Source organism: Camelus ferus, chromosome 13 (assembly GCF_009834535.1).
Source record: "Camelus ferus isolate YT-003-E chromosome 13, BCGSAC_Cfer_1.0, whole genome shotgun sequence".
Classification (NCBI taxonomy): domain Eukaryota; kingdom Metazoa; phylum Chordata; class Mammalia; order Artiodactyla; family Camelidae; genus Camelus; species Camelus ferus.
This window is the reverse complement of record NC_045708.1, coordinates 685,093-797,615: the sequence shown is the minus strand read 5'-3', so window position 1 is coordinate 797,615 and position 112,523 is coordinate 685,093. Positions and strand designations below refer to the sequence as shown.

Genomic DNA, 112,523 nt, shown 5'->3' with positions numbered 1-112,523 from the left:
GCACGGCCTGAGCGGGGGTGTCCAGTACCTGGTACGGAAGGGGACAGCTTGCTCCCAGAGGAACTGCAGTTCCCGGCTAGTCTGTCCTGCAGGAACCTTGGTCGCGTGTGGCCCTGGAGAACGTCGGACGGGGGCACGGTCTATGAGGCTGGGCGGGGAAAGCTCATTGACGTGATGTGGGGCTCACTGACGGCCAACGGCTGGCCATCCGAGTGAGATGGAAGCAGCCCTCGTGCATGGGGCCTTGCTCCCTCAAGCTGGGACGCGATGCTGGAGACTCTGGAACGTCTTTGGAGGAGTGTGAAGAGGGGCCTGAAGTCTTGGGCTGGGGCTACTGGGGAGAGTGCACAGGAGCCACCACCTGACAGGGTCCCCAGGGACCTGGAAGACGTGCCTTTCCCTAGCACAGCAGGAAAGGTGCAAGCAAGAGGGTCCAGTGCGGCCGGGGAGCTCCAGGATGGCTGACCTGGAGCTGTGTGGCCAGCGTGACCAGGAGGGCCCACCGTGGGTCCGGAAATAGCAGAGGCGTGGCTGTGGGCACACAACTGTCAGAGGCACAGCCGTGGGCCCAGTTGTGGGAATGGGAGGGTCTGGAAGGAAACCAGAGTGCCTCGGAGAGGGGAGGGGTGCTGGCTCACACACCAAGCAGATTTGTCTCATGGCGGACGTGGTGTTAACTGGACCTGCTGGCCAGAGGGCAGACAAGTCCCACCCGGATTCAGGATTCAGCCTCATCAGGGAAGTTCTGGTCACGCCAGGACTCCTGACTCATTGCAAGTTCACAGTCCTTGGCGGGCTTCTTGGAATAGGGGAGGCCACAAACGTCACACCGGATGCAGGTCTGGAGGGGGCGCGGAGCAGGGTGCCCTGCAGCAGGTGCGGGCTGGGGTGAGGGCATCCGCCCAGTGACACCGCCGCCAGCTCAAGTCCACGGCCTTGCGTGGGGCTGGAGACCCTAAAATCAAGGGGCAGGGAAGGCACGCCCGCTGGTTTGTGGCTGTGCCCACGGTGGACACAGATGTGTCCAAGGTGACAAGGGACCATGGTGCCACCCAGTCCTACTCCAGAGTCACATAAAAGAAGAGCAGTGAAGGTGTGCATGGGGAACCTCTGAAGGCCAAAGTCCAAGCAACACATTTGACGTTAAAGTTTGCAGGATTCGCCTCCTGGGCTCCCACGTCCGGGGACGCAGAATGTGCCATGGCAGCAACTGGCACCCAGCAAGGACGAGGTGACTGAGGCTCGTCCTTTGGGACCAGAGTCTGGTCACCGCAGCAGGAGGTAACTGAAGCGAACAGAAGCGCTGGTGGGACGAGGGGAGACGGGAGAGGAGGCCCCTTGGTTGCAGCCCACGGGCCACAGCCGTGGCACTGACTGGCTTGTTTCACTAAACCTCGCTGTCCTGGGTCCTGCTGCCGTGACAGCCACCACTGGGAAGAACCAGCACCGCCTGAGCAGACGTGCGCTGCACTGGCTGGAAGCAGCAGTCGCCTCTAGCGCCCCCCAGAGCTCAGTTTGTAGGCAGGCAGCCCTGGGTGGGGGGTAGTTGGTGGTAAGGCCCCAGCCCCTCCTTCTTCCCAAGACAAGCCGGGGCCCACTCTGCCGGGCTCGTAGTGTCCCCAGAGGGATGAGGACCTGGTCATCCCAGGCCAGCCAGGCACCCTGTAGCCTGTCCCTCCTTCCTCCGTTCTCCTCACTCCCTGCTCCCACGTCTGGGGTGTCACCCTCTGTCCTGGGATGAACGCTGCCCCCCAAATCCATGTCCACCCAGAACCTCAGAATATGAGCATGTTTCGAAATAGGGTCTTTGCAGCGACCATCAGTTAAGATGAAGTTGTCCTGGGTTACGAGGCCCTGATTCTGATGTCATCAGAAGGACACCCAGAGGGAAGGCCGCGTGACAACGGAGGCAGCGGTGGGGCCGTGTGTCTACCAGCCGAGCAGTGCCAGGAGCTGGGGAGACTGAGGCCTGGGACAGACTCGCCCTCAGAGCCTCCCGGAGGGGCCAGGCCTGCCCACACCCGGATCCCAGGCTCTGGTGTCCAGAACTGCGAGAGTGTGAGCTTCTATTGCTTTAAGGTCCCCAGTCTGTGGTACTTCGTTACAGCCACCCCAGGAAACCAGTCCCCCCCCCCACCGAGTCCTTGTCTCCAGCTCTGATTTCGAGGGAACCCAAACATTGCCCCAGGTGTGGGCTCCAAGCCACAGGCAGGCCGGGTGCCTCACTGGGTCAGTGCCCCTCCTGCCCCTGCTGCAGGTGAGGGGGAGCTGAGGGGCCGCCCCCTGATGCGCCAGCACCTCCAGCCTGGGGAAGAGCTGCCCCGGCTCTCGGGGAGGCATCCAGGAGTCTACGTTGGCAGCACACGGCTCCCAGCCTCTGCCAGAAACCACAGCCCAGGAAGCCACCAGCCCTCTGAGACCGTCCCTGCTGGAAGGAGGTGCGTACAGAGCCCGGGCCGCCCCCACCCCACTGACCCGGCTCAGGTGCCCCTTCACGAGAGACGCTGACATCACCGCCCCGAGCCAGCTCTTCTCAACTGCAAGCCTCCATCACCCTGGCCTTCAGTCTGCGCGTGTCATCACCACGGAATAGAACTTGTGTTTCAAAAGCGCCAGCCCTGCCCGTCCCTCTTCCTGGCCCTGCAGACACGTGGGCAGGAGCAGCCCCTGCCCGTCCCTCTTCCCGGCCACGCAGATGTGTGGGCAGGAGCAGCAGCCTGCAGGCTAGAGGGAGTGGCTGCTGCTTGCAGAATCAGGCAAGGCTCCTGCCCGGGCGGCCTCGCTGCGTGGGTGCCTGAGGCAGTCACAAAGCCCGCTTTAAATAGCTCCTTGTGGGTACGCACAGCAGAAGGGCGGCCTCAAGCCGCAGGGATGGTGGAGAAAGGCGGGTGCCGGGGTGGGCAGGGTCCGGGCAGCAGGGGGGCCCAGGCGACCCAGCAGTTCCGTGAACCTTGAACCCACCCACGTGTCCCCCCCCAGAGGCCTTGGTGGAAGGCAGGCCTGGGGGCAGGACCCTGGGTGCCAGGGGTGGGGGGTGCCGTGGGCAGTCTCGGGCCCAGCCTGATAGCTTCGGAGTGCCTCCTGGGGCCTGGACATCCCAACCCTGGCAAATCGCCAGGTGCCAGGTAGGAGGGGAGCAGTGACCCTGCTGGGGTTGGGCAAGCCAGAAAGTGCCAAGCAAGAAGAGGAGAGAAGGCGTCACTGTCCTGGTTCTCGAAGCTGGCCGGGCTTAGCCTGCCACCCCCCGCTGACCAGAGCTGGCCCAGGGCCCCGGCCAACCCAGATCCAGGCTCTGCTGCTCCTAGGCCGCCTGCTCTCTGCTGCTCCCAGGTCGGTCACAGTGGAGCCCTACGCCCTGGCCAGACCCACCCCCTGGGACGACCCTGCCCAGCCCTGAAGCCTAGTCCAAAGGGCAGCCTGGTGCAAGGAGGGGTCTTAGGAGGCGAGGGGTCTTCGAGCTGGAGATGTGATCCTTGGGCATGGTGAAGGCAGCTGGGCCAACGCCCTGCTCCACCTGAGGGCACGGCTGGTCCTATGGGAGGCGGCTGGGTCTACACCTGCAGCTGGACCACCTGACCTCGGAGGTCACACTGCCAGCTAGGCCCTGCCCATGGGTGAGTGTCCCCCAGCACTGCCCTGTGGCCTGGGGACACTGCCGACCCTGGACAGGCGTGTGGGCAAAGGGCAGGGGGCCCAGCAGGGCACTTTCTGATTCACACAAAGTCAGCATCACGCTGGGGGTGGGGCCCAGCGGGATCGTGGCCTGGCTGCCACCTGGTCACAGCCGGGCACTGGGCTGGCACTCCTGACCCCGCAGCAGGCGGCTTGGCCACACTCATGCCCATCTAATCACAGGCTTCTGTCCCTTCCAGGTGTGATGACCTGTCCTGCTCTGGGGCAGGGAAACCTGGGCCCCTGATTGAGAGCTGTCTGTCAGATCACCAATGGCCCAGGGTTGGGGAGCCTGGGGTTGTTAGCGGGGACTCGGCGGGCTCTGACCCCAGTCATCACGTCCGGAAGGCATCGTCGTGGCCCCCACCGTGGCCCAAAGGGAGGGAGGGAGGGAGTCGAGGCCCCTACAGGCCCCCAAGCCCCTCTGTATTCGAGTCTCTGTCTCTAAGTCCCTCTGCCCCGAGCCCATCAGCCCTTCGAGCCAGCAGCCGGAGAGACTTCCAGGCTCTGGGAGCAGAGGTCACGGCCCAGGTGCGGTGACAGCAATCGTCAGCAGGGGCAAAGATTCCATTTTATTTCATGCTGGGACCAAAGGCCTGCGGACGCCCTTCCCCACCCTCTCATTCAGGTGATGAGCACCGTCCACACCTGGCCTCCTTCCGCTCCCCGGGCCAAGCCCACAGAGCCAAGTCCCAGAGCTGGACCATTTTGCAGCCAGATGCGTGGCTCCCCGGGGACCCTCGCCTGCCTGGCCCGACCTGGGTCAGGTGGCTCTGCTACTGGAGCAGGGAGCTGGGCCAGCGTCCGCGGAGCCCAGAGGTGACCGGGTGAGGGTGGGGACAGAGCCTGGGGACACTCAGGGAGGCCGAGCTTTCCTCTTGTTTTGTGTGGCTCATGGTCATGCCCCTCTGAAACACGCAGAGCCCCCTGGGGGGCCTTTCTCACGGGAGGTTCTGGGCAGCAGGACAAGCCTGTGGTGTGCGGCCTCACATGGTGTACGCGGCCCAGTAGATGACATTGACTGCGGCGAAGGCAGCAGGGAACACAGCGCGGGCGTAGATGTCAATGGTGTCCGCGTCGATGGGCTTGAAAAGTGCACGGAGGCCCCTTGAGCGGGCCCCCCCCTGCTTCTTCATCTCCCCTGTCTCCACCTCCACCGACCTGTAGGAGCCCATGAGGTTCCTGGGCACCCGGCGCTGCCGGCGGGACACAGCCAGCTCCTGGGTGACGCCGGCGGCTGAGAGTGAGAAGAGCACGACTGCATTCTTCACGTCCATCTGCACGGGGAAGAGGGTGCTGAGCAGCAGGCAATGAGGGGCTCCCAGGCAGACCCCGACCTGTGCCCGCAGCTCCCCCCCTCAGCGAGCAGATCGAGGGGTCTGGGTCTGCCCTCCTGGAGCCCGGGGGACGCAAGTGACCTCCTCCGAGCAGTGGGCAGAGGGTCCCAGGTTGAGAGCAGGAGAAGTGCCCTGCCTTCTGCCCCGGCAATGCTGCCCCCTCGCTGTGCTGGGGCGCAGGGTGGGGAGCTGTCCTTGGTCCTGAACACAAAAGACCCGGCCCGGCCTGGCCTCACCTCGGCCCTCTGCTCCTTGACCTTGACCTTGGCCTTTTGCTTCTTCCGGTAGTCGGCATTGAAGTGGGCAAAGGCGTACTCGACCAGGGCGGCAAACACAAAGACATAGCAGATCCAGAAGTACACGTCCAGCGCCTTGATGGCTGATGCCCGCGGGAGGGAGGAGCGAGCGCTGACCATCAGTGTGGTCATGGTCAGCACCGTGGTGATGCCTGATGGGAGTAGGTGTGGCCATCGCTGAAGCCCCTGCCACCCCTCCCCAACCTGGGCGCGGTCAGGCCCCTCTGAGCAGGCCTGGCCTGGCTGGCCTTTGCCCCAGGGGCTAGAAGGCAAGGCCTGTGCTCATGACCAGTGGGGTCAGGGTCCCACTCCCACCCTTCCACAAGCTCCCTTGGAGGAGAGGCCAGGGTCCTGTACCTAGGGACACCCTGGCGGGCACTGCCGCCTGGCTGATCCAGAAGGAGACCCAGGACATGGCGACCAGGAGGATGGAGGGCATGTAGGACTGGATGATGTAGACACCCCGGTTCCTCCTCAGGTGGAAGTGCAGGCTGAGCCGGGGGAATTGGCCGGCTGCCGGAGGGCCATCCGTTGTGAGCAGGCCCGCCGTGCACCACAGCACACGGACGGGAGGGCTGGGCGGGCAGGCAGGGCCACTGCCATCCTCAGAAGGAAGGAAGCCCCAGACCTCCCCTCCCACATCACAGGCCAAGGGGTCAGGAGCCTCCCGTGCACAGGGCCACCAGAAGAATGTCCCTCGCAGCAGGACCCTCGCAGAGCACCGTCCACTCACCTCCATTGACCTGTCCTCCTTGAGGACAGACCAGGCTGAGCCCACTGGCTCCAATGACGGGGCAGCAGGAGCAGCCAAGAGACAACACAGGCTCGGCCCCGGAGCCCCCACGCCCCTCAGATACCCCCAAACCTGGAGAGCTGCTGGCTCCAGGGAGCAGTGAAGGACCAGGGAACCTGCCCCGGCCTGCCCTGTCTCTCTTCTCGAGTGGCTTGGCCGGGTTCCAGCTGCACCCTCAGGGGCCCTCAGGGCAGCTGGCAGCTCAATTATAAGCACCAGGAAACCACAGGCGGGGCTCATGGGGAAGAGGCCACAAGAGGCTGTGTTACCCGATTTGAAGTTGGTCAGCTCCGTGGTGAAGCGGTAGCTGGTGATGGTGAACTGGGCCAGCTGCAGCCTGTCCAGCCCGTGGATCTGCTCCTGGTTTTCGGACCAGTAGTAGACGATGTCCTCAGACGAGTAGCCATCTACAGGAGAGCCACAGGTGGGCGGCAGAGCCTGGCGCCCCCAGCCCATGGCTGCCCCCTGCAGAACCATCCTGCCCACTCTGGGAGCCTGATATGAAGTCACAGGGGGCAGCACAGGAAGACCCGGCCCGGAGAAAGGAGGCCTGGGGCCACGCCTGGCACCATGGGCAGGTGGGCGAGGCCAGAAGAACTGGCAGAAGCAAGGGTCACCATTGCCAGGTGACCCCCAGGGGCTGCCAGGATGGCCAGTGACGCAGATTCATGCCTTGTCTGGGCTCTGGGGCCTGCTGTCCTGGGCAGGGCACTGACCCCTGGGAGGAAGGCCTTCTGGTCCCTTCTCTTCCTTCTGTTTCTGCTCTGACAGCTCATGCCAACCCCAGCCGCCTCCCTGACCCTGAACGTAACAGTCTGCGTCCCTGCCCCCACGCCAGCCCAGGCACTCACAGCTCTCCAGATGCAGTGTGCACTCCTGCTCGTCCATGGGGTACTTGGCCAGGTCCATGTCGCAGGCCACCGTGGAGGTGATTCTGCCCAGACAACATGGCGGTGAGGTCCCCAGAGATGAGGCCAGGCTCCAGGCCCCAGCGGCTCCCTGGCCCCGGCTCCCTCCTCAAGCCACTCTCCCGCTTTGTTGGCAAGGTGCCAGCATCCAGGTGGATCCTGGAACCTGTGGCCACTTTACGGATATTTGTGGGTCTTTCTCGGGGAATCACGAACTGGATTTCATTCCCTTTCCTCATCCTTCAAAACACCCGACTGTTTGTCTAAGTCGGGGGCACCCTGTCTCCTGTGGGGCAGTGTCTGGGGGTCCCGCCGACCCCGCAGCCCAGGGAGCAGCTCGGGCTGCTGAGCGTTCTGACTTTCCACGAGAATTTAGATCTTCATGTAAACCTCCTGATCTTTAAAATGTTGGCAATTAACTCCCCTTTTAAAAGGCAAGTGTCAGAAAACACACATGCAAACAGATACACGCACACCTATGTTCAAAGCAGCATGCCTCACGACCGTCAAACGTGGAAACAGTGCAGGTGTCGATGGACGGAGGGCAGATACGCAAACCGCCGTGTCTGAGTAGTGGAATGTTACTCAGCCATAAAAAGGAAGGAAATTCTGATACATCTGAGGCTGAGCCTCAGAAACACTATACTTAGTAGGAAAAGGCAGACACAAAAGGTCACGGATTGCATGACTAACTTTGTGTGAAATTTGCAGGATAGGCAAATGTGTGAAGACAGAGCAGACGCGGTTTCCGGAGCTGCGGGAGGGGCACGGGTATGGGGTCTCCTTTTGGGGGTGAAACAAGTTGGAGCACGGTAGAGGTGATGTTTGCACAACATTGTGAATGCACTAAATGCCACAGAATTGTTCACTTTTAAATGGTTGATTTTCTGTGCTGTGAACCTCACCCCAATTTAAAAACAAAAGGGCACGTGTTAGCCAAAAAACGGCATCCGCTGGCTTCCTGCCAGCAGCCTCTGCGGTCCACGTTTCCTGAGCAGCTGCCGGCTGCCGGAGGTTATAAATAACGCCGCCCAGCTCCAAGCAGAGCCCGGGTTTTCTCCACGGGGGCGGGCCGGGCCCAGGGCTCACCGGATGCTGTACAGAATCACCCCGTCGGGCTGCAGCCGGATCAGCTTGTTCTCCACCGTCACGTCGTGGAACCAGGCGGACTTGGCATTCACGATGAAGGTGTCTGGGAGCCAGAGCTTGTCCACGAAGCGGCTGTCCAGGCCCAGAGTCTCGTTAGTGTGGTTGTAGGACAGCCTGCTGTCCCGCCAGCTCTGGTGCAGAAACACGGTCATGGTGTACTCCTGCAGAGGGGAATGGGAGGGCCCAGCCGTCAGCCCCTCCTCTCCTAGGGGCCCGCTGGAGGTGAGCGGGGAGACTGGCCGGCACCTACCATATTCACCTCCGAGATGTGGTCGATGCTGGCCACCTCGAGGGCGAGTGCCACGTTCACGGGGGGGCCTGCGAGGAAGGAGCAGGGCCCCAGATGGGGGTGCTGAAGCCAGGCCCCAGCATCCCCGGCCACTCCTCCAAGCCAGCGAATGCCCAGGCAGGCAGGACGGGGAACAGCCTGGGGTTTTGCAAGGGAGGCCATCTTGGTGCAAATCCACTGAGGCCTGAGGAGATCCACCCTCCTAGCTGTCCGCCGGGGGGCTGGCGCTGCAGTTCCACACACCCCTCAGGGGAGCCAGCCTCTGCACCAGCCAAGTGGGGCTCATACCCACAGCTGTCCCAGCCTCCACACCCCCCTCACCTCCAATACCAGGCCGGAAGTTGCGGGCGTAGCCTTCCATCAAGCCGTCCAGGTTGGGGAGCCAGGATATCTCCAGGTTGGAGCCGACATAGTCGCCAATGTCATTCATTGCTCTGGAAACAAGGCCCACTGGTCACAGAGGTGGGGCACCAGGGTCAGAGACTGTCCTGGGCACTTAGGCCAGCAGGGACAGGGAGGAGGCCCACCAGGCTGGACCCAGCCAGTCCTGGGAATTCACACCAGAGACCCAGGGAGGTCCAGGTCCCAGGGCTCCTCGACCTCTTCCCCCGGCCCCAACCACCAGCCTTGAGGGAGGCTGCTCGAGTCAGACAGAGGCCAGTCAAGGTTGAGTACCCAGGCTCTTTCCATAACCAGCCCAGCATTCCCACCTTACGGTCCCTCAACAAATAGGCCTCGGAGGACCCCAACAAGAGAGCATGGCCTGCCTTTTAGCTTCTGAGGACAAAGTGTCCTGTAGGAGATGACTTGGGAGAAAAGGCGTGTGACCAGGAGGCTGAGGGCTGGGGAGAGGGAGAGAGTGGGTGAGGTCCCAAATCTGGGACCCAGGGTCAGGCCAAGCGCCCACAGGGCAGCTGCAGTCCGGCCTCCTGCTCTCAGTGCCTTCCCAGGCGGGTCCCAGAGGCCCCCAAATCACCATGTGCTTAGCCTAAGTCCAGAGCAGCAGGGGGCCATGCACGCTGGTTGCAGGCTAATGCCACTGACAAACTGTGCTGGTCAGGTCTGTCACTGGCGGGGCTGTAGAAGGTGACCCCACACACACACACCGACTGCCAGACGCTTCCCAGTAGCTCTGCCGCCCTCCCCTCCTGCTGCTCACCCGTCCTGTGGTGAACAGTGTCATCCAAATTCATGTCCACCAAGAACCTCAGAACGGGACCTCATTGGGAAAGGGAGGCTCTGCAGACGTGATGAGGCAAGATGAGGGTTTGCTGGGCTAGGGTGGGCCCTGAGCCCAAGACTGATGTCCTTACAGGAAGAGAAATGGACACGCAGGGAGAAGTCATGGGACTACAGGGGAGGGGATGGGGGCCATGCGGCCACAGTCCCAGGAGCAGCAGGGACCGTGGCGAGACCAGACGCTGCAGCCAGGCCTGGACAGGTTCACTCACCCCTGCTGACACCTTTACGTCAGGTTTCTGGCCTCCAGGATCATGAGAGGATAATTGTCTGCTGTTCTAGGTCCCCTGGCTTGCAGCCCCATGTTACAGCAGCCCCGGGAAGCCCACACACCCTTTCTCCTCCAGCCCACAGTGGCGGGGGCGGGGGGAGGGTTTTCTCCTAAACCCGATGGCAGGGAACCAGAGGGACATTCAGAAGTAACCCTCTTGTTATTCTTCGAATCAATCTATTCCCAGTGGGCAAGGCCTCCAGTTCATGCTGCGCCCGAGCCTGGCCAGAGCTGATGGGGGGACCTAAGGGGCCAGGGTCTGCACGCGGGGGCTGCTGGGAAGCTGAGGCCATGGCTCGCACTGCCCGGAAACAGACTGGCCTGAAGGCAGCTGCGGCTTCGTGCCCAGGCGCCCTACTCTGGGCCCTTCTGGCCGCCATTAGAAGACCGCCACCCACTCTCGGCTCCCACTGCGCTGCTGGCTGCTCCTCCCCACCCAACAGTGGGACGGGCTCAGGGTCCAGCCCCTTCGCCAGGCCCCACTTGGGCCACTGCGGTCCAGGCCCCCCGCCCCATCTCCCCAGCCCACCAGCTCCCTCTCGGCAGCCCCCCTCCCCAGGCCTGCTGCACGTGCTTCCTGACCCCCGCCCTCTGATGTCTCCCCTCCAGACCCTCAGGCACCTGGCCCCTCCTCTTTCTCCAGCACTAACTCTGACCCCCCCGCGCTGTCATGCTGCATCGCCCACCCGCACTGAACACCGTCCTTCTCCTGTTCCTGCCCCAGGCCCCTGCAGGAAGCTGTCCTAATCACCCATCTATTCATCCACCCAGACCCCTTGGTGCCATCCCGTTCTAGGCACGTGACTGAGCCAGGACAAGGACAGTTGTGGCACAGGCCCACGTGGAGGTCGGCGTCTGTGATAAAGCAAGTGGCTCTAAGTGTGGTGAAGTTGCAGAAAGGGGACGCCAGGAGCCCTGTGGCTGGGGAGGACGGGACAGCCTCCCTGAGAAAGTGACATCAGAGCCAAAGGGGGAGAATATGAGTCTGGGGGAAGGTGGGCGGTGGGAGGCAGGTGAGGGTACCCGAGTGGGGCCCGAGGCAGCGGGAGGCAGCGGGGTGAGGAGGGAGGAAGAGCGGCCTGCGGAACCCACCCAGGGTCAAGGGGAACCAGCGCTCTCACCAGGATTAGACTCCCAGCTTTAAACCACGATTCTGGTGAGGGAAGGGTGAGAAGTGTCCTGGGGGCGGAGAGAGAATAAACGGGGGCTGTCATAGAGGCTGAGGGTGACGTGGGGCTGGACTGGACAGAGCAGCGGAGGGATGGAGGCTGACACCCCAAGACAGGAAGGGACCTGGCCTGGACTGAGGGAGGGACAGTGGGTGGGAGGGGCTGGGGGAGCAGGTTATGCTGCTGAGTTTGTGCAGCAGGGCATCCAAGTGTCCTCTCCAGCGGGCTCGAGGAGCACCAGCAAGAGGTCGCCCAGACCCCGTATCCCAGTCTGTCTCATACGCTGGCCTGTGAGGAAGGGGAAACTTGCAAACCCTGATCCATCCCGTAGACCCTCCAGGCGATGGCTGGGCTGAGAGTGTGGGCAGGGCAGGTGCTTTGGTAACAAAGTATAAGAAGGAATTAAATGGAACCCTAATCCCAAGTAAAGCACAATTTAAAATGCAAATGGAGGTCACCCTGAATGTTGGATGTAAAGGGACTCAAATCAGGCTTTATTTTTGGACTGGCCCAGCTGCCATCTTGAGGCTGTGGCTGACCTGCCTGGAACGATGCCATCAGGAGACATCGTCCCAGACCTCAGGCCGGCGGCCAAGGTGAGCACACCTGCCCTTGGCCCAGGCCCCGCGCCCGCGCGAGGGCTCAAAGTCACAATCAAGGGCAGCCCCCGCTGTGAAGCTTGCCTGGAAGTGTAGGACCCCAGTGGGTTCTCAGTCTCTGCCATCTCCAGGGCAAGAAGGGACAGGCTCCCCCAGGGTCACTTCTCACTAGGATGGGCTGGTCGTTCTGCAGCTGTGAAGGGATGTGGGGGTGGGGGCTGTGGAAGCTGGAGCACCCAGGAGGCTACGCCATATGCTGGTCTGGGTCCTGGGGGCCCCTCCTCTCTGCCTTCAGTTCAGGCAGTGTGGGGGGGGGTACACACTCCACCTGGGGGGAGCTCCCTGTGTGGTGAGAACCTGGGGACCCTGACCAGCATCTTGGGAGACTGTCCGACTGTCTGAAGGCCCTGGAAGCCGGTGGTGGCCTAGGGTTGGGGTTTCCTTAGAGGAACATAAGTTCAGAGACACACACCAGGCTCAGGCTCTCGGGCACAGCAGGCCGTGGAGCCACAGGTAGCCTCCCGCCCGGCCACTCCTGGGCGCCATCAGGCCTCTCCTGGCCCCACTGGGGAAACGCCCACTCCTGCCACTTGCCTGTGCCCCTGGGGGTGGAGAGGGAAGGTGGACATAGCGGGACAAGGCAGCAGGTACCCCCCCACCGCCCCTCCCACCGCCAAGGATCCTCCACCACGCACACACGAGCCCACGGATCCCTGACAGCTCTGCGGCGCTGGCGCCTCAGTTACCAGGGAAAAGAGGAACACCACCACGACCACGAGGTGTGCCTGCGAGGCGGGAGCTTCTCCAGGGAGACGGAGGTGCCAGCAGCCCGGGGAGGCCACCCACTCGGGTGCAGCTGGCAAGCTTGGGGGGCCGCCACGTGAGCGGCTCTTCAGACTCGGGGAAGCATGGCCTTGACCTGACCCACAAACGCTGTGGCTCGCTCACTTCTTGTCCCACCAGAACCCAGGGACCTGGCTGAGTAGCAGCAGCCAGTTGGGCACCTCCTGTCAGCCCCCTGTCCTCCCACACCGCCTGGGGGGCTGAGACGAGGAAAGGGCGGGCATGGTCCTCTGGGCTTCCGAGTGGAGGGACCCAGAGCAGATGGGAAAGGAATCCCCGAATGGACAGAGTCTTGTCCTGGCTGGGTCCTTGGCCTCCCAGCCTTCCTGCACAGGCAGACAGGCTCACCCTAACCCAACAGCCCAGGAGCCAGCTGAGGTTGGAGTTCAGAGGGCTTCAGATTTTAGAAAGGTAAAATGAGGCACTGAACCTGGGGAGGGATCTGGAGAATTTTCCAGCAGGAAATGTATAAATATACGCAGTGTTGAGGGGCAGGGTATAGCTCAGTGGTAGAGGCCTGCTTAGCATGCATGAGGTCCTGGGTTCAATCCCCAGTATCTCCATTAAACACACACACACACACACACACACACACACACACACACACACACACACACACAATTAAATATGCCCTGTGAACAGCAGAAATAAAGACAAAACAAGCAAAGCATGGCAGGCTTTGTTGTCAAAAGAGTTTTGGTGTCAAAATTGGACTACGACTTCGGGGTTCAGAGTGACTTGGATTTCAGAACTGTGGCTGCATGGCCGTGGGCCTGAGCCAGCAGCTGCCCCCCAGCCTCTAGCACACACACCCTCGGCCACACCTCAACGCTCTTCCCTTCCTGGTGCCGTAAAGCAGGAGGAGAAGGGGAAGGGCCCACCAGGCTTGATGAAGAATGGAGCCCCGGGACAGGGGCCGCACGGGAACTGCGTGCGACCTCGGCGTGACAGTCACGTCTACGGCCGGACCCAGGCCTTCCTGGCTCTGCCTTTACACCGCCAGCAAGAAAACTCTGACCACACACACACAGAACCGTGCTATGGTGGCCTGCGTGCCTTCAGCCACAACGCAGGCTAGTAGTCGACCATTTCTGGCTCCTAAAGTCTTCGCCACCACTTGGCTGACCACAAAGTCCGGAACGCTGGCTGCCCTGTTTTTCCTACAGTCCTTGCACCAGGATGATTTTCAAAAAGGCCACTCACAACTCCCAGGGCAGGTGGTCAGGCTCGGTGCTCAGGACGCTGGGTGACCCAGAGCCTCGTCAAGTCCACAGAGAGAAGAGCCAGCGGGGACCGTGCTGGGCCTTAGGGGTCACAGGGGACCCTTCTCCTCAGCCGCTTCCTTCTCTGGGAAGACAGGGCACCTCATCCCATCTCCTGACAGTTATAAAGAACCCCGGAACCTCTTCCCTGCAGGGGCGCTGGGTCCCCTCCTACCTGTACACTTCGGCATCTGAAACGGCGCCTGAGAGGGAGACCCCACAGCACGCTGGGCCGACTGCTCCACAGCCGTGCACGGCCGTTAGAACGCCCCCTTGTCCACGCGGACCTGCTAGCTGGTCCTGCAGCTCTGCCCTCAGGGGAAGGGGCGCAGCCTCCTCCCCGCTGTTCTAAGGGTCTCTTTCTCCCTGCCCGCAGCTTGGGCCATGCTGAGCGCTCAGCCGGCGCCTGGAAGGGCACCAGCCAGCCAGGGACGGGCCAAGTGCGGCTGGGGTCGAGGAAGCGGAGCTCAGCAGGCCCACCCGGGCACGGGGAGAACGGAGAGCGGCTCCGATGCCCTCCACCGGCCCCGCAGCGCCGGTTCAGCACCGGGACGGCGGACAGCGCCGGGGCAGCAGGGCGGCTGGAACCCAACACCGCCCGGCCCGCGGCCAAGGACATCGTAGAGACGAGTCCGGAGATGAGCGCTCGCAGGGAAGACGGGCTGGGGGAGTCAAGGAGGGGAGAGAAGGGGGACAGACACGGTGGGAACGCGGGGGTAGGGGGAGACGAGGCGGATGAAGACCCGGGGTTCTCGCCGGGCTCCGTCCGACCAGCCGGGGCTGGGCTGGCCGGCGCCGGGCTCCCCACTGAGGGCGACCCCGGGGCAGTGCGGACCCCGGCGCCCGCTCACCTGGTGCCGCGGTGCTGCTGCGCGCAGAGCAGCAGGAGCGGGGGCAGCAGCCAGGCCGGCGCGTCCATGGCCTCGGCCGGCTGGGCGCTGGACCGGGGTCGGCGCGGGGTCCGGCCGGTCGCGGGCGCTCGCGAAGTTGCTTCGCCGGCGGCGGCACAGGCGGGCGGGAGCGGGAGGGCGCGCGGCGCGGGCGCGAGGGCGGACGGAGCGCGGAGCCCGGAGCCGCCCCGCCCCGCCCGCCCGCGCGGCGCAGCTCTGCCCCTCCAGCTCCCGCCGCCCCGCCTGCGGCGCCCCCTCCGGTCCTCGCGGGCCGCGCTCCCGGCCGGGGGTCTGGTGCTCCCCGTCCCATCGTCGCTGCCCTTGCCAGTCGCAAACGGACCTTCCGCGGGTCTGCCCGGGAGGCGACCCAGGCCCAGGCGCACGACCCGCTTGGACGGGGCCTCCCGCTGCCGGCCAGGCGCCTGCGGACCTGCGGGCAGGGCGGGACCTCGTCCCTAAGGCGAAGTGTGTGATGACTGTTTGTGGGGTCTCAGGTCCCAGAGAGCTGGTTCCAGCACAAGGAGGGTGCTGGTGTCCCTGCAGCCTTCACCTGCTACTGGGAGAGACCCCCCCCCCCCGCCCATGCAGCTCCTTTCCAAACCCTCACACTTGCTGCAGAGCCTGAGAGATGCCACTCACCCACCCAGCGGAGGGTGGGCGGTTAGGGGTGGTGGGGGTGGGCCTGCTGCTGCTCTGCTGGCCGCGATTCTGTGGTCAGAACCCTGCTCTGGTCACGGGATGCAGCGCCTTGTCTGGCTGGCAGGTCAGGCTCCATCACCCCCGTCCACACCCACCGAACTGCTGAGAAAGTCAAGGCCTCATGCATTCTCTGCTGTGGCTCTTTCAAAAGTACAATTCTGCACAGTTTCCGAGAAAAAGCTGATCACAAACTTTAATCGTTTGATCCTTCGTTCACTTCTGGACCTCATGTTAGCTGACAACCAAAAGTGAACGTCTCAGGAAAACACTTAAAAATGGGCAAACTGGTCCCAGAGGGGGTCGGGTCCTGGATGTCCATGGACACTGGCTGGAGCAGGGGCAGGGGGAGGGGCCAAATGGGCTTCACTGCTGGGAATTTCCAGCCTGGTCTTGAGTGCCAGAGATCAAAGGGTCTGGGTTTCAGCTTTCGTTCCTAAAGCCAGTAACAAGGTCTAAGAAAGTCACTCGGGTCCCAGCTAAACGCCTCTCTGCAGGCTCTTCCGGCCCCTCGGGGGGCCCTCTGGGTACCGGGAAGCACATGTTGCTGTCTGAGTGTGTGCTCTGAGCCGTCTCTGGGCCTCGGGGCCACATTCCCGTTTGTCCTTCTGCATGGGCTGGAGTTGAGGAGTTAATCCATGAAAAGGTGCTGAGAGTGTGGCCTGGCAGGAGCGAGAGCCCGGGGTGTGCCAAGGGTTGTTTCTGTGGTTCCTGCCCTAGAACAGGAGCTTGCCTATCTGCTTCTTCACAGTGTCCCTCATGTCGAATAGCCTCTGGCATAAGGTAGGTGCTTAATAAATGTAGGAAAATACGTAGGCTCAGAGTCACCAAAAGCCAGCACACTGGGCCTGGTCTGATGCCTGCACTGCACGGGACCACACCCAGCGCTGGCTCTCCTGTCTTTGAGGCCCGAGCGTTGGTCTCCATGCTGGTCCAGGCATCCCTCCCAGCTCTGTCTCTGGGTTCATGGTCATGGTGGTGTCCCGGATCTGAGAAGATGCAGGTGCTGAGAGCTTCTGGGGCACTTTGCTGAACTTGAATCACTTCATTCAGTTGGTTTGAGGTGAAGCGAATTATCACTGTTTCCTTCACTGTCCTCTATTATCTGAAGCACAGGATTGACCCTGAGCTCTCACTGGAAGAGGACCGTGCTGCGCGGGCATCACAGCCATAGCTCCTCTGTCCTCGGGAGGCATCGAATCGCCTCTTCTTCCTGGAGCCCTGGAGGCGAGCACGTCTCAGCCAGGAATAGGGAAAGCGGTAAAGCAGTGCCCTGTGCACATGGAGCCGGCAGTGCTGCCCAGCGCTCACAGCTCTCCCGGGATGCCGGGGTCTGCACTGACCTTGAAGCAAAGGCTCAGTGTCCTCCCCAGAGTCTGCAAGCTGTATCTTAGTTCGATATTGTCCTAACTGGCTTTCGTATGGATGGGAAGAGTGGGAGCTTTCATTTTTCCTTCCTCGAGTTTTTTTGAGAATCATTTTGTCGCATTTCTGAACCTTGGTTCAGAAGAGTCCCACTGATATGTGGACCCAGTCGGTCTCCCCGTCCTCATCTTCAGCTCCACTCAGACAAGCTCCAGGTACCCCAGGATGGGGAAGCCAACTCGGGGCAGCCCCAGTAAAGGTCAGGAAATCAGGATCTGGGTCCCGTGTGGTCAGCCACACCCGGGAAGTGTCCACTTCTCCCTCCCTCTGACCGTTCAGGAAATGTTCCCGGGGTCCGATGTCTGGGTATTAGCCCCAGTCCTGCTCCTAACTGGCCATGTGGCCTCAGGGAAGTCATTTCTTCCTGCTTTGTCTTATTCTTTTGCAAAAGGAGGCACTGAGAGTAGGGATGGGTTTCCTGGGTACCGCAAGCCCGCCATGCTGAACCCTGTTACAAAGACTCTCAGTTCCTCACTCATAATGGGTTGTGTTCATTGAAAACAAGTCTCACTTGCAGGAGCTTGGGGTACCTCCCTCCTCTGGAAAATGGTTAAGGTTACTCCTCGTGTTTATTTCACTCCCGTTATTGTCATGGGGGGGGCGGCAGAACCCCACCCTCCGAGTGTGACTTTGGTGAAACTTTCCAAATTGATCAGACGAAGGGTCTCTGTCTGTGGAAGGCTCTCCGTTCCAGGTGAGGTGTGTGCTCTTCACCAGGGTCTCTGACGGCCCCACCCCCTTGTCTTGGCACTACTGAGGGACTGGGACAGGGAACCTGGTGCCAAGGCACGGGCACAGCGTGAACATGAGGCCCGAACATCCCCCCCAGAGGCACCTGCTCCCCTATGTCTAGTTAACCCGTCCGTGTGCCATGCTTTCCCTTATTTAACTTGGAACACGACAGCTTCTCCATCAGGACGGTCCCTGCAGAGCCCTCTGGTTTTGGGTCCAGGGCAGTGGCTGCTGCCTCCTCCTCCTGCTTGTGCAGGGAGGCGTTACACTCTCCCCGTATGGCGCTGAGCAGGACCACGCTCGGCCCTGGGAAGGTCTGGGAGCTTGGCTTCCATGGCTGCCCCCTGGAGCCACGAACTCAACCCTCGGATAGCAGCACCCGCCGTGGCATCTAGAGAGGTGCGGGGCGTGGTCGGTGGGGCGGCTTGACTCTTGAGATCGTCAGCCTGCAGCCCCTTGTGCATGAGGGTTTCTGGGTGATGGCCTGGCCGTGTGCCCACCGCGTAGGGGAAGGGTGGCAGCAAGCCCAGGGCCTGGGCCGAGAGCTGGCCTGCGTCCCTCGTAGCAGCAGGATGGGCCCCGGGAGGCGGAGGTGAGTCACAGGCATCCAGGCCGGGAAGCTGTCCTCATTCGTTTTAATCCCTGCCCGATGTATCTGTGAGGCTGTTCTGTTATTTTCCTGGGAAAATGCCCCAAATGAAGAAAATAGCAGTGACACAGAAAACTTTCCCTGAGCCTGGAATGTGATTATTAATCCTATGATTTCCAGATGGAATCCATTCATCTGGAGAAGCAGAGGAGCTTGGCAGGAAGCAGCAAACGCAGAACACTCGTAGCAGCCTGAGCTCCACCGTCTGCTTAAACAAAGGGCGCAGCGCACCAGGGAACGGGCCCAGCTTTGCGGCTGTTTTTAGTGATCGAGGCCCTGGGAACCAATAAGCGATTGAACTTGGCCACTTAGAGAATTTCTTTTTCTAAGGATGGAAATAGACAGCCAAGTACAATTGCTCGTGTTTGATGTGGAGAAGTCAGAATTCTATTCTCGTATTTTATGTTTTTTTTTTAAAGTCGCAATTTGAATTCTTTCCTGTGATGGAAAATGCTAAACACAGATTAACATTCCTGACAAAGGGCCGCCTAGCACGTGAGAAGGACTCTGCCTCACACGCCAGCGGACTGAACTGCCCTGAGGGTCCGGCAGGGCTGCTGGCTGTGGGTCCCGCCCCAGCACCCGCCCGACTGCCCCGCGGCTCTGCTCCCCAGCTGCGAGGAGGGCAGCCATGCTTCCCTTGGCCTCTCTCTGGTCCACAGGCTGATCCTCTGTGCCGGATGCTGGAGAGACAAAAGCAGGAGATTTGCTGTGATCTTTGTCACTCTCGATATTTGGACACTTTGATTAAACTTCCTCAGGAAAGGCCCCTTCCCGGCTGGGGTGCGTGTAGCTCAGTGGTAGAGCACGTGCTTAGCATGCATGAGGTCCTTGGTTCAATTCCCAGTACCTCCATTAATAATAATAATAATGAATTAATAAGACTAATTACCTCCCCCCCCAAAAAACAAGGGTAATATGTATAAAGAAAGCCCCCTACACAGATCGATATTCACTTAACTAACATCTATGGAATTAGCCATCCTGCTCTACAGCCAAATACTGGTCTAGACGTTGCTGTGAATAAGCTGTAAAAGGCTCCCACCCCGCAGTGGCCTCGCCTTCTGGGAGGGGGAACACGGACAGCCAGTGAGTAAACAAAGAAAAGGGATCACTTCAAACGTCAGTCGCCAGGCATGCTATAAAGGAACCTTCACAAGTGGAACGTGACGGAGAACACCCGGGGGGCACGCTGGGCAGGCGGTCAGGAAGAGCTCTGTGAGGTCACATCTGAACTGCGGTTAGAATTCTACCCTATTCCTTCAGAGAAAAAGCCGGGCCTGTCAAGAGCCAGGTAGGTGTTCTGGGCAGAGAAGTGCAAAGGTCCTGAGGCAGGAGTGAAGGGCCAGGTCAGGCCAGGGAGGGCGGAAGGAAGGGTGAGCAGCAGAGGGAGGCCGCAGAAGCCAGCCCACACCTGGTCCGTTAGGTGGTGGGCTAGTTTTTGTCTAGGTTTATTTGAGTTTTAATCAGCTTTATTGAAATACAGTCAACATACAATAAAATTCACTGATTTTAAGTGTACAACTTGATGGCTTTGCTACGTGTGTCGGGTTGTATAAGCGCCACCATGATGGTGACACTGCACAACCACACCCCCTTAAAAAGTGCCTCCAGCCCCTCTGCAGCCCCTCCCAGCCCTGGTCCCACGTGACCACTGGTGTCTGCTTCCTGTCAGCACAGTTCTGCCTTTTCTGAAGGATCATGTAAACAGAGTCACAGAGCACGAACGTGGCTCCCGCTGCCGCTGCCCTGCCCCGCGGCGCCCTGGGCCCCGGCCAGCGGTCTGCGCCTTGTGGCGCGTTCCACCAAGCCTGGGCGACGGCGTGGGTGTTGCTTTCTCTCTTCTCTTCTTCCTTTTCAAGTTGGTTCTTCGTCTCTGGTCTGCAGGGTTTCTCACAAGAGGTGTGTTGACATTTCTTTATTGCTCTGTATGAAGTGTCTTTTTGTCTGCGTGTTTTAGAGTTTTCCTTTATTTCTCCTTCCCACCAATTTGATGATAATATGTCTTGGTCTAATTTTCTTAGACTTATTCTGCTTGAGGTTTGTTGAGCTTCTGGGATCTCTGGGCTAATAGTTTTCATCAGGTTCGGAAGACGTGCAGCCCCTTTGGGGTGAGTTTCACCCTCCCCTGGGCCAGCCCTCCCCTCCAGTCTCATGTTCGGCCCCGTCGGTCAGCAGCCCCCAAGCCCACCCCCACGGCGGGCACCCGCTGCTGACTCCCGCAGCCCCCGGACACTTACCCCTTTCTCTCCCATCAGGCCCAGGTGTATCTGACGAGATTGTCCTGCAACTTCCCACGCCGGTGGCCAGTCTGGCAGCCCGGAGAGGGGCGGGGGCCGTCCTAAAGGGACCCTGCTGCCTTACTGGGGAGACCTGCACAGTGTCCTTCCAGATGACGGGGTGCTAGCTCTTCCCAGGGATGGAGAGCCACCTCTGCAGGCTATGAAGTTTCAGAATAGTCTGGGGAGGCAAAACCCCTAGGGCATCCACCAGACACCCCATCCCATGTCAGAGCTTCCCCAGCCAGGGCCTGATCTTGGCCCCAGGACCCGGACCTTGGCCCCTGTAGAACGGTAACTTGGTATCCAGCATCCTCCCAAGGTGACCGACGAGGACTTTATTTTATAAAGGAGCTCAGGGACATTAACGTAGTCGATGTGCTTCAGTCCACTGCAGTTACCTTTTTTTGTTACTTTTCTTTTTGATCCTCAAAGCACCCTTACTATCATCAGAAGGAGCTCCTCCAAGTTGGCTAATGAATCCTCTGATGCAACCCTAGAATCTTTGATCGTCTCCTTGCATCCTTGCATTGGCAAGATGCTCCAGGATCATCCGGTACATTTTCTGCCTCAAATCAGAAATCTGTCATTTTTTCTAAGAAGCGGTGGGGTTATTTTACTGGGAAATGGTGCATCGGACAACAGCCGGGGTGCAAGGGGCACACATCACTCCCGGACCCGCGCAGCCCAAGAGAAAGACAGGCAACTTCACGGCAGCACTAGCCACACAGGCTCCCAGCGCCTGGAATGTGGCTGCTGCACCTGAGGAATGGAATTTCAAACTTTACCTGGTTAAAATTTTCTTATTGTGGTAAAATGTACATAACGTAAAATTTACCACTGTAACTGTTTTCAATTGCACAGTTCAGCAACATTAAGCACATTCACGTTGTTGTGTGACCACCCCCACCATCTGTTCTCAGAACTGTCTCATCTTCCCAAACTGAAACTCTGTCCCCATTGAAAATAACTCCCCATTTCACCACTGCAACCCCAGCTCCCGGCAACTGCCTTTCTGCTTTCCTTCTGGGCGAATCTGACTACTCCATGCACCTCAGATAAGTTAAATCAATCAATGTTTGTTCTTTAAAAAAAAAAACACCTTCATTGTGGTCTGGTTCTTGTACAGTAAACTGCACATATTTCAGATGTACAATTCTGATGAATCTTGATAGATGTCTACAGTGAGACCACAACCACAATCAAGATAGCTGACGCTTCCATCACTCCTCTTTTTGAACTCCCAATTTATCCCTTCCCACCCTCTTTGCTCCCTGGTAACCATAAGTTTGTTCTCTGTGAGTCTGTTTCTGTTTTATAGATATATTCATTTGTGTCCCATTTTTTTTTTAAGATTCCACATAAAAGTGATACCATATGGCATTTTTCTTTCTCTTTCTGGCTTACTTCATATAGAATGACAATCTCCAGACCCATCCATATTGCTGCAAATGGCATTATTTTATTCTTTTTTATGGCTGAGTAGTATTCCATTGTATATAAATACCACATCTTCTTTACCCAGTCATCTGTTGATGACATTTAGGTTGTTTCCATGTCTTGGCTATTGTAAATGGTGCTGCTGTGAACATTGGGGTGCATGTGTTTTTTTTAATTTTTTATTTATTTTTAAATTTTTTTGGTGGGGGAGGTAATTTGATTTTTTTAAATTTATTTTTAATGGAGGTACTAGGGATTGAACCCAGGATCTCGTGCATGCTAAGTACGCACTCTACCACTGAGCTATACCGTCCCCCTAATGTGTCTTTTTTAATTATTATTATTTTCCAGATATATGCCCAGGAGTGGGATTGCTGGATCATACGGTAAGTCTATTTTTAGTTTTTTAAGGAATCTCCATAATGCTTTCCATAATGGCTGCATCAACTTACATTCCCACCAGCAGTGTAGGAGGGTTCCTTTTTCTCCACACCCTCTACAGCATTTATCGTTTGTGGACTTTTCAATGATGGCCATTCTGACTGGTGTGAGGTGATACCTCACTGTGGTTTTGATTTGCATTTCTCTGACAATTACTGATGTTGAGCATCTTTTCATGTGCCTGTTGGCCATCTGTATGTCTTCTTTGGAGAAATGTCTATTTAGGTCTTCAGCCCATTTTTTGATTGGGTTGCTTGTTTTTTGATATTAAAGTCTGTGAGCCATTGGTATATTTTGGAAATTATTCCCTTGTCAGTCACAACATTTGCAAAGATTTTCTCCCATTCTGTAGGTTGTCTCTTTGTTTTGTTGATGGTATCCTTAGCAAACAATGTTTGTCCTTTTGTGTCTGCCTGTTTCACTTAGCATAATGTCTTCAAGGTTCATCCATGTTGCAGCAGGTGTCAGAATTTCATTCCTTTCTGAGGCTGAATAATATCGATGGACACTTGGGTTGCTTCCACCTTTTGGCTGTTGTGCACAATGCTGCTGTGAACCTTGGTGTACAAATATTTGTTCAAGTGTTTAATTTTAATTAATTAAAATTTAAATAGCCACATGTGTCCAGTGGCTACCATATTGGACAATTCTAGACCTTTTCAGTGGACAGAGCTAAGAAATACATTTTAGAAGAAAAAACTGTATTAATTCATACTACTATTCCCATTCAAATACAGTCTTACAGGTTTTTCCGTTTCTTATTTTACCTCTTACCTTTTTATTTCTTCTCTCAAGCTAGAAATATTGGTTTGTAATATTACCATATTACTTATTTGCCTTACTGCATTTCATATAATTCCAGAACAGCAATGTCAATATTATTACAAAAACCAGGATTACTGCAAAGAAGTTAAGGTTTCTTTGCAGCTCTTTTTGCCCTTAGGATAGTCTACTACGTATGCACAACCCAATTGTTGAGTATCAAACTCACCTAAAATGATCGTTTTCTGTCTGGTTAAGCCCCCAACCTGGCATATAGTTAGGTGGTTTTTTTGTTTTTGTTGTTGTTGGTTTTTTTTTTTTTTTTCATTTTGTTTCCAATTTTGAGGAGGTTTTTTTTTCTGTTTGATTTATTTTTGGTTTTATAATTTTGCAGTTCTATAGCCAAACGTACAAGCACATTTAGAGAAATCTAATTTCTATTCCTCACCCTCCTGCCCCGGTTGGTAAGCACTTTTATGTTACTTTTTAATGTAAAGAAATTAGCATGTTCTTACTGCTCCCACCCCATCTGATAAAAGAATATACACACCATTCTGCACCTAGGTTTTCCCCCTAGCAGTATGTTCTGGAGATCACGTAGGCGTACCTCTCACAGCTGTTCTGTGTGCAGCTGTGCACGGCCTCCTGGCCAGTTCCTGCTGGTGGACGTTGGGCTCCTCTCCGTCTTTTGGTGCCCTTCTCTTCTTTATGAGAAAGTGCACTAATCACTAACATGGACTGGCCCAGAGAAGCAAAGCTGATAAGGAAGAAGCCCCAGAATTTGGGTAGGGCAGGGAAAGAACAATTTCTCTTAGAAAAACTGTCACAGGCTGACATGGCGACTCAGTTCTGTTCAAGTCCACACCTGGGCACCACAGCCAGCGATGAAGGCAGAGATGCCCCGTGTACCCCGGACAAGCCCCCAGTTCTCCTGGGCACCACGGCCGGTGATGGAGGCAGAGATGCCCTGGTGTCACCCGGACAAGTCCCCAGTTCTCAGGTATGCTGCCCTTGCAGCAACACTTGCGGGCTCTGATGATCGCCACCCCAGGATAAAACGAAAGGACTTCGTGGGCCTCGCTGTGGCATTAAGAGCCAGTGGCCAAAGCCAGTGAGTGGCCGGCAGGGCCGGCGGCCTTGCAGGTGGCATGCAGGCGGGGTGCTGGGAGGAGCGGGGCTCTGCGAGGGCGGGGAGACCGCGACTCACTCTTGCGTCCAGGGCCAGCACTGAGCGCGCTGGCTAGAGGGACCTTTCCCTCACGCCCTCACATCCCCGCCGCAAACACACCCCAGGGGCCAGGAGACTGGAGAGGGAGCACGATGAGAGAATAGGCGGAGGTGTGACGGGCCACGCGGGGCCTCGGGCAGGGGGCTGGGGGCTGGGGGAGGCGTGCAGCAAGCTCAGTTCAGCTCCAGCCCAGCTTGGCATATGGCGTCAGAGCTCTCATCTTAAAAAGGGATGAGAGACGTCGCGATTTCACGTGCACGCTCCTGTTTTTAAAATTGGCAACTAACCCGAACTTCAACCTTCTTGGGCCAAACCACGGGAGGCAGCCTGGCGGGGCGTCCGGGCCACCGAGCAGCGCTGATCTCCTCCGCCCCGCCCGGTGACCCAGGTGCCCCAGGTGCCCCCGCGCCCCTCGGCTCGCAGCCTGGGCCTCGGCCAGCGCGCGGGTCCAGGTCGACGGCCCCTGACACAGCGCGCCCCCCTCCCGCGCTCCCGGCGCACCTGCCGCCTCGGCCACACTGCGCCTGCGCGGCGGGGACGCCGGACCGAGCCATCGCCAGGGCGGGGGAGCGCGGACACCCCCGCCGCGGTGGGGCCGTCCGTTGCCATGGCGCCGCCCGCTCCCAACCGCGCCGCTCGCTGCCCGCTCGGCTCGGCTCGGCTCGGCTCGGACCGGACCGCGGCGCGTTCGCTGAGAGGTGGGTCCGTTGGCCCGGAGCCCGGGGCTGGGCTCGGGGGCTTTGGCCGCCCCCAGGCGCGAGTCAACCGCTCATCGTGCGAGTTCTGCCCGAGAAGTAACCGCTAGTGCGGCGCGGCCGCGGCTGGTTTCAGGGACCCCCGGGCGCGGGGCAGCCGGGTTGGGGCCCTGCCCCCGGCCCTGCGCGGACGACGCGGTGTGGTCAGAGCGCGTGTGGGAAACCTTGGAGCAGAGCTCAGGGTAGGCCCGGCTGGTGCGAAAAGGGACCCCGAGGGTCCGGGCGGAGCAAAGCAGGGGCGCAATTCCTAATTCCGAAGTCGTCGGCATTTGGCTTTTCGTGGTGCATCTGTTTCTGGAGACCTCTATTTTCCTGTTTTCCATAAACTTATACCCCTTTTATCTGCTCGCGTTTCTGTATCTAGCACTTTCCTTGAGCATCTGCTCTGCGCCAAGTACCGAACTAGGCGACGAGCCGGCCTGCGCTGGTACCCACAGTTCAGAGCATCCCCTGGTAGACGTTCTCTGCAGTCAGATGCCGTGTAAACCCACAGGTACAGCTGAAGGGCTGGTTATAAAGCCAGCGTCGGTAGTCACACCCCAGTCCGGAAACAGAACCTTGTCAGCACCCGGAAAGTCAGCCCAGCCCACACAGACCCCTCCCCGTGACCAAAGGCTAACTTTTGTGATTCTAATTTCCTTGGTTCTCTTTAGTTTTACCACTTTGAAACAATATGCTTCATCTGGTTTTAACCCCTATGTAGGAATAATACTATGTTCTTTTTTTAATTTTTGAAATAATCCCAAATTTACATAAAAATTGCAAGTTCAGCATAAAAAACTTCTGGAGCATTTGAGAATAGGTTACCTACGTGGTGGCCTGTCACCTCCAAATACTTCCGAGTGTGCTCCCCACACCCGGGCCGTTCTCCAGCAGCACCACAGCACGGCCGTCAGCATCAGGACAGTAACACAGATGGGCCTCGAGGTCTAAGGCTCAGGCTCCATGCAGCCTGTTTGGCCAGGTGACCCCACAAAGGCAGAGAAACAAAATGACCCAGGCTGGGGTCCCACACTGCGCTGAGTTGTCGTGTTTCTTTAGTCTCCCTCGGTCCAGAACATTCCTCAGGCTTTCCTGGCCTTTGTGACCCGCTCACCTTTGAAAGTCACAGGCCAGTTACTTTGCAGGGAGCCCCATCCGTTTGGGTGTGTCTGGTGTCTCCTCATGACCAGGTTACTACATCTTTGTCAGGAAAGTCCCAGGAGTGACGCTGTGTGTCACTCGGCTCCTCACATCCTCCAGGTGGCTCACAGTGGCCCTTCTCACCCATTACCAACGATACTTGCTTTGATCACGTGATCACGGTGGTGTCTGCCGGCGTCTCCACGGGGAAGTCAAGTTTCCCTTTGTGGCTGACAAGGGTTTGGTTGGGAGGTGCTTTGAAGCTGTGCAGCTCTGTCGTCCCTCCCAGGCTTGAGCTGCTGGCCTCGCCGTGGACACCACACCACGCTGCCTGGGCCCCGATGCCCGACGTGGGACTGCCTCCCTCCTACTCGGGCTCGGACATCCCGTCTGGGCCACGGCGTGAACCCGGGTTCCCCTGCCCTCCTAGGGCGGAAAGGGGAAGAAGAGCTGTGTGCGTGCGTCCATCTCCCCCCCCCCCCCCCCCCGCGGCTGTGTTTGCGCCACTCCCCTGGCTGCCCAGAGCAGGAGTGGCTCATTGGTCCGCGTCAGCGCTCAGAGCCTGCAGCCAGAGTCACGGCCTCCTGCTGCGGAGGCCGAGGGCTGATCCCTGACTTCCTGCTGTTATGAGCAGTGCTCTGTGAGGTCTTCTTTTTCTGGGATTGGGGGAGGTCATTAGGTTTCTTTATTTATTTACTATTTATTTTAATGGAGGTGCTGGGCGTTGAACCCAGGCCTCGTGTATGCTCGGCACGTGCCTGCCCTGAGCTACACCCTTCCCCTCAGTCAGATCCCCTTGCAGCTCCTGGTGTTTGTGTGTTAGGAGCTCAGTTGTGTCTCCTCAAAAAAAAGGGTACATTGAAGTCCTAGCCCCCAGCATGGCAGAACGTGACCTCATCTGGAAGCTGGGTCACTGGAGATGCAGTTAGTTAAGAAGACGTCGCACGGAGGGTAGTGGGCCCCGATCCAGCACACAGGGGTCTTTATATGGGTGGGGGGGGATTTGGACACAGACACAGAGAGGATGTCACATGGACTAGAGTCGTGCTGCCATGAGCCAGGGAACCACCAGGGCTGGGGAGAGGCCCGGGGCAGCGTCTTCCCTCCCCCAGGTGGAGCTGGACCTCGGCTGCAGGTCGCTGGCCTGCCGGGCGCAGAGGCGGCACGTTGCGTGGTTCGGAGACCCTGTTTGTGATGCACGGTTCCGGCGGTGCCAGGACTCGTGTCCAGCACCTGAGGGTTCCTGTCGGGTAAACACCTAGGGGAGCAGCTGCAGAGTCAGAGGGTGCGGTAGACGGAACCGCAGCCCCAGGGACGTCTGTGTCCTGACACCTGGGACACACCTGTGAGTGTGGGTTCCAGGCAGCGGGGGATGTAGGTGCTCAACCAGCCGACTCTAAGACGGGGAGGGTCCCCTGGGTTCTCCGGGCCCAGTGCAGCCGCGGAAGAGGGAGGCACCAGGAAGGCCCCGGACGTGCCTGGCTGTGAAGTTGGCAGGATGGGGCCTCTGGAACCTGGAAACGGCAGGAAAACAGATTCCCCCCCCCCAGAGGCCCCAGAGAGGAGCACAGCCCTGCTGACCCCCAGCAAGACTCACTTCAGACCTCTGACCTCCAGAATTGTGAGACAGTAACCTTGCACGAAGTCACCGAGTCCTGGTAATTCCTGCGGCAGCAGCAGGATGCTGGTCCAGGGCGCGTGCGGCTCTGACTTTGCTAGGAGATGCCAAACCCTCTTCACAACCCTGCCCCGGTCTCCTCTCCTGCCCTTGGTGTGTGGCCGGCCAACTCTGCTGCATCATGGCCCGCCTGCACTCGGGGGGTCAGACTTGTGTCACCGTGCGACCCCTGCGTGATACCGGTTTATTGTGGCGGACATGCATTTCCCTAATTACAAATGAGGCTGGGCAACTTTTTTGGGTTTATTACCAAGAGATAGTTCACCATGCAACCAGGACCCTGTTAAAAGTTAAAGGGAACACTGTTGATAACGCCAGGAAAACAGGCCCGAGTCAGGGCGTGCTGACAGGGGACGTGTGGCGGCCCTGCTCACTGGACACGGACCGTCCTTGACGGTGACCAGCCAGCTCGAGTCCCACCAGGTGGCTGTCGGGCTGTCCATCTTCTTTATTGGTTTGTGGGCATTCCTTATGTGTCTGGAAGGTGATCTTAGGAAATTTGGGAAACACATTTTGGGAAATGCGTTACATTTATCTTCTAATTTGTAGCTTTTCTTTAACTCTCCTTAGGGTTCCCCTGAATGACAGTTTTCGGTTTAAATGTATGTGACTGCCAGCTTCTCCGCTTGGGGCTTCATGGTCTTGGTGTCTCATTTCAGAAACCCTGACGTCATGGTGCCCCCTTCTCTGCAGTAGAGTTTTGTCCTCACTTGTGAGTCTTTTGTCCTCGTGGGACTGACTTCCTGGGCGGGTGCCCCACCTCTTGGCATGATGATGGAGATGTGTGTTCCTTGCCCAGTGCTGGCACACGTGCACACGCACACACATATGCACACACACACACGCACAGCCCTGTCAGATTTTGGTGGGGGCTTTAGTGAATCTTTGGAGCAATTTGGAGAGAAGTGGCATCTTGGCAACATGGAGTCTCCAGTACTTAAACATGCACCTCTCCATTTATTTACTTATATTGGCTTTATTCCTTTTTTGGACTTTTATTATGGACAATTTCAAACTCACGAAAGTAGGGAAATGGTCAGACGGACGCACAGGCACCCGCCACCCCCTCGCTATCTCCTTCTAGTTCTCGGCTGATGCGTTTTGGAGAAAACCCAGGTGTCACATTTCACCTGTGAACACTGTAGTGTACAGTTCTAACAAGTAGCGCCTTGTTTTCAGCAGAACCACGAAACTGCCAGCAACCCCAACAAAATTAACATTAATTTTGTAATAAAACCTAACACCAGGTGGTGTTCACTTTCCCATATTATCTCAAAAGTGCCTTTTACAGTCTCTTGCGTGACCCCGGATCCAGACAAGGGACCTCCCCTCCTCTTCCTCGCACGTGGTTGACTTGTCTCTTAAGGCTTTAAAATTTAAGACTGTCCTTCCCCCTCCCTTTTTCCCCAGTGACATCCAGTGGTTGAAGAACCTGGTTCATCTCCTGCGTTTCCTTTTTATTTAGGTCCCGTGTGCTGTCACCGAGCAGGGCTCCCGCAATCTCCCGTCAGGCAGGGGTCCCGTAGGTGCTTTGCTGTGTGCATTCCCCGGGACCTCCGACTCGCTGAGGTAATTGTAAGAGATAAGTTTTCCAAATCTTATCGTCTCATGTTTGTCCTGATAAATGAGAGAATCACTGATTTTCACTATTGAATTTATATGTAGTAATATTACTAAATTGTCTCAATAATAGTAACAATTTACCTTCTAATCTGTATTCTCTGCACGTGCAGTCATGTTAATATGAAAATGACGACTGTCTTCCCCTTCCATCCTCACGCCTTTTCTTTCATTTTTCTTGTTTTTTTTCTTTTTTTAATATTCTTTTTTTAGTTGAGGTACAGTCAATTACAATATGTCAACTTCTGCTGCACAGCACACTGTCCCGGTCATGATACACAAACATAAATTCATTTTCACGTTCTTTTTCATTAAAGGTTATTGCAAGATATTGAATATGGTTCCCTGTGCTCTACAGAAGAAATTTGGTTTTTTCTCTATTTTTGTATGTAGTAGTTAATATTTGCAAATCGCGAACTCCCAGTTTTATCCCTTCCCACTCCCTTTGCCCACTGGTAACCATAAGATGGTGAACTCTGCCAGCAAGTCTGTTCCTGTTTGTAGATGAGTTCGCAGTGTCCTCTCTGCCTTCCTGGTTGTTCTGGTCGGGCGACCCCGGGGACGTGAAGTGGCGGTGGCTTCAGACAGCACCCCTGTTTTTTTCTCCCTCTTAAAGGCAACCCCTCCAGTGTTTACGACTGAGCGCGACGTGCCAGAGGACTGCGGTGGCATGCGGCCTCTGCCCTCTGCGGCTGGGGGAGGCCGCGGCCCTGGGATCGTGGTGCCCGAGTCCGCTCGGACTCCCAACAGCCTGACCTGCGGAGAGGAGAGGTGGGCTGAGGGCGGGCAAAGTGACCCGGGCGCCCCTTTGGAAGATAAGCCCGGACAGTTTGCAGGTGTCCGGCAGTGTCCACCCTAGACCTGCGCCCTCAAACCAGCAGAGGAACGGAGCATTCTGTTGCCCGGGGGCCCACATCTCCAGGGGATTCCAGGAGGCGCTGGCGCGTGGGCAGGTCTATCAGGACAGCGGAGTCTCTACCTGCTGAGAGGCCCAGACACCCTTCCAGGTGCCCTGTGAGTTGGAAACTTGTCATAATAACACGGGAGACCTTACCTGGCCTGTTGGAACATTCTGAAGCAAACTGGACTTTCTAGCAGTGAGTGGAAAGCAGCTGCCCTGAGAACCTGGGTGTCTCCTCGATCCACGTCAGTGTCTGGTGTACTCAGGAATTACGTAAAGGTGGTCATACGCCGGAAACAACCTCACTTCTAGTGCAAGTCTGCCGAGTCTTTGCAAAGCGCAGGCAGGATGCTGAACTTCAGCAGCGCCTGTCCTGCGTCAGCTGGACAGGCTGAGGGGGGGCTGAGGGGGCCACTCCCTGCAGCCTGCTCCCTTGTGAGCGGAGCCGGCCTCCGGCGCGAGGGGGCGTCCCGTCCGCGTGCCGCCGGGCTGGCCGCCGCGCTTCACCTCGGGTTTCGTGTCTGTGCTGAGGGTGAGGCTGGGCTGGAGCTCCCTTTGTCTGTTTTCGCCATCAGGCTCTGGTAACAGACGCCACCAAGCCCACAATCTGCGCCGGGGAGTGGACCTTCGGTGTCTCCCCCTGGAAGGATGTGTGTGAAAGGGGGCCTCGGAGCCTAGAGTTTCTGGGTGGGAACGTATTTGACCGTTGAATGGATTTCCTTTGTGCCTATGGGAATTTTCAAGTTTTCTATTTTTTGTTCTTTGCAGTTTTTTTGAGGTGGGAGATAGTTAGGGTGATTTATTTTACTGGACGTGCCGGGGGTTGAACTCAGGACCTTGTGCGTGCTGAGCGTGTGCTCTGCTGCCGAGCTGCACCCTCCCCATTACTGTTTGTTCTAGAAGCAGCTTTGGTTATAATATTTTTCTAATGATTTGTCCATTGTCTAGACTTCTGAATGCATTGCTGTAAGGCTGCTCGCACATCTTCGAAACACCTGGAATCTGCAGTGTCCGCAGTTACGGGCCCTTTGCTCCGACGGGGTGATCGGCTCCTTCTCTTTTTGTTTACCAGCTTCATTAGAGGTTCGTTGATTGTATAAATCTTTTAAAAGGACAGACTGTTGGCTTTGAGGAACACCTCTGTCACGTGTTTGCTCTTTGCATTAATTTCTAATCTAATTTTCTTCCGTCTACTTCCTTTGGGTTTATACTGGAGCTCTTTTCACAGCTCCTTGAATTGGGTGCTCAGCACCTTAGGTTCTAGTCTGTCTCCTCCTTTAGGATCACAGGTTTGCTCTGTGCTAACTTGGCTGCACTCAGTTTGTTACATGATGTTTTCAGTGTAACTCAGTTCAAAACATTTTCTAATTTCCACTATGATTTTTCCTTTGATCCATATAGGTTGCTTAGAAGTGAGTTCTTTACTTTACAAAAATAAGATGAACTTGTAGTTCTCTATTTTCCCTTCCGGTTCTGTTGAGGTAGCATTGCCGTACAGCACCGTACAGCCTTAAGGTGCACAGCGCGGTGATCTGACCTACGAACATCAGGAAACGATCACTATAAATTTAACGAACATTCAGCATCTCATACGGACACAAAATTAAAGGAACAGGAAACACTGGTTCTTGTGATGAGAACTCTTAGGATCTACTCTTAATGGCTTCCGTCTACAGCTCAGAGCAGGATTAGCCACGTTCCCCACGTTGTGGCAGCTGGGAGCCTGTGCCTTCTGACTGCCTTTATCCAACTCACCCCCCATAACCCCAGTGTGACCTCTTTCTGTGAACTTGTTTGTGGAGTGTGACTGACTTGAAGTCCCAGGTTAGCTCCTGTTGTACAACGGAGTAATTCCACACTTCTGTGCATTTCAAAGTGACCACCACGGAGAGTCCGGTTAGGACACAGCACCGCACAGGGAGATCACGGAGCCACTGCACGTCTCGGGCCGGGGCCTCGTTTACTCTGCACCTGGAGGTTTGCACCTGTCAGTGCCTCTCACCCTCTGCTTTGCTCCCCCGACCCCAGGCAGCCACGTGTTTGTTCTCTGCATCTATGACTCTGTTTCTGTTTTATTTTGTTTGCTCATTTGTTTTGTTTTTTTGATTCTACATAGAAGAGAAATCACATAGCATTTCTCTGTCTGACTTACTTTACTTAGCATGAGACCCTCTAGGTCCATCCATATTTTTGCCAGTGACGAGATTTCATTCTTTTTTATGGCTGAGTAGTATTCCATTATGTGTACACCGCATCTTCTTTATCCACTCGTCTGTTGATGGGCACTTAGGTTGCTTCCATATCTTAACTGTTGTGAATAATGCTGCAGTGAACGTAGGGGTACAAATATCTTTTCAAATGGTTTTGCATTTTCTTTGGATATATGCCCAGGAGTGGAATTGCTGGATCATATGATAGTCCTCTTTTTACTTTTTTGAGGAACCTCCGTACTATTTTCCACAGCGGCTGCACCCGTTCACATCCCCACCAGCAGTGCCCGAGGGCTCCCTTCCTTCCACATCCTCACCAGCGTTTATCTGTGGCCTTTTTGGTGATGGCCGTTCTGACAGGTGTGAGGTGGTGTTTCCTTGTGGCTTTGACTTGCATTTCTCTGACCAGGGATGTTGAGCATCTTTCCACGTGCCTGCTGGCTGTCTGTGTGTCTTCTTTGGAAAATATCTGTTCAGACCCTCTGCCCACTTTTTAACTGGGTTGTTCAGGTTTTGAATATTGAGCTGTAAGAGTTCTATGTATCTGGGGTATTAACCCCTCATCGGATGTACTGTTTGCAAATACCTTCTCGCATTCAGTCGGCGGCCTGTTCGTTTTGTTGTTTCCTTCTCTGCGCCCAAGCGTTTCAGTTTGATGTCGGCCCATTTATTTGTTTTTGCTTTTGTTTCCCTTGCTTTTGGAGACGAATCAAAAAAATATTACCGAGACATGTCAAAGAGTTTACTACCTCTGTTTCCTTCGAGAAGTTCTATCATTTCAGGTCTTACGTTTAAGTCTTTAACTTACTTTGAGTTTGTCTTAGGGCATGCTGTAAGAGAGTAGTCCAGTCTGACTCTTCTGCAGGTAAGCTGTCCAGCTTTCCCAACGCCCAGCGCTCACTGCACAGGCTGCCTTTTCCCTGCCGTACTTTCTGCCTCCTTTATTTCGGGTTATAACCCACACACGTGTAGGTTTATTTCCGGGCTCTCTATTCTGTTGCATGGCTGTGTGTCTCGCTTTGGTTGATTTACAGATATTGAAACATCCTTGGATGGCTGGGGTAAACCCCCCTGGATCACGGTGTATGAGCCTTTCAATGTGCTGTTGGGTTCAGTTTGCTGATATTTTGTTGAGGATTTCTGCATCTCTGTCCGTCAGCAATACTGGTGTGTCATTTTCTTTTTTGTCATGTCTCAGTCTGGCTTTGGTATCGGTGGTGCTGACCTCGTGGGATGGGTTTGGAAGTGCTCCTTGCTCTGCAAGTTTTGGAGATAGCTTGAGAAGGGTAGGTGCAAAGTCCTCTCTAAATGTTTGGCAGAAGTCACCTCTCAAGCCGTCTGGCCCTGGACTTCTGTTTATTGGTAGGTTTTTTAAATTAATTGTCTCAGTTAATCTCTTAGGGTCCTTTGTGCTTCTGTGGTGTCAGCTGTAACTTATTTTCGCATCTGCTTTTCTAGATTTGGGCCGTCTTCTCCTTTTCTTGGTGAGTCTGGCCAAAGGCCCATCGATTTTGCTTCTCTCTTCAAAGAGCCTGCTCTTAGTTTCGTTGACCTTTTCTGCTCTTTTCGGCCTCTGTTTCATTTGTTTCTGCTCTGATCTTTATGATCTCTTTCCTTCCGCTCGCTGTGGGTTTTGTTTGCTCTTCTCTCTCTCTCGCTTTAGGTGTGAGGTCAGGGTGTGTGTCCGAGACGTTTCCTCAGGCAGGGTTGTGTCGCCATAATCATCCCTTTTAGAACTGCTTTGCTGCGTCCCAGAGACGGTGGATCATTTGCTTTTCATTTCCATTTATCTCCAGGTATTTTTAAAATTTTTCTTGGACTTCTTCAGTGATTCATTGGTTGTTTAGTAGCATATTTTGCAGTTACTTTTCCTTGTAGTTAATTTCTAGTCTCATAGCACTGTGGTCACAAAAGGTACCTGATATGATTTCAACTTCCTTAAATTTACTGAGACTCGGTTTGTGGCCTAGAATGTGGTCTGTCCTGGACACTGTTGCATGTGCACTGGAAGAGGATGTGTACTGTGCTGGGTTTGGACGAAATGCTCTGTATGGATCTACTAAGTTCCCTTGGTCCAGCGTGCTTCCTTGCTGCTTTTCTGTCTGGGTGGTCTGTCCACTGACTTGCGTGGGGGCTGAGGTCCCGCTGCGAGCGCTGCTGCCCGTGTCCCCTTTACGTCTGGGATGCTGGCTCGTGCTCTGGGTGCTCCTATGCCGGGCCTGTGCGTTTACAACTGTTATATCTTCTTCTTGGATTGATTACATGATGTTCTTTTTTATCTCCTGTCACAGTCTTTGTTTTAAAGTCCATTTTGTCCGATGTAAGCATTGCTACCCCAGCTTCTTTTGATCTCCGTGTGCGCGGAGCACCTTTTTGCATCCCCTCACTTGCAGTCTGTGTCTGTCTTCAGATCTAGTGCGAGTCTCTCGCAGGCAGCACACGTTCAGGCCTTGCTTTTGGAGCCACTTGGACCCTGTGTGTTTTGACTGGAGCGTTCAGTCCGTTTGCTTTTAAAGTAATTATTCACAGATATGTGCTTTTGCCTTGTTAATTGTCTGGCGGCTGCTTCGTCGTTCCTTTTCTGCTCCTTTCTTCCTCTGCTCTCTCCGCTTGTGATCTGAGGACTGTCTCTAGGGTTGCGATTGGACTCCTTGTTCTTTTGTGTGTGTGCCTGTTACGGAGGTTTGGTTTGTGGTTACTGTGAGGTTTACGTACGGCCGTGGATGTATCTGTGCCGATCTCCTATGCCCACTCTCATTTCAGCCACCCTGCATTTTTGCCCCCCAACACCACGTTTTCTGGTTCTGAACCCTCGTTTCACTTCTGTCTTGTGCGTCCCGCACTGCTTCCCACGGAGACGGGTGGCCGCGCCGCCTCGCCTTGGAGCCGCCGCGCTGGCTTCAGGGGCGGCTGACCTGCTGCCTGTACTGTGTGTTTGCCTTTAGCAGTGGGGTTTTTCCTTTTGTAGTTTTCATGTTTCTGGTTTTGGCCTTTTCTTTTTTGTTTAGAGAAGTCCCTTTAACGTTTCTGCGAAGCTGGTTTGGCAGTGCTTAACTCTCAGCTTTTGCTTTTGCTTCCTCCGTCGAATCAGAGCAGAAGCCTTGCCAGACGGGGTGTCCTGGTCGCAGGCGTCCTGGTCGCAGGCGTCCCCTGTCTCAGTTTAAAGGTAGCGTGCCCCTCCCTTTGGCCGACAGTGTTGTGGGAGTTCCCTTGTGCGTGACTTCTTTCCTTCCCGTTGCTCCTTTTAATATTCTCTCTTTGCTTTAATTTTTGCCGTTTCAATTATGGTGTGTCGTGGTGTGGTTCTCTTTGGGTTCATCCTATTTGGGACTCATGTGATTCCGGGACCTGGATGTCCGTTTCCTCCCCCAGGTTAGGGAGTTTTTCAACTTTTATGTCTTCAGGGATGTTCCTTGCCCCTCTCTCCTCTCCTTCTGGGACCCCATAATGCGAATGTTAGTGTGCTGGGTGTTGTCACAGAGGCCTCTTAAACTGTCCTCATTTCTTTTTATTCTTCTTTCTGTTCACTCTCACTGATGTCCACTCCTCTGTCTCCTGGTTCGCCGGCCCATTCCATTGTGTCACCAATCTGCTGGTGATTCCTTCTTGCGTGTTTTTTAATTTCAGTTCCTCATCTCAGTTTGTTTCTTTGTGTTTTCTCTGTTAGACTCTTGTAGCCTTGCGCTGTGCTCACCCAGTCTTCTCCCAGGTCCTCTGAGCATCTTTACAGCCACAGCCTTGAACTCTTTATCCAATAGGTTGCATATCCCCTCCACTTCGTTCTTCCCTGGGGTTTTATCTTGTTGCCTCATTTGGAACCTATTCCTCTGTTGTCTTATTTTGCCTAATTTGCTGTTTTTACTCCTATGTACTTGGTAGGTTGGTTGCACTTCCAAAGCTTGGAGACGAGGCCTGTTATAGGAGTCCTTTTACGTCACCAGCACTTCCCCTGTGGTCACCAGAGCTGTATGCTCCAGGGGTGTCCCTGCGTGGCTGTGTGGGTCCTTCTGTTGTGGTGGGTGACTATGTGGGTGATCTGGTAGGTGTGGCAGCCCCCTGGTCTGGTTGGTTGCCAGGCCCAGCCTTGTGAGGAGGCTCTGGTCACTTGTGGGTGAGGCTGGGTCACTTGGCACCTGGTTGCAGAGGCCCGGATAGTCCCAGGGCTAGTTTTGGCCCACTGGTGGGCAAAGCTGGGTTCCAGGGTGGGTGGCTGCAGGGCCTGGTTGTCCAGGAGCTAGCATCAGGCCACTGGTGGATGGTGCTTGTTCCTGACATGGTTGGCTGCAGGGTCTGGGGTGTCCCTCCCAAACTGGTGTCAGCCTGCTTGGGAGTGGGGCCAGGGCAGCTAGCTGAGGGGTCCAAGGTGTCTTGGAGCTGGTGTTGGCCTGCTGGTGGGCAGGGCCAGGGCACAGGGGTGTCCGAGGCCTGGTGTCCACCTGCTGGTGGGCAGGCTGGGTCCTTATGCAGCAGGCTGTGGGGCTGTGGTGGTCCTGGGCTGGCACCTGCCCTCTGGACAACAGGGCTGGCTGGGGCCCACCTGCGGGTGGGCGACGCTGGGTCCTTGGGTCTCCCCTTGCAGGGCTGGGGGTCCAGGAACCAGTGTAAGTCCACTGATGAGCAGAGCTGAGGCCCAGGGCTCCTGGGGTGCCTGCCCACTGGTGTACAGGATCAGGCACTGGGCCCTCAGGTGGACAGAGCCAGGTCCTGGGGCTGCTGTGTGCTCTGGGGGTCTTAAGGCAGCCGGCCTTCTGGTGGGTGGGACTGTGCCCCCTGCCCAGCTGCCGATCAGCCTGAGGCGTCCCCGTGCTGGTGCCGACAGGCTGCTGGGCGGGGCTGGGCCCCGGCACTGACTGGTAGAGGAGGACTCCACAGTGACACCCGCCAGCACCAGTGTCCACGTGGCAGAATGAGCTCCCAAAATGTCTGCCCCCATGTCTGTGTCCCCAGGGTGACCGCTAATCTCCTCCTGCGTCTCCGGTGGTCTGACCCAGGCTGCTCTCAAGTTACTGCTGCTGCCGTGGGCCCTGGAGCAGGGGAGTCTGTGTGCGCTGTGAAGTGGAGCCTCTGTTCCCCCGGCCCTCCGGGTCTCCTGGACGTAAGCCGTGCTGGCCTTCAAGCCAGATGTTCTGGTGGTTCACCCTCCCAGCGCAGGACCCCTAGACAGGGGAGCCTGAAGTGGGGCTCAGACCCCTGGCTCCTGGGGGAGCTTCTGCAGTTGTGCTTGTGCTGCGGTTGTGGGTCGCCCCCCAAGGTGTGGTCCTGACTTCACCACGTCTCACCCTCCTACCTGTCTCGTTGCGGCCCCTTCTCTGTCTTCGGTGGGAGAAGGTCTTTCCCGCTAAGCTTCTGGTCCTTCTCGTCAGTCTGGCTCTGTGAATCGTGAGGGCCTTGGCGCCGTGGGGGGCGGCGAGCTCAGGGCCTCCCTACTCCGCCACCCCAGCCGCGTCCTCGCTGTTTCTGATTCGGGCTGATTGATTTGGTCAGAGATCAGACGTGTGGGAGTTTAGTCCTTGGATACGTATCGAGTCCTGCTTTGGGACCAGTAGATCATTTTTCTAAATATCCTGCGTGTGGTTTAAGGGAGCGCTTAGAACCCTGTGCTTGTTTATATTCTGTGTACGCCTGCAGGGCTCAGGCTGTTAATGGTGCTGCTTGAACGTATGGCATCGATGACTCAGGGTGTCTGGCTTTGCGTCAGTTCCCGAGAGAGTCAGGCCAGCCTTTCCCGCTGAAGTCTGTGCCTCGGACCTTCCCGCTGGTCTGCCGGCCTTTGCTCCGTCTACTTTGCGCGTTGACTCCCGGGTGCAAGGCTGCCGTGTCTTCCCGGCGACTGAGCGCGTGGTCACGACGCGGCCTCCGCTGCCACTCCTGCTTTTTCCCTGAAGTATTTCTGTCTGTTTCTAGACAACTGCACTAGCTTCCTATTTATAGTTTCTATAGTGTGTCTTTTTCTGACTTTTAAAATGCAGTGCTTCTGTACGTTATTGTTGTAGAATTCTCTTTTAAATGGAAAAAAGTTAGCTTTTTGGTGTTGTGTTTGGTTTTTCAATCCAGTTTGGTAAGGTGGTCACTTACATATTCGTATTCTTGCCTTCACTTAGGTTTTAACCTGATGATTTCTTATTGTCAGTTCTTCAAGGTTCTTAAGACAATTAAAATACATTCTTCCCAGCATTTCAGGTCATTTTCACGCTGGCCAGGCAATTCCCAAAACAGGTTCCAGCTGCTTCTTAAGCATGTTTTAGCAAACCCCAGTCTGATCGTGTTTCACCTGCATGTCAGGGGCGCCCGGGTCCCAGCCCGCCAGCTTGTGTGACGCACGTGGGGCTTCGGGGACACTCCGCTCATCCTTGCACTCCCCGCCTTCTGCTTTGTTCACGCTGTTTCTTCTTCCATTTGTTCATCTCTGTGGACTCACGTACTGAAAAAAACAGAACCCTTCCCCTGTCGCTTAAGGGAGGGCTTGAGGTGGATCAGAGGCCACCTGCCTGGACCTGCTGCCCTTAACCAGATGTCCAGGCTGTGTGCGGTTTGATGTGGTCGTTTTAAACAGAGCTGTGTGTGTGAGGTTCCACCTCTTGTCTGACTGTCAGTTACACTGCTGCACATGTGACGCGACGAGCACGTGGAACCCACTGGCGCGGGGCGTCTTCCGAGTGCCCCGCCGTTCACAGGCTACGGGGCTGGCAGGTGTTTTCAGGTGGGGGGAACATTGTTGGTATTTTACAAGCTGCCTTAAAATTTTGCCTCTCAGAACTTCAGTGCATAACTGTTTCTTTGCAGCATTTGAAAAATAAATTAGTGACGTTGATTTATTAATTATCAAGGAAACATTAGGCTTTAGAAACATTTTTCAGAGAATTACGTGGAAGCAATTGCTAAATTAAGCAATGAAAACAAACTCATCTACAATTTTATCACCTTGTACATAGTGCCGGTGTTTAATGTGAACATTGCATACCAAGCTCTACACAGGCAAGCTGCCAGCTTCTCCGAAAGGATAATCAAAGCACAGTGAAGACTCTGGCATTCCTTAAGAACCGTTCTGAGCTGCGACCGTGCATGTGTTCTGCTGAGGTAACAGCACGCTGCAACGTACGCGCTGTAACCCGCACACAGGTTAAACGTACGTTTGGATGAGTCCGACGGTTGTGTTCACCTGTGTAACCACCACCCGAGACAAGGCAGCGTTTCCATCCTCCTGTGGCCACCTCCACCCCCATTCCCACCATCTGGTTTCTGTCGTCATCTGTCTGTACCAGGTTGCATGACTTTTTGATTGAAATAGAGTTGGTGTAAGGTGTTGTGCTAGGTTCTGTGCACAGCATGGTGATTCAGTCATACACATACAGGTATATGTTCTTTTTCACATTCTTTTCCACTGTGGTTTATGACAGGACACTGAGTGCAGCTCCCCGTGCTGTGCAGCGGGACCTTGTTGGTCTGTTTTCTGTACAGCAGTTACTGCCTGCAAATCCCAGGCTCCTGCCCTGCCCTCCCCCACTGCACGGGGGCACCGCTGGTGCTCACCTGACGCCGATCCTGCGGCCCTTCCCCGGTGCTGAGTGTGCCAGACCTCAGCCTTCCGCGTGGTTCCCGGGGGTGGTTCCTGTGTGTGGACGTGCCGCAGTCTGTTTGTGGCTCTCGTTGGTGATGACACAGATCTGGGCTGATTGCACTTTGGGGCTGTTATGAATAAGGTGGCTACGAACATTCCTGCACCAGTTTTCTGTGGACATATTTGTTTCTCATGAGCAAATAGCTCAAAGTAGCGTTTCCGGGTCCCAAGGTAAGTGCACATGACAGCCCTGGGGGTCACGATCCAGTGTCCGGTGGTTTTGGTCTGAGGCGTGAACAGGCAGCAGTCCTGTGGCTTCACTTGAGAACGAAGACGCTGCACAGAGTTCCAGGAGCTCCGTGGCCTTTCGTACGTCTTCTTTTGTCGTGTCTGCTCTAAAGTTGTCGGCCCTTTTCAGTTGGAGTTTGGACTTCCTGCTGCGGATTCGGGGCTTCTCTGTCATGTCCCGGGTGCACAGCCTTCGTCAGATACGTGTGCTGCAAATACTTTCTCGCGCTGTGGTTCATCTCTTCATTTTCTTAATGTCTTTTTCGAAGAGGAATTGTTAATTTTTATGAAGTCTAATGTCTTAGTTTTTTTAATCCGTGATCTCGTTCATCTATAGCTTGTGCATTTTTTTGTAGCTGATTTCTGCCTGCCAGGATGGAAGAGGACGCCAGCCTGCTGCCTGAGGAGACGCTTTCGGACGGCGCCCCCCTCGTGGAAGACGGTAATGCAGACGCGTCTTTTCACAGATAACTCGCGTTCCGGCAGCGAGGAAGGCAAACGCCGTGCCTCACCGTTGCCCTTTAACTTCCTTTTTCTGGGGAGACTAAATCTTTTAAACTCGCATCTTTTCTCAGAAAGGTGGCTTGTGTTGTTCTGCCTTTAACTGGAGGAAAGAGCTCCGCTGGCTGAGACTCGGAAGGCGGCAGGGCCGCGGCTTCCTTTCCAGCGTCTCGGCTGAGAAATCTGACGCCGTTTTTATCCTCTAATTGCAACCTATTTTTGTTTTCCTTTCCTGGAAGCTTTTAGTTTTAAAAAAAAATCTGATGATCTGAAATTTCTCTAAGACGTGCCTTGATTCGGGCCAGTGCGGGACGCCAGGCTGGACAGTCCAGCCTGGAAACTGATCTCGGTCCCCCATCCGGCGCCGTGGCCGGTCGGCTGTGCCCTCGCCGGCGACGCCTGGTCCCCTCGCTCCAGGTTGCCTTCTCTTGTCCGCCGCCTTCCCGCTCCTGCTCTCGTGACCGTGGCCGGACACCTCTTAGAATTTCCTTTCATTTTTACTGAGATTTAATGAAGGAGTGGACGTAAGCCAGACAGCTTGCTTTGCCACGATTCGCTGGGAGTCTGCGGGGACTCTCTGAGACAGTGGCTCTCACACCTTTTCCTGTCGGGGAACCCTTTACATCATTAAAAATTATTGACAACCCGAAAAGCTTTTGTTTATGATGGTTAATCTTTCAGTGTTCACTGTTAAAAACTAAATCTGAAAGGCTTTTTTTAAACCTGTTTACTTACAACAGCAGAACAGTGAGCCTGTCGCAGGCAGCGGCAAGAGCCCGGCTGGGAGGAGGCAGCTGGGCTCCACGTGTCATGAGGCCCCTGGAAACCTCCGCGGTGCGCTCGTGAAAAGGGCTGAAAAAGACAAATGATGCTTTGCTATTACTGTGAAGGCAGTCTTGACCTTACAGACCCCCTGAAAGACTTTCAGGGACTCCCCCAGGGTTCCCTGGGCTCTGGTTTGAGAACCGCTGCTTGGAGACACTGTGGCCTCGCTGCCCGTCCAGGCAGAGCTTGGCGGGACTTCTCCCGGACCTTCAGGCTCGAGCGCCTGACTCTGGAACTCTTGCTTGGTTTCTAGAACCAGATGAACTGGAAGAGCCGGAGTTTGTGGGTGAGTCGCCCTCCATGGAGGCCGCGGGCCGGGCTGGCCCTGGAAGCTCCAGGTAACGGACGGGGGACTGACGGGGGGGGGGGCTGCTTGCCCGGGGCGGGGGAGTCGCCCCGCGATGGCAGCCGCCGTCCTTTCCCACCAGTCCAGGCAAAGGGCAGGGAGCCGGCAGGAGGAGGCGGAGACCGGCTGCCCCGGACCGAGTGCGGGCAGCACAGTGGCGGCAGGACCTGAGCCGCCTGGACAAGCTGCAGGAGGAGAAAGTCCTCTTCATTCAGAGGACACGGTGAGCAGCGCCGGGGCCCCGCCTGGTGGGCTTTCCACGCTCGTCTGCAGAGAAGCTGGAACCTGAAAACCAGTTGCAGGCGCCGTGAAACCTTCCTCCTAAGTACCCGGTTGTGTGAGAGGGGTCCCCGGAGGAGAGGGTGTGTCTGCGGGCCCCGAGCCCCCACCCCGTCCCGCTGCCCCCTCCCCAGCTGGAGGAGCGGGGAGGCACCTGGGGAGAGGGAGGCAGAGGGCCTGGGTGTCAGGGGACCGTTTATCCAGATTCTGGCTTCACCTTTCAGAGGGGAGCTGCGTGCCAGCCGCCAGAGGATGGACCTCGTGGCCAAGCAGCAGGAGAGCGTGGCAGCCGAGGTGGCCGCGGAGAGAGAGGCCAACAACATGTAGGTCGTAGGTGTGGGGGGCGACCTGGGGCCCGCGTGGGCCGCAGAGTGGGCTCCATCCTCCCACATCAGGGTCTGCACTCAGCACCTGCTGTGTTCAGCGGCCGAGCGAGCAGACCAGCCTCCATCCCGGGCAGGGCAGACATTCATAGTGGACACGAAGAGTCAGGTGGTCACACGGGGTGGCCGTGAGTCTGGAGGGCGGTCACTTTGAAGCAGGTGGCAGGGGAGGCCTCCCTGAGGAGCTGACCCCCAGGCTGGGGCCTGAGTAATGGGGAAAGAGCACCCAGGGGTGGGAGCCGGGAGAGGCCAGCAGGGCAGCTCAGGGACCGGGGTGGCACAGAGGTCAGCTGCCTGCATGGTCGAGTCCCCTGGGCAGCGTTACTCAAGGCCATTCTCAGAGAGACCTGGACCTGCAGGCTCAAACACCCTGGCAGGGATCTCAGGGGCGGTGCACCTCTCTGCCCTGCCCGCCCTGCGCCCCCCCGACCTCTGTCTGTCTGCGCATCCGCACGAGGGGAGGGTACCTGCGGCTCCAGGAGGGCAGAGACAGGTGATGTGGGACAGCGCAGAGTGGCTCGGCCAAGAGGGTCTCATGGCGGCTTCTTGGCCGCCCAGATGCTTCTAGTCATGAAGCAGGTGTGCTGGGTCCTTCCCGGGCCAAACCTGGGTGGGCCTGCAGCTCCGAAGGGCTGGCAGTGAGGAGACCGACTCCCCCCACTTGTAAACATGGAGCCGGCGGGTGCAGGGTCAGCACCCTCGGAGCCGCCCAGCCAGGGTGGGCCCAGGAGAAGCCTGTCCTCGACAACACCACACTCCTGCCTCCCCCCTGGCCCGTCCAGACAGAGTCCTCTCAAAAATGAAAAGGCAGGCGAAGGTGCCCGGAGCCCTGGCCTGGGGGCCTCATCTCAGCGCCGCTCTCCCCAGGGCAGCCGTGGGCCGCCTGGAGGCAGCGTCCCGACGCCTGCGCTTGGAGCTGGAGAAGGAGAGAGACCTGCAGTCCAGAGTCACAGCCGTGCTTCAGGAGAGCGAGTAAGTCCCAGGGTCACACACGGGACGGGTCTGAGTATGAAGGATATGTTTTGCACTTGACTTTCAAGTTGCCTGAAAACTGAATGGTAACCAGGACTTCACACGTTTTAAGTGTTTTTCTCTTTCTCGGTGTTTGAGTTCTTAGGATCTATGCAGTCAGCTTCTTTTCCCTTTTTTCCTAGTCTCTGTGCTTCTGCGAACAACCAGCGTGGTTTTAAAAAGTGCTTCTCACCTTTCCTAGAATCACCTCCCTCCACACCCCCCCCCCCCACCGAGACCGCTGCCCTGTGTCAAGTACTTCCTGGTAGAGGGTTTGGGCTGTAAACGTCAGGACTGCCTCCAGCTGGCTTAAGGGTTTAGGAAGAGGCATGACGGACAGAATCCGACTCTGGGCAGATCCCGGCCCGACTCCCGGAAGTTCAGCCGTCCAGGCCCCTGGAGACCCAGCAGGCGGGGAGCTTCCACCAGGGCTGGGGGTCCGACGACACAGCTGCCTCACACCCTTCTGCCCCGACGGAGCCCCCGGCCTGAGTCTCAGCTCGCCCGCGGCGCTGGCCACACGGGTGTCCGGCCCTTTGCAGGAGGCGCCCGCAGGGCTGGGAGTGGGCTTTGAGTGCCGGGAGCCTCCCCCGGTGACTCATGGGGCCAGAATCAGTCTCTGGCCCGTTCCTCTTGTGATGCAGTCTGCCCCGATCCCCTGTGTCCTGTGGGCCAAGCTGTGACGCCCTCTGTAAACTGGGGAGGAGGGGTCCTTGTCCTGACAGCGTCCCTTCCCCACCAGCTCCGGAGCAGCAAAGACCTGGTGGCCTTGTCTTTCTCGATCACTGCGTCCTCCATTTACTTTTTTAAAAAAACTTTAAAATTTTGAAACAACTTCAGATTTACAGAAGAGCTGCAAAATAGCACGAAGAACCCCTGTGTCCCCTTGGCCCCATCATCCCAGTGACACCTTCACAGCAAGGAGGCCCCACTTGGGGGTCGTGGGGTGGTCCTGCGTCCAGCTGGAAGGACCCCCAGCCCCCCCCCAACCGTGACACACATGACCTTGATAGTTTGAAGATCCTGGGCCGGGAAAGGTCCCTCACGTCGCCCCATGTGCTGCCCCCTCGGGCTTGTCGTCTGGCGTCCACCCCCGACGTGCTGCCGCATCCTGCCTTGTGTCCTTGCGGCGAGGCGCCCGATGCCCGCTGGCCCTGTTCCGTGGGGGCTCTGACCTCTTGGATGAGGGATGTCTGCAGACTTTCTCCATCGCCGAGTCATGCATTTCTCTCGGAAACTAACATGTACTTTGTGGTACAAACTGCAAGACTCTGGAAGACCCCATCCTCTTCCTTCTCCGCACTCTGGTTTTCGCATTTACTGGTGTTTCGTGTTTGAACCAGTTAAGATGGCTGTTGCCAAAGTGCGCCTTTCTAGCTCCGTCATCCCGTCCAGCTGTGTGAGTCAGCATGCTGCTGTGAGGGGCACCTTTCCCTTCTCCACATTCATTTATGCTTCCGTGTGACTCTCCCATTCCCGTTTCATTCGGTGGGTCACGGTCTCTCCCGTCGTCACTTATTCTGACGCTCCAGTCGTCGCAGATTTGGCCGCGGGACCTCTTTCAGGCTGGCTCCTCTGTGCTTGTGACTCGCCCCGCACTTCCTGGCATAAGGACGCGGTCCAGGCCCCCTCATTTATTGTCCGCCCCAGCCCTGGACCCAGGCAATTGTCTAAGGAGGCCTGGTTCCTCACAGGGCAGAATGGTGTCTGGGGACAGAGCTGGGTGCTGGGTGCTGGGTGCTCCCCTGCTGTTCCAGGCCCTCACCCAGGCACCCGGGAAGCGCATGCACGTCTGTGCTGTCTGCACTGAAGCCACGCACTCACAGTGGAATTCTGGCTCCAACAGAACCAGCAGTCCACCTCGTCCCCTGTCTGACCTGGACGTCCCTCCTGTGACAGACAGAAACCTGCCTCTCTCCTAAACACTTCCAGCCCTCTCTGCATACCTCCAAGTGCCCATCTGTGGCCCCTGCCCAGCTGCCCGCACTCTGACGCACTCCTGCAGCCCTGAGCCCCCAGGCCGGCGCCCGTCCTTCCCCCGTGAGCGTGGCTGCTGCCAGGTGGTGCGTTTACTTCGTCTTTAATCCGTGTCACCTATGTCTAACTTACATGCAAGGAAACGCATGTGTCCCTCACGCCTATTCTCCATCCTCAGACCCCAGGCAACCTCTCTGTCCTCTGTCCCTTTGCGTTAAGCGTGCAGAGCCTGCAGGCTGTACTCCCCGGGCCTGGCTGCTGCGCCGTGCACAACAGTTACGAGACGCACCAGGGCCGGCGCCCACGCCGTCGGTGCCCTCCTGGCCACACACTTGTCCCCTGTGGCTCCCCGTCCTAACCGGTATCCTCTGGGCCAACATAGTGACTCCCCTGTCCTTGTGGTCCAATCATCGTGGAAGTATTGCTGGTCCTTCCTCAAGACCGGCCTCCCGTAGGAATGAAGGGTCCTCATAGCTGAGAAGGCCAGCTGCTCAGCGCCCCCCCGACCCCTGCCACCCCCGCTAGGCCACTCTCTCCAAGCCGGGGCCCACCGCTGCCACGCCCTCAGTGTCCGCAGAGCTGACCCCCCCCAGCCCGCCCTCTGGTGGCGTGACCGACCAGATGCTCTCCTGAAACTGCTCTCAGGGAGGACTTGCCCTCGGGGCCCCTGCGTTGCTGCCGGTGTCTGTGTGCTGGACAGAACCTTCTTCACCCAGGGTCACCGGCACCCCAGGTGGCAGGGACATGCACAAGGCCCCCACGTGTGCGCTGAGGGAGGGAGGGCTGCACAGCAGGCATCCACTGTCCCTAAGGACCTCCTCCAGGGGTGCCGAGCGCACTGTCTGCCTGGTGCTGCTGGCGTGCCAGGCTCGAGGCTTGGTGATTCAGAGTCCCTTGTTTATTCACTCAGCAAACAGTAGCTGGGCACCTGCTCGGTCCCGAACACTGCTCTGAGCGTTTAGGGGTCACCCATGAGAAAAACAGCAAAAATCCCTGCCTCAGGGAAACTCCATCTGCGGTAACGACAGACAGACAGACAGACAGACAGACAGAAAACAAGCAAATCATGAAGCTTGTGCCGGGTGCCACGTCTCCCAGGCTCCAGCCCAAACCCAGAGGGCAGGACAGTGTGGACACAGCGCGGGGCAGGGAGCTGCAGGCCTGGAGGGCTCCTGGCAGAGCTGACCGACCCATCGATGGTGGTTGTCAGACTTGGGGCCCAAACCCTGGAGTGAATGCATGCAGAGGGCACAGCCCCAGATCTCCAACCCCTTTTCCAAGGTAAACCAAGGCGTCTCTTGTTTGCAAGGAGGGCCATGTGGCACATGGAAATCCGGGAGGGGCAGCTGGAGGGTGTTCGGAAGTCAGCCCAAGAGGAGGCGGTGGCCGCCAAGCGGTTCCTTCAGAAGCGGGCAGCCGAGCAGCTGCGCAAGGAGGCGGAGGCCGCAGGGAAGGTGGAGAGGAACCGGCTGCTGCGGGTCCGGTAGGCGCCAGGCCTCAGGCCCCGGCCCTGCCATACCCTCCGTCCCACCCGAGCCTGTTCCTCCTGAGCCCCAGCCAGAGCTGCTAACGCCACCCTCTCTCACTACCCTTCCCCCCACTTCTCTGGACGCCCTGCCCTCTTCCCCGCTCCGGCCGCTCCTCTGTGGCCCGTCCTCCCTGAAGCCCAGTCACTGCAGGTGCCCCAGGGCAGCCTCTTCTAGGGGGTCCTGCTCAGCTGGGTCCCTGGGCAGGGCAGGGGGACCCCGGTGTGCCACAGCCAGCGGCCCCAGCAGCCCCACCCCGAGAGGCACACCTCCTGCCCTCCCCTTTCTCCAACCCCATCTCCACCCAGGTCCTCCCGACTCCCACCCCACCTCATCTTTCTGCTGCTTCTGTGGGATCCGAGTCTGGAGACACATGCCCCCTTCCCCCAGGCACACCCTCCTTACCTAGCCCCCTCCCTGCCCTCGGCAGCCCAGGCTGCACAGGACGGGGAGCGGGCGCTCAGGCGCTTCTGTTCCCGCGTCCCCGCGTCCCTGCAGGAAGTCCACGCACCTGCAGAAGGAGCTCGGGCTCAGGCACCAGAAGCTGATGGAGGACGCCCAGAGGAGCCGCCGGCAGGCGGTGAGGTTCCTGAAGGCCTCCCTGGGCAGGTAGGCTTCTCGCCCCGAGTCCGGCCCCCTATCCGCCCCTGGGGGCCAACCTGAGAAAGCGGGGCTCTTGCCTTTGTTCAGAAATTCTCTGATTTTATCACTGAGTCATCACCTTATCATCCAAAAAAAATAAATCTGCTTTCAGTTTTGGGTGGTCGCTGTTTGCATTCAGAAAGGGACTCCAGTCTGGAGAAGCACGTCTCCCACTTTTTTTGTGGTTCACGCACAGCACAGCTTTCCACTTGCCCTTGGCGTTGCGTGAGAGCACACCCAGGGCTCCTCGCCGCTCTGTGTCTGCTTGCTTGGCCCGGGACCCCTGGTGAGCATGCACCTCCTTCCAGGGTCCGCGAGAGAGAGTGGAAGGCCGAGCTGGAGTCCCGCCAACACATGCAGAGGCGCATGGACGCGGTGCTGGCCCTGAAGAACAGCATCACTGCCAACCGGGTAGGGCCCCGCACACGCATCCCTGCGGACCCTCCTGGCGGGCCCCCCACACACCCGCAGGGCCCCAGTGCAGGCCTCCAGGAGCCCAGCCTGCCCGTCCAGGCAGTGGCCGCTTGCACATGCTGCTCCCCTGCCCTGCCCTGTCCTGCTGAGCCCTGCCCCTCAGACAGGCTCCAGTGTCAGCAGGAAGCAGTAGGGAGCTGGTGTGGGAAGACGGGGACAAGGGACCTGGGCTCGCGAGGCCCTCCTGGGGGAGGTGACATCGGGCGCTGTGGCCTCAGTGTTCTCTATTCCCAAGGAAACGCTCCGGAAATTTCAAGCGTGGGGCCAGGCCAGGGCGGAGCTGGCTGAACAGAGGGCCCAGGCGGAGAAGGAGGCAGTTCTGGCCCAGGGTGGGGACGCTTTCAGGCACCTTTGCCATCAACGCCGGCAGCAGGAGCTGGAGGCCCAAAACCAGTGAGGGGCGGCTACCGGGGCAGTGGGGGTGTGCACGTCACAACCAGAGAGGCTGCTTCTCTCCCTGGGCCCCCCTATTCCTGCCAGGCCCCTCCCTTTTCACCCTGATGTCCAGTCCCTGGCTGGTGGGGACCCCTCCTGGGCCTCAGCCCCTTCTGGCCCTGCCCCTGGGTCTGGCCCCTCAGGACCTGCCCCCACCCCCGGCCTCCCTCCTCCCTCCCAGGGGCTGCGGGCAGCCTGGGCTCATCCTAATACACGGCCTCACCTCTGGTCTCCCCCACTGGTGCTCAGTGCCACCTCCCCAATGCACGCTGCACCCCCGCCATCACCCGAGACGCCCCTCAGCCTGCACGTCCCCACACACAGCTTCCCACGCTGCGCTGCCCTGACAGATGGGGTCTCCCCAAGATGCAGGGCTTGGGTTTCCGCCACTACTGCCTCATCCCAGCCTTGCATACGAGGTTCTGTCATTTTCTTGTTGTCCTGGAGGGCCTGTCCCTGCTACCACTCCCAGCGCCCGCCCCGCTCGTGGTCACTGTTACGTCTGCCCAGCTGTGGCCTCCTGGCCCTGTTACTGGGGACAGCATCTCTCTCCTCTGGGAGTCGAGGTGCCCTGAGTGTCACCCCCAGAGTTGTGCCATCACTGCACCCCACAGGGTCTGGGGCAACTCTGCCCACCTGAGTCCCCCAGTCTCACCCCCAGACTGGCACAGAGGCAGTGCCAACAGGGAGCTGCTGGAATGAATGAATGAGAGAATGAGTGAGTGAATGAGTGGGTAGGTGAGTGGGTGAGTGAATGGCCTTGGCTGAGCGCCCCCAGCATCCAGCCTGGGAGCCGGGAGAAGGAGACAGGACAGCTCACGGTGTACGGGTGGACCGTTAGGGCTGGGCAGGCCAGAGGGTCTGGTCCTGGGTCTCTGCAACCCCAAAACCTGGCTGCCTCCCTCACCTGCCCCCACGGGGTCCAGGGCTCACCCAAGCCCTGCCGTTGGCCTCACATTCCTGGGGACGGCTGGCAGGGGCCTGGCACAGGGGCCCAGGGCAGCTCGTTCTCAGCCCATGGCGGTGTCCCGCAGTGCCTTCGAGGAGCAGCAGAAGCTCAGAAAGCACAAGATTGTGAGTCGGATTTTGAAAGAGGAGGCTGAGGAGGAGAGCAGGAAGAAGCAGCGGCCCGTGCCCCCCAGAGCCGTGGGCCGGCCAAGCCTGAGGGACAAGACCTGGGGCTACGTGGCCGACCTTTGTGAGGGGAGCAGCGCCGTGGAGCCTCCCTGTTACCTGCAGGTGAGCCGCTGCCTCCACTCAAGCTCCCGGCTCCCAGGAGTGGACCAGCTGAGGGCAGAGCAAAAAGCGGCCACCCTGCTCCCAGGATGCCCCTTTCCCCCATTCTCTGGTTTTCCTTGAGGCCCAGTGCCAGTGGGCAGACAACGTCCCCAGCATGGAGCCTCCCTCACGTCACAGCATCGTCACCCTCCCTCCCCATCCTCATCCCGGTCTGCATCCCTGAGGGGGGCCCCATCTGGCCTGAGAGCAACTGAGGGTCCTCAAAGGGGATTCGAGCGCAGCCATAAGTTAGAGTGTTCAGTGGATCTTTTGTGGGCACTGGAGAAAAATCTTTAATGACGTATAAAGATCCTTGTATTTTAAGTAGAAGTTACAGCACCGTGTGTGCCCAGGTCTCCGAGTGACGGGGAGAAGCCGGGCCCTGGGGTCCGAGTGTTTGTGTTTCCTTCTTCCTGATCTGTGCTTGCCTAGCCCCTAGGCTAAGCGGTTGCATCCTGTCCCTGACTCCAGGACAACAGTCTTGCCGCCCCCAGACCCTCTCCGCTGGTGCAGGCCATCTCCAGCGAGTCCGTCCAGGGGGACCAGGGGAGCAGCGGCTGGGAGGCAGAAACGCTGGCTATGCCTGAAATCCCCGGGCTCTGGACCGAAGGCTACGAGCCCTACCAGGTAGCGTGGCCACACCGCCAACTCCTGGAGCTGTCCTCACGGCGGTCTCCGCCTCCTCCGAGGCCTCCGTGTCCTGGCGGTCCGGTGGGGGCTCGCCCGCAGGGGCTGCTCTGTGTGTCCCCCAGCCACGCCCACACTCACTGCTGCCCAGCGCCTCCCCTCTGCACACCGCACAGAGCTGGGGGTCGGGGGAGCCAGGCCTGACTCTCCTGCTTGCTGTTGGGGAAGCGGTTTCCAGGGCACTGCTCCTGCCTCTGAAAGGCACGGCTCCACGAGCTAGGAAGTCAGTGAGCACCCGCTGCGCCCGCAGGACACCGGCTCCAGCTCTGTCCCCGCGCCAGCCGCCCCGGCCCAGCCACCACATGGGGGCCTCACCTGCCTGTGGTCTGTGCGCAGTTTGGTTCCACTGCTCTGAGGGCAAGGCCACTTTGGTTCTGCCGGTTCTGGGGAGGCATGGCTGAGCAGGGCCTGGAACAAGAGCAGGGCGGGCCAGACACTCAGCGGGCAGGGGTGGGCGCCGGCCCACAGGTCAGCAGGAAGAGCCGCGGCAGCGGGGGCGCGAGGAGCCAAGGCCCCAGGTGGGCAGGAGGCTTTGTGGAGCCACCACAGGGGGCATTTTGCTTCCTGCAGAACTCCTCAGGGACTGTCTGCAGAGCACGCCTCTCCCGTTTCGTCCCGAAAGTGTGCCAGTGGGGTCCCGGGGGGCTCACGGCTCTGGGCTGTTCACCTCTGTCGTGTCCCCATGCCACCCCAGGTGCCCAAGGAGGACGCAGACTGGAAGCCTGTGGGCGGGACGAAGATGGACAAGGACATCCCGGAGCGCACGGCGCAGCGGCTGCGCAGCGGGGTGACCCACAGGCAGGTGGCCTCTGGGCGCGAGTTCAAAGGTCACCCCTTCAACAGCAAGCCGAAGCTCATTCACTTCAAGGTGGGCCGGGGGGCGGCCCAGCTGGGGAGCGGGGACCCCAGCACCGGTGTCCATGCCTGGGCTGAGGGCGACAGGGCTGGGGCTGGTGGGGGGGCAGACACCAGCCCCAGGAGGGCGCCTGTCCTGGCCGCAGGGCGTTGGGGCCTCCTGCGCAGGGGACGAGAGCCAGGGACAGGGTTCAGGCTCACTGGCCAGGCCCTGCACGAGGGGCCTGAGGCCACGCCTTTCCTGGTCACTCTGGGGGAGGGGAGTCTGGCGCCACCCAACCTCTGCTGGCGGAGCCTCCCCTCCCCCCCCACTCTCTGGTTCTACGTATAGAACGGTGCCCCGGGGGACCCTTGGTCCCCTTGGCACAAGATGTCCCCATCTCCCGGGCGTGGCTGTCAGGTGCCGAGAAGCAGCCCAGGAAGCTCTGAGTGACAGCTCTTCATCCACTTTGCCCAGGACTTCGATGTCGGCAAAGTCTACAAGAAGAAGGTCACGCTGATAAACGCCACCTACACGGTCACCCGCTGCAAGCTGCTGGGCGTGGAGGAGCCTCTCCGGGACTTCGTCCACGTCGAGTGAGCAGCCTCCACCCCCGCTGAAGCTGCATGAGCAGCCTCCTCGCGGCTTCCTGACCTTGTGCTCTGAGGCGCCCGCGGGAGGTTTCCCTGGAAGCGCCTGTCTCTGTGTCAACTTTCACTCTGCTGCAGGGCCTCACGTGTCCTGGGGGGACCCCACTGAGCCTGCGCTGGATCCCCTTTCACATCTGTGATCTTCTGTCTGGTCCCCGCAATCCTTTCCTCTTTTCTGCTTTCCCTCGTTTTTCTCACGATGCCTTTCCTGCCTCTGCAGCGTCTCCTGCTCCTTTGAGTGTTGCCTTCCTTGTTAGGGCAGTTTTGCTCTTCCTCTTCCTGGTGTCTGCTGTCAGGTGAGGGGTCCGGGGGCCCTGGGTCTCCAGTGCTTCGTGGCTTCTGCTGTCAGCCTCCGAGGGCCTCTGCCCTCTGCCGTCCCCGGGGCGGCTCCCCGGGATCCAGGGCACCGACTGGGGCTCCGGCTGCTCTTCTCGAGCAGGACCCGCTGGTGGCTCCGTGCGGGTCGGGCCCACGCGGGGTCTCCATCCCGGGGTCCTGAGCGCTCCGCGCGGGCAGTGCACTTACCCCCAGTCTGTCCCCTGCTTTCCGGGCGCGCTGACGGTACAGTCTTCCTGCCGATCTGTGGGTTTCTGGAGGAGCCGACGGAGGCCCAGGTCTGGGCGTCACCATCACCTCGGCCACCCTGAAGCCCCCTCCCCAAGCCTGGCATGAGGAGCTTTTACCGACAGGGTTTTCTCTCTGCGCCTTGGGGGTATCACTCCCCCCGCGTCTCCTGGTTTCTCCCTGTTGTCGGGAGCCGGCGTTCCGTCCAGTCGCTGGTCTTCATGGGTCGTCGAGCTTTCCTCTGCGTCCATGGGGCCTGCGTCTCCCCCTCAGTGTGTCTGGGGGGATTGACTTTCCTCAGACCTGCCTAGGACGCACCGCGCTTCCCGACCAGGCCGAGGACTTGGATCTTGGGACAGCTGTGAGGTTTCGTGGCCCCGCCCCTCAGACGTCGCCCTCCCGCTCACACGCAGCCTCCGTCGCTCCCACGGGACCCTCTCCTGCTCGTTCCCGTGCCTCCTGACGCTGACTCGTGTCCCACCTTCTGAGCAGCCTTCTCGGTGTCTCCCAGGGTCTGTCCCTCCACTCACCGCTCCTCTCTTTGGTGGGACCTAACGAGCTGTTGAGATTGTGTTTTCGTTCCTCATTTCAGCTGCCGTATTTCTCATTTCTGGAGGTTCTAGGTTCTTTTCAGATCAGCTGGTCTTCCGTGCTCTTCCCTCTGTCCTGATCACTTCGCCCATGACTTTGCGTCTCCAGTCAGTCGTTCTGCGCCTGGAGCTCCTGCAGTCGGGCCCTCCCCCTGCCGTGTTCCGTGCTGGCTCGTTTGCAGACTTTCAGTCTGGGTTCTGGTCTTCCCAGGATGAGACCCCTCCTCAGGAGTCTGTGCACTCTGGCATCGAAACCCTTGCTCCTGGTCAGAGAGGCCTGGTGCCACAGGGACGCCAGCCAGGGACAGATTTCACCATGAGGCCTTGGCCTGTGTACTTCTAGGCCAAATGCACTACACAGACCCCCCTTGTGAGGGTGCACCTTGTGTGAGAAAGCTGGTGGGGAGCCCCTTCCCCTCGCCCACGGTCCAGATAGGACGAGCCTGCTCTCCCCACAGTCCCTGTGAAGCTGGGGCTCCTCTCTGTCTTTCACTGAAAGTGGGGCTCCAGCTGAATGCCAGGCCCCCATGCCCTCACCTTAGCCCTGAAGCCCTAGACCTTTGGTTCCAGGCCTGGCGTGTGTCCGGGGGAGCCGCGGCGTCACTCACACACCTAACACGTGGATATTACCAAGTGTCCCCCAGAACTGAGTCCTGGGGAGGCCGCGCCCAGGACAGGAAGAGGGAGGGGTCCGGAGGCCCCACTCAGGCTTCCAGCCGGGCTGCGGTTCACAGGGTGCAGGGTGCTCACCTCCCTGCGTCCTTGTCCCTGCAGCTTTGACCCCCCTGGGCCCATGTCAGCCGGCATGTCCTGCGAAGTGCTGGTCACCTTCAAGCCGATGGTGAGTGGCAAAGGGGGGATTCTCAATGTGTCAAGAGGGTGCTGGGTGGAACTGGGTCCCTGCTGCTCCCCTGGCACTGCAGGACACTGCGGTGGAGGGGACGCATGGGAATCTCAGGAGGGGTCATGCACAGCCCGTTTCGCCACTTTATTTCCAAAACGCACAAACATTCCTCACCGTGCAGCATCCCGGGGCGGCTCCTGCTTCACTGCCAGCAGGTGTGAACTCATGCTCCTGGTCCAGGTGGGGCGTGGGGGCCTGAGTACGGCCCCCAGAGCCCCAGAGCTCGGCCGGTTACGCAGACGTGAGGTTACAAGCCCTTACGCTGCTTGGCTTGGTTTATTTTTTAGATAAACAAAGATCTGGAAGGCAGTGTCTCGTTTCTGGCTCAGACGGGCAGATTTTCTGTTCCACTGAAGTGTTCAACCAAGAAATGCTCCGTGAGTTGGAGCCTGAGCCAGGCTTCCGGGCCACCCGGGCTGGGGACGGGGTGTGGGGAACGAGGGTGACAGGGTCGGGGTTGGGTCAGGTGTTCTGGGGACCAGGGCACTCGCAGCAACGCTGGAAAGACCTGGACAAATCCTGCACCGACTGAGCCCGGCCTGCTGGGCCCTCGGGTCCAAGGGGCCCCCAGGACCGTCTCCAAAGACGCTGGTCCCCTTGACTCTTGAACTGTGGTCTCCACGCCACGTCTTCCACCCGTTAACGAAGTTTGTGCCTTTCCACCTGCTTCCCCCAGTTTGCCCACCCACCCGCCAGCATTCACGTATCTTTTGGTATCTGAGTTCTGGGTTTTTTTTTTTTAGATTCCACATGTAAGTGCGGTCAGTTTCTCTCTTCTGTCTGACTTATTTCACGAAGATCAATGCCCTCCACGTTGTCCGTGAGGCCCCTCCACATTGTCGCAAATGGCAAGGCTTCCTTAGTCCATTTTATACACACCACGTTTTCTTCGTCCACTCACCCAGCGACGAACACGCAGTTGCTCCCATGTCCTGGCGGGCGTAAGCGGCGCTGCAGTGAACGTGGGCACAGGAAGCCCTCCGACTGCCGATTCCTTCTCCTTCGGGTGAACACCCAGGGGTGCGCCTGCTGGGTCACCGGGTAGCTCTGCTGGCGGTCTCCTGAGGAGCCTCCGTGCTGCTGTGCAGTGGCTGCCCCGGTTCACACTCCCCGAGCGGTGCCCGAGGGCTCCCTTTCCCCGCGTCCTGGCCCACGCTTGTTCTTGTCTTTTCATCAGTTAGCCACCGACAGGTGGGAGGTGACACCTCACGGTGGTTTTGATTTGCATTTTCCTGGTTATTAGTGACGTTGAGCACTTTTTCACGTACCCGTTGGCTGTCAGTGTGACTTCTTTGGAAACGTGTCCAATTCCTCTGCCCTTTCTAAAATCAGATTGTTTGTAACCTCTTATCAGATACATGATTCACAGATATTTTCATCCATGCCATAGGCTGCCTTTTCCTTTTGTTGGTGATTTCTTTTGCTATGCAGACTGATGGAAAGGCAGAAAGAACAGCACGTATGCAAGTTGCCCCTGGCAACAACCGTCCTACTTCCGTCTATTATTTCGATGACTCTGAGTACCTTATGTAAGTGGGGTCATATTGTCTGTCCTTTGTTACCAGCTTATTTCACTGGCAGTGTCCTCAAGGTCCAGCCATGTCTTGGCCGATGTCAGAGTCCCCGATGGACAGGGAGGGCCCTGCCTGTCGCTTGGCCCTTTGGCTTCATTGCCTTATGGCTTCCTGTTCATTTCCTGCACCACTACCATCTTTTACGTTGGGTCGATGTTTTGCAGTGATAAATGCTTACATTCCTGTCTCTTCCCTTTGTGATCATCCATCACCTACTTTTGTGGGGCCCATGGGGACCGCACTTAGCATCCGAAGGTTACAGCAGCCCGAATCCGAGTTCTGTGGCTTCATTTCAGTCATTAATGAACACTCTTCTGTATAGTTTTGCCCCAGTTCCGTTCAGTTGCTGACTTGACAGGATCCATTTGCCCAATAACGTAAACTAAAAACATGTAATACGTTAGTCTCTGAAGTCATACAGAAAACACGGTGTGGAGCTACAAGCCGAAGCTGCAACAACACAGGCTTTGTGCTGCCATGTGTTCACCTTTCCCGAGACCCCGGGGCTCCGAGCGCCGGTCCGCTGTCTCCTGCATCCCTGCAGCACGTCCAGCGCAGAGACTCCTGCGGCTTGTGTCTGTCTGGGAATGTCTTGGTTTCTTCCTTGCTTCCAAAGGACGCTTTTGCAGGATTCTTGGCTGACATCTCTCCTGCTTGAGCACTTTGAATGTATTGGCCCCACTGCCGTCTCACCTCCAAAGGGTCTGATGAGAAATCCGCTCGCGTCCCTTGTCTGTGACAGGTCCTTTCCCTCCCGCCGCCTTCCAGGACTCTCTCTTCTTCTCTGGTTTTTACAGTGACCCCAGGGGTCTCAGCAGGCCCTGGGTCGTCCCACTTGAAGTCTGCCCAGCAAACTTCCTGCATGTGTGCATTCACATCTCTCATCCACTGTGGGCGGTCTCCAGACGTTACTCTTTCAAATGTTCTCGCTGCCCTTTCTCTGCCCCTCCTCCTTGTAGGGCCCCACATGCCCGTGCGGTCACCCTGGCGGTGGCCCGCAGCCCCTGAGGCTCTCCCACCTTCTCCGGTCCTTTCGTCCTGCTCCTCAGCCTCAGCGATGCCCACCACCCCTTCAGGTTCGCAGCTCACGTCTGCCTGTGGGGCTGGTTACTGAGTTTCCCAGTTAATAAGTTCAGTTGTGCTTCTCAACTCCAAAACTTTTTTGTTTCTTCTTAGGTTTTTTGTCTCTATTGATGTTTTTTCCATTGTATTCACACATCATTTTCTTCCGTTTCTCCATGTCTTTCTTTAGTTCTTGGAGCATCTTTAAGACAGGTTATTTCTAAGTCTTTGTCAAGTAGACCTGCCATCAGACCCGTTTGAGGGGCGGTTTCTGCCGATTTATGGTTCCCTTTGAAGGAACCACCTTCTGTTTCTTTGTCTGTTGGTGGAACAGCAGACATTTGAGTCTCATAATGTGGTAACTCTGGAAATCAGATTTCCCTCTGTCCTGAGTTTGCTGTTGTTAGGGAAAAATGTGTTACAGCTCAGTTGTGACAGCAACCTGGATCGGAGCGGAAGACCAAGCAGCACTGGGAGAGTTGGAGAACTCAGGTTTATTACACCACCACGCCCACAGAAGTTAACACTTCAAGCTCTAAGCCCCGGCTGTAGGTGTACCCAGGCCTTTATAGGCTGCCAGTTTTACACTTTGCAACATCATATGCTAATAAAGTATAACAAGTTGACCAACCAGGAAGCAGCTTTGTAGAAATAGACTAATCAGGAGAGGGAGAGAGAGAGAGAACCAATCAGGAGTGAGCTCCATGCAAATGAAGTACTACAAATGGAACAATCAGAAGTTAGGTAAGTGGACCAATCAGAAGTGAGAGTAATAACCAATCAGGAGTGAAGGAAATAACCAATCAGAAGTGAGCTCAGGGAACCAATAGAATTCTAGGTGTAAGTTAGCCGCTTTAGAGACAAAAAGTGAGATAGAGCCTCTGGGCTAGGGAACCGGACGGTGCTGGGAGGAGAGCAGCGGCCCTGCTTACGGGTTCTGCCGGTCTTTTTCTGGGGCTTCCTGCCTCACTGTTACGATTTTGTTTGTTGTTTTGTTTTGCTCTTTGTGCTGAGGATCAGCCCAAGGTGTAAACTTAAGGTCTTCTGAGCTTTCCCTGGGTGCGAGTGGTCACTTTCTGGTTTCCTCTGTACCTGCAGTTGTTTTGAACGTCCTAGTCTCTAAAGCTGGGCTCCCAAATGAGGGAAAAGAGGAAAACGAAGTAGGGGAGAAAAGAACTGTGCTGGTCCTCTGCATCCAGTCATCGGCGGAGAGAAGGGACGCGCGGCGGTGGGGGAAGGGCAGCTATTGCGGCGGTTCCTCTTTAATTTCCTGAGGCACCTCCAGACCGTTCTCCGCAGCGGCTGCACCGTTTCACGTGCCCACAGCGGTGCGCAAGGGCGCCAGTTTTCCCACGTCCCCGGCAGCGTGTGCTGATCTCCGGGTTTGACAGTAGCGTCCCGGTTGGCGGGCGGCGGTACCTCGTTGCAGTTCTGACGTGCGTTTCCCTGGTGATCAGCGCCGCTGAGCGTCTGCTCACGTGCCTGTTGGCCGTCCGGTTGGGCTTCTTCGAAGAAACGTGGATTCAAGCCCTTTGTTCGTCTGAGTTTGGTGGTTGTCGTTTTGCTGTTGGGCTGCAGGAGTTCTCCGTATGCTCTGGATGTTAATTTCCTATCAGATGCATGGTATGGAAACTTTGAGAAGGGCTGATACTCCTTAAATGTTTGGTGGAATCCGCCAGGGACGCCGTCGGGCCCAGGGCTCTGGCTCCTCGGCAGGCGCTGCATTGTCGGTTCGCCCACCTTGCTGGTTACAGGCCTGTGCAGGCCGCTGCTCTTTGCCGCTTAGTCGCAGGTTTCGTGTTTCTGGGAGTTTGTGCGCTTCATCGAGGTTCTCCGGGGAGTGGGTGCACAGCTGTTCACAGTTCTCTCCACCATCCTTTGTATTTCTGTGGAATCGGCATTAATGTCCCCACCCTCATTTCTGATTTTAGTCAGTTTGAGTTTGTATCTTTTTTTCCTAGTCCATCCAGCTAAAGTTTTGTCAACTTTGTTGATCTTTTTGAAGAACCAACTTTCGCTCTCATTAATTTTCTCCCATTTTTCTGTTGTCTTTTGTTTACCTCTGCTCTGATCTGTATGAGTCTCTTCTGTCTGCTGGTTGTGGTTTAGTTTGTTCTTTTTCTAGCTTCCTAAGTTGCAAACGTAAGTTACTGATTTGAGATCAGTCTTGTTTTTTTTTTTTTTTTTTTTTTTTAATTTTTAAATATAGTTCCCTGGGCTATGCAGCAGGGTTCTTTTTTAATAAAAGTGTTTATAGCTGTAAGTGCTCCCTTTAGCCCCCTTCCCACTGCACCCCATACGTTCTGCTATGTTGTGTTTTTGTTTTCGTTCACCTCCAATTATTTTATCATTTCTCGTGTGACTTCTTTGATCCATTTGTTGTTTAAAATCATGTGGTCCAATCTCCACACCTCTGTGAATTTTCCAGGCTTCTCTATACTGTGATTTCTACCCTCATCCTGTTGTGGTCAGAGAAGACGTTCTGTCTGATGTTGTGCTTTTCAGTCTGGTGAGACTTAATTTGTGGCCTGACATGTGGTCTGTCCTGGAAAGCGTCCGTGTGCCCCGAGGCGCACGTGTGGCTGACGCTGGGGCGAGTGTCCTGTGTTCGTCCGCTGGAGCCGTCGGTTGTCGTGTCCTTGCTCCCTCCTCCTTGCTTCTCGTCCGTCTGCTGTTCTGCGCGTTTTCATGAGAGGAGTGTTGTGTGACCATGTGTTTCCCCCTTCAGTTCTGTCGAGCTCTGCCTCGTGTACATGACAGACAGCCACTAGGTGCTAACTGTTTGTAACTGTTACGTCTTCTTGCCACACAGAATCTTTATTAACACATGACCTCTGGTCTTTGGGTTGTCTCCTAACCTTCGCCTTTTCCAGAACATCTCAGAGCTGGCGTCACGCAGTCTGCAGTCTTTTCAGCCTGGCGTCGCTCACTCAGTCACAGGCCTCTCTACGGCTCGATAGCTCGCTTCTTTTTAGCTGGCCTGACTTTTTGGGAATTGGCCTCAGGCACACACCCATGATTTCTAGTCCCCGCCCCCCCACCCCGAATCCCCCAGACAGGCCTCACCACGAGCGCGAGGAAGGGCCCTGGAGCCCCAGGCAGGCCTCACCCTGAGCGTGAGGAAGGGGCCGGCACGCCTCATCCCCTTTGGGCTGCAGAGCAAGTGGGGAGAGGAGGCCGTGCTACAGGCTGGAGCGGCCACCGCTCACTTGGGTCCTTTGGCAGCTGTCCCTCGACAAGGAGGTCATCGACTTCGGTAGCCACGGGGTGGGCGAGACTGCATCCCGGACCATCACGCTGACCAACGCCGGGGGCCTGGGCACCAGGTTCAGGTTTCTTCTCGCATCCGAGTCCTGTGAGGTGGACGGCTCCCAGTCGGCCATGAAAATAGTGAGTGTGCCGGCTGTGCGTGGCGCCTCCCGCCCAAGACAGTCCCGCGAGCGTAAAGCGGGCACAGCTTGAAGGAGCCTGTCCACGTGGGCGGGCGGAGGAGGGGCAGCGAGACGCCCTCCCACCAGTCTCGGTAGAAGAGTCTCCGTAAGGAGGACAGCTGGGGGCCGCAGGACAGCGCCCCCACACGTGCGTTGGAAGGCGGTGACCACGTGCTCCAGGCCCTGAAGTCCCAGCTCGGGAGCGGCGGTCCAGCCCTGAGGCCCCAGCGGAAGACTGCAGACCCCAGCCGCGTCTGCACTGTCCCAGACGTGCCGGGTGGGCCTTGGTCCTTTCGCCAGAAGGCTGTGCACGTGTGCTGCTGAGTGAGCGGAAGCAGCCTCAGAGCACACAGGTGGGCCCTGTCCAGGGAGACGGCTTCCAACACACCAGTGCACTCGGGGGGGTTCTTGGCGTGAGGATGGGTGAGAGGAACTTTGCCTTTTTAAAGTACACGTCTTGAGTGAATTGAAACTTTCCTGAGGAGCACTGAGTCTGTTCTTTCTGCCTCATTCAGGGGTCTCAGCAAAGGCCTTGGAAGGGTCTCCCCTGGGGAGGGATGGGGTTGGGCAGCAGTGGGGCCCAGCAGCTGTGGCAGAGGTGGGAGGGGCCTGGGTTATGAGCCTGGAGCAGAGCCAGTGGGTTGCTAGGAGAGGAGGGAGTGCGGAGACGGGGCTTCTGGGGGCAGGACAAGTGCCCAGGCCCTGAGGGGTCTCCACAGGCACCCTCCCGTCTCCTGGTGGGTGTCTGTCCGTCTGGACGGCAGCTCCGCCCAGGCAGTAACCTGTTTGCCCCCATGGCCCCTGAGTCACACGTTTGGGGCACTTGGGCTGGGGGTCCGTGGTCTCTGGGAAAGGAGCAGCCATGAGGTGGGAGCTGAAGCCAGGAGAGCTTGGAGCTGGGACCTGGGAGGGACCCCACCTCACCCAGGAGAGGAGTAGGCGTCCTGGGGGAGCCAACCAGCCTGGGAGGGAGACTGTAGACTCAGCTAAGAGCCCAGCAGTGCCCAGGGGGCTTCAGGCGGGACCCAGGAGGAGCAAGCTGGGTGAGAGCTGGCCCCGAGTGCGCAGTTGGCTGCTGCTGCAGCCTAGAGGCCCTCATGGGTCGACGGGGTTGGGGGGCTGTCAGGGGAGCCGTGCAGGAGCCCACAGTCCCAGCCTAGGTCACGGCCGGGCTCCCAGTGAGGCACTCCGGCGGCCTGGGGTCGGGACAGCAGAGGGGAAGGACAAGTGGAAGTTGCCAAGAAAGAAGCCGTATTCTCTTTTTCAGAGTAGCCTCTTCACGTACGATGACAAAACTTTTTATGACAAAATCATCAGCAGTTTTTCTGAGCAGCAGATGGAGGGCAATGAGTCGTCCCCCACAGACGTGACGAGCCAGAAGGAGTCTGGAAAGCTGGACAACGTGGAGCCAGAGGAGGGGCGCCCTGCAGGTGAGCTGCGCCCTGCGCAGGCACTCAGACCGCAGCCCTGGGGCTCCGCGGCCAGGCCCCCACCCTGAGCCCGTCGCAGGGGCAGAGGGGCGGGTCTGGGAGCCACTCCGAGCACTGAGCACTGGCCTCCGGAGACCAAGTGAGGTGCCAGAGGTCTGAACGGGGCAGGATTTTTCCAAGGCTCCAATTTTAAATAAATAAGAAAATATTCATAAGTAAATATGTGCTAGTCATGGAGAGCGTTGAAATTTGCATTAATATTTAAGCTAAAGGAAGACGTGAAGGAAACTTCTGGCTTTGGACCTCCCGGTGCCCTCCTCGCTGCCCCTGGTGGTTCTTGCTGGGACATTGAGGAATTTGAGGAGCTGGGGGTCGGGAGGGTGAAGGCTGTGCAGCGGCCGACTGGAGCAAGGGCGGGGCGGGGGGGCGTCTCTGCTGACGGGGCCACCGAAGTCACCAGGCTGTCTGGGCGCCACCATGAGCTCTGTCTGTGCAGAAGCCCATGTAACACGTGAGGACAGGAAGAGGGTTCCTATGGCTGCCCCGCCGGGACGCGTCCCCTTCCGCGCCGCTGACTTCCAGCTGGAAGTGTCTTTGTCGTTTCCTTGCCCTCTTTACCTGTTCCTCCCACGTGCACGTCCAGAAATGCTGGAATTTCTCCCGTTTCGGCCTTTCCGTGAACGGACCACGGTCAGTGCGCTCTGTGAGTTGCTCTTTGGTCGGGTCACACTTTGCCGTTCATCCACGTGGCCGGGCGAGCTGCTCCTCCTTTCCCACCACGTGGGGACAGCAGTTGTGAACACCCCTTGCATCATAGACCATCGCCGCCTGCTCACATCAGGGGGATTTCGAGGTGCTTGCTGTGGGCTCAGGGCCACGTCTCTTCGTGGGCGAGTTTGGGGCGCCCTCCACCCCCTTTCCCCAGCACCCTTGCCACACTGCGTCATAGGGGATGCGGGGCTCCACTTGCATTGCTGAGGTCAGCTCTCTCAGCAGCTGTGTGGCCCACACTCCCGCCAGCAGCCGCTGACACTGCTCCCCAGCACGGCTGCCACTGGCCACACCGGGCTGTTTAAATTGAAATTAACCAAAATTAAATAGTAAGAATTCCGTTCCTCCTTCATGGGAGCCACATGTCAAGTGACCACCAGCTGCCTGCAGTCCATGGCTGCTACAGAAAAAGATAAACTTACAGTTAAGGCCATATTTAATGAGGAAAGATTGGACGCTTCCCCCAAGGGCTGGGAACACAGCAGAGATGTCCATTCACACACTGCTGTTCAGTCCGATAAGGCAAGAGGGGAGGTAAAAGACATAAAGTTTGAAAATGAAATAATAAAATTAGCTTTATTCACAGGCAGCATGACTGTCTATATAGAAAATCCCAGAGAATCCCCCAGAAGTTACGGAACTAACAAGAAGTTTAGCTGGTCACAGGATACGATATGCAAAACTCAAGCATATTTCTCTGTAGCAGAAATTAAGCATTGGAAATTATATTTTTATAAGTACCATTTATAATTGCACCAAAAAACAGGAACTACCAAGTTACAAAGCTAAGAAAAAATTTTCAGGGTCTGTATGCTGAAAGCTGCAAAACTCTGATGAAAGAAATGAGAGCCCTCAGTAAATGGGGAGCCCTGGAGCCTGTGGGCGGGAAGGCTCGACGCTGCCAGGAGTCAGTGCTCCCGGAAGTGGCTGCAGGTGGGCGCGGTTCTAATCGAGATTCCAGCAGGGCTTTGTGGGAACTGACAGGCTGATTCTAAAATGTTTATGGAAATCTGAAAGACCTAAAATAACTAAAACAACTTTGAAAAGGGACAGAGCTGGAAGACTCGGACTACCTGATTTCAAGACAGTATGCTGTTGGCAGAGGGAGAGATATACATTCAACCAGACTAGAGGGTCCAAAGATAGACCCACACAAACTTGTCCAGTTGATCCTCAACAGAGACTCAAGAGTACTTAGTTCCTTGGAGGAGGAACGGTTTTGTCATCAAATGAGTCCTTAAGAATTAGATAAACATATACCACCAAAATTAACCTCCAGCCATTCCTCACATTGGAAACAAAGCTCCTCAAAATAAACCATAGACCTAAACGTAAAACCGAAAACTATAAAACTTGTACAGTGAGGGTCTTCACTGACCGGGGGGGGGGGGGGGCAGATGTCATTGTCCGAATGAGCTGTCCACGCAGGAGGGCTGCGGGGGCCCCACGGCGCCGGGAGGACCGCTCGGGGGAGCTGCCCTGCCCTGCCTGGCCAGCCCTCACACCTGGCCCCCTTCTCTTCCAGGAGAAAAGTCAATGTAGCTTGGACTGGGCAGAGATTTCTTAGATACGACATCAAAAGCAGGATTTTTTAATTATAAACCAGGTATCATCAAGACTAGAACTGTCTGCTCTTCTAAACATGATGTTGAGAATGAAAGACAAGCCACCGACTGGCAGAAGGTGTTAGCGGATCACACGGCTGGTAAAGAACACACCCAAAGCACACAAAGAACTTTCAAAACCCAACTAGAAAACAAATGACCCGGTTTAAAAATGGACAAAAGGAGAAAATGGGCAAAAACCTTGGCCACTTGACCAAAGAAGCATGTGAATGGCGCTCGGCATCAGCAGACGGGAGGCAAATGCAAAGTAGAGCCTTGCTGGGACGGTGACGCCGCCACACGCCCACTAGGACTAGGTGACCGCGGAGACCTGAGTGCCGAGCGCGTGTGGAGCCGCCGTCACCCGGTGCTGCCGCGAATACGCGGCTGCAGCCACTTTGGAAAACACTTCAGCACTTCCTTAAAGAGTCAGACAAACGTCATACAAGCCAGCAACCCCACACCTAGGTATTTACCAAGAAACGGAAACTGAATTCAAACAGAAACCTGTCTGTGAATGTTCACAGAGGGTTTACTTGTAATTGCCAAAAACTAGCTGCCCAAATGCCCGTTGACAGGTGAGCGGCTATGGAAAACTGCTCAGCAATGAAAATGAGTGACCGCGTGCCATGCACGACAGCACGGACGAGTCTCAGGGCTTCATGCTGAGCGCGAAAAGCCAGACTCAGAAAACTGCAAGCCATGTGTTTCCGTTTATGTGACGTTCCGGAAAAGGCGAAACTATAGGGACAGAAAACAGATGAGTGTTGCCAGGGCAGGGGGAGGGATCGATTAAGAGACAAAGGGAGATGGGGTCGGGCGCGGGGCTGCTTGTAGGGCACACAACTGTATGCATTTGTCAAAACTCGGAAAAGATTACACTAAAAAAAAAAAAAAAAACCAGGAAAGAAGTCACTCAACACACACCCAAGACCATTACAGTCTCGCATGTTCCAGCTCTGATGTTACCAGACATCAAGCATAAGCGTGCTTAACACACTGAGGAACAGCACAGAGGAATGAGGCCAGGCAGGCTTGAAAGGAGCCAGCGCAACTTCCAGCCGCGGGAATATGATCATCGATAACAACACCCCCACCCCCCCGCGGCTTAAGCTGTAGATCAGACCCTGCTGAAGAGAGCGTCAGTGAACCAGAAGGTAGCCAGAGGCGGACACGGGAGTGAAGCCGGCGGAGTGAGGACCGAGCAAGGAGGTCGTATCTACTGGAGTCAGGAAAAGGCAGCATTTAAAGAGTTACTTGCTGAGAACGTTCTAAAATGTTGAAGCACCTTTAAACTCACATCCAGAACGTGAGTAAATACCCCTTCGTGACTGATGGAGCGGAACAGACGCGTGGGGCAGATACGCAGCACACGGCAGCAAAGGGTGCCTCCCCGTCAGCAACGAGCCTGTCTAGACTCAGTGGGAGGGAGTCCAGTGCACTCCCAGCAGACGGACCAACACGATTCCACCCTGAGACACCAAGTGACCCCAGCCACCATCCACACAGGATGAAGCAGCCGGCCCCAGGGTCTGGCTTGGGCTGGAGGCACGGAGAAGGACCCCCGGGCCCTGGCCGGGCTGTCACTTTGGTAACTCCCGAAGCAAACAAGGGCGTAGACATCGGGGTGGCAGGAGCCCCTTCCCACCTTGGTGACAGTCCGGGCTGCTGGGCAGGGTGACAAGTCTGACCAGTTGGAGGAGTCCAGAACTGGGGGCCCTGCTGTCACAGCCCAGGACCCCGGCAATGGCACATACTACCCTGGGGGGAGTAATTCGGCCATGCGGAGCCTGGGCGGCAGAAAGACCTAGGGTGAGAGGAAGCACGTCTGCCCCCGGGGCCCCTTCCCCTTGAATGGCCTTCCAGCTCTTGTGTGCCCCAGGGATGGGTCGGAATCCTCAGCCCACCAGTGCCAGCAACCCACCCACAGAGGAAACAAGGTGACTGTGACAGACCAGGCTGTGACATTCCATTACAAGAGAAAATGCAACATGGTACTGTTTTAAATTCTCAGAACTTAGCAACTTAGCTCCAGCTTGGGTGTGTCTCCAGAAAGTAGCTGCCCACCCCCCCATCCAGGCCACACTCCAGGGCCTCATCTGGCCGTCCGCAGACACAGCCCTCTGCAGTTCCTTCATCCCAGCACGGAACCTCTGAGCCCACCTTCCCTCTCCTCCTGCTTTGAGACAAACCCCTAAAGGGTCTAGTCTGCCCACTTCTCCACCAGTCTCTCCCGGACTCACCGCACTAGGGCGTCTGCACCCCTTGCCCCGGTGTCCCAGGCTCAGCTCCCCTCGCCCGCCCCAGACCCCCACTCCAGAGGCCACAGCGCCCACGGTCCGGTCCACCTGCAAAGCCCCAGGCCTGGGACTGCCCCTGGCCTTGAGCTGGGGGTCACCGAGTTCTCAAGTTCCCACCAGGGATGGCAGTGGGGTGAGGGTGCGTGCACGCGAGCTGGGGCCACAGTAACAGCCACCTGTGCCCACAAGCCAGGCTGTTTACACGGGTCAACGCCACCACTGCCACCGCCCTGGGAGCCCTGTCCAGACACAAGGGAATTCGGATGCTTTCCTCAGCCACCACCCCAGCCTGGAGCCGGACCCCTACTCTGCTCCATCCCTCCTGGGCCTCTGGGCAGCTACTCTATGCAGAGCCTGGGTGCCCTCCCTTGAGGGTCTTCACTGACCCGGGGGGGCAGGGCAGATGTCATTGTCCTAATGAGCTGTCCGCACAAGAGGGCTGCGGGGGCCCCACAGCTCCGGGAGGACAGCTGGGGTGAGCTGCCCTACCCTGCCTGGCCAGCCCTCACACCTGGCCCCCTTCTCTTCCAGAATCAGTGGGGGTGGCCATGACCACCGCCGTGGCCATGACCACCGCCATGACCCTGCCTCCCAACGAGGAGCACACGGAGTTCTCACTGGGAGAGGTGAGCAAGGCCTGCCCACCTGCAGCCCACCTCCTCCCAGCACCCGGGGCGGCCCGTCCACGTGACCAGAGGCGTACTGCACTGGCCTGGCCACTGGGCTCACCGCCTCTGGGCCGCTGGTCGTCTCAGGCAGTGTCTGGCCACCCCGTCCTGGGCTGGGGCCGAGTGGGACCAGAGCAGCAGCAGCAGCATCCTGATGCCCTGGGTCCAGCTCGGAGGAGAGCAACGCAGGGCCTCCCTAGCCGGAGTGTGGGGTGTGCGTGTGTGCACGTGTGCGAGGGCCAGGGTCTCCAAGGAGAGCAAGTGTGCACACGGTGGTCCAGGCTGCCCTTCGCCCCTGCCCCTTGGCTGGGACACAGGTCCTGCCACCACTGGCCCTCTCAGTGACCCAGCCGTGGTGAGGCCAGTGGGAGACACCTCATCAGAAACGAGACGGCCGCCTGGCCCTGTGCCTCTCTCCCTGCACAGATAACAGAGGGGGAGATCGGCCCCTTCAGCTCCATCAAGGTGCCCATCACCTTCACCCCGATGGTCCCAGGAATGGTCCACACCAGGTTCAAGGTCACATTTAGGAACCAGCAGTGCCCAACAGTGAGTATCCTGCAGCCCCCTGGGCGCCACGTCCCAGCCCTCTGCCTCCCCTCCCACCGGGACCATGTGCGGCTGCTGCCTGCACCTCCCACGCTCACCAGGCTGGTGGTGGCACGCATCGTTGGCACCATAGCCAGCAGGTGCACACCTGTGAACACACCTGCACACACACCTTGCACTTAATCAGAAGTGTCTTTTTTAATTTCCTAGTAGTTAAAATTTTTCATTATTACTTTTTAGCATTTATTTGTAAGTTTATTAAATTAAATGATGTGCCTAGAATATGATCTTCAAACTTTTTTAAACTTGTTAGAGTTTTCTTTGTGACCAAAGGCAAGATTGCTCTTCTCAGTGTGATGTGTGCAGACGAAGGAAGTGTATCTAAGGGCGAGCACGTGTCTCAGCCGGGCTGTCCCCATCGTGCGCTCCTCCCTGGTTTTCTCATTTGCCAAAGTTTCCATTGTGTTTTCTTTCTTACTGGGATGCTGAGGGGCTTTCGGTTTGTTTGTTTTTTAGTTCCAGGAGTACAAGACAGTGATTTGAAACCTTTATGGATTGTATTCCATTTAAAGTTATTATGAAATATTCGCTGTATTTCCCTGTGTTGTGCAGTACACCCTTGTAGCTTATCTGCTTTTTACATAGTGTTGTGTCCCTCCCTCCACCCTTCTCCTCACGGGTAACTGCTAGTCTGTTTCAGTGTTGTTAGATTCATTCACTTATTTTGTTTTCTAGATTTCACGTATAAGTGATAACATACAGTAGCTGTCTTTCTCTGCCTAACTTATTTTGCTTAGCATAATGCCCTCCAGGTCCATCCATGTTGTTGCAAATGGCAGAATTTCATTCTTTTTTATGGCTGAGTAGTATTCCATTGTATATATGTACCACAGCTTCTTTATCCAGTCATCTGTCGATGGACATTTAGGTCACTTCCATATCTTGGCTGCTATAAACAGTGCTGCGGTGAACATTGGGGTGCAGGTGTCTTTTCAAATTAGCGGTTTTGTTTCCTTTGGATATACACCCAGGAGCGGAACTGCCGGGTCACACGGTAGTTCTAGCTTCAGTTTTTGAGAAACCTCGGTACTGTTTTCCATAGTAGTTACGCCAGTTTACATTCCCATCAACAGTGCAGGAGGGCTCCCTTTGCTCCACATTCTCACCAGCACTTGTCATTTGTGGTCTTTTGATGACAGCCATTCTGACAGGTGTGAGGTGGTCTCTTGTGTGGTTTTGATCTGTGTTTCCTGAAGACTGGGGACACTGAGCATCTGTTCACGTGCCCGTCGGCCGTCAGATGTCCTCTTTGAAAAATGTTTGTTCGGGTCTTCTGCCCATTTTTTAGTTAGGTTGTTTTTTTAATACTGAGTTGTATGAGTCGTTTATGTATTTTGGATATTAACCCCTTATTGGTCGTGTCATTTGCAAATATTTTCTCCCACTCAGTAGGTTGTCTTTTCGGTTTTGTCAGTGGTTTCCTTTACGGCTCAGAAGCTTTCCAGTTTAATTGGATCTCATTTGTTTACGTTTGCTTTTGTTTCCTTTGCCTCGGGATACAGATCAAAAACGGATCGCTGAAATTTATGTCAGAATGCTGTGCCTGTTTTCCTCGAAGGGTTTCGTAGTGTCCAGCCTTACACTCAGGTCTTTGATCCATTTTGAGTTTATCTCTGTACGTGCTGTCCGAGAGCATTCTGGTTTCGTCCCCTTACAGGTGGCTGTCCAGGTTTCCCAGCACCACTTGCTGAAGAGACTGTCTTCTCTCCAGTGTGTGTTCGTGCCTCCTTTGCTGTAGATTCAGTGCGCAGGTTTATTTCTAGGCTTTCTGCCCTGTTCCATGGATCTGTGAGTCTGCTTTGTGCTGGTGCCGCACGGTTCTGATGACTGCAGCTTCCCAGTACAGCCTGAGGCCAGGGAGCCTGACGCCCCCGGCCCTGTTCTTCTTTCTCGCGGTTGACTGGCTCTGCGTCCCTTCTGCGTGTCCACCTTCCCTGTGGCCCCTCTGTGACAGGTTCTCCGTACACAGCTCATGGATGGGCTCCGCACAGCTGCTCTGTTGTTTGGTGCGTGAGGGTTTGTAGCTGTTTTCTCATCGTGAGCTGTGCCGTCCCCAGAACCAAACGTCCCTCCTCTGTGCTGCTGCTCACAGCATCCCAGACCCAGCTGACCCGACGGCAACGGCACAGCCCCGCCTGCTCCCCTCTGCGTCACCCCTGCTCACGTCGCTCCGTCCCCTCACAGTCCTCCTCCTCTGTGACTCTGTGTGTGTTTTGAGCAGCCAGCCGGGACTCGTCTGTCAGCCCAGACGAACGCGGTCTGCCTTCAGCGGGAGCGCCGGCGCGGCGGGGACGCGCTTTGTCTCACTGCTCACGGCAGCTCGTACCTCCTGTTTGCGTTAGGATATTGTTCCCTCTTTTTCAATTTTCTTGTTTCTTTGGCCTGGTGGCATTGCTGTTTATTCCTTTTTTCCTCTGTTACTTGGAAAATCCACTTTCCCAGCCCTCACGTGGGACTTTGTATCTCCTGTGGAAGAGGAAAGTCCTCCAAGATGGACGTGCCGCAGCAGGACACCCCCGCTCTCCCTTGTGACCAACATAAAACACCCTTATTTCCCTCTTTCTTGGCCCGCAATATCTAAGTATGGCTCAACTGTCATCAGGACTCCCCCCCACCGCCCCCACTTCTGGAGCTCCTGCCTGACACCCATGGTCCAGGCGGCCAGAAGGCTCTGTCCAGCTGTGACCATTTGGTGTGTTTGTGTTCACCACACTCTCCTCCTCTCCCCATTGGCAGCCTCTGCTCTAGTGTTGCCCACAGAGGAATGAGTCTGTCAGGACCAGGGATTTGAGACAGGAACATTCATTTATTTACAGCAGAAACCCCAAGGGCTAGGTAATATCCTGCAATGCCCCACAATATACCGTAATATTCACTCTGTTCCAAAGTGCCCACAGTACCCATGGTGTCCCACAGCACCCCGCAGCACCCCACAGGACCCCACAACACCCCACAGGACCCTACAGAGCCCCACAGGACCCCACACTGCCCACAGTGCCCCGCAGTGGTGACAGGAGGGCACAATGACCAGAATGGGCAATCTGGCTGGACTCCTCTGTGGGTGGGGCTTCCTTTGCCAGTCACCCCACCTGCATCCTGGACCCTCGGGAACTGCCCCCATCTGTCCTCCGAGCCTGGGACACAGCACCACGTGTCACCTCGTCCACCTGCTCGCCTGGCTGCTGATTTGGGTGCTGGCAGGGCCACCCCCTTTCTAGACCCACCAGACCATGCAGCCGGGATGGGGCTCCGGGCCTCGAGGCCTCACCCAGCAGCAGCCCCAGCCGGTGTCGGCCATCCCCAGAACATCCTGCCTCTGGGTGAGGTGGCTGTGCGTCTCTCCACACCCTCTCCTGACTCCCAGCAGCCCCGCTTCTCCAGCGTGCTTTCCTGTTATCCTGTGCAGCCCTGTCTCTGGCCCCGGAAATGGGCTGTGTGTGGCCACGGCTCCGGTGGCTGGTGTGTCGTGTGTCCTAAGTGTCAGTCTGCAGCTTGGGGGACGGGAGGCCCCCACCCAGTTGTGTGGGCTCGTGGCCACTGTCCCAGCCCGAGAGGGGCTGCTGTGCACGAGCTCTCCCTGCAGGACGCCCAGGACTCGGGGTTTGGCTGCGGGAAGCCCGCGCCAGGGCCCCGGCCGTCAGAGCCCTGAGCTGCCGTTTGTATCAGCCGGGAGCGTTTCGTCGCGTGCGCACTTTCTGTGTGAGGCGTGACTGTAGTAAAAGGGTTTTTCTGAACGGCTGGAAGTGTGCTGCTTATGCAGCTGCATGTTGGTACATGACCATCCATTCTACCTTTTTAGGTTTAAACATTTTGATCATAAAAAGGGTTGTTTAAATTTTGTGATATGAAAAGTGCCACAGATCTTTAAACTGTAGCTAGTCTAATTGTTAACCTTCCAGGACTTGTAAGATTGATGAAAACTCCACTGCTGGGTTCTGTGTTAACACTCACTGATGGCCACGTGTTGTTGGATTTACATGTTCAAATTCAGTTATATTTCAATGTCGTCGGCGTTGCTGTCGATGTGCCGGTCTGGGTGCCAAAGGCCAGCGTGGACCTGAAGATTTGCATGTATGACCGGCTCTACCAGGACTCGGTCCTCGTCCACACGCGGTGAGCGGGGCCCCACAGCTGTGACAGGGTTCGAGACCTCGAGATGGGGGTCGCCCCAGGTACCCTGCGCCCCACTGGAATCATGGGGCCATTACAGGAGGGAGGCGGGAGGGCTGGAGTCAGACAGAGATTGGCAGACGCTGGGCCTCTGGCTTGGAAGGTGAAAGAGGGTCCAGGAGCCTGGAGAAGCCCGAGAGACCGGGAGGCAGATTCTGCGTGGAGCCTCCCGCAGGAACCAGCCCTGCCCACAGCCGGGCTCCATCCCCCGAGACCCGGGGCAGAGTAAGGCAGCGCTGTGGCCTGGGTGTCTGCAACACGCTGTCCCTGCCGCGCCCGGAGCCCCGCGCCGCCACGCCCGAGCCGGGCCGGGGACGCAGCACTCTGAAGGACGCGTGGACCGAGGCCCAAGGAGAGAAGCGTGTCTAGTCGCTGTTTCGCAAGGGCGTCCAGACACAGTAGTCATTTCTTTTTCACTCTTTTTTTCGCTGAAGTACAATTAGATGGAGAAACGTAGGCAAATCCGACGGTTAGAGCTTCAACAGATGTTCCTGAACCAGACACACCTGTGGGCCCCGCAGGCTGCGGCCCCCCAGGCCCCGCTTCCGGCCCCCACCTGGCTGCTAGGGCCCACTCGGCGGGTGGCATCCCACTGCAGACTCGGGGACGCCGTTCTCGCTGGGGAGCCGGGAGCGCGGGGCAGGCTCGAGGCTCGGGGCTCGGGGCGTTTGTGTGGGAAACAGGGTTGAGGGGGCTCTGGTCAGTTTACCTCGGGATGCAATGTGTGTCCACTTCTGGGCGGGGGGATGGGGAGTCGAGGGTGTCCTCTCTCCACCCTCCCCAGGGCACAGGCTTGACGTCTAAATATACTGAGTGATTTTAGAATTCAGCATTACTCACTTATTTAATTTGCTGGTTTTGTGGACACAGGTATAGCAAAGGGGTTAAATCACAAAGACCTGGTCGTAGGCGCCCCAGGAGGGGCCCCGGCGGGCACCGGAAACAAGGGCAGAGTTGGGACACTGGGGAATCAGAAGTCACTGGGGGGAGTGCAGGGGGACACTGCGGGCCAGAGGTCAGAGTTGAGAGAGGAGAGAGACCCTCCTTTGTGCCCCTTTTGCTCCTCGGCCCCAGCTGCCTGGGAGCGGTGATGGCCCAGGTGTCCTTACTCTGCGGGTCCTCCTTGCAGAGGGTTCTGCCCTCAGGGTGGGGCCCCTCCAGCCCGAGACAGCCAGGACTCGGCCCAACACTCCCGGGCGGCTCCCTCGCAGACCCTCGCCTTTCTTCCTGGAGACTCCAGGGCAGGCGGGGAGGGGGAACACCCTGGTGGGGGCTGTGGCCTGGGGGCTTGTTAGGACGGGGGCCCCCGCACAATTGGTTACGGGCACACCTGGCTTTCTCTGGCTGGTCCTGAGTTGAGAGCAGAGACGAAAATTGAGAAGCTGCGGCCACTGACCAAGGCCGGGCCTTCCGGGTCCTCCCTGGCATCCTACAGGGCTCCTGCCAGTGGGTGAGGCCCAGCGGGAGAGGGCAGGGCTCTGGGGGAGCCAGGGCCCACCCTCCAGGCCCCGCACCCTGCACTTGCCTGGCCAGGGTCTTCCCCGAGGCCAGAAAACCCTCAGCCTCCTGGGAGCCGACCTGGGCACTGTCACTCATGGCTCTCCTACACGTCAGAGCCCCTCTCCAGGCTTCACGCCAGGAAACCTGCCCTCAGCGTGCGGGCTCGGATGGCCCTCTGAGTGGGTGTGCGCAGAGCCCCGGGTGGCGGGGGCAGGCACCCCCACGGGGACTAAATGCCTGGTGTTGCGGTCCCTTGGGTTCTGCAGGTCGAAAGCTGCCCTGCGCCTGAAGTTCGAGGTGTGCAAGGAGCTGAGGGGCCACGTGGAGCTGCTGCCCGAGACCGGCTACATCCAGGCCCTGTCGTCCTACTCCGTGCAGCTCAAGTTCCTGCCTAGGTGCGCCAGCCGGTGGCGGCGGGCCCTGGCGGTTTCTGTCCCCCGCCCCCGCGGGAACCGGGCACTGGCCAGCCGGCGGCAGCATAGCCCTGTGTTCCTTGCAGTTCGTGTGACTTGTAGCTCTTGCGTGATTTGAAAGCGCACTCGTAGTTCAGCTTTCTGTCGTTTTGCAAACACAGAAGGAAAGAAGGTTCAGGTGCTTCCGGTCTCTTTCAGACAGTCCCTCCCAGAGGACGCAGGGAAGTATTTTGACAAGGAAACCAGGGTTCTGGAGGCCCCGATGACTATACGGGTGGCCGACCAGGTCTGTGTGGGGCACGTCCGGGAATGCTGGGCACTCTGGGGACCAGGGGCTGCTCAGGCCCCAGGAAGGCAGGGCCCCGGTCCCCAGAGCCCATCCCCACTATGCACGGGGGAGACGAGGGTGTCTGTGGACCAGAGAGGCACCTGTGTACTGCTCGGGCTGGCAGGGCTGTCCCCAGAGCACCTGCACCCACCCGTGCCCACGTGTGCACACACAGCACTCAGACACACATGCGCACAGACGCGTGCACCCTCTGTCCTCGCGCTCGCAGGCCAGGGTGCCCACCTGTGTGCACACAGGTCCCCCGCCCGCCTGGGAACTACAGGGACGTGGGACTCGTGTCCAAGAGGGTTTCCCCACCAGCCACCAGGTCACCGCAGGGGGGTGCCTGCCTTCTTTTGGGAAACATTTGGGTAAACTAACTGCAAGTGGCCAGAACGTGCGTGCCCTCTGCCCTTCAGATCAAACCAGTGGAGTTTACCCTCCACGCCATCGTCACCACCTCAGACCTGGAGCTCAGTCCCTCGGGGGTGGACTTTGGCTACTGCAGCATCTACGAGGCAGTCAGGACCCAAGTCAGCCTCTGCAACCACTCCCTCCTGCCCCAGGAGTTTGGCTTCATCGGGCTCCCCAAGGTGCTTGTGTGGTCAGAGTCAGGAGGTTCTGGGGATGCAGGCAACTGGCCAGGGTCCAGGCGCCCAGCACCACGTGGCCTCACCCCCTGCCTCAGACTCCTCTTCAGGCACCTTGGCCTGCGGTCTCCCTCTGATTGTTCCCCTCCTCCTCCCCACTGCACCCCCAGGACTCCAGACGCCTCTCCCCTCCCTTCCTTCCAGAACTCTTGCCTGCTTGGCCCTGCAGGGCAGCCAGGATGAGGCCTAGGCCTGGCTGCCCCTCACCTCCACTCACGTACACACAGACACACACACATAGACACACACTCACATACACTCAGACACACATACACAGAGAAACATACACACAGAGACACACAGACACGCCCGTGCACACCCACCTGCACACGTGGTCACACTCACAGCGACACGGGCTCACACACTCCCGCAACACACTGGCAGACATGCAGTCACACACATCCCACTCGGCCACACCCAGCCACACAGTCGTCCTTGCCATCTCCCGCGGTGCCCCAGCAGGCCCCGGGTTTGTGCTTTGGCATTAATGGTGTTCCATTTGCCAGTTTGTGGACATCCAGCCCAATGACGGGTTTGGGACGATCTTGCCACTGGAAGCTCTGCAACTCGACGTGATCTTTCAGCCCACCAAGGCCAAGGAGTACAACTTTGAGCTCGTCTGCAAGTCAGAGATTAACCGGTGAGCCCACGGGCGGGGCAGCGCCACTGGCTTGGGAACCTCAGGCCCAGGACAGGCCCGAGGTCCAGGCGCCTCGCACCGTGTGTGTGTGTGTACGTGCGCACGCAGGTGCAGTGCTGTGGGGTGAGTGTGTGCGGCATGTGTGCAGCATGCTTGGGGGCTGTATAAGTGTGCAGAGCGTCCCTCCGCGCTCGGAGGACCAGGAGCCCCACCTGCCCCAATACAGCCTGTGACTGGACCAGTCTGGGAACCTCCCGGGGTCTCCGTGTCCAGCCTGAGAACTGGGACGAGGAGCCAGGTGGAGGGGAGAAATGGGCAGGATGGGGAGGTGGAGGTCGGGGACATGGTCGGCCCCTGTTGCTGCCTGAGGTTATCATGTTCTGGAGCCCACCTGGCATCTGCCCCCCCTCCTTCCTCTCCTGTGCAGTCTCCACCCACAGCCCAGCCCCAGTCGCTGTCTGGTCCTGGCTGGGGCCCGGGCAGCCCTGGGTGGAGCCGGGCTGGCAGGGGGCCTGGAGTGCCGCCCCTCATCACACAGGCCATGTCCTCCTCCACCCGGGGTCTGGCGCGCCTGTGAGGAAGCAACACTGAGTTCATGGGTGGGGATTTTAGGGAGCAAAGTGCAGAGTTAGTGCCCGTGCGGCGAATCCAGGCCCCAGACTCTGCCCTGCTGCCCCACCCCTCGCCCGGCTCCCGCGACCCGCCGGTGGGCTGTGAACTCCCGGGGCCTCGGGAGCACATGCCCCACGGGAAGAAGGTGCATGTCTGTTTAGTCACTGAAGTGGCCTTGTTGTCCCAGGAGGGCTCGGGCCTGCTGTAGACTTGGGTGTGTGTTTAGTTTTTTTAAAGAACTACTTCCATGTGAAGTGAAATAGGCAAAAACTAAGCCAGGAGCCATCTTGGAGAGGCTCGAAGCAGCTCAAACCACCTCAAGAAATAAAGCAGGGGAACGCAGCTGAGGACACCCGGTGACACACTCTGCAGCCGGTGGCTGCACAGCCCGGCCCAGTGCCCAGAGGGCGACTGCCCTCCCGCTCCACTGGACCCAGGAGCGTCTCCAGTCTGTTGTGCCCGGAGCTGGACCCACTCCGAATCTGACCCCGTGACTTACCGAACTCGGGTCTGGCTGCTTGCCACTCGAAAAGCCAATGCTTGAGAGATAATGTTGGTAGGAAAAGAAAGGCTGCTTTATTCCAGAGGCCAGCAACCTGTGGAGAAGGTGGACTGGTGTCCAGAAGGCAGCTCCCCACTGCCGATCATGGGGCAAGAGCTTTTACGGGGCGTTTTGGGGGGCACAGGCAGGGAGGGGGCTGCGTGTGTAACAGCACAGTCAGCTCCAGTCGTCATCTTGAAATTGGTCATGGGGGGTCTGATCAGCGTCACTTGGCGGTTTCACGTGCAGCTAGTCTCAGCTCCAGGGTCGTTTGTTCCCATTTCCTTGAGGGCAGTTCTCAAATTGTGACAGCTTCTGTCACGGTTCCAGTCGGGTCCTCATGTAGTTAACGTCTTCCTCCTGGTAGGGGTTTCAGTGTCTGCAAAACAGCTCAAAGGACGAGGCTCAGAGTATTATCTGCAGCCGTGGAGGAGGAACTCGGGGTCCGGGACTTTGTTTAATGGCTAAATGGTTGTCAGTTTGGCCTGTTTGATGGCTTTTCTTGGCTTCTGCATTTTTTCATTTCTCTGATTAAATTTACCCTTTGGCTAAAGCTTTTCTACAGAAAAAAGGCAGGTGGAGGACACTGGGGAGGGGGTCCTGTCCCAGGAGGGCCCCAGAGGGCGCTGCTCCATCATGTGGCCTCCGGCCAGAACCTTGGCCCCAGCCTGACTCCTTACCCCTCTCCCTGCAGCTGAGTGGGCAGTCACTCCTGTTGGCTTCATCTGGAAGACAGCCCTGAGTCACCTCCACACCCCTGCCTGGTTGCCAGGCCCCTCCTGCCTGGTCTGTGGGCCTCCAGCCGTGGAGCCCGCCCCCTCCCTGGTGCCCCTCCGAGCACCCAGCCCCCATCTGGCGCAGATGTGCCCCTGCGGCCCCCCTGCGGGAGGACACTCAGGTCGGCGCCAGATCTTGGCAGATCGTGAGCGAAGCTGCTCTCACCACTTGCGTGCAGGGCTTGTGTGAGCCTGGGTTTAGGTCTCCCATTACCTAGGAATGGGACTGCTGGGTGACGCAGTAAATTTGTTTTCAATTTCACATTCTTGACCGTAACACATGGGTGTTGCAGCCGCTGCACCTGCTCCCCAGCGTTTAGTGCTGTCAGGGTTCTGAGGGGATAGAGAGGCATTCTGAAAGGTGAATGACAGCATCTCATTGTGACTTAATTGGCTAATGGTGTCGAGCTCCTTGTCATGTGCTGGTGTGCCATCCAGATATCTTTTTGGTGAAATGCGTGTTCAGAGATTTTGCCCCTTTTTTTGTCCCTGCTTGACCATGAAAAAAAATTTTTTTATTGAAGTATAGTCAGTTTACAACGTTGTGTCAATTTCTGGTGTTCGGCATAGTGTTTCAGTCACACACACACACACACACACACACACGTGTCTTCCTTTTCGTATTCTTTTTCATTATAAGTTACTACAACATACTGAATATAGTTCCCTGTGCTACACAGTAGGTCCTGTTGTTGATCTGTTTTATATATAGTAGTCAGTATCTGCAGATCTCGAACTCCGAGTTTATCCCTTCCCTCCGCCTTTCCCCCCGCCAGTAACCATGAGTTTGTTTTCTCTGTCTGTGAGTCTGCTTCTGTTTTGTAAATAAGTTCATTTTTGTCTGTTCTTAGATTCCACACACGAGTGACCTCATACGGTACCCTTCTTTCTCTTTCTGGCTGACTTCGCTCAGAGCGCCGATCGCCAGGGCCATCCGTGTTGCTGCAGACGGCACTCTTTCATTCTTCCCTCTGAGTAGAGCTCCGCTGTGTGTGCGTACCGCAACTCCTTGGTCCCAGTCATCTTTGCCGTTGCTTACACTGGGGTATTCTCTGAGTTCTGAGAGCTTTTTATCCACTCCGATGCAAGTCTTTTGTCAGATTTGCAGACGTTTTCGCTGGTCTGTGACTTGTCTTTTCATTCTGTTAACAGTGTCTTCTGAAAAGCAACAGGTTTTCACTTTGACTCAGTCCCGTTTTTCAGCTTTTTCTTTATGGGTCATGAGCTTGGTATCACACTAGGAATTTTTCTCCCTAACCCAAAGCCACAGAGATTTTCGTCTAAAAGTTTTGTAAGTCTGCGTTTTACCTGTGGGTTCCCGGTTTCCTTTGGTTGTTTTTGTACGAGGTGCGAGGTGCGGCATGAAGCTCAGGGTCCCCATGTTTCCGGCACCACCATCCGGAGGGCTCCCCTCCAGGGCAGGCAGGGAGCGGACCCTGTCTCACGCTGCGGACAGTCTGTCTGCGGCACTTAGACTTGAAAGTCTGCTCGGCTGAAAATAAAACCTTTCTTTCCTTGAGTACCTTACATACTAACATTAGCATATCCACTGTCTCCTGGAATAAAATGCGTCTGTCCCAGTCTGATGGCAACCTGATCTTATTTTTGCCCAGGTATATAAGAGATCTGTTTCTTCTTATTTAAAATCCGGTAATTTTATCTGCCTCCTCTGGCCCTCCCTTCAGTCCCCAGCAACCCCGGAACCCGAGCCTCCAGCATCCTGTACCCTCCGCCCAGCACAGTGGCTCTTAAGCCTCCATCACGTGTGCCTCAGGCTTCTCTTTGCTGCAGAAACAGACCCGCTGCTGCGGCAGGCGCCATACCGGCCTCCCCCACCCCCGCGATGGCCCCGGTCCTCCCAGGGCCTGGGTGTCTTACTGTAACCACGTATCTGTGTGTGTTATTCCTATAGTCCCAAACTTACACAAATACAGGGTGATCAACCGTGTCAGGATGCCCAGGACCAAGGGGTTTCCAGGATGTGGGACCTCAGCGCTAAAACCAGGAGTCGCTGGTGGGCTGGGGCACCCCACCTGGGTGGCATCAGGCTGCACAAATTGATCCACATCTTGCTTCTGCTTTTCTCTCAACTTGGTGTGTTTTTGTACTTGACCCGTGTGGACATGTCCAAGGATTTGATTTTGGGCATGTTGAGTCTGAGGGCTTGTGAGCCCTCAGGCACAGAGCGTAGTGGGACATTTCTGTCTTCAAATGCATAAAACAAGAGGAGAGAGTGTGGAAAGTCAGTCATCTGAGCTTCTGTTTTAAAAACTGAGAGAAGAGCACAGTAAATTAAACTCAAAAAAAGCAGAAGGAAAGAATATAGTAAAGATAACAATGGAAATCAATGAAACAGAAATCAAATATTCAACAGAGGAAAAAGTGAAATCTTTTTTGTAAAAGTTGGCAAATTCATTACTCCCAATAAGACTGATCAAGGTACAAAAAAGAGAAAACACAGACTGCCAGTCTCAGGAGTGAGGGGGGACATCACTGCAGATCCTCCTGCGAACGCCAGAAAGATCGGAAGAGGATGTTGTGACAACCTGCCTCCAGGACAGGTGGAATGGACTTGTTCCTCAAAAAACACAGCATACCAAAACTGACACAGATAAGAATTAAAAATCTGAAAACTGGAGCAACTATTAAGGAAACTAAATCTGAAGTTTAAAAGCTCCAGGTGGAAACTTCCAGTTACAAGAGGAATGAGTACTCGGGATGTAATGTTCAACACGGTGAATATAATTAACCCTGCTTGTTTGTATGTGATACATGAAAGTTATTAAGATACAAATCCTGAGGGTTCCCATCACAAAGAACACAATTTTTCTATTCCTTTAATTCTGTGTTTGTATGAGGTGGACATCACTAAACTTGCAGTGATGATCGTTTCATAACCTGCTCGAGTCGCATCACGACGCTGCACACCTGATGCTTACACAGCGCTGCGTGTCAGCTACCCCCCGATGAAACTAGAAGGAAAGAGAGCAATGTCTAGGCAGAAAGTTAAAATACATGTGACAGAGAAGGCAACAAAACTGGGCAATAAATACATTTTAAATGAAAAAAAAGTTTAAAAGCTTCCCACGGTGAAAACCACAGATGGCTTGGCTGCTGACTTCTTCCAAACGTTTAAAGAAACAGTAATGCTGATCTTAGAGGAATCTTCCAGGAAACAGAAGAGGAAGGGAAACCACGCTGCCCTGGGCACGAGCGTCTGAGCAGGAGACAGTGATGCTCTGGGGGACCGGGACCAGAGCCAGCCGAGGGTCCCCAGTGACCACACCAGCTGCCTGTGTGGCCAGAATGAGGCCAAGGGAGGCTCAGCCCACAGGGAGGCCCGGCTCGAGGTTGAGTGGACCCTGCCTCCAGGTGAGACCGCAGAGGCCGGACCCTCAGAGTAGCAATGGGAGACCTGCCGCCCAGCATGTGAAGGGAGGGCTGGAGGCTGAGAGATGGGAGCGGCCCCCCGGCCCCCGCTCCCGGATCGGCACAACAAGGCCACGCAGTCCCTGAACCAGCTGGGGGCAAACGCTCCACCGGCCTCCCCCCAGAAGGACCCCAGTCAAGCCTTACTTCTCGTGTGTAATGATTGTCGCTTTCACACATTTACGCCCTTTCAGTTAATTGAGCTCCAGTAGTACCCTCGATGATGTCTCCACCCAGAGGAGTCTTTTTTAACTGTTTGGATCCTGTGGTCACAGGACACGAGTACACACTGAATATATTTTGTTACAGACAAGTATGGCAGGGTAACGACACCACCTTGCAGAGCATTAAAATGTAATTAGGATAAAATTCGGTGGCAAGAGTGCAGTGGAAATAGGAGTTCAAAGAAACATGGAACGTGAGGTTTCCAAAGGTGGAAACACCAAACACCTGTCCTTTTTTTAATGAATGACGGCAGAAATCGGTCCACCATGGTGTGTGGACGCCCATGTTTGTATTTAAAGAGTAATTTCTCAGTTTTATTTTTTAAATGCCAATAAATATTTAACAAAGTAAGCCAGAAATTACTTCTTTTGCAACTATTAAACCTGTGATTAAAATTTTCACTGTCTACTTAAAATGTGCACAGGGGTATGGGATATTTTCCAAGTTTATTAAAATTCATTAATGGGAGGTGCTGGAGAGGGTGTGGAGAAAAGAGAACCCTCCTACACTGTTAGTGGGAATGTAGTTTGGTGCAGCCACTGTGGAGAACAGTATGGAGATTCCTTGAAAAACTGAAAACAGAGTTACCCTATGATCCAGCAGTCCCACTCCTGGGCATGAATCCGGAAAAGACAAAAACTCTAATTGAAAAAGACACGTGGAGCCCAATGCTCACAGCAGCCCTGCTTACAACAGCCAAGACGTGGAAACACCCTGAATGTCTACGGACAGATGACTGGAAAAAGATGTGGTGTGTATACAATGTAATGTTATTCAGCCATTAAAAAGAATGGAATAATGCCATTTACAGCAACATGGATGGCCCTGGAGAATGTCATACTAAGTGAAGTAAGCCAGAAAGAGAGAGAAAAATACCGTATGATATCACTTCTATGTGGAATCTAAAAAAGGACACAAATGAACTTATTTGCAAAACAGAAGTAGACTCACAGACACAGGAAACAAACTTACGGTTACCAGAGAGGGGAAGGTGGGGGAGGGATAAATTAGGAGTTCAGGATTTGCAGGTCCTAACTACTGTATATAAAACAGATAAACAACAAGGCCCTGCTGTGCAGCCCAGGGAACAACGTTCAACACCTTGTCATAACCTCTAACAGAGAAGAATCTGAAAAACGACACACACGTGTGCGTAACTGAACCAGCATGCTGTGCCTCTGAAACTAACACAGCATTGTAAATCGACTAGACTTCAATTTTTTTAAAAAAGTAATTAATGGGGTAGAAGGCAAAACCTGTGACAACTCCTGTCATCATCCTGGGTGTCCCTGTGTGTCGGGTGCCTGTCTGCACCAAGGCCACCTTGCCGGGGCCCCAGGCTGAGCCCGCCCTCGCCGGTCACTTCCAGGTGCTTCAAGCTGACGTGCCGAGCCGTGGGTGTCCACCCGCCCCTGGAGCTGTCCCACTACCAGATCAGGTTTGCAGCCACCTCCTTGTACGACACGTCCGTGGCTACCCTGTACGTCGTCAACTCCCACCTGAGCACAAACTCGCTGACCCACGCTGTGCCCCGCGTCGGCTCGGGGGACGCCTCCCCAGTGGGGCCCACGTCTTTCGAGTTCCTGCTGCCCCCGGACTTGCCCATCACCATCTCACCCTCAGTGGGGACCGTGCTCCCAGGAAAGGTGGGTGTGGGCCCCGTGGGTGGGCTGGGGGTGGGGCCGCCTGGGGCGCCGGGCTCTGCTCGCCCTGGACCACAGCGATCCCACCCAGACGGGTGTGGAAATCAACCGTGATGCTCATCAGACCCAAGCAGGGCCACGGGGCCCTCTGCCCAGCCCAGCCTGGCCCCGAGGCAGGGCACCCGTGGGCAGCTGACCCCACAGGTACCTGGCTGGGGGCTGGGGCAGTTTAGACCGAAGGAGTGCTCGGCCCTCGATCTCGCAGCCGGCAGCACAGAGGCCGCAGCGCCTGGTCACCGGGAGTGCAGGGTGTCTGTCCACTGCTTGATCGGGGAATGGTTTCCTCGCCTCTGCCTTTCCTGATGAAGCAGAAAGAGCCAGGCCTGGAGGAGAGACGCTCAGCCCGTCCCCGACGGTCAGAGCCTCTGGGAGCTTACTTCCTCAGGGTCAGGCTGCTGTGAGGCCCGCTCGGAGGACTTTCAATAAGTAAGACTACCTACAACGCGTTTTAGCAAACCGAGCAAATCCAGTTTCGGTGATGGTTCCCGTCCCCAAGGGGGTCAGTGCAGCCGTCACCCAGCCCCGGCCTGTGCCGCGTGCTCGCTGCGCCCGTCCTCTGTGGGGCCCGGGACCGCCCCGCGGGGTGGACAGCGCTTTGGAAAGACTGCTGTGCCCGTCGCAGGGACAGCTGAGGGCACAGGACTCACCACCGAATCTCAGTGACTGAAAAGGCAGACTCCCTTCTCATTGGAGCCCCGGGGGCAGTGGCCACGTCCTGGTGCACCAGGCTCCCCACCCCAGGGCTGGGCACCCTGCACGCCCGGCAGCTGCCCCCAACCCCGGGGCCGTGGTCCGGAAGGGCCTTCCCGGAGGGCTCGTGCTGAGCTGGAACCCCAAAGAAGAGGCAGAGACATCACACCTGGAGTGTCAGAGAGCGTGACCTCGAGGTTAACCCAGGGTAGAGGTCCCGGGGCACTGAGGCGGGAGGACGCCCTCTGCCCTGTGGGCCTCTCTCCTCACAGAGGTGCCTGGTCCAAGTGGCCTTCCGGCCCCGAGCTGCCCAGCAAGCTGATCCACCAGGAGGCCTTCCAGGCACTGACCAAGGAGGCCGAGGTCAAATCGGTGCGTGGTGGAGACGGGGCCTTGGGGCCACGGGGTGGGGGCTGCTCTCTGCACCAGGCCCTGGGCGAGGCTGCCACTTCGTGCATGAAGGCTTGGGGACAAACAACCCCCTGAGGCTGGAGGTTGTGCTTGTGAGTCGGCTCACCTGGCATGAGCCCTGGGCAGACCTTTCTGGAGCATTGAGTGTGTCCAGCTGTTTCAGGAAGTTAACGCTCTTTCCCGGCAAGGACCCCCCTCCTCCCTCGAAAGCATCACTGGGCAGGGTGGATCCCAGGCGGTGGTCCCGGGAGGGTGGGCCAGGCCCCTCTGCGCTGATTAGCAGGGGAGCTTGCGCTTACAAGGGACGGGGAGCAGATAAAACACTGAGGGGCCCGAGGATCTTAGTGTTACAGCCCTTCCGGCTCCTGCCGGGAAAGACGCTGGGCAAGGAGCTGGGCAGTCACGGCCCAGAGCGACGCCTGCCGGCTGCTGCCCTGGGGATGCGGAGGGCCGCAGGGTGCTGCTCCAGTATCCGGGTGTTTGTCCCAAGCTGTTGCAGCACAGGAAGGAGGAGAAAGCACTTGGCCTCGGCCTGCTGGCCGGGCAGTGGAGCGGGCGGGGCACCAGGCACGAGGACCCTGGTTCTGGCCGGCTTCCACCCCTGCTCGGGCCTCGGCTTCCCTGTTGGTGAGGCAGACACTGGAGTCAGGGTATAGGCCACAGGGGTCTCTGCATCTGCCACCAGTCTTCCCGAGGGAGCTGCTTGGGGTTTGGGCCCCCGTCCCCCTAAACCCGAGCAAAGCCCCTGGGCAGACCCACCACCAACCTCGCCCCCTCGCAGTCCGGGAAGGACACGGCCACCCAGAGGAAGACCCACGGAGACAGTCTCTCTCCACGCTGCGGCTGCAGAACCCGGCCTCCACCTCCCAGCCCCCCGACCTGCAGAAGCAAGACCTCAAGTCCAGGTGGGCCAGAGAGAAGGCCGCCCACCACTTCCCTCCAAGCCCCTCGAACGGGGCCCCGCCCTGCCCCCCACCTGGAGCAGAGCTGTTTTGACTGGAAGTCCAGGGCTGGCTGGCTTCAGACACAGCTGGAGCCAGGCTCTGCCTTCCCGGGCGTCTGCTCAGCTCACTCCCAGGACACCGTGTCCCTGTGAACAACCTCGCTCCTGGGGCTGGGGAGACGCTGTGCCTCGACACCCATGTTGCCTGCCCTCCTAAGCTGCATAATGAGCTCTGGAGAGTCTGAGGGGCTTTGGTCACTTGCCAGCCCTGGACCCTTGCCTGTGGCCCCAGGAATGCAGCTCTCTGTCTAGGATCCTGGGGTGGGGTGGGCCCCAGAGGAACCAGGGAGGGGGTAAAGGGGCCAGCTGGTCAGACACAACTGGGAGAGCCATGGCCTGGGCCCCAGCGTGGCCCCCAGGCTGCCGCCCTGCGCCCCTCTGGCCCAGCACCCTGGGAGCAGGAGTGACCTAAGGACCCCGCCCTGGAAGGTGGGGCGGGGGGAGCCTCTGGGACTGCTAGAGACAGTGTTGGGGCCAGGCGTGAGTGCACCTTGCTGCCTCCACTCCAGTTCTCAGGAGCACCAGGCTGCGCGGGCCACCCTGACCAGATCTTTCCAGGGGAAGTTCGACAAGTTTGTGGTCCCCTGTGTCATTGCCAGTGGTGACACCAAAGACAGGAAGGGGAAAGAGCCCCTGAGCTTCAGGTGCAGTGCTCCGGGCAGGGTGGGGTTATGGGCACCCAGGAAGCCACTGTGCCTGCCATGCTGCCAACCCAGGTCTGGGAGGGGGACGGCGCCTGAGGGGTGGGCAGGGCCAGTGTCGGGTCAGACTGGGAGCTGGGGCATGTGGCCACCCACTCTGCCCTCAGCAACCACCTGCCCCGCCCCCAGTCCCCACAACACCCTGTACCTGGAGCTGTGGTGTCCGGCAGTGGCGCCGTCCATCGTGGTGACGTCTGACAGAGGCAGGACTGTCTCTAACTTCGGCGACGTTGCTGTAGGTGTGTCCTGACTGGGCTCAACCCTCACGCACCCCCCACCCGCAGGGATCCAGGCCCCCCCATCACTGCCTGGGCTCCCGTGCGACCCCCAGGCCCGGGGCTGTGACCCCCATCCCATTGCAGGACACCGCAGCATAAAGAAGGTCTCCATCCAAAACATCTCTGCGGAAGATCTTGACGTATCTTTGTTCACTCCTGGCCTGGGCTGACTGCTGGGCTGCCTGCCTGAAGGGGGCTGGTGATGGGGGGCCCGGACTTTGCCACCTGTCCTTAACCCTGGGCCCGCAGGTGAAGTACTCTGTGCTGAACCCCAACGGCCCATTCGTCCTGATGAACCCCATCAGCAGGCTGCCCTCGGGGGAGACCCATGTCCTGGAGCTGTCTTTCTCCCCCAACGAGAGTATCCTGGTGAGTCCCAGGCCCACCTGCAGCCGCGCCACAGCCTGGGGCTCCCAGTCCCGCTCCCCGCACTGCACGCCGGCAAGGGCTCAGGCCTGTCGCTACGCCAGGCCCTGGAGCAGCTCATCCTCGGGACCCCCGCTTCTTGCTGGAAGGAGGGCACCAGGGACCTCTGAGCTGCCTCAGCTCCGTTATGCCCTGACCTGGCTGTTCCCAGGACGGAGCTTCCACAGTGCTCCATGCCTAGGGTCGGGGTCTCCACAGGCCCAGGAAACACTGGACATCATCACCAGACGAGGCAGCCTCTCCCTGACGCTCACGGGCACAGGCGTGGCGTCCATGACCACGTGCTCCATTGAAGGGGACGTCCTCAACGTGGGCTACGTGATTGCCAGAGAGTCTGTCTCCTCAGGATTCAAGGTGAGGCACGTTGCAGGGGCCGGGGTGTCTGTCCCCGTCTCCCAGGAGGGGTCCATCCCAGTGGAGGTGCAGGCTGCCCCAACCCCCGCCCCCCAGCAGCTGCGACCCCTACGGCCCTCTCCAGCAAGGGAGGCTGAGGACGCCCCCTCCCTCCACCCTGCTGCTGCCCTGGCCTCCTCAGTGCTCCCTGTCCTCCTGCCTCAGGGCCTTTGCTTGGGCCATCCGACCCAGGAGGTGGAGGACCTCAGCTCAGGCACAGCTGGGGCGGGGGCAGGGGGTCGTTGCACACTTCTCTGGTGAGGTCACACTGCCCTGTGGGCTCCCACAGCCATGCAGGAAGGCAGGCCTGGCTCTAGGTGCTCCTTCGGCATCTGAGAGACACACCAGCCTTGGGATCAAGCTGCCAGCAGGACACCTGCTTCCTGGCTTAGGCCAGTCCTGACAGCAGAGCCCAGGAGAGGGAGTCCATGAAATGTTTTATTGGGGTTGGGTGCTCCCAGGGGGAAGGGTTAGGGCAGGGAAGAAACTGGGCAGGGCTGAAGTGTGACCTGAGCCTGACTGCAGAGGGCACTCCAGAGGACGGAGGCACTACGGAGCTGTCCCCTCAAGGCAGCCGCCCTGCTGAACAGGCCAAGCAGGGGCCAACGCTCCGCACGTGCCGTGAGCACTGGCGGCAGAATTCGGGGGACAGGGCTGGCGGACACACTGCCCGTATGGTCCGGTGGCAGGAGAGGGAGCTTGGACCTGGTGGCGGTCAGGTGACGGGGCCCTGCTTTTGTAGCTGCAAAACAACTCCGCACTGCCCATCAAGTTCTCCATGCAGCTGGACAGCCTCTCCCCCCGGAGTGAAAAGCAGCACCCGCTGCCCCGGTTCCTGGCCTCCAGGACCCAGAGGACAGAAGTCGTGGGTGAGCTGGCCACAGGGGTGGGACCACGCACTGCTGGGGAGGTGCAGGAGGCCTGGGGGACAGTCGGGGAGAGCTGGGCACTGCAGGGGAGCCAGGAACCCACCAGGCTCACCCTGCTCACAGGCACACAGAACCACAGCGGCCAGAGCGTGTTCAGCGTGGTCCCCATCGAGGGCATCATGGACCCTGGCAGGGAGCAGGACTTCACAGTGACCTTCAGCCCGGACCACGAGAGCCGGTACTTCTCTGACCGGCTGCAGATCGTGCTCGAAAAGGTGCAGCTCCAGCCCAGACTGGACCCCTCCTCGCCGCCCCCACTGGCGCCTTGCGGTGGAGTGGGGCTGGGCCCTTCCCTGCGCCACCCCGTTAGAGGTCCAGTGCCAGGCTCGGGAGGGGCGCTCCACGCCAGATTGGGGTTTGTCATGTGGAGGCAGCAGTCTGGGGTCCCATGGGCCCGCACCCCAGCCCTGCCCCCTCCTGGAGCTCCACTCTCAGGGCTGCAGACCAAGGCTGCCCTGCTTCTGCCCCCAGAAAATCTCCCACCAGATCTTCCTGAAGGGTGCGGCCCGGGAGCACATGATGTTCGTGGAGGGCGGAGACCCCCTGGACGTGCCTGTGGAGTCCCTGACCGTGATCCCCACCTCTGACCCTGAGCGCAGAGAGGGTGAGCCCTCTGAGGGGCTGGGGGTCCAGTGAGGGGTGGGGCAGCAGTAAGAGGGCCCGCCCTGCTGTGTCCAAACCCCAGGAACCCTGTGGGTAGGGTGGGCTTTCCTGGCCCATCCTCCCCAGCCAGCGTGGGGAGGGGTCATGCTAAAAGGAGATTTCACGTGGACCAGCTCCACACACATTCCTCGCCTGACCCTCACCCGGTCAGCTCCCACACTCCCTGGGCTGCACCCCCTGCCCCTAGCCCCCAGCCAGGCCCTCCCTCTCCAGAAGCTGAGGAGCTGAAGCCCATCCTGGTCACCCTGGACTATGTCCAGTTGGATGCTGACACGCCAGCCCCACCAGCCACCCGAGAACTTCGGGTGGGCTGCATCCGGACCACCCAGCTGTCCCCAAAAAAGGTGACCACAGCACTTCCCTGGCCTGCCTAGCACCACTGGCTGGGCACCCCAGGCCCTTCCCGGCCTTGCCCCTGGGTAGGTGTGGGGTGGGCAGCCTGCTGGTCGGGGCTGAGAGGGCATATGGCTGGGCACCCTCGTCCCCCGCCCCACTGCCTCCTGGGAGCTGGGCCTGGCCCGCCAGTCTGCCAGCAGCTCCAATGCCCTCAGACGGTCGAGTTCAGCCTGGACAGCATCGCGTCCCTGCAGCACAAGGGCTTCACCATCGAGCCCTCTAAGGGCTACGTGGAACGCGGCCAGACCAAAACCATCAGCATCTCCTGGGTGCCGCCCATCGACTTTGATGTACGTGCCCTGGACAGTGGCCAGGGAGCCCCAGGAGAGCCAAAGACTGGACAGGAGGACGGCCCCACCTCCCCCGGGGAGGGGGCTGCTGGGCGGCCCCGGTGGGGGTGAGGTGGGCAGTGAAGCGGCCGAAAAGCAGACCCACCTGGTGTGCCAGCTGACTGAGGGCCCCCTTCCTCCGTCCTCTCCCCTTCCAGCCGGACCACCCACTCATGGTGTCAGCCGTGCTGCAGCTCAGGGGGGACGTGAAGGAGACCTACAAGGTGGTCTTTGTAGCCCAGGTGGTGACTGGCACCTGAGGCCACAGGAGTCTCTCCATGTAGCCCCATCAGACCTTCCTGCCCACCCTCAAAGCCCGCCCCTGATGTGTAGACCTGGCTGAACCACCAAGGGGCCTGGGGCCTGGGCACTCCCTGCTTAGCAGCTTCAAATGGGCCGTCCTCTGCATGACCTCGTGGCCAGGCAGGGCAGGCCCAGCTGCTTCCTGCTCCCCTGGATCCAGGGAGCCCAGGACCAAGAGCTCCCCCTCCCTGACCCCCACACCCAGAAGCAGTAACTAGGCCAGTCCTGACCACAACCTACTCCTAGCCTGAGCCCCCGGGAGCCCCCAGAGCCACCAGCACCCACAGACCTGTCAATAAATCCTCTGTGAGCTTCTGTGTCTAGGCCTGCAGTGTGGGCCACAGGCTGGGGGAAGCGCAGAACGAGAGGTGGGGACAGAGCCCTGGGAAGGCAGCCCTGTCTCCCACCCGACATACGAGTCAGTCCATAAAGCAGTGAACTCTGCCTGAAAAACCAGGAGGGGCTTCCTGGAGCACTGGTGGAAACTGCTGTCTGGGCAGGTGTGGGGGTGCCGGCTGGAGCTGAGACTGGCCCATATGTGGAGAGCCCCGGTGAGCAGGCAGAAGGGGACAGGAGGCTTCAAAGCCCAGGTGGCCCTTTAGCCTCCCTGCTCCTCCCAAGTTCCTTCCAGGATCCCTGATGACCCCAGGCAAGGAGTGAGCAAATGTCAGGGACACACCCTGGCTCGAGTCCTCCCTCATAGCCAGGCAGGGTCCACGGGGAGGCCCAGCCCATGAGACACTACTGGGAGCTCAGAATGGCGCCTGCACTGCAGCCCCTGCCTTCTGGGGAGTGGCAGGATAGACACTGTCTCACGGAGCCCACCCAGCCTGGCACCCTGTACACAGCCCTGCGTGCCCACCCCCACCCCTCCCCGAACCCGTGCCAGCCACCGGAGCACACGAAGCCTTCCCCGGCAGAAGCGGAAGACGTGCTTCTCTGGGGCCTTCCCTGGGTACCAGCCTGGAGCTGCCTGCCCCCACCTTACTTCCTCTGCGCCTGGAAGTCTGCCGTCTCCCTGACCTGGAGCCAGTGTCAGTGGCCCGGGAATAGCATTTGCAGGACTTCTGTCTGGTGGGCAGACCCCCGTCCTTTCCTAGCCCTTACAGGGGCTGCTTTCCCACCGGGTGAGAAGAGGAAGCAGGGTCCTGCAGCCCAGACCAGGCCCCAGAAGGGGTCCTCTTCTCCTCTCTTCTAAACCCTGGCCTGGCGCTCCTGTCAGCAGGCCCTGGTCCTCACTGGCCAAGGCCCTGCCTGTACTCCTGCCCATCCTGCTCCCCTACTCCTAAGTTGGGCCTCTGGGCAAGAGGGAGGGGGAGGGATGGTCCAGAATCAAGGTCAGTCAGCCTGGCTGGAGCAGGGTGGGCAGAAGGGGCCCTGGGCCATGGCACAGCCCCCAGGAACAGGAACCTGGCAGATCCAGTCATGAGAGAGCCACACGGAGTCAAGGGGCCACCCCTTCCAGCGGGGCCATGCATGTGGAGCACGTCCTGAGTGCAACCAAGACAGGGCAGGATAGCTTCTCCTCCATCTTCCCTAGACAAGCAGACCACCCTGAACCCTGCCATGATGACCACCTCCCTTAGGCTGCCCACTGATGGAGGGGCGGAGGGCTGAGGGCAGCGAGCATGCACAGTAAGCGTCTTTGAACAGCGCCAGGCGCCCTAGCTTCCTGACCGCGGTAACCCTTCACCTCCAGCACCGGGGTGTGTTTTAGGCGTGGCCGCGTGCGTCCTGGCCACCATCCTCCAAGGCCACACCCTGTGCAGACCCGGCCACAACTGTCCAGGGCGCGCCCCGGTCCACACAGAGGCCGACTGCAGGACGCTAAGGGCGAGATATCCCCCAACCCACCCAGGAGACACGGAGAGAGAAGGCCTCCCGGGAGAGTCATAGGTCGGGTCCTGAGGGGCGGGGCCCTAGGGCCGGGAATCTGGGGCGTGTCCACGAGACACTCCCTCGAAGGGCGGGGCCTGCGGGGCGGGGATCCTGGGCGGGGCTACAGCGCGAGTCCTCCAATGGACGCGGCGTAGGGGCGGGGCTCGTGGTGGGAGGGGCCTAGGGGCGGGGCCTCCATAAAGCCACGGAGCCGTGGGACTCGCGCTTCTCGTCTGCGCGGAGCATGTCCGCCGGGGCGCCGGCCGCCCGCGGGCTCCTGCTGCTGTCGCCGCTCCTGTCGCTGCCGCAGGTGGGTCGCCAGGCGCTGGGCTCGGGCACCGCGGGGCGGGTCTGTGCTCGGCGCGCCCCGGCCCGGGCTCACCCCTGTCCCCACAGGTGGCGCTGGGCTTCGCGGAAGGCAGCTGCGACCCTTCGGACCAGTAAGTGGGGCGGGGGCTGGGGAAACGGGGCCCTGGCCCCTCCCTGCGGGGGGGAGGGTCAGGCAGGGCGGTCGGCCGGGCCCTGCCCCCCCCCCGCCGCCTCAGGTGCCACCATCCCCCCAGGTGCCCGCCGCAAGCCCGCTGGAGCAGCCTGTGGCACGTGGGGTAAGTGGAGGCCGCGGAGTGCAGTCAGGTGTGACGGTTCTCCCTGGGCCAGGCCCTCCAGACCCACACCCTGCCTGGCTCCACAGCTGAGGAGTCGCCAGCACTGTCCCCCTACTGGGCCACTGGTGGGAAGGCGCTGGGGCCCTCCGCAGCCTCGCAGACAGACCCAGCCTCCTCCTCAGCACCAGGGGCGACCTCCCTTGTGGGTCCTTCCTGAGTCCTGCCCACCTCCGGACACCCCTTCATAACCTGCTTGCCCATCTCCCACTCCCTTCCTCCCCACAACTGTGGGAGGCCTTGTGAACATGGTCGCTGGTCTGGGCACAGGGCTGTGCAGTCGGCCCGGGACAGCGTGTCCTGGGAGTGAGCCCAGGGCCACTTACGGCCAGCCCCAGAGAGACAGCCCGTGCAGGCCCAGCGTCGGGGGCCAGGCCAGCTCTGGCCAAGGAATCTCAGCCTGGAGAGACATGCCCTGGTTTTCTTTTATCCCATCCACTGCTTTGTCTTGAGCGACTGGACCATGACTGCCCGCAAGGAGCAGGTGCCCGGTGGCTGGGGTCAGTCCAGAGGTAGGGTCTTGCTCCTCCCTGCCCAGGCTTATCCTGCTCGCAGTCCTCCTCCTGCTGCTGTGTGGGGTCACGGCCAGCTGCGTTCGGTTCTGCTGCCTGCGGAAGCGGGCACACACCCAACCACGCCTGCTGCCGGCACCTCAGCCCTGCGACCTGACAGCCATCCCTGTGGACAGTGACAGCCCTGTGCACAGCACTGTGACTTGTGAGTGCCTGAGCCCTCACCTGGTGGCCCACCTGCCTGCAGGGCCAGTAGGGAGCTGGGGAGGGCCAGACCCATCCCCATAAACCAACTCTGGTTCTCTGCAGCCTACAGCTCCGTGCAGTACCCACTGGGCATGCGGCTGCCCTTCGGGGAGCTGGACCTCGACTCCATGACCCCCCCTGCCTACAGCCTGTATGCCCCCGAGCTGCCACCCTCCTATGATGAAGCCGTCAAGATGGCTAAAACCAGACAGGAAGAGCCACCCCCTTTCCCGTAGCCCAGCCCCCTCCCCAGGGCCTCATGCCTAGAGACCCCTCCAGGGCCCCAGGAACTGGGCCCTGATGCCCCACACCCCTGGCTGTAGCCATGGTGCCCCTGAGAGTGGGCAGGAAGGCTCTCCTGAGCCTCCCAATGCCACCGGCCACTCTCTACTTACAGTGGACTGTGCAAGGGTCCTCAGGCTAGGGGACTGCAGCCCACCCCCACCATCCTTCTCCCAGGAAGGCCAGCCGTCCAGCACAATGCTACAACCCTGGCCTCGTTGCTGTGTAACACAGGGCAGCCAAGCCGGCTGGCCCTGTGTTTGCCACACACACGCACGCACACGCACACACACACACAGGGTGCTTCATTCATCCCTGGCCCCCAGCCCAGCCCCAGCAGGCTCTCAGCCCACAGGAGGCCCCACAGGCCTAAGCCTAGGGGCTCAGGACCTGCTGTGATGTCTGCAGCTTTTTGGAGAGAATAAAGTTTGTATCAAAGTGGCCTCTGCATGGAGGAAAGGTCTCTGGGAGGGGCCCTTGGTCAGCTGCCTCCTGGTGCAGGCAGGCAGGGTCAGTGCCTGGTCCTTGGCCTACGCCCAGCCTGGCCTTCAGGCTGGTGTCGAGAGCCCAGAACTGGGCAGTGGGCAGTATCAGGTGTCCCACAGACATGACTGGCCAAGTGTGATGTCTGGCTCAGGAAACCCCTCTCCTTTCTCCAGACTCACGTCTTTGTAGCCCCTTCTTCCCAGGCTGGAGACAGTGAAGCGTACAGGAGTCTGGCAGGAGCGTTTATTGGCCCCCAGGCAGAGCTGGAGTGGATGGCAGGGTGGGCAGCAGGGGGTGGTAGCAGGCAGCAGCCTTCCTCCAGCAGGCCTCCCTCAGCTGCAGCAGCTGCCCCTACTGGACCGGCTTGAAGGACTCCCCGGTCGTCATGGCCACGAACTCTGAGAGCAGAGAGAGGTCAGCATCCCAGCCGGCCAGCCAGCAGGCTTCCAGGGCCCATCCCTGCTCACCCTCGTAGTCGATGGTCCCATCCCCATCCTTGTCGGCCTCCACCTCATTGGTCTCACCTGTGTTCATGAGCACGTACGTGCAGGACCCTGCACTGAGTGGCAGCGGGCCCGGCGCTGGCCTCGGCCGCCCTACCGCCCAGCCACCAGCCCTACTTGAGCGTATCCCAGTCGGTGTGGCCCTTGCCCTCCTTGTCGAAGAATGGGGAGGCCACCCTCAGCTCGCCCTCTTGGTTCTGCACCTTCTCCCAGGGCCAGGAAGTTGTCAAAGCTGAAGAACCCTTTCTCTGCAGGGAGGCAAGCAGCAGACGGTGCGAGTGAGGGTGGCACACTCGCACGCACTGCAGATCCCCACCAGGGCTGCCCGGGCCAGCCTCACTGTCTCTGTCCACATCCTTGGCCATGGAGGCCAGCTCGCTCTTGGTGGGGTTGATGTCCAGCAGACTCATGAGCCGCTCCAGCTGGTCCATCCTCACTGCCCCGTTGCCCTCCTCATCGAACATCTCGAAGACCCTCTTGTACTCTCTGACCTGCTCTGCCATCAGGTGCTCGCTCTGCAGAGACACACTGGATTCACCAGGGCTCCGTGCCCCTCAGGCCGGGAGAGGCCCTGGGACCTGTGGCACAAGGAACCCTGGGCCATCCGTCCACTTGGCCATCCTTCAGGGCCTGTTGTTAAAAGAGGAGGTTCCCAGCCCAGAGCAGGCTTTAGGCTACAGCCCCTGAGGGGACAGCTTAAGGGGAGGGGCCCACGAGTTGCGGGTGGGGTGCAAAGGAGCCACAGTGCAGGCCAGCCTCATGAGAGAGTAGTAGGGGGCTGCAGGGCAGGTGGACAGGCCCAGGCCCCAGGGCTAAGTCTGTGGACACCCAGGGAGACCAGCAAAGGACGCCATGGACCATCACGGGGAGGAGCCTGGCCTGGGCCAGGGTGAGGGTTCCCAGGCAAGGGGCTTCCAGGCCTGCCCATGGACAAGGATTGGGGGTCAGCCCCAGGGCAGTCTGTCAGCAGGTTTTGGCATCCCAGGGGGACAGTCCAGCACCTGACCGCCCTACCTGCGCCTGCCCAGAGCAAGGGCAGTGTCAGTGGCTGGCAGGGCTCGGCCTTGGGCCCCCACTCTTCCCGCTCCATCCAGCCTCACTAAACTCCTTCCTCAGGCTCCCAGAGAGACCCTCACACCTTCAGGCATGACCCTAGCCAATCATGCCCAGAAGCCTGCCCGTCCTCTCCCCGCCGGGCGCTGCTTCACCTGTGGCTTGACCACCAGCCAGCCCCCTGGGGGCTCTGCCGGGCACCAGGATCAGCCTTACCATGTCTGTGGCCGGCTGCGAGGGCACTGCAGGTGGCACTGGAGCTGCTGTGAGCAGAGAACAAAGGGCTGAGGGCGGCCAGGTATTAGCTGGGCCCGGCTGCCCTGGGTCCCTAGGGTCCAGATTCCAAGAGCCTTTTTCGGCCAGGAGAGCCTGTCAGCCCTATTTTGGGACAGGTCAGCCCTTCTTGGCTCTCCTTGGCCTGAGCACCCCTCACCCTGAAGCTCCCTCTCCGACTCTGGGTGCCCACCAAGGCCCTGCCTGGGGCAGCAGGAGTGGACACCGCGGGTCAGGGCGGGAAAAGGACTGACCAGCGCCTTTGTGCATTCCTTTCTCACCACGCCGGCCCACTCCCACCATTCTGCAGCGAGAGCCCCCACGGGCTGTCGTCACTACTCTGTGAGCTTGCTGAATGCCCTCCCTGGCCAGGTGACACACTCACATCCCCAGAAGCCCAGTGCCCCAGCATGGCGCCAGCACTTTGCTGGCACCCTCTAAAGACAGGTTCAGGAATCCAATGTGTTTGGGACCCCTCTCTGGCCACCCCGTCCAGAAGGGGCTAGAGGCGGCAGTCCGAGGAGAAGACAGCTGGACACAAGCTGGGGGTAAGGGAGGGCAGGGCAGACGGAACTCAGAAGCCAGGCCAGGTTTCCTCTGGGCAGTCAGGGGCTATTCTGGGGTTTCTCAGGGAAACCTGACCTCCCTCCCACTCAGAACAGCAGAGCTGACTCCCAGGGGAGCCCTGTGGCCAGGCTGTTGAGTAACCAGACACCTGCAGCACACTTACCACTGCATGTGTGTGCTCAGGCCTCGCACACCCCTGCCCCCATGCCGACCAGGGACGCCTGGGCCTGGGTCCTTGCGCTCCCCTCCAGGCAGTGAAGGCAGATCCGCTGGCCTACCCACTGCCCTCAGAGTTTTGTGGTTCCAAGTTGGGGCTGAGTAGGTCCTCCCATCCCCCTCCAGCTCCCGCCCCTAGGGAGAGTCTCCAGTGGGCCCCACCAATTCCCGTCACCCCCTGGGCACGGCCCCCAGAGCCATGCACACACAGACACACACCCCAGCCCCCGCCCCGTGACCGCCTGATGAATTTGAGCAGGTGGGGTATGCTGTGTCCCCCGCCAGAGATGCTGCCACCAAGTCCAGGACAGCTGCTGAGGCCGCAGGATTTGTGCTGACAGGGACAGCACGGCTCCAGCGGGCAGCAGGCCAGTGGGCCCCGGCTGGGACAGGACCAGAAGCCGGCCTGGGTGCCCACCTTGCCCAGCTGCTCCCGGCCTTGGCTTCAGGCTTTGTAATGGTGAGAAAAGACTCTCCCACCACGTCCCCGCAAAACCCCCGACATTTCAGTGAAACCAGTCACATCGACCCGCCCGGCCACGGCCAGTGAGGAGGAGAGGCGGTGGGTACAGCACGACGGGGTGGGGCCCAGGACCCAGAGGTGGGGGGGTGGGGTGGGCTTCACATCATGTTGGCCGGGCTCAGGTGCCAACCAGGCGTTTGCTCAAGCACTAGGCTAGGTGTTGCTCTCAGTCTGTTTTTGACATTTGTATTGATTACACTGGTGAAATTGGCATGAAATATTACTCAGAGGAGAGAACTCATGTTTATCAAACATTTGTTATGAATCAGTCTTTCTGCTTGTTCTTTTTCTATTTGTGGCACAAAGCACGTATCACAAAAGTAACCACCTTACCCGTTTTTACGTGTCCAGTCCAGTAGTGTGAGCTACACACACCTTGTTATTCAGCAGACCTCCAGAACTTTCTCATCTTCCCCAACCAAAACTGACCCTGCTAAACACTGATGCCCCGCCTCCCCAGCCCCCAGCACCCACGCTTCTCCTTTCTGTCTGTGGGTTTGACTCCCCTAGGGACCTCGAATAAGTAGCATCAGACGATATTTGTCTTTCATGTCTGGCTTATTTCACTGAGCATAAAGTCCGCTAGGTTCATCCACGTTGTAGCAGGCATCAGAATTTCCTTCTTTCTTAAGGTGGAACAATATTCCACTGGGTAGACAGAGCACGTTTTGTTTCTCCATCAATCCATGGGCATTTAGGTTGCTTCCACCCCTTGGCCAACTGTGAATAATGGTGCAGTGAACATGGGAGTGCATGAAGTTCTTTTAGATGTGATTAACATTTAAATCTGTAGACGTGGAGTAAAGCAGAGAACACTGATCATGTGGGTGGGCCCCATCCAATCAGTTGAAGGCCTTGAGAGAAAGGACTGAGGGTCCCAGGAAGAAGGGGTTCTGCCCGCAAACCACGTCTGGACGTGAGCTGCCGCATGAGCTCCTCCCTGGGTCTCCAGCCAGCTGGACAGTCACCACAACCACACCAGCCAATTCCTTAAAATAAACCAGTCTTCCTCCCGCCCTTCCTCCCATTGGCCCATTTCTCTGGAGACCCCTAACGAGCCAGAGGCCAGAGCAGTGAGCTCCAAGTAGCTGTGCACAGGCCCCAGGGCCGCCCTCCCCACCGTGGGGCTCACAGGATGGGGCCACGGGCATCCCGAAGACAACAGCCGGACCCGCACTGAAAGGGCAGGCCGGGGTGAGCGAGAGGCTGCCTGTGCAGCAGGGGGGCCCCGGCCCCGCCTCATCAGCGCTGGGCTCACCGCGCCGCCCCAGGGCCGACCAGCCAGGCCTTCCTGGAGAAGAGAAGAGACCCACAGACACAGCTGCTGGGGGCCCCCAGTAAGAGGACACTGCGAGTCCCACCCCTCCAAGGTGGCCTCAGGTGCAGACCCAGCTCGCACAGCCCCTGTGGCCCCACGTGGGGCCTTCTGAAAGGTTGCTGGCTCCGGAGCCCCCACGGCAGGCCAAGGTTCCTTCCAGCACACCTGGACCTCTCCCCAGTCTGGCCCTGCCCCTCCCTGACCCGGGGACGACCCCTAGTACCCCAGACTCCATCTCGGGCTCTGCGTCTGGAGGGCCCAGACGGCAACGGGATGGGCTGTGGGATGCGGCCCAGCTGCAAGGAGGCGCTGGGGGACGGGGACACAGATCCCTGGGAGCTTGCCTGCTTAGACGGTCACTTTGGTGGGTTGCAGGAGCAGGGATGAGAGACCAGGGGCTGCCAGCCCACACCTGGTGCCTATGCTCAGCCGGGTGGGGATGGTCAGTGGCGGGGAAGGAAAGCCAGGGGTGAGGGCAGGTGTGGGTGTGGGCGCCGACAGTTACGGGCAGAGCGTAGGGTTTCTGCTCGCCGCTCTGCAGTGGACGGCAGAGAAGTGGAGGCCCACATCTGGGACCTGAGTCAGAGTGGCTGACCTTCAAGGTCAGGGCCCTGGTGGGGAGGCCGGGACCCTGACACGCGGGTGCGACGTCTGGGTGGGTGTCCCCCTCGGTTTGGAGGCCAACTCCCTTGACCCCTCTGCACCTGCAGGTTTGCCCCCGTCTCCTGTGCAGGGCTGGCCCCACACCCCCACCCCAGCTAGAACACAATGAGCAGGACTTGCCTGACCCACCCGAGGCTATGTTTGTCCCCCTCAGCATCCCCACCTGCCCTCCTAGCCACTGGGCCAACAACCCGGGTCAGCTGCAGCTTGACCAGCTGAGGACAAGCCGGGCCTGACACGGATGGGCCAAAGGACCCGGTGGTCATGCTGTGGCCATGCCAGCAGGACTCAGACGAGCACAGCTGGGCCCTGGGGTCTCCCTCGAGGGCCTGGAGCACAAGGACTGGGGGACAGGACTCTACACACACCAGGGGCCTCTCACAGCCCCCACTTCCTCCTGAATCTTACTCAGCCAGCAAGGGGCGGGCCACAGTGGGAGCTGACACACAGCCCTACGGCCACCAGCCTCCTTGCCCGCTGGCGACACAGTCTCCCCAGGTCCCCAGTGGACTCACCCCCTTGCCCACCATCACCTGCCCAGCTCTGGGGCTGCCCTCTGCCCACCCCTTCTTAACTCCTGTGCCTGTCGAAGGGCCAGCCTGGGGTGTCAAAACGGAGAAGCCCAAACCCAGACCACCAGCCAGGGAAGGCGGGCGGGGCTGCAAGCACAAGGTCGGGTGCTGCTCTGGGGAGGGCCGCGCCAGCGACGGAGACCACAGTGCAAGGCGAAGCGCTTAGGATAACCATCAAGGTCACTGAACCGGCCGTATAACTTCCACATCTGTAGACGGAAAAAACAGAGAAAACACAACGAACCTAGTGAAATGTAGGAAGGGAGAAGGAAGCCTGCGTTACTGGGAAGGAGGAAGAAACAGCACAAAAGAGCCGGAGCCGGGGTCGGGCCCGGGGGGCGGGCGAAGGCAGTCAAAGGGTGGAAACTTCCCGTGATAAGATAAATCAGTACTAGGGGTGTCACGCATGACCCGATAAACATGATGAACACTTCTGTGTGCTACACGTGGAAGCTGTTAAGAGAGTAAATCCTAAGTGTTCTCTTAGCAAGGAAAAAACTTCTCCTCTGTCTTCGATTTTGTGTCTGTGTGAGATGGTGATGTTCCCTGACTTACTGTGTGAGTCACTTCATGGTGCATGTGAGTCAGATCATCGTGCTGTGAGCCTTACATTGATACAGTGCTGTACGTCAATTATAGCACAGTAAAACAGGGAGGAAAAACAAGTAAGCCCAGCCACGTGACAGAGCGCCCAGGGGCCAAAGCTGGAAGAGTGTGAGCCAGAAAATAAATCCGATCATATTTGGTTACAGACAAAGTGTAAGATGAACATCCACTGTGCACTGAAGCACACCATCACCAGAGCGAAAAAGCAGCCCACAGGGCGGGAGAAGGCAATGCGAGGCATAGGCCTGCTAAGAGACTAACGTCCAGAAAATACAAAGAACTCCTGCGACTCAGCAAGGAAAGCAAACAACGTGATTCCAGAATGGACAAAGGACCTGAGCGGACATGTCTCCAAAGAAGACACACACATGACCAACAAGCACACAAGGCGGCGCTCTGCTTCACTGACCACCAGGGAGACGCAAATTCAGTCACCATGAGACACACCCGTCAGGGTGGCCACTACCAAAAAGCAAAGAACAGGTTCTGGCCTGGCTGTGGGGAAACGAAAGCTGGTGCATGGCTGGTGGAAGACAGTATGGAGGTTCCTCAAAAAACTGAGTGTGGAATGACCATACGACCCAGCAATTCTGCTTCTGCATATGTACCCAGCAGGACTGGAAGCAGGGATTCAAACAGGTACTTGCACACCCGTGTTCACAGCAGCATGATTCACAGGAGCTAAAGGTAGAAAGAACCCAAGTGTCCATCGGTGGATAGATGAATAAAATGTGGTGTGTGTGTGTGTATGTATACGTGTGTATATGATGGTAAATATTATGTATCAAGCTGGCGAGGCCGAGGGCACCAGGTAGCTGTGTGACTGTGACTGTCTCTGGGAGAGCTGGACATTGACTCTGTTAACGAGTAAAGAAGGTGGCCCTCCCCAGTGCACGTGGGCATCTTCCAGTCTGTTGAGGGCCCAGAAAGCACAAAATGGCAGCACAGGGGCTAATTTTCTCTTTGCCTGAGCTGGGACGTCCAGCCTTTCCTTCCCTTGGACATCAGCACTCCTGGTCTCAGGCTGAGTTACCCCACTGGTGTTCCTGGGCCTCCCGCTTGCAGGCGGCAGACCTGCCTCTCCATGGACACAGAGTCAGTTCTCATAGTAAATCTCCTTGTCCTGTACCTAAGCAAATGAGTGCATTTTTTTTTTGTCATAGAACCTACTGCATCCCTTTTTATTCTTTTTATGTACAAATTATGTATATCTTACCCTTTTTATTCCTTTTTTTACATGTTTTTATTGAGTTATAGTCATTTTACAATGTTGTGTCAAATTCCACTGCAGCACAATTTTTCAGTTATACATGAACATATGTATGTTCATTGTCACATTTTTTTTCACTGTGAGCCACCCCAAGACATTGTATATATTTCCCTGTGCTATATGATATAATCTTGTTTATCTATTCTACATATGCTTGTCAATGAGTGCATTTTAAAATCCCATCTCTATGTGTCATATTGATATCTATACATACATAACCGATTCTGTTTCCCTGGAGAACTCTAATACAATATACAATGGAATTATTATTATTCAGCCTTAAAAAGGGAGGAAATTCTAACCCCAGCTACAACAGGGATGAAACTTGAGGACATTACGCTCTGTGAAATCAGCCAGTTATAAAAAGGCAAATACTGTATGATTCCATTTATATGAGATCCCTAAAGTAGCAAATTAATAGAGACAAAAAGTAGAAAGGGGGAGAAGATATAGCTCAGTGGCAGAACATGTGCTTAGCGTACATGAGGTTCTGGGCTCAGTCCCCAGTACCTTCATTAAAACATAAGTAAATAAAAATAAAATAAACCTAACCCCCCCCCCAAAAAAAAGAAAATAGAATGATTGTTGCCAGGGCCTGGGGAACGGAGGAATGGGGAGTCAGTGTTTAATGGGGACAGAGTTTCACCTCTATAAGATGAGAAAGTTCTGGAGAGGTTGGTGGGGATGGCTGCACAACAGTGTGAATATGCCTAATGCCCCTGAGCTGTGCCCTTCAACGGTCAGATTGGTAAATTTTATGCTATGTGCATTTTAACACCACAATAAAAATAAATACATATCCATGAGTCGATATTGATATAAATGACTAAATAAATACATGGGAAAGAGTCAGATCTCCCATACAGGTGCATTCCAAATAATGTATGTGGATGCGCTTCCTTCTCCCCACTTCTTAATTTGTAGGTGGTGAGCAGTAGCTTCCTTCCAAAGAAGCAGAGAATGGGAAGGACCACAGCCCAGTAATCAGGGTCAAGGTCACAGTGGTGAGTCACGTTGAGGGGACACGCCCTGGAAACCACGGGAGGAGAAGGGCCCTGTACCTCTCTGGTCTTCCTTCCAAAACCCACAACCCTGCTCTAATCACTGGGGGAAGACACCAGACAAATCCCAAAGAGGAACAGCCTACAGGATGTCCTGACCAGGACTCAAAACAGTCAAGGTTATCAAAGACAGGGGAAGTCTGAGAAATTGCCACAGCCAGGAGGTGCCCAGGGAGCTGCAACAACTAAATTTACTGTGGGATCCTGGAACAGAAGGATGACGCTGGGTAAATACGAAGGAAATCTGAATACAGTGTGGACTTCAGTTAACAGTATGTCAGTGTTTGTTTATTGATTGTGACGTGTATCGTGCTAATATAGCTGTTCATAATAGAAGAAACCGAGTGTGACGTGTATGGGAACTTCCCGTACTCTGTAAATCTAAAGCTATTCTAAAAATAGTTCATCTTAAAAAAAAAAGAAATGCAAATACATCAATAATAAAAATAATGGCATTTAAAACAGTCGCCACTTAAAAGGCGACCAAACTGACTGGATAAGACGAAGTTAGATGCTCTCTGTCCACAAGACACAGCCTACAGAAAGGTGGGGCACACGGGAAAGGGGTCGTTTTCGCGACGAGAGGGCGGGGGGCGATGTGAGTCACCAGCCCTGAAAATATGGACGGTTTTAGTAAAATCACAAGCTTGTCTTAGAACAAGTCACCGCGGCCATCCCGGGTCTTCCTGGGGAGTGCCAGACACCCAGACACAGCCCCCTGCCAGCCCGCCCCGGAGGGTGGGGTCCGCAGCGGAGTATCTCCCACCGGAGCTGGTACCCCGGCCGCTCGGCCCCGCCCCGCCCCGCCCCGCCCGCGACGCTCGGCCCGCCCCGACCCCGGCTCTTCACCCGGCCCCGCCCCCTGCCCTTCGCCCGACGCTCGGCCCCGCCCCTGTCCAGGCCCCGCCCGGCTCCCGACCCGGAAGCGGCGGCGCCCGGCGTCCACTCTGCACGTCTGCACCAGGCGGCGCTCGCGGGCCGCGAGGAGCCCGGGCAGATATGGCCGCGGGATGGAGGGCAGCGGCTCCTGCCTGCGGTGAGTGGCGTCGGCTCTCCAGGGCTCTGAGCTGCGTGGAGTCGCTTTCCGAGGCCTCCTGCCTGGCCATTTTCAAGCCCTGGTCTCAAAACCCTGCCCTAGAAGCCTCACTTTCGGGTTCTCTCAAATGCTAGCACAAAACTGGCGTAAGTGTTCATTTCATTCACAGCCCAGCCTGCTGCAGGTGGCAGACTGTGTGGCAGGGTGCCGTCTGCGGAAAAGTGGAACCAATGCTCACTTTGGTCTGATCCCTGACCAAGTGTTCGCAACCACCACCACCACCCCCGCCGGAGAAGCCCCTACCCCATCCCCAGGCAGCAGTTTGCACCAAACGGATCCCTGTTCACATCAGGGCAGAGAGTAGGCCCTGGACTCTGAGGGCTCTGCCTGGAGGCTCGGCCTTATCCTGGGACACTGGCCAGCCATGCCCAGGAGCTTGGGGCCACTGCTCTGCTTAGCTGCTGTGTGACCCGCTGTGGCCCAGGCCCCAAGGGGGCTCGCAGCTGACCCTGGTGGCCCTGTGTGTATGCCCCCTGCTCCCCTGCAGGGCTCAGGGGCTTTCAGTGTTCTGAGGGCTCTTCCTTGTCCTCTCCAGTCTTGTTTGAACGTGACAACACCAAGGTTGTTTTGTCCGAAAGCTAAAAGAGGTTTTGAACCTGAGGCGTCTCTAGCTACAGCGGGCCGAGGGGGGCCAGAGGGTGGTAGGAGCCTGGAGGTCTGTCCTGCACAAAGGGGACACTGAAGCTGGAGGAGGCCAAGCCCCTTGCGGAGGGGAAATGCCTGCCTGGCCTTGGGGCAGCATCCATATGCCCTGGCCTCAGCAGGTGGCACCCAGTGGGGCTGACTCCCAGCCCCTTCTACACACACTCTCTCTGGGCTCTTCCTCCCCATGATCTCTTTCAGGGGTCATGACACCTCAGTGCCCACCCAAACGTAGACCTGGCAGGTCCTTAGAAGTCTAATCCAGCAGGCTGAACCCCGTCCCAACCCCCGGGGATCCAGTGCAGGCTTGGGCAGATGCTAGGGGAATGTGGCGAAGCCCAGCGGGTCCCAAATGGACGTCACAGTGAGAGCTCCAGGGCCCTGGCTCCAGGCAGCGCCCCCCATGCGCCCAGCTACGCCTGCTAGTTTCCAAAACACCCAGTGCCTTGGGCCTGGCCGCCCCAGGAGGGGCAGCCCGAGGGCCAGCAGGTGCTCTGTGCTCTGCCTGGCACCCCTGCTGCTTGGGGTGCCAGCCCACCGCTTCCTCTTCCACCGCACCGGGCCCCATGCCTCAGGGCCTTCAAGACCACGGCCCTGGGTCTCTGCCCTGATCCAGGCCCACTGGCCCCTGTGCCCTATCATTGCCCCTTTGAAGCACAGTTTGCATCATCCCCCAGGGGGCAGGTGGGCTGGGCCTCTGGAACAGGATTCTTGATAAACAACCCTCAGGCCCCCAGGTCCCTCCCAAGGGAGGAGAGCTGCACCCTCCAGAGGCAGGTTCCACTGCCAAGGACTGTGGTACTGAGACTCCAGGGGCTGGGGGCCTGGACGGGGTGATTGCTGTCCCCCTACTCCCGTGCCTGCCGCAAGGCACGTTCGTAGTGCCCAGCCTGGGGGCAAAGTGCCCACTCAACCTGGACCAGAGCCTGCAGGCGGGGATAGGTGGGGTGGAGGAGCACAGGACCCAGTGGCACCCTCACCCCTGCTGTCCCTGCTGGCCCAGCCCACAGCTACCCGGCACCCACCTCCCCTTCAGAAGGCAGCCTGGGGGCTCTGGGTGCTGGGGATCCCCCTGGGTCCTAGTATGGGGTCCCAGGGCAATTTCATCGGCCTGACAGGCTGGACTCACGCCTGGGGCAGGGGCGGCTGAGGTGGGACTTGACTGGCAGCAGGGACCAGGTCAAGTACCTCGCACCCCACACCCCAGGTGGGACAGGGGTGGAGAGGAGACCCAGGACAAGGGGCTGGGTTCTTCCCCTCCAGGCTGAACAGTGTCCCCAGGGGCTGAATGGCAGTTAGGGGCCTCCAGGAGTGAGACTCCCCATGCCCGTGCCGCCAACCACGCACCTCACGTGGCTGCCTGTCACTCTGTGCCCGCTCCAGGCTCTGCCCTGGCTGTAAGAACATGCTGCCAAAATGTGGAAGAGGGTGGGGTGGGGCAGGTGGCAGGAAGGAGGTGCCCCTGAACCCAGCATTTAAGGCCTCCCCCTTCCCCTGGTCCTGTGTTGCCTCCTGGCTGTGTTCACATGTGCCCCTCCACCCCCACCTCAGGCCAGCTCTGGGACCCTACAGCTCCCTGGGTCCTGGCCTAGGACCCCACCCTATGCTGGTGCCTGCTGCCCTGGCCACACAGCCCTTTTGTCTGGAAAGTCCTCCCTCTCTTGGGAGAGGGTGTTTGCCTCCTGTTCACTCCTCACCCCTCCCCCGGGTGGGGGCATCAGCAGCCCCCAACATCCTCAGCTACACAGGCTCCCCCACGGCCCCTCACTAGCCCGAGGCTCTCCAAGCCCACTGTGGGCCTGCTTCTCCACCCGACATCTCTGAGCGTCTTGGGCTAGAAAGGTCCAGGACCCAGCACATTCTCCCTACCCCCGCCCAGCACTGCCTACCTCCACCCAGCGCTGCCTACCGCCGCCCAGCTCTGACTACCCCAGCCGTACCTGCCTGCCCTCCCGATTCACCATCCAGCTGCTTGGACAGACAGCCAGGTGTCACCCCTAATTCGTCCATGCCCTCGTCCCCAAACAACCACAAGCCCCACCACTCCAGACACCTGGCCCTGCCCGGTCCACTATGGTTCTCATCGCAGGCTCAAACACCCCAAGGCAGCCAGAGGGGGCCGCAGCCCTCCGCCCAGACCCACCTCGGTCCCCATTGCCTCCCAGCAGGACCTGCCCTCCTCACTGCCACCAGCACAGCCTCCTCTTGGCGCTTATTTTTTTTAAGAAGTAGCTGATAAATGTCAAAGGCATTTTTTTTTTTTTTTTTGCAGAGGAAGAAAAGTCATTCCTCAAATCCTGTACAGAATTGCAAGAGATCCTGAGTAGCCAAAACAATCTTAAAAAAGAAGACCAGAGCTGGAGGACTCAAACTTACCAATTTAAAACTTCCTACAAAGCTATACTGACCAAATCGGTGTGGTATTATTATAAATAAAGACAGATAGATAGATGGACGGAACAGAAGAGAGAGCCCAGAAATAAATCCTCACATGTGTGGTCAAATGGTTTCCAACAAGGATGCCAAGACCATTCAATGGGGGAAAAGGACAGCTTTTTCAACAAATGGTTCTAGAAAAGCTGGATATTCACATGCAAAAGAATATTTGGTCCCCTACCTCACACTATATACAGAAATCAACTTACAGTTTATGAGACCTAAATGTAAGGGTTAAAACTACAAAGCTCTAAGAAGGAAAAGTAGAGGTAAATCTTCATTACCTTAGCCTTGGCAATGACTTCTTAGACATAACCCCAAAATGCAAGCAGCCAAGAAACGAAAAAGGGAAAGGTAAGATGGACTTAATCAAAATGAAAATCTTTTGTGCATCAAAAGACACTATCAATGGAAAAGTGAAAGAACTGTCAGTGAAGAAATAACTGACAGAAAGGGACAAAATATTTGCAGAATTACCTATCTGTTACGGGTCTTGTGTCCAGAATACACAAAGAACTCTTACAACTCAGCCATCACCACCACAACAAAAAACAAGTTCAGAAAAGGCAAAGGACTTGAACAGACATTTCTCCAAAGAAGACATACACATGGCCAATTAGCACACGAGGTGATGCTCAGTGTCCCTAGTCACCAGGGACATGCAAATCAAACCACAACGAGATGCCACTTCACAGCCACTAGGATGGTGAGACTCGGAAAGGCTGAGGGTCACACGTCTCAGGTGGGGAGTGAATGGAACCCTTGCACATCGCTGGTGGGGATGTTCAGCTGCTGTGGAAAACAGCTTGGCGGCTCTTCAGGTTAAACATGGAGTTACCGTACAACCCTGCAATTCCACTACTAGGAAATACCCCAAAGGACTGAAAACAAAAGTTTGCACACGTGTGTTCACAGCAGCGCTAGTCACCACAGCTGAAAGGTAGAAGCAGCCCGACTGTCCATCAACGGACGACTGGAGACACAAAGTGTGGCGGGGCCGCGCAGTGGGTTACGCAGCCCCAAAAAGGGACGAAGTGCTGACACTGGCTGCAGCATGGCTGGTCCTTGAAAACGTGGTGCTCAGGTCACGAGGTCACGTGTTGTATGATTCCACACGTGTGAAGTACCTAGAGCAGGCAGATCCACAGAGATAGAAAGCCGGGGGCTGGGGGAGGGAGAGGGGCTTCCTTTGGAGGTGGTGAAACGTTCTGGAACTGGATACAGGTGATGGTTGCACAATCACGTGAACATACTAAGTGCATATGGAACTGTATGCTTCAAAAGGGTGTTAGCGGTCAATTTCACAGTATGTGTATTTTACCACGATGCAAAACAGGAAGTGGCTGCTGAGGCAGAACCCTGTCCAGGTGAAGCTTCCAGTCCCCAGGAGTCCTTGAGGAATTTCCCCTTCTGATCAGGGGAGTGTGGGCTGCCCTGTGGGGAGGAATTTCCTGGTGGAGACCCCATGCCCTGAGCTGAGTTGGAGCCGGGGTGGGAACATGGGCCATGGGGCTGAGTCCCTGCCCCCTCACAGAGGGGGGAAGGTTGGTGGGTCTTTCTGTTGGAAAGGACAGTCCCTCCAGGTCGTGACTTGAGAAGAGGCCAGGGGGCTGTCGGGACAGCGACCAGGAGGCAGGCCCAGAGGGAAGGGCCCTTCCTGCCAAGCAGCCCAGGGGCCAGGCTGTGCCACTGTGCCAACACAGGGTGGCCTGCGGTGGCACCCTGTCGGTGGCCACAGAGTGGGAGGGGCAGCTCTGGGCCTGTGTGGCCTTGAGGATCAAAGTCCCTTCCCCTGTGCTCAGTGACTGCCTGCTGGAAGTGGCCCTGCGTGGCGTCTTCATATCAGACAACTTCAGGCCAGCGTCCTGGGGTGGGAGGGCTGCTCCAGAGCACGTGGTCCAGGCTCTGGGGCCATCTCTGGGCTGCCTCTTACGTGGCCCAACAGGGCACTGGGCTCAGGAAGGCTGCTCAGGCCGCAGGCACCCCAGGAGCTGGACTGCCCACCTTCCCCCTGCCCTCTGCTGGTGCTACAGGTGCAAGCTGTTTACCCGGCAGGTGCTAGTGGAGCTGAGTCCCAGGGCACCACCTGTGGGGAGCCGAATCCCAGAGCAGGGGGCACTCTCCCCCCAGCAGGGCCCTGGCAGAGGGAGGCGAGGGGAGCTGGAGGCAGCCTCCCTGGCCCTCCTCTGGACAAGCTACCCCGATCCCTGCAGCCACCACCCCTCATCCTGTTCATGTCTACAGCCAAAGCTCAGGGGAGGCAGCGAGCAGGCCGCCCCAACTCTGGGCGGCTGTCAGATTTGGGATCTGGCCAGTGTGCAGCGGAGGCTTCAATCACCCTGCACGGGCCCGTGACCCACCAAGCCAGTGTGGTCCACCCAGAGCTAGGCTCACTAGGTCCCAGCTTCCTGGCTCCAGGGACCCCTCTCCAAGCAAGCCCAGGCCTATAGGTGGCACCCGAAGGCAGGACGCTTGGCCAAGCCAGAGGCATGGTGGGGGGGGGGCCTTTCTGGGCAGCCACTGCCCCAGATGCCCTGCCCACCGGCTCCCACTCCCAGACCCTCCCACTCTGGGCACTGAGAACTCCACTCATCCCTCTGTGCCTGCCTGAGCTCCCCTCTCTCCTTTGTGTGTGGGTGTCGGGGGCTGGATGTGCACCCCTCCCTCTCACGTGCCTCTCTCTCTCTCTCTCTCTATCTCAGGATCTCGGCATTTCTCTTCTCCCAGCACCGGCCCAGCATGCACCCAGGCAGTTTCTGGCAGCTGCTCTCCAGGGCTGGGCGGTGGCTGCCGGGCCTTCTGCAGGCAGCCGGGGAAGCTTCTGTGCAGAACAATCGCAGCCTGCCTGCCAAGGGCGGCGCCCAGGCCCGGAGAGGAAATGGGGCTGGGGGCTGGGCCGGGTGGGAGCACTAGCTGCCCCTAGGGGCACCCTCCATGCCCGCCTGGGAGGCCCTGGAGGCTGCTGCAGGGGTGGGGGCAGAGGAGAACCAGGCCGCCAGAGCCGGCCCAGCCCTGTTCCTCCAGGCTCTGCCCCCCAATATCCGGTTTCAGGACCTAGCAGGCCAGAGGCTGGGGCTGCCTGGACCTTGTGGGCCTTGAACCCAACAACCAACAGAGGCTTTGCTTATAAGTATCTCAGCTGTTGCCCAAATCCTGCTTTTTTTCCCCCGCTGTTTTCTTCCTGTCTAGTAACCTCGTCCTCCTGGTGACAGGATTTGCCTTTGCTCTGGGTCTGCATGTTGTCCAAACAGGGACAGTGGCACCTCCATTCCCTGCCTCCAGGGCCACATGAAATCTGATTGCCTTCCTGGGGTCAAAAGACAGTCATCTCAGAGTCTCTGAAGCACTGTGGCTGCTAAATTGGGGTCCGGGGAAGGGAGGTACCACCAGCCATTTCCCCATCAGGCCACAGCTCAGGGAAGCAGAGCCAAACAGGGAGCCCCAACAGCCTTACTGAACGCCTGGATCCAGCTGTGCCTGAAGCCCAGATGACTGTTCACAGACTCATTCCCTGAGCCAGTAATGGCCTCTTTTCAGATAAGCTAGTTAAGCTTTTGCTGCCTTCTACCAAGAGTCCTGGCTGCCCCAGCTCCCGTGTGTGCATGCTGTGCATCCATGGGTGTAGACATTTCTGGGGATGTATGTGGGGGTTACCTCTCTCCTCTCCCATGGCTGCATCTTTTTTCCTTTGCGAGGTTGGTGTTCTCAACCACAGGTGTCTCACTCCACGAATGACATCGAAAAGCCCCTCGTTTAGGTTAGCTATGGCATCAGGTGGGGCCAGGCCTTCCAGCCCCACAAGTGCAGCCCCAGTTCTGTGCTGAGACCAGATATACCCACCACAAGGAACCCCACAGAGGTGCGAGCTCGCCCAGGAAGGCAGCAGGGGCATTTGTTGGAGCTGATGGTCTGAGCTGCCCCCCAGTCTGAGCTCCACTGGCGTGGCTCCCCCAGGAGTGGCAGGGAGACGCCTGGGCCTTCCCCAGGATGCAGCTGCCCATCTGAGAGCAAGACGCCCACTTCTGTGTTTGCCGCTCCCCCGCAACTTGGCCCCTCCTGATTCCCCACTGACCCCCACATTCTGGGACCCCATTGGTCTGTTCATGCCCAAAGGTGGGTGATGAGGAAGGTCACAGGCTCGAGGGTCAGGTCACGAGATGCATGGTAGGGGCTTGGGAACAAGGGACGAGTCATGCCCTGGGAGAGAGGGGCTGCTTTCACTGCCCAGGAGAAGGGGTCCAGGGAGCCTTCAGGGTCTGTTGGCAGCCAGGGCCAGCAGCCAGCGCCCTCCCCAAGGCCAGTGAGGTGTGTTCTCCCTGCTGCCCCGGCCTCCTGGGTTTGATGCCCGTGAGCTCGTCAGCCAAGCCCACCTTGGGCCTTGACCCTCCCCTGGGCTCTGAGGCCCCCTGCCCCCCGCCACCCATGCGGCTCTCTGCCTGCCCTGGGGTCTGCCTGAGTGTCACCTTCCTACTGGCCAGCCCACGGAGAACTGGCCACCCCGCTCTCCCTGTGGCCCCCGCAGACCTGCTCAGAGTCAGGGCGGAAGTGGGGTCAGGGCCCAGCCTTCCTGGCACCCAGTGGATGCTCCACCCGGTCAGTTCAGCTGAGAGAAGGAACAGGAGCCTCCTCACCACCTGACCCCGTTCTGTCACCAGACACTGCCTCCAGAAGCTCGCAGGAACTAATTAGCGCTGCTTCCAATTTACCTACATTCTGCAACCCCCTCCTCGTCCTCATCCTTTGTCCTCTGGGGCGTGGAGGCAGGGTCAGGGCCCGGCTCACTTACTGGAAGCGAAGCCAGGATGGCCGTGGGGCGGAGAAAGGGACAGGGATCTGCAGGACAGGACAGACGCTGTGGGAGCCGCCCCTGAGGCTCTGAGACCCTAAAAGCCAGGCCTGGAGCAGGGTGGGGGGGCGCCCAGAAGCAGGTCCTGGTCTTGTGCACAGATTGCTTGAAAAATGCAGATTTTCAAAGACCTATTTTCCCGTCAGACCATTTCCTGCTAAGGAGCAGACGGCGCAGGGGCATCTGAATTATGGATTCGCGCTCCCAGACTTTCAGTGAAGGCTGGGCGCTGAGCCGGGCTCTGGGGCCGCCGCCTTTACCTTGGGCCTGGCGGGCCTGGCCCGTGGCTGGATTCAGCTGACCGTGCATGGCTGTGAACTCAGGGCCACCGATCTACAGGGGAAGGGGTGTCCCGGGAATACAGGAACTCATCCTGGCTGGGCACGAGCTCTCCATGAAGGGTCCTGATTTATGCCCCACGGAGGAGGGGGCTGGGTGGTGGTGACTGGCCACTGCAGGAGGCCTGGGCAGAAGGGGTGGACGGTGGGGCAGGGACAGAGGTGTCCCCAGAGCATCCTTCAGACCTTTGAGGTCTCAAGGGCCCTGGCAGGAAGCTGGAAGCTCCTGTGGGTTCCTGAGAGCTGCCCAAGGCCTGGGGCATGTGTCTTTAGGGCCTAAATGTCCTACTGCCTGGGGGTAGGGGGATGAGGCCTCCCAAGGCTACACAGGGAATCTGGGAGGAAGGTCCCAGGGCCCCCAGTTTCTTCCCTCCTGCCTTCTTTCAACTTTGCCCCTCACACCCAGTCCATAAACACATAAACAGGATTTCAGGCCCTGGCCACAGGGCAAGTTCCAGGGAAGGCCCTGCCACACCCTGCAGACCTATAGATTAGCTGGGGGCAACCAGGCTGCACCCCAAATCTCAGACAGCTGGGACAGGAACTGGCCTCGTGTCCTTGTGTGTGGCCTTGCCCTGCAGCCCTGGTGTAACTGGGGACGGGCCTGACCAGGGCGACGGTGGCCTGTGGGGCAGGGGAGCCCTGGACCCACCCTGCCAGCAGTGCTGCTGCCAAGTCAGGCCTGCCCTCAGGTGGGGATGCAGGAGCCCCAGATGGGGGTCCTGAGCGTCCCCCGGTCTCCAGACACCCCACAGCAGCACGGAGTGGTCTCACCCCACTGCCCACTTCCTTGTGCTCTGCAGCGGGCTCTGCCCTCAACCTCCACGTTTCACAATTCCCCCCTCCTTTCCCCCTCCTCCCTCCTTTCTCCCCGCTTTTGCTCCTCCCCACTCCTCTCCCTCCTCATTTCTCCTTTTTCTGGTCCTGCACTTAGGCGGGCATTGAAGTTCAGTTGGCATCAGACCTGCTGGACTCTGAGGAAAGTCTCTGACGCTGAGTCTAGGGCCTCGAGACCTGCGTCTCCAGGTTCACCTGCTGATGCTCAGAAGGCCTGTCCTGCTGGCCTTGTGTCATCTTGAGCAAAGAGCTCCACCTCCTCTTGAGCAGC

The 112,523-nt window shown here is 57.8% G+C and overlaps 4 protein-coding genes across 10 annotated transcripts; 2 read left to right on the top strand and 2 right to left on the bottom strand.

Annotated features, from left to right (window-relative positions):
• Nucleotides 1-4,235: 4,235 nt before the first annotated feature.
• GABRD (gamma-aminobutyric acid type A receptor subunit delta) lies at nt 4,236-14,768 on the bottom strand. 7 transcript variants are annotated; one of them, XM_032494763.1, is made up of 9 exons: nt 14,679-14,768; nt 8,766-8,878; nt 8,406-8,473; nt 8,096-8,316; nt 6,950-7,032; nt 6,368-6,505; nt 5,663-5,818; nt 5,246-5,457; nt 4,236-4,949 (listed from the first exon to the last, which is right to left on the bottom strand). In XM_032494763.1, the coding sequence occupies exons 1-9, from the start codon at nt 14,744-14,746 to the stop codon at nt 4,659-4,661; spliced, it is 1,350 nt and encodes a 449-aa protein (XP_032350654.1). In that variant the 5' UTR covers nt 14,747-14,768; the 3' UTR covers nt 4,236-4,658. The 7 variants fall into 7 exon arrangements, with proteins under 7 accessions (XP_032350654.1, XP_032350648.1, XP_032350650.1 ...); XM_032494757.1 differs by having other exon boundaries at nt 5,663-6,505; XM_032494759.1 differs by having other exon boundaries at nt 5,246-5,388; nt 5,663-6,505.
• Nucleotides 14,769-24,918: 10,150 nt separating this feature from the next.
• CFAP74 (cilia and flagella associated protein 74) lies at nt 24,919-89,681 on the top strand. The gene is made up of 40 exons (XM_032494963.1): nt 24,919-25,067; nt 29,390-29,493; nt 40,858-40,943; nt 42,081-42,165; nt 42,256-42,396; nt 42,677-42,775; nt 43,703-43,807; nt 47,133-47,306; nt 47,848-47,958; nt 48,300-48,402; nt 48,701-48,858; nt 49,935-50,139; nt 50,650-50,805; nt 51,560-51,733; nt 52,178-52,296; nt 54,279-54,345; nt 54,696-54,785; nt 60,270-60,434; nt 61,743-61,905; nt 67,112-67,206; nt 67,675-67,797; nt 71,849-71,970; nt 73,794-73,922; nt 74,139-74,226; nt 74,688-74,861; nt 75,425-75,558; nt 82,511-82,787; nt 83,807-83,906; nt 84,727-84,850; nt 85,458-85,592; nt 85,779-85,888; nt 86,012-86,067; nt 86,177-86,296; nt 86,552-86,707; nt 87,489-87,615; nt 87,739-87,890; nt 88,147-88,279; nt 88,552-88,682; nt 88,890-89,024; nt 89,222-89,681. The coding sequence occupies exons 3-40, from the start codon at nt 40,877-40,879 to the stop codon at nt 89,321-89,323; spliced, it is 4,905 nt and encodes a 1,634-aa protein (XP_032350854.1). The 5' UTR covers nt 24,919-25,067; nt 29,390-29,493; nt 40,858-40,876; the 3' UTR covers nt 89,324-89,681.
• Nucleotides 89,682-91,439: 1,758 nt separating this feature from the next.
• TMEM52 (transmembrane protein 52) lies at nt 91,440-93,389 on the top strand. The gene is made up of 5 exons (XM_032494962.1): nt 91,440-91,554; nt 91,641-91,684; nt 91,808-91,849; nt 92,445-92,623; nt 92,728-93,389. Exons 1-5 carry the CDS (start codon nt 91,489-91,491, stop codon nt 92,898-92,900), a joined length of 504 nt encoding a protein of 167 aa, XP_032350853.1. The 5' UTR covers nt 91,440-91,488; the 3' UTR covers nt 92,901-93,389.
• Nucleotides 93,390-93,783: 394 nt separating this feature from the next.
• On the bottom strand, nt 93,784-95,673 carry CALML6 (calmodulin like 6). The gene is given in 5 exon segments (XM_032494788.1): nt 93,784-93,991; nt 94,044-94,145; nt 94,147-94,183; nt 94,276-94,450; nt 95,647-95,673. Coding segments are annotated over 5 exon segments (549 nt in total).
• Between the last annotated feature and the right edge of the window lie 16,850 nt (nt 95,674-112,523).

Excerpts from the sequence above, each read along its gene's own strand:
- CFAP74 (XM_032494963.1), top strand. The coding sequence starts at position 40,877 with ATGGAAGAGGACGCCAGCCTGCTGCCTGAGGAGACGCTTTCGGACGGC. Across the intron at positions 43,808-47,132 it reads GCCGTGCTTCAGGAGAGCGA|GAGGGCCATGTGGCACATGG; the intron begins GTAAGTCCCAGG and ends CTTGTTTGCAAG. Across the intron at positions 87,891-88,146 it reads TGCAGATCGTGCTCGAAAAG|AAAATCTCCCACCAGATCTT; the intron begins GTGCAGCTCCAG and ends TTCTGCCCCCAG.
- GABRD (XM_032494757.1), bottom strand. The coding sequence starts at position 14,746 with ATGGACGCGCCGGCCTGGCTGCTGCCCCCGCTCCTGCTGCTCTGCGCG. Across the intron at positions 8,474-8,765 it reads CTTCCGGCCTGGTATTGGAG|GCCCCCCCGTGAACGTGGCA; the intron begins GTGAGGGGGGTG and ends CCTTCCTCGCAG. Across the intron at positions 7,033-8,095 it reads GTGATTCTGTACAGCATCCG|AATCACCTCCACGGTGGCCT; the intron begins GTGAGCCCTGGG and ends TTGTCTGGGCAG.
- TMEM52 (XM_032494962.1), top strand. The coding sequence starts at position 91,489 with ATGTCCGCCGGGGCGCCGGCCGCCCGCGGGCTCCTGCTGCTGTCGCCG. Across the intron at positions 91,555-91,640 it reads CGCTCCTGTCGCTGCCGCAG|GTGGCGCTGGGCTTCGCGGA; the intron begins GTGGGTCGCCAG and ends CTGTCCCCACAG. Across the intron at positions 91,850-92,444 it reads AGCAGCCTGTGGCACGTGGG|GCTTATCCTGCTCGCAGTCC; the intron begins GTAAGTGGAGGC and ends CTCCCTGCCCAG.